Here is a 119226-nt window from a genome sequence, read left to right as displayed (position 1 = left end):
GTAACTGGACTGGTCTACTGTACTGGACTGTAGCCCCTATTGTAACAGGACTGTTCTCCTGTACTGGGACTGTAGCTCCTATTGTAACAGGACTGTTCTCCTGTACTGGGACTGTAGCCCCTATTGTAACAAGACTGTTCTCCTGTACTGGGACTGTAGCCCCTATTGTAACAGGACTGTTTTCCTGTACTGGGACTGTAGCTCCTATTGTAACAGGACTGTTCTCCTGTACTGGGACTGTAGCTCCTATTGTAACAAGACTGTTCTCCTGTACTGGGACTGTAGCTCCTATTGTAACAGGACTGTTCTCCTGTACTGGACTGTAGCCCCTATTGTAACAGGACTGTTCTCCTGTACTGGGACTGTAGCTCCTATTGTAACTGGACTGTTCTCCTGTACTGGGACTGTAGCTCCTATTGTAACAGGACTGTTCTCCTGTACTGGGACTGTAGCCCCTATTGTAACTGGACTGTTCTCCTGTACTGGGACTGTAGCTCCTATTGTAACAGGACTGTTCTCCTGTACTGGACTGTAGCTCCTATTGTAACGGGACTGTTCTCCTTAACTGGGAAAGTAGCTCCTATTGTAACAGGACTGTTCTACTGTACTGGGACTGTAGCTCCTATTGTAACAAGACTGTTCTACTGTACTGGGACTGTAGCTCCTATTGTAACGGGACTGTTCTACTGTACTGGGACTGTAGCTCCTATTGTAACAAGACTGTTCTACTGTACTGGGACTGTAGCCCCTATTGTAACTGGACTGTTCTCCTGTACTGGGACTGTGGTCCCTATTATAACAGGACTGTTCTCCTGTACTGGACTGTAGCTCCTATTGTAACAGGACTGTTCTCCTGTACTGGGACTGTAGCCCCTATTGTAGATGGACTGTTCCAATGTGTTCATATATTGCTTCACTGAAACAGTATCACCAGAAATCTGGGGGCTGTGACTCTGTGCTATTAATACCCCTCCTTCCCTGCCTGCGGCCTCAGAGCAGCTGCTGTGTTTTCACAGTCGCCGCGTGAAGACGTAGTGTTGTAAGTCCTCCTTTCTTCAGTTTTCCAGTCTGGATTATTGGAGTTGTTATGGAGCTGTGGTGCTGAGCCGGTCTACAGCTTGACCCAGCCCAAGACGAGGGAAAACACTCACTCTGCGCTCTCAGGCGCAGTGTGGGCTCGGGTTCGAAAATCAAACATCGTGGAACAGGCAGCAGTTTTCCACCGATCGGATCCCGACAGATAAGGCGGTCTCCTCGTGTTCCAAATCGCTCCCCGCCGCACACCTGTGAGAAAAGTGTCAGTTCCTTTAAGGAGTTTTCCTCTCTGGGCGTTATTCCAGGAGAGCCCTGTGATTTTCGACTGCTTCCCCGAGGGAAGTATCCCTACCCTGGGAATAACAGCCCGGAGATGTGCTGGCGTGTTTGAGTCACGATATGATACTGAGTGATATGTAGCAAGGCTGCAGTGAGGCACAGTGGCCAGGGATGTGAAGCTGTAACCGGAAGGCTGCGGGTTCGAATCCTTGTGTTTGTGCTGTGCTCTTTGCCCCCGTGACTCCCCCAGGAAAAAACCAAGTGAAGATGTCCAGCAGTGCAGCTCTCGCTGTGCCTGTGTCCTACAGGTCTCTCTCTGTCCTCCAGGGGGCGCTGCTCGGGGAGATGTCTGGCAGACTGAAGTGGCGGTCTGCTGCCAACAGACCCGAGGAGTCGGGCCGCAGCACCAACGAGCGCATCCTGGTGGAGTGCCACGGCCTCTACACCCACCCGAACACCGGTACCACCCAGCCGCCTGTCAAATGCTACCGGATCTCATTCTCTGTCTCCCTAGTAGTTCTGTCTGTGATGGGCTCTCTGTCCGCTGAGTCCTCTGACGTACCGCTGTCTGTGTGCAATGAGATCTGATCTCAGTGTGCTGAGTCACTGCACTACCACTGTGCACGATTACCTCTGATCTCAGTGTGCTGAGTCACTGAACTACCACTGTGCACGATTACCTCTGATCTCTGTGTGTTGAGTCACTGAAGTATCACTGTCTTTGTGCGATTATCTCTGATCTCTGTGTGCTGAGTCACTGAAGTATCACTGTCTTTGTGCGATTATCTCTGATCTCAGTGTGCTGAGTCACTGAACTACCACTGTGCACGATTACCTCTGATCTCTGTGTACTGAGTCACTGAACTACCACTGTGCACGATTACCTCTTATCTCTGTGTGCTGAGTCACTGAAGTATCACTGTTTTTGTGCATTTATCTGTGATCTCTATGTGCTGAGTCACTGAAGTACCTCTGTGTGCAATGAGGTCTGATCTCTGTGTGCTGAGTCGCGCATGGGGTTCTCCAAAAAACTCCCCTCTGACTTCTCTCTCTGTCTGCAGGGCTGCTGCAGCTGGCTGGGACTCTAGGTATCCCCCTCCTGGCCCCCAGGAAAAAGATCACAGTGATGGTGATGGGGAACCACTCAGCTGGCAAGAGCTCCTTCATCAACTGGTGAGAGAGAACCAGTCATTTCATTATTTCATTTGCTTTGGCAACACTGATTGTACCCATCGGTCATGCTTATAAAGCACCTTGAATTGAATTGAATTGAGAACAATATCAGCTCCCCATACAGACCTGACTGCCAATATTGGATATACTCTCGCTCTCAGTGCAGTGCTAATGTAGTGTAGTGTCCAGTCAGTGTGTCTGTACTGTATTAACCCCTCTCTCTCAGTGCAGTGTTAATGTACTGGAGTGTCCAGTCAGTGTGTCTGTACTGTATTAACCCCTCTCTCTCAGTGCAGTGTTAATGTACTGGAGTGTCCAGTCAGTGTGTCTGTACTGTATTAACCCCTCTCTCTCAGTGCAGTGTTAATGTACTGGAGTGTCCAGTCAGTGTGTCTGTACTGTATTAACCCCTCTCTCTCAGTGCAGTGTTAATGTACTGGAGTGTCCAGTCAGTGTGTCTGTACTGTATTAACCCCTCTCTCTCAGTGCAGTGTTAATGTACTGGAGTGTCCAGTCAGTGTGTCTGTACTGTATTAACCCCTCTCTCTCAGTGCAGTGTTAATGTACTGGAGTGTCCAGTCAGTGTGTCTGTACTGTATTAACCCCTCTCTCTCAGTGCAGTGTTAATGTACTGGAGTGTCCAGTCAGTGTGTCTGTACTGTATTAACCCCTCTCTCTCTCTCAGTGCAGTGTTAATGTACTGGAGTGTCCAGTCAGTGTCTGTACTGTATTAACCCCTCTCTCTCAGTGCAGTGTTAGTGTACATTCGTATCATTGTATATTGTCATGTACAATTGCTGTTAATGTTATCATATTATCATAAATGTACAATGTTAATGTACAGTATGTAAGTGGTTACATTTATTAATATTAAACATGTTAATGTTAATACTTTCCTATATACATATTTCTACATTACATACAGTAGACACATATGGACACTTGTATATTCTCCATGTACTGTGCATGTGTGTCTCATGTCTCTTGGGGAACATGTTAGAGGTTTTGTATGTGTGTTTCTCAGGTATACTGGAGAACACATCCAGAAGACTGGAGTTGCCATAGAGACTCAAGGCTTCACCTTCATCACCAGTGGGAGACGCAGAGACACTCTGACTGTGAGTGTGAGGGGACAGGCAGGGCTCCACAGGACAAGCACAGCACACTGAAACAGAAGCTCTTCCAGCAGCCAGTCAGAACAGGGCTCGTACCTGGGGACGAGAGATTTGCTCGTGTAGTGCCCATGCTTAAGAAGTGTGAGAAAACCGACCCAAGTAATTATGGACCAAGAAGTCTGTCTTGTAGGACGTGTGATGTTATGGAAACAATATCATCACCTGTTTGGGAATAATATCCTGGGAAACAATCAGTATAGATTTAGAAATCTAGGCTAGTCTGACCCAATTGATAGAATTTTTTGAACAAGCACCAATAGTAATGGACACACATAAGGCATAAGAAATGGTTATATTTCATGTTTAGAAAGGCTGTTCATAAAGTTCCTCATACATGAGTAATTCTCAGATTGTAGGCGATCAGGAGAATGCTAGTGTTTGGATTGAGAATTAGTTATTAAACAGAAATCAGTAGGTACAGATAAGGGGTGAATATTCAAAGTTAGGTGATGTTATTATTGGAGTCCAACATGGACCTGTACTAGGAGCACTGCTCTTCTTAATTACAGTATAATAATGATGGAATTAGTGGAGTCTATCACGGGTCTCTACTAGGACCTAATTATTTCAATGGCCTAGATTGTAACATACATGTAATTAATTAGTCAAGTTTGCAGACGAAACCAAATCAGGAACATTTGCAAACACTGTAGCAGCAACACTCGAATTTAAAAAAGATTTAGATAAAATTCAAGACTGGACCAAATCCAGCTGATGATTACTGTTCACAAGTACATGATTTAACATACAGAAAGCAAAAATATAGTGTTCTACCTGATGCCAGTATTCCGGGTGATGTCTGAGTGCTGGCAGAGTGCTGCAGATGATGTCAGTATTCCAGGTGATGTCAGAGTTCTGTAGATGATGTCTGTATTCCTGGTGATGTCAGAGTGTTGTATATGATGTCAGTATTCCGGGTGCTGTCAGGGTTTTCTGATGATGTCAATATTCTGGGTGATGTCAGAGTGCTGTAGATGATGTCAATATTCTGGGTGACATCAGAGAGCTGTAGTTGATTTCATTATTCAGGGTGATCTCAGGCTGCTTTATATAATGTCATTATTATTCCTAATATTGGTGTGATGAAAGCTGTTTTTCTTCAGGGAAATGCCACACTGCATCTCTACCCCCACTTCCAGAAGCTGCAAGAAATAACAGGTCAGTCAGTCTCTACATCTCCAGCTCTGTGTGTGTCCTGTCCTCTCTCCCTCCCTCTGTGTGTCTCACAGGTCAGTCAGTGTCTTCACCTCCAGCTCTGTGTGTGTCCTGTCCTCTCTCCCTCCCTCTGTGTGTCTCACAGGTCAGTCAGTGTCTTCATCTCCAGCTCTGTGTGTGTCCTGTCCTCTCTCCCTCCCTCTGTGTGTCTCACAGGTCAGTCAGTGTCTTCACCTCCAGCTCTGTGTGTGTCCTGTCCTCTCTCCCTCCCTCTGTGTGTCTCACAGGTCAGTCAATGTCTTCCTCTCCAGCTCTGTGTGTGTCCTGTCCTCTCTCCCTCCCTCTGTGTGTCTCACAGGTCAGTCAGTGTCTCCATCTCCAGCTCTGTGTGTGTCCTGTCCTCTCTCCCTCCCTCTGTGTGTCTCACAGGTCAGTCAGTGTCTTCACCTCCAGCTCTGTGTGTGTCCTGTCCTCTCTCCCTCCCTCTGTGTGTCTCACAGGTCAGTCAGTGTCTCCATCTCCAGCTCTGTGTGTGTCCTGTCCTCTCTCCCTCCCTCTGTGTGTCTCACAGGTCAGTCAGTGTCTTCACCTCCAGCTCTGTGTGTGTCCTGTCCTCTCTCCCTCCCTCTGTGTGTCTCACAGGTCAGTCAGTGTCTTCACCTCCAGCTCTGTGTGTGTCCTGTCCTCTCTCCCTCCCTCTGTGTGTCTCACAGGTCAGTCAGTGTCTTCATCTCCAGCTCTGTGTGTGTCCTGTCCTCTCTCCCTCCCTCTGTGTGTCTCACAGGTCAGTCAGTGTCTTCCTCTCCAGCTCTGTGTGTGTCCTGTCCTCTCTCCCTCCCTCTGTGTGTCTCACAGGTCAGTCAGTGTCTTCACCTCCAGCTCTGTGTGTGCCCTGTCCTCTCTCCCTCCCTCTCTGTCTCACGTCCCCTGCAGGGAGAGATCTACTGATCCCAGTGTCCAGCTGATGGTACTGTTGCCGTGGAGGCAGCAGCCGGGTTTGTCTGACATGGGGGATTTAAGAAGAGCAATGTGCCCCAGCCTGGGGCAGTACCCTTGGCCTCAGGCTTCAGAGACAGAATTTCTGCCCCAAGGTTAGAAAGGTGTTTCCATTGAAAATTGAAGATAAAGGGGTTTCGCTTCATGAACAGATTTCATCACTTAATTGGCTGAGGGATACTCCTCTCTGTTGGAACGTGCCCTTGTCTGTGGAAACCTACCCCATCTCTGTAGATGCCCTATTTCCATTGGAGCCCCCCTCTCTATGTGTCAGACCAATTTCTGTGGGAGTGAAATTGATCAGTGAGCTCTGAGAGACAGACAGGGGGGCGCTGTTCCCTCCCCGCTAGTGAAACTGATCTGCGACAGACAGGAGGCGCTGTTCATCCCTGTTTCTTGGGCTGAGCAAAGGGACTGTCTCTCTCTCCCAGGAGTGTCGGACTATCTGTCCACAGAGGTGAGCACCTCCCGAGAGCGCAGGTTCAGTCTGGTCACCTTCATTGACACCCCAGGTCTGGTGGACGGAGATATGAAGTACGAGTTTGATGTGGACAAAGCGCTCATCTGGCTGGGTACGTGTCACACTGCACACTGGCAGAGATAGCTACACACTGCTCGCAGGCCAGAGACAAACACACACTGCACACAGACACTGCAATAGTGTGCTGTGTACTGTAGCACTGTGCTGTACTGTAATAACATTGTACTGTATTGAACTGTAAAAACACTGCAATGTATTGTATTGTACTGGACTGTCATAACTGCACTGTACTGTACAAATACTGCAATGTGCTGTAGTGTACTAGAATAACTGCAATGTACTGTAGTGTAATAACACCGCGATGCGTTGTACGGGTTTGTAATAACACTGCACTATGCTTTTTCTGAACTGTAATAACACTGCATGTGCTGTACTGGACTGGACTGTAATAACTGCACTGTACTGTACAAATAGTGCCATGAGCTGTAGTGTACAGGAATAACTGTACTGTGTTGAACTTTAATAACACTACACTTTGCTGTAGTGTACTAGAATAACTGCAGTGTGCTGGACTGTAATAACACTGCAATGTACTGTAATATCACTGCAACAGGGTATAGTGTAATAGAATAAATGCACTATGCTGGACTGTAAAAATACTGCTCTAATATTCTCTACTGTACTAGAATAAGAGCTCTGTCCTATACTCTAATAACACTGTAATGTGCTGCACTGTACTCACACAGCAATGTCCTGTACTGTGATTACACTGCATTGTGTTGTATTGATTTGTAATAACACTGCACTTTGCTGTAGTGTACTAGATTAAATGCACTATGTTGTACTGTAATCACACAGCAATGTAATGTACTGTGATTACGCTGCAATGTGCTGTACTGTACTAGAATAACTGTACTGTGCTGTAGTGTAATCACTGTTATACTGTTATAACACTGCGCTGTGTTGTACTGATTTGTAATAACAACGCAATGTGCTGTAGTGTACTAGAATAAATGCACTGTGTTGGACTGTAATATCACTGCAACGTACTATAATATCACAATGATATTACATATGGATTGTGATATTACAATGTACTCTAATATAACCACAACATGCTATAGTGTACTAGAATAAATGCACTGTGCTGGACTGTAACAATACTGCAATGTGCTCTACTGTACTAGAATAACTGCTCTGTGATGCGCTGTAATCACACTGTAATGTACTTTACTGTACTGCTGTAAGGCACAACCTCCTTCTAATAGTGTAGAAAGTCCTGAATGCCTACTCTTTCAGTGCCTTTACTGCCGGGGCAAATTTGCCCTGTCTCAGTTCACCCTAAGTGAAGAATTCTGTCCTTTTGTTCCAATTGTTCACTGCGCACTTGTTCTCCGAGTACATTGACTTAATTATGTCATAGACTTTAGCTCCTACACACTTTGAAAAGTTTGAAAAGTAAAGCATTCCTTTGTGCAAAATTGAATTATAAAGCAGGCATATATATACATACCATATATCTCAGCATGTCATTGTTGACTGTCTTGGCCACAGGCCCTTCATGGTCTGAAGGCCTGGAGTTTGTCTAGTAGGTCGTGCTCTGTGATCGGGATGTCTAAGAGGTTTTAGCTGTCTTTTATAGTTAATTCAAATATTATCTGTTTTTTGGTGAGTCTGTACTGTATTAACCCCTCTCTCTCAGTGCAGTGTTAATGTACTGGAGTGTCCAGTCAGTGTGTCTGTACTGTATTAACCCCTCTCTCTCAGTGCAGTGTTAATGTACTGGAGTGTCCAGTCAGTGTGTCTGTACTGTATTAACCCCTCTCTCTCAGTGCAGTGTTAATGTCCTGGAGTGTCCAGTCAGTGTGTCTGGACTGTATTAACCCCTCTCTCTCAGTGCAGTGTTCATGTACTGGAGTGTCCAGTCAGTGTGTCTGTACTGTATTAACCCCTCTCTCTCAGTGCAGTGTTAATGTACTGGAGTGTCCAGTCAGTGTGTCTGTACTGTATTAACCCCTCTCTCTCAGTGCAGTGTTAATGTACTGGAGTGTCCAGTCAGTGTGTCTGGACTGTATTAACCCCTCTCTCTCAGTGCAGTATTAATGTCCTGTAGTGTCCAGTCAGTGTGTCTGTACTGTATTAGCCCCTCTCTCTCAGTGCAGTGTTAATGTACTGGAGTGTCCAGTCAGTGTGTCTGTACTGTATTAGCCCCTCTCTCTCAGTGCAGTGTTAATGTACTGGAGTGTCCAGTCAGTGTGTCTGTACTGTCTTAAGCCCTCACGCCCACAGTCCAATGGGAACATATGCTGGGGTCCAGTCTTTGTGTCTGTATTGACTCCTTGCAGGTGAACGTGTGGACCTGGTTCTGGTGTTCTTTGACCCACTGGGCCAGGCGCTGTGTGGCCGGACTCTGAACATTGTGGAGCGACTGAGTGATAAAGCAGGCGAACGAGTGCACTTCTACCTCAGCAAGGCTGACCAGGCGGGCAGTGAGAGTGACCGCCAGGTACGGACTCAGGCATTAAATTGCACACACCTGAGCCGACTACACACAGGTCAGCCGCGTATTCACTTGCACACAAGTTACGTATTTCACACAGGTGAGCTAGCTACATACAGCTCATGAAATTACACACAGTGAGCTGAAAACACACATGACATGAAATTATACAAAGGTGGGCTCATTACACACAATTGAGCTGGGTCACCTAATTACACACAGGCCAGTGACTACACACACTTCATGAAATTGTAAACAGCTGAGTAAGCAGAGATGAGCTGATTGCACACAGGCTGATAACACACAGGTCATGCAATGCACAGAGGTGAGCTATTAGCACACTCATCATGAAATTGCACATATCTGACGACAGAAAGGTCATGAAATCACACAGGTCATGAAATTGCAAAGGTGATGTATGTGCACACAGGACAGCTGATTGGACACAGGTGATGTAATTGCACACAGATGAGCTGTTTGCTCTCAGGAGAACTAATTGTCTTTTCAGGGCATTTACGTGTCTCGGAGAAATATGTATTGTTTGGCTCTGGTTATATTCTTGAGTATTTTTTTATATTTTCTAGAATATTTTACAACCCATCTCTGCCTTTCTATCCAGTGTGATAGATCTGCCCGATTCGCCCGGTCAGGTTTCGGACAGCCGGACTGCTAACCCATGGAGTGTGCTTGTGCTCCCAGCAGCTCCCCTGCTGTCCCCCTCCCTCCCCCTGACCTCCTCTCTCCCCGTCTCAGAGGGTGCTGATGCAGATCGTCCAGGAGCTGTGTAAGAGACCGGCGCTGAACAAGTGTGGGTTCAACATGCCCACAATCTACATCCCCCAGGAGGACAGGGTGAGACAGAGGAGATTCACACCACACCTGTGCTGTGACCTGTGCAAAGAGCCTGGCAGCTTCTTCGTGCTTGTTCAATAGTCACGCTCCCGGCAGCTGGAGAGTAAGGTTGTCAAGTGCTCCTGAGTCCACTGAGCTGTTCTGTCCTGGCCAGGCGAGTGGCTCTGGAGTTGCCTTGCTCATCCTAGGCTTTGGTTTGCCCAGTTCCCTCCAATCCCCAGTGTCCTGCTGAGACTTGGACACTTAGCCCGAGTAGCTGTTGCAGTGAGCACAGGCTCTGTGAACCTTGCTCTCCCACGCCTTCAGTGCCATGTGTGTGATATCAGACGGTCTTATTTGTCTTTGCAGCAGCGTGCAGCACAGTCCTGTCTCTGACCGACGGCTGAGCGTTTGCGATAAGTAAACTCTTAAAGTTAACATCCTCATCAGATCCCAGCTAACTCGGCCCTGCAGCACACAGTAAGCGCGCCTGAGTCTCTCACACAAGAGAGGATTGGGCTCAGGTGGAACTCGTTTCATCCTGGCTATATTTTGGTGCGGAACATGCCTGGATGCTCAGGAAGTCGGCAAGAAGACATCCATCCACCCAGGGCAGGGTGACTGAATCACGCTCCCGTACAAGCGAGGAGGATCAGACTCTCAGGCCTGCTCTCCGTCAGACTTCGAGTGACCTCCGTGTGTCTGCTGTGTCCTCGGTTTCCCTCTGTTTGCTCTGCGGGGGTGGAAATGAATTTGTCCAATTGTACCCCCTCTCAGGTGTGTCGCTGTGTGAATCAGATCGAGGAGGTGTGCGTGACGATAGAGAAGACAATAGAGCAGACCGTGCAGCACACCCTAGACCAGCTGGAGAGAGACTGTCTCACCCTGCGACAGGCCACAGACACTGTCTTACAGAGGGACAGGTTAGTGACGGCTCTGTCTGTCTGGAGAGAGACTGTCTCACCCTGCGACAGGCCACAGACACTGTCTTACAGAGAGACAGGTTAGTGACGGCTCTGTCTGTCTGGAGAGAGACTGTCTCACCCTGCGACAGGCCACAGACACTGTCTTACAGAGAGACAGGTTAGTGACGGCTCTGTCTGTCTGGAGAGAGACTGTCTCACCCTGCGACAGGCCACAGACACTGTCTTACAGAGAGACAGGTTAGTGACGGCTCTGTCTGTCTGGAGAGAGACTGTCTCACCCTGCGACAGGCCACAGACACTGTCTTACAGAGAGACAGGTTAGTGACAGCTCTGTCTATCTGGAGAGAGACTGTCTCACCCTGCGACAGGCCACAGATACCGTCTTACAGAGGGACAGGTTAGTGACGGCTCTGTCTGTCTGGAGAGAGACTGTCTCACCCTGCGACAGGCCACAGATACCGTCTTACAGAGGGACAGGTTAGTGACGGCTCTGTCTGTCTGGAGAGAGACTGTCTCACCTGCGACAGGCCACAGACACTGTCTTACAGAGGGACAGGTTAGTGACGGCTCTGTCTGTCTGGAGAGAGACTGTCTCGCCCTGCGACAGGCCACAGACACTGTCTTACAGAGGGACAGGTTCGTGACAGCTCTGTCTGTCTGGAGAGAGACTGTCTCGCCCTGCGACAGGCCACAGACACTGTCTTACAGAGGGACAGGTTAGTGACGGCTCTGTCTGTCTGGAGAGAGACTGTCTCACCCTGCGACAGGCCACAGACACTGTCTTACAGAGGGACAGGTTAGTGACGGCTCTGTCTGTCTGGAGAGAGACTGTCTCACCCTGCGACAGGCCACAGACACTGTCTTACAGAGGGACAGGTTAGTGACGGCTCTGTCTGTCTGGAGAGAGACTGTCTCACCCTGTAGACAGGCCACAGACACTGTCTTACAGAGGGACAGGTTAGTGACGGCTCTGTCTGTCTGGAGAGAGACTGTCTCACCCTGTAGACAGGCCACAGACACTGTCTTACAGAGGGACAGGTTAGTGACGGCTCTGTCTGTCTGGAGAGAGACTGTCTCACCCTGTAGACAGGCCACAGACACTGTCTTACAGAGGGACAGGTTAGTGACGGCTCTGTCTGTCTGGAGAGAGACTGTCTCACCCTGCGACAGGCCACAGACACTGTCTTACAGAGGGACAGGTTAGTGATGGCTCTGTCTGTCTGGAGAGAGACTGTCTCACCCTGCGACAGGCCACAGACACTGTCTTACAGAGGGACAGGTTAGTGACGGCTCTGTCTGTCTGGAGAGAGACTGTCTCACCCTGTAGACAGGCCACAGACACTGTCTTACAGAGGGACAGGTTAGTGACGGCTCTGTCTGTCTGGAGAGAGACTGTCTCGCCCTGCGACAGGCCACAGACACTGTCTTACAGAGGGACAGGTTAGTGACGGCTCTGTCTGTCTGGAGAGAGACTGTCTCACTCTGCGACAGGCCACAGACACTGTCTTACAGAGGGACAGGTTAGTGACGGCTCTGTCTGTCTGGAGAGAGACTGTCTCACCCTGCGACAGGCCACAGACACTGTCTTACAGAGAGACAGGTTAGTGACAGCTCTGTCTGTCTGGAGAGAGACTGTCTCGCCCTGCGACAGGCCACAGACACTGTCTTACAGAGGGACAGGTTAGTGACGGCTCTGTCTGTCTGGAGAGAGACTGTCTCACCCTGCGACAGGCCACAGACACTGTCTTACAGAGAGACAGGTTAGTGACGGCTCTGTCTGTCTGGAGAGAGACTGTCTCACCCTGCGACAGGCCACAGACACTGTCTTACAGAGAGACAGGTTAGTGACGGCTCTGTCTGTCTGGAGAGAGACTGTCTCACCCTGCGACAGGCCACAGACACTGTCTTATAGAGAGGCAGGTTAGTGACGGCTCTGTCTGTCTGGAGAGAGACTGTCTCACCCTGCGACAGGCCACAGACACTGTCTTACAGAGAGACAGGTTAGTGACGGCTCTGTCTGTCTGGAGAGAGACTGTCTCGCCCTGCCACAGGCCACAGACACTGTCTTACAGAGAGACAGGTTAGTGACGGCTCTGTCTGTCTGGAGAGAGACTGTCTCACCCTGCGACAGGCCACAGACACTGTCTTACAGAGAGACAGGTTAGTGACGGCTCTGTCTGTCTGGAGAGAGACTGTCTCACCCTGCGACAGGCCACAGACACTGTCTTACAGAGAGACAGGTTAGTGACGGCTTTGTCTGTCTGGAGAGAGACTGTCTCACCCTGCGACAGGCCACAGACACTGTCTTACAGAGGGACAGGTTAGTGACGGCTCTGTCTGTCTGGAGAGAGACTGTCTCACCCTGCGACAGGTCACTTTTGAATTAATTGCGAATTGATTTGTCATTAGTGATTTCTCACTGCCCTATACAGTATAGCTTCCTCTTCAGCACTATCTGCACTGCTGTGCCATTAGAGGAGGATCGGGGTTAACAGACAGGTGAGTGAAGCTGCTTCCCTGCTTCTCTTGTCCTAGGTGTGACAGAGCGGCAGACATCTTGGCTTGGTGGTTCAGTCAGAGGAATAACACCACTGAAGACACGAGAGGTTTTTAATCTCATGTCTTAATCTCTGCCTCAGCCAACAGGTGTCGCTCAACAGGAAGATCCAACTCTGGCACTTCCTGTTCGGTTGCCTTGGTTACCTCCTGCCCATTTGCCTCCTCTCCAGCTTTGTGATTGGCTGTTTCCCCATCAACAGCTTGATTGACATTGCTGGAGTAGAAGTGGCCCACGCCCTGCACATGTATAATGTAAGAACAGTCATTCTCTTCTCTCTTGCTCTCCTGTTTCTCACTGGCTGGCTGTCTCTCTGTGGCCCTGGCTGTCCCGCAGCGTCTCTCTGTGGCCCTGGCTGTACCTCAGTGTCTCAGTGTGGCCCTGGCTGTCCTGCAGTGTCTCAGTGTGGCCCTGGCTGTACCTCAGTGTCTCTCTGTGGCCCTGGCTGTCCCACAGTGTCTCTCTGTGGCCCTGGCTGTCCCGCAGTGTCTCAGTGTGGCCCTGGCTGTCCCGCAGTGTCTCTCTGTGGCCCTAGCTGTACCTCAGTGTCTCTCTGTGGCCCTGGCTGTCCCGCAGTGTCTCAGTGTGGCCCTGGCTAAACCCCAGTGTCTCAGTGTGGCCCTGGCTGTCCCGCAGTGTCTCAGTGTGGCCCTGGCTGTACCTCAGTGTCTCTCTGCGGCCCTGGCTGTCCCACAGTGTCTCAGTGTGGCCCTGGCTGTACCTCAGTGTCTCTCTGTGGCCCTGGCTGTACCTCAGTGTCTCTCTGCGGCCCTGGCTGTCCCACAGTGTCTCAGTGTGGCCCTGGCTGTACCTCAGTGTCTCAGTGTGGCCCTGGCTGTCCCGCAGTGTCTCTCTGTGGCCCTGGCTGTACCCCAGTGTCTCTCTGTGGCCCTGGCTGTCCTGCAGTGTCTCTCTGTGGCCCTGGCTGTACCTCAGTGTCTCAGTGTGGCCCTGGCTGTCCTGCAGTGTCTCTCTGTGGCCCTGGCTGTACCGTAGTGTCTCTCTGTGGCCCTAGCTGTACCGCAGTGTCTCTCTGTGGCCTTGGCTGTACCTCAGTGTCTCTCTGTGGCCCTGGCTGTCCTGCAGTGTCTCAGTGTGGCCCTGGCTGTACCTCAGTGTCTCTCTGTGGCCCTGGCTGTACCGTAGTGTCTCAGTGTGGCCCTGGCTGTCCCGCAGTGTCTCAGTGTGGCCCTGGCTGTACCATAGTGTCTCTCTGTGGCCCTAGCTGTACCGCAGTGTCTCTCTGTGGCCCTGGCTGTACCCCAGTGTCTCTCTGTGGCCCTGGCTGTCCTGCAGTGTCTCTCTGTGGCCCTGGCTGTACCTCAGTGTCTCTCTGTGGCCCTGGCTGTCCCGCAGTGTCTCAGTGTGGCCCTGGATGTACCTCAGTGTCTCTCTGTGGCCCTGGCTGTCCTGCAGTGTCTCAGTGTGGCCCTGGCTGTCCCGCAGTGTCTCAGTGTGGCCCTGGCTGTACCTCAGTGTCTCAGTGTGGCCCTGGCTGTCCTGCAGTGTCTCAGTGTGGCCCTTGCTGTCCTGCAGTGTCTCAGTGTGGCCCTGGCTGTACCTCAGTGTCTCTCTGTGGCCCTGGCTGTCCTGCAGTGTCTCAGTGTGGCCCTGGCTGTCCCGCAGTGTCTCAGTGTGGCCCTGGCTGTACCTCAGTGTCTCTCTGTGGCCCTGGCTGTACCTCAGTGTCTCAGTGTGGCCCTGGCTGTACCTCAGTGTCTCTCTGTGGCCCTGGCTGTCCCGCAGTGTCTCAGTGTGGCCCTGGCTGTACCTCAGTGTCTCAGTGTGGCCCTGGCTGTACCTCAGTGTCTCTCTGTGGCCCTGGCTGTACCTCAGTGTCTCAGTGTGGCCCTGGCTGTACCTCAGTGTCTCTCTGTGGCCCTGGCTGTCCCGCAGTGTCTCAGTGTGGCCCTTGCTGTCCTGCAGTGTCTCAGTGTGGCCCTGGCTGTACCGCAGTGTCTCAGTGTGGCCCTGGCTGTCCTGCAGTGTCTCAGTGTGGCCCTGGCTGTACCTCAGTGTCTCTCTGTGGCCCTGGCTGTACCCCAGTGTCTCAGTGTGGCCCTGGCTGTACCGCGGTGTCTCTCTGTGGCCCTGGCTGTACCCCAGTGTCTCTCTGTGGCCCTGGCTGTCCTGCAGTGTCTCAGTGTGGCCCTGGCTGTACCCCAGTGTCTCAGTGTGGCCCTGGCTGTACCGCGGTGTCTCTCTGTGGCCCTGGCTGTACCTCAGTGTCTCTCTGTGGCCCTGGCTGTCCCGCAGTGTCAGTGTCAGCGATAAAATAGGACTTAGTCTGGTAATATTTCTGAGGTAAAAGAAAGATGTTCTGACAATATGTTGCACATGTGGGTCAAATATCACCCCCAGGTGTTTTAATTTAGACTGAAGTTCAAGTAGAGTGTTCTGCGTGTGTTCTGCGTCTGTGGGGTCTATATCTGTGTGTGTTAATCTGCGCGTGTCTCTGCGTATGTGCCTCCTGTATGTGTCTTGTGTGGTCCTGTGTGTGTGCTACAGGTTGTCGTCTCCTCCCTGTGGGTCTGGCTGTGTGGAGACTCTCCTCTCTGGGGACTGATCCTGCTCTGCTCTTCCTGTCTCCTCTCTGTGCTCCTGTCCCGCTTCTATGCTGGGTGAGTACTCTCTGGTCACTGCTACGTTAATGACCCCTAATGAACCCAATGTCCAGTCCTTCTCTCTCCCTCTCTCTAATGACAGTCTTTGCTCCTGGTTTCTCTCCCAGCTCCAAGCCCACGCTGCCCCGCAGCCAGAGACGCAGGCTTGTGGACATGAAGAGACACATGGAGGAAGTGGTCATACCGAGGAAGGTACGGTCATCTCTCCACAGTCGAGTCCCTGTCCCGAGTCTCGTTCAGACCTCCAGTCCACTCGCCGCAGTCCAGTCCCTGTCCCGAGTCTCGTTCAGACCCCCAGTCCACTCGCCGCAGTCCAGTCCCTGTCCCGAGTCTCGTTCAGACCCCCAGTCCACTCGCCGCAGTCCAGTCCCTGTCCCAAGTCTCGTTCAGACCCCCGGTCCACTCGCCGCAGTCCAGTCCCTGTCCCGAGTCTCGTTCAGACCCCCGGTCCACTCGCCGCAGTCCAGTCACCGCAGTCCAGTCCCTGTCCCGAGTCTCGTTCGGACCCCCAGTCCACTCGCCGCAGTCCAGTCCCTGTCCCGAGTCTCGTTCGGACCCCCAGTACACTCGCCTCAGTCCAGTCCCTGTCCCAAGTCTCGTTCGGACCCCCAGTCCACTCGCCGCAGTCCAGTCCCTGTCCCGAGTCTCGTTCAGACCTGCAGCCCTTCTCCACGGTCCTGGGCTTCAGTGGGAGCTGCAGTCCAGTCTGCGTGTTCCGAACCTCATTTGGATCTGTGGGTCCCGAGCCTCATTCGGACCTGCAGTCTGGTCCGCTCGGTCCCGGCTGTCTTGCGTCTGTGTGTCCCTCAGTGGGAGGAAGAGAGCAGGGCTCTGTGTGTGGAGCTGTGTCCTCAGAGGGCAGAGGACGAAGTGGAATCATGGTATTCATAGTTCTCGATCGATCACTCCTGCAGGCTGGACAGACTCTCTGCTGTCAGACTGCATCTTTCCACTCCTTTCTCCAAATCAACACCCCTCCCATCTCTCTGAACAAGCCTCCTCTTGCATAGAGCTAACTACTGCCAGCATGTTTCAGTTCAATTCAATTCAAGGTGCTTTATTAGCATGACCGATGGGTACAATCAGTGTTGCCAAAGCAAATAAAAAGAAATTAACAGGAAACAAAACAAAAAATAAAATCAAATCTACAGACATATTACAGACATTTAAAACAAAGACATATCATAAAATGTTTACATATATTGTAGACAGATGGAGCATTATTGGGAGACAGACTCACTGTTACTGGGCTTCCAGTTCAACTGAGTTCCCTCCTCCCTCTCCCAGCAGGATTGGGACCTGTTGTGATTCTGGGAGGTGTGGGAACTCTGGGATTAGATTTCTGAATTTAGGGAAGAATGTTGCTCTAATCACAGAGTATCTGTCACAGTGCAGTAGGAAGTGCACCTCTGTCTCTGTTTCTCCCCGCTGGCAGTGGGAGCACAGCCTGTCCTCTCTGGACAGCTGGGTCTGCCTGTGTCCAGTTTCTATGGCCAGGCTGTGGCCACTGAGCCTGTCCTCTCTGGGCAGCCAGGTGTGTCTGTGTCCAGCCTGTGGTCACTGACCCTGTCCTCTCTGGACAGCCAGGTCTGTCTGTGTCCAGGCTGTGGCCACTGAGCCTGTCCTCTCTGGACACCCAGGTCTGTCTGTGTCATTGAGCCTGTCCTCTCTGGACAGCCAGGTCTGCCTGTGTCCAGTTTCTATGGCCAGGCTGTGTCACTGAGCCTGTCCTCTCTGGACAGCCAGGTCTGTCTGAGTCAGTTTCTATGGCCAGGCTGTGTCACTGAGCCTGTACTTCCTCAGGGTCTGTTTCTTTTCCCTCTTTCTTATCTTGGTCAAATATTGGGCTAGTGTGTATTGTCTGTTTAGGGTTCTGTAGCATTCCAGTTTATGTTGTGTTTGTGTGTGTGTGTCCCAGTGTGTGAGATATTGCTGTTTGATCTGTGCTGTGAGGTGGTTCAGTCTGAGTTGTGGTGCTCTAGCAGTGCTGTCCTGAGGCTGGCTGGTGTCGGTGTGGCTTGTGTCAGTGAGCCTCAGGACCAGCTGGCTCAGGGGGCTCTGTTTTGGGCTCAGCTCTTGGCTCAGCAGGGCTTTGTGGTGGTAGGAATTTTGGTCGCTGTTTTTTAGGTGTAGCCAATACTTTATTATTCTTTTCTGTATGTTTATCAATAGTGGGTACTGGCCTAATTCCCTAATCAACCCGTTGTTAGGTGTTTTTCTCTGCACATGGAGGATGTTTCTACAGATCTCCATGTGCAGAGTTTCTGTGGGGTGTTTGTCCCATTGAGTGTACTCCTTGTCTGTGAGGGGACCCCACACTTCACTGCCGTATAGGGCAATGGGTTGGATTACACTTTCAAATATTTGGAGCCAGATTCTTGTTGGTGGGTTGATGTTGAAGAGCCTCCTTCTTATTGCGTAGAAAGCCCTGAGTGCCTTCTCCCTCAGTGCCTTCACTGCCAGGTCAAAACTCCCGGAAGAGCTGATAATGAGACCGAGATATGTGTAGCTGGATGTGTGCTCCAATGTGTTGTTGTTGAGTGTGAATTTGTACCTGTTTCCCTGAGGTCTGGCTTTCTTCTGGAAAACCATGACTCTGGTCTTGTCCAGATTGACTGTCAGTTCCCAGGTCTGACAGTATTGCTCCAGCAGTGCCAGGTTCTGCTGCAGCCCCTGTTCTGTGGGCGACAGCTGGACCAGGTCATCTGCGTAGAGCAGGAACTTGATTTCTGTGTTGTGTAGTGTGAGACCAGGAGCTGCAGACTGTTCCAACATTCCTGCTGATTCGTTGATATAGATATCGAACAGTGTTGGGTTCAGGCTGCAGCCCTGTCTCACGCCACGGCCTTGGGTGAAGAATTTGGTCCTTCTGTTTCCAATTTTCACTGCACCTTTGCTCTCTGAATACATTGATTTAATTAAGTCATACACTTTGCCCCCTGTGCCACTTTGGAGTAGTTTATAATACAATCTTTCATGCCAAATCGAGACAAATACTTTTTTTAAATTGACAAAGCAGGCAAAACGTTAACCTTTGTGTTGTTGGTGGACGTGTTTTTGTCTGTCAGTGTGTGTAGGATGTAAATGTGATCAGATGTGCAGTGACCTGGTAGGAAGCCAATCTGACTGTTGCTCAGGACATTGTGTTCAGTAAGGAAGGCCAGTATTCGTGTATTCAGGATACTGCAGAATACCTTCCCCAGATTACCGTTCACACAGATGCCCCGGTAATTGTTGGAATCGAGTCTGTCTCCACTCTTGTAGATGAGCCACAGGCTTTGCGTGGTCTGAGGGCCTGGAGTTTGTCCAGTAGCTCCTGCTCAGTGATCGAGGAGCCTAAGGGGTTTTGGTTGTCTTTGATAGCCAATTCCAAAATTGTGCCTTTTCATAAATGTTTCTCTGTCCACCTGCAGGGGGAGCTGTACGAGCTCTACCTGAGACAGTGCGTCTCGGACTATGACCTGCAGTGACCGAGGCAGGACTGCCGCTGGGTACAGCGAGGAGGCTCTGTCCTTCTCGTGTGTGTGAAGACACGGAGTGTCCAGCTGTACTGCTGTTATTCCAGGGTTTTTACAGCTTTAAATAAAATTCAGGAGCTTGGAACCTTGCCCCTCTGAGTTTGAATCCTCTGTCCTCACCATCAGGGGACACTGGTCACTCCTCAACATGGACAAGAACAGTGAGGATCTGAGGACAGTGGTCAACATGGACGGTAACACTGAGGGTCTGGGGACAGTGGTCACTCTTCAACATGGACAGGAACACTGAGGGTCTGGGGACAGTGGTCACTCTTCAACATGGACAGGAACACTGAGGGTCTGGGGACAGTGGTCACTCTTCAACATGGACAGGAACACTGAGGGTCGGAGGACAGTGGTCACTCTTCAACATGGACAGGAACACTGAGGGTCAGGAGACAGTGGTCACTCTTCAACATGGACAGGAACACTGAGGGTCTGGGGACAGTGGTCACTCTTCAACATGGACAGGAACACTGAGGGTCGGAGGACAGTGGTCACTCTTCAACATGGACAGGAACACTGAGGGTCGGAGGACAGTGGTCACTCTTCAACATGGACAGGAACACTGAGGGTCAGGAGACAGTGGTCACTCTTCAACATGGACAGGAACACTGAGGGTCAGGGAAGTCTTCACACAGAGACAGCAGGGTCAGTGACTCAAAGACTAATAATTAATGACCACAAGTAACAACTCTGTGAAACCAGATTTATTATTATCAATACCACAAAAATAAATACTTTACTATCAAACATTAGTTTTTAAAAATACTACAAATATTGTTTTTTTCAAAAACTAAGTATTTAAGTGTTCTTTTTCAGTGTATATTTTCAGCATTCTAATTTCACTCACCCGACACTCACTCCAACCTGAAACTCTCACTCTGCACTGACATACACTCACTGTGCCCCGACACATCTTCCATTCATGTTCATGTTCATGTTTCAGCATCTTGACTCACATAACTCTGCCTCTCCCCCGACACCCTCTCTCTCTCCCTCTCCCCCGACACCCTCTCTCTCTCCCTCTCCCCCGACACCCTCTCCTCTCTCCCTCTCCCCCGATGCTCTACTGATCCGCCAGGACAGCTGTTCTCCTGTGAATCAGCATGCTGATTGATTAGTGATAACTGCAGCTTCGTCATCATCAACAGGACCTCAGGACAGAGAGTCCCTGTGGAATTTACAGATGATGTCCTCAGGTGTCCCACCCCTCTCCCTAATTCTCCCCTCACAGGTGACCCTCCTCTCTACCCCATACAGGAATCCCCCTTCTCTCCTTATTTCCTCCTACAGGTGTCCCACCCCTCTCCCTATTTCCCACCACACAGGCGTCCCACCCCCCAGTCCGTGACTCTAGATCCTACGGTGCCTCAGCCTCCTCGCCAGCGCTCTCCTGCCTCCCGGGGCTCCAGAGCCCTCAGCATTCCCGCCGGTCCCAGCGCCCCCGCTCCTTAGCTCCTGGTGGGCCCTCAGCACCCAGGCGGACAGCTCACGCAGGACACAGTAACCCCGCACTTTCCGGGAAAAGCTGGAGGAGGACGAGGCAGAGGGGGAGGAGGGGGGCGCGTCTTTGTCTCCGGTGGTCACCCCGCCAGTCTCCAGCAGGAGAAGCCCCAGCCCGTCAGACAGGTCCCCCAGGCGGGAGAGAAGGGCTTCCAGTTTGGAGTGGAACGGGCCGTCCGTGGGGCTGAACTCCTCCTGCTGCTCCAGGACCACGGCCCCCAGCAGGACGTGCAGCGAGCGCAGCGCCACGGACACCAGCTTCAGGCGCTCTGAGACAGGGCCGTCCTGACCGAGGGAGGAGGAAGGGGGGACACCATCAACCCTGTCTGCAGGAAGGTCATCACCCAGATCCATCTTCTGTTTCTGGAAGAGAGAAAGGGGTAAATACAGTACAGACACACTGACTGGACACTCCAGTACATTAACACTGCACTGAGAGAGAGGGGTTAATACAGTACAGACACACTGACTGGACACTCCAGTGCATTAACACTGCACTGAGAGAGAGGGGTTAATACAGTACAGACACACTGACTGGACACTACAGGACATTAACACTGCACTGAGAGAGAGGGGTTAATACAGTACAGACACACTGACTGGACACTCCAGTACATTAACACTGCACTGAGAGAGAGAGAGGGGTTAATACAGTACAGACACACTGACTGGACACTCCAGTACATTAACACTGCACTGAGAGAGAGGGGTTAATACAGTACAGACACACTGACTGGACACTCCTGTACATTAACACTGCACTGAGAGAGAGGGGTTAATACAGTACAGACACACTGACTGGACACTACAATACATTAACACTGCACTGAGAGAGAGGGGTTAATACAGTCCAGACACACTGACTGGACACTCCAGTACATTAACACTGCACTGAGAGAGAGGGGTTAATACAGTACAGACACACTGACTGGACACTACAGGACATTAACACTGCACAGAGACAGAGGGGTTAATACAGTCCAGACACAGATGCCAGGCCTGAGGAACTGGATTTTTTCAGTTCAAACATGAAAACCAACAGCAGGAGATTTTAGTTAAACTTGCTCACACTGTGAGGAGAGCTTGTTCCCAAAGTCCCCAATTCCCCAGCTAGTGTGACAGGGCTGTGAATAATTGATCAGAGAACCCAGTGCGATCACAGCTCCTAATTCAATTAACAATCAAGGCTGTGAGCCAGGGAACATGATATTCCAACAGTGTGCACCTGGGACTGTGACAATACAGGAAATTCATCTATTTACATTTACACTATTATACTGTCCTGTATTACAGTGTAATCTGTAGTGGACAGCTGTAGGCTATAGTGTTCTGTATTACAGTGTAATCTGTAGTGGACAGCTGTAGGCTATAGTGTCCTGTATTACAGTGTAATCTGTAGTGGACGGCTGTAGGCTATACTGTCTTGTATTACAGTGTAATCTATAGTGGACAGCTGTAGGCTATACTGTCCTGTATTACAGCGTAATCTGTAGTGGACGGCTGTAGGCTATACTGTCTTGTATTACAGTGTAATCTATAGTGGACAGTTGTAGGCTATACTGTCCTGTATTACAGTGTAGTCTGCAATGGACAGCTGTAGGCTATACTGTCCTGTATTACAGTAATTTGTAGTGGACGGCTGTAGGCTATACTGTCCTGTATTACAGTGTAATCTGTAGTGGACGGCTGTAGGCTATACTGTCCTGTATTACAGCGTAATCTGTAGTGGACGGCTGTAGGCTATACTGTCCTGTATTACAGCGTAATCTGTAGTGGACGGCTGTAGGCTATACTGTCCTGTATTACAGTGTAGTCTGCAATGGACAGCTGTAGGCTATACTGTCCTGTATTACAGTGTAATCTGTAGTGGACAGCTGTAGGCTATACTGTCCTGTATTACAGCGTAATCTGTAGTGGACGGCTGTAGGCTATACTGTCCTGTATTACACTGTAATCTGTAGTGGATGGCTGTAGGCTATACTGTCCTGTATTACAGTGTAATCTGTAGTGGACGGCTGTAGGCTATACTGTCCTGTATTACAGCGTAATCTGTACTGGACGGCTGTAGGCTATACTGTCCTGTATTACAGTGTAATCTGTAGTGGACGGCTGTAGGCTATACTGTCCTGTATTACAGCGTAATCTGTAGTGGATGGCTGTAGGCTATACTGTCCTGTATTACAGCTTAATCTGTAGTGGACGGCTGTAGGCTATACTGTCCTGTATTACAGTGTAGTCTGCAATGGACAGCTGTAGGCTATACTGTCCTGTATTACAGTGTAATCTGTAGTGGACGGCTGTAGGCTATACTGTCCTGTATTACAGCGTAATCTGTAGTGGACGGCTGTAGGCTATACTGTCCTGTATTACAGCGTAATCTGTAGTGGACGGCTGTAGACTATACTGTCCTGTATTACACTGTAATCTGTAGTGGACGGCTGTAGGCTATACTGTCCTGTATTACAGTGTAGTCTGTAGTGGACGGCTGTAGGCTATACTGTCCTGTATTACAGTGTAGTCTGTAGTGGACGGCTGTAGGCTATGCTGCCTCAGCTGGGACACCAGCAGCATGGGCACGTGTGCTTGAGGCACGATTCCATCAAGCTTTCCAGGCAGCAGCCACGTTTTCGAGAGAAAGCACACCGCCAGCGAAAGCTCTTTTATGACCGCCGCACGAGGCAGGGGCCTCGCCAACCGGGAGGCCTAGTCCCACCCACAGGCCACAGTTCCCGTCAACTTTGAGGTCCGCGAGTGTGGAAACACCGAGGCTACGCCGAAACCCCTGCACTACAGCCGCGTGGAGCCTCACATCGCAGGCCCCTCTCCAGTCCGCCGCAGCCCAGCCGCCAGAATGGCAAAAACCTCCACCCGCCGCGTTGTCAGGGTAACCTTCCAGATCCCGTGGGGCAAACACCCCCGCCTGCTGAAGGCTCCCCCTCACCCTCAGCAGGCGCCCAGGTGCCACACCCAGCAACTTCAGGCCCCGCAGGGGCTGTTCCAGTGGTCCCAGCACCCCACACACCGGGCATCAGATAACTCCTGACCGATCTCAGGGTTGGGACAGCCTCTGGAGGTTCTCTGACTATCACCCGGACTGATGCCTTTTTTCCTTTTGTTGTGCATTGCGCTTATTGTGTGTGGTGTCCTTAATGGGAATCTTTTCCCACCCCCTTGTTCTCTGGTTACAACAACCAAAAAAAAGTTCTGATGTTCTGTTCCTCCTTATTCTAGGCCCACCTTTTCTGTTCAATTTGTTGTTCCTCTGCAGTGTTCCGTTGTACTTAGAAATGAGGACACTTCGTTCGGGGTGAGGGAATGGTGTAAGACACAATTCAGTAAATGTTAAAGAGTTCTGAGTTTGAAAAATAATTCAAAAGTTTCAGATGTGAGAGGGTGAAAGGTCGTCGTGACGACACAGGAACTAGAAGAGAGAGTTCGGCGGGCTGCTGAGAGAAGAGGCGTTGGAGCGAGCCGAGGAGTTAAGGTAATCGATTTGTGTGTAGCTGGTATGGTGCCGTGTATGACAAAGCCGGCAACATACAGTAACTCCTTTCCGAGGGAAAAGAGTCTTCTCCCTCCGTCTTTTATTCTTCTCCATTATAACGGCACCGGATCGTGAGGAGGAGCCGGCGGGGGGCAGTTGTTGCGCTACCGAAACGGTCCGGTGAGTGGCTATAACGCACCTGCCTACCCGAAAGAAAAACTACGCCCCCAAGGCTATACAGTATGTAGAACTAGAAAGTTCGCCGCTTACAGTACTGTATTACAGTGTAGTCTGTAATGGACAGCTGTAGGCTATACTGTCCTGTATTGCAGTGTAATCTGTAGTGGACAGTTGTAGGCTATACTGTCCTGTATTACAGTGTAATCTGTAGTGTAATCTGTACAGTGTAAACTGTACTGTATACTGTACTGGACAGAGGTATACAATACCCTGACACTCTTTTTATTGATCTAGTTGGCTGAATCGTTTGCATAAAGTCTCTGTAAATGTTCCTATAACTTCTAGGAACACGTTTTTGTAGGCTACAGGCAAGTTTTGGCCCCGGGCTGCAAATGGGGATCTCTGGGTACAGCCGCGCCGAACCGGGATCTGAACCCCGAGCCCAGCGGTCCGCCCCCGAGCCCGAACCGCGCCCGGCACTGCACTCCGGCGGGGTAAGACTCACGTATTCCTCCGTGATGTCCGTGGCCTCTCGGTACACCAGCCGGGCCAACGCGGCTGCCTTGGCGGTGCGGTCGTGGTCTCGCTGCCTCGTCCGCCTCCCGCCGGGTCCCGAAACTCCGGCCATCGGGCTCGGGGAGAGCGAGGGACAACCGAGCAGGAACGTTCAGGAGACTGGTACCGACCCACTGGAGCCTGGGGGCGGGGGAGGGTCCTGCCTAGTCCAGCAGCCGTCTGCGCTGAAGCACTCCCGAAGAGACGCGGAGTAATGACCGAACACTCCTCTCTGAGCTCTCCTGCTCCCGGTTGCAAGCACGCTCTCTCCCTCACCTCTCCCCTCCCACCGAGCCCGGAGGAGCAGCCGGAAAACCAGGCCCGGCGCTTCCTACGGGATAAGACCGGGATCGGGAAGGGTACATGGAGGGAGGGGGAGCGAGCGACAGGGAAATGAATGGAGAGAGCAAGGGCTTGTCTGAACACGTTCAGCAGCAGCAATACTAATACTACTACCGCCACTACTACTACTACTACTACTACTAATAATAATAATAACTTTAATGTCACATCAACTCCGTTTTCACAACTGAAACAGCAAGTCTACTGTCAACAGCCTTTATGATCATTGGAACTAACTGAACACAATAGGACTATACCATACTGCTGGACTACACCGACAGACTGAAGGAACTGATTCTCTTTAGTCTGAAGGGAGTGTCCCACACTGACAGACTAAAGGAACTGAGTCTCTTTAGTCAGAAGGGAGTGTCCCACACTGACAGACTGAAGAAACTGAGTCTCTTTAGTCTGAGGGCAGTGTCCCACACTGACAGACTAAAGGAACTGAGTCTCTTTAGTCTGAAAGGAGTGTCCCACACTGACAGGCTGAAGAAAGTGAGTCTCTTTAGTGTGAAGGGAGTGTCCCACACTGACAGGCTAAAGGAACTGAGTCTCTTTAGTCTGACGGCAGTGTCCCACACTGACAGGCTGAAGGAACGGAGGTCTTGAACAGGGGAGACTATGAGGGGACCTCTTTTGACGAATCCCAGTCCTTATTGAGAGGAGCAGCAGCCCCTCCCCCTGCAGGCAGACCTCCAGCGTTCCAGAATGTTGCTGCATTGTGTGCAGACAATGGGGCTGTGTGTCTACCCGCGGCATGCGGCCGAGTTCTGGAATGCCTGCCGCGGTCAGCGGGTCCTGGGGGCGGGACTGCAGTGCAATATGCTGACTGTGGGAAACAGGAAAGCACAAAGGTAACAGCAGGACAATCGTCGATGCTCCTGCACAGCTCCAGAACAGACCACTGCACTGCTAAAATCACTGGTCAAGCTACACTGTCAGAAAGTGGTCACACTGTGGAGGAGTTTTCACAGAACACTGCTCTCACTGTATTCAACACAGGTCACAGTGGGGCTGGGTGTCTTCTGAGCAAAGCAGTTTAATCAGTTGAAAGAAAGGAAGAATTGTAATGTCTGTCCACACCCCTATCCACTTCCCCATGAGAACACCCAATTTCTAGGGAATTCCCAGGAATTTCCGGTGTGTGTGTCTGTGAGGTCGTGACTGCGGACTCTGTGAAGTTTCGGTGATATTCTAACCCTTGTGAGTCAGCACAGGGGAAGGGATGGCCATGTTGAGCAAGAGTCCAGCTGACTCCCCAGATATACTATAAACACACCCTGTGTATTTCCTCTCCGCTGGTCAAGATATACTCCCTCCTGTGAGCTCCTTCCGGTTTCAACCCCCATCTCCTGACCAGAGCTCATCTCCATGACTACGGTCTCTACCGACCTCCTGACCAGAGTTCATCGCCATGACTACTGTCTCCACCCACCTCCTGACCAGGGTTCATCACCATGGCTACTGTCTCCATCCACCTCCTGACCAGAGTTCATCGCCATGACTACTGTCTCCACCCACCTCCTGACCAGGGTTCATCACCATGGCTACTGTCTCCATCCACCTCCTGACCAGAGTTCATCGCCATGACTACTGTCTCCACCCACCTCCTGACCAGGGTTCATCACCATGGCTACTGTCTCCATCCACCTCCTGACCAGAGTTCATCACCATGGCTACTGTCTCCACCCACCTCCTGACAAGGGCTCATCTCCATGGTTGCTGTCTCTGCCAACCTCTTGACCTGGCTCATCATCATGGTCACTGACTCCTCTGACCTGACTGGGGCTCATCAGAGCAGTAGAGTGGTAGAGTAGAGGTGTTTATTGCCATATGTACATAGGAATTCTTATTCACGCTGATCTCTCAAGACATGCACAGTACAGCAGACGACACAGTACGACAGTCTGCGTATTTTGTCCAGACTGACAGCAGGAAGCCTTGATTTTGACTCGGGCAGTATGGGTCTCATGGTGTAAGCTAGCAGAACCACGCAGCGTGGTGCCAGTGCGAGAGCTCAGGACTGCTAGCGACAGCGAGCCTGAGAGGAGGTGTGCGGCGGCTCTGTGCGTTTACAGCGAATAGCGAGCTCAAGCAGGCCACGCCAGGGCCTGGGAAGATTTGGAAGAGCTGTGTGAGGCAGGCTGGGCTGGCAGTGCTTTCTCCTGAGCAGCCAGCAGAGTCACTCTCAAGCAGAGTCTCTGACACTCAGTTCAATCCGAATGTCCATGGGCGAACACAACAACACGACACGACACGAACAACGGTCCCCAGCAGAGTCCAACACAACAGTAGAGCACAGTCAACACCAAAGAGTCCAACACAGCAATACAACACAAGCAACTAACAACCAGCAGCAGCAGAGTTGAGGACGACAAAGCTTCAGGAGATTATGAGATTGCAGAGTGGATGAAAGATGTCCTGAGTCTGATATTGTTACTCCTGGGGAGGAGTGTGAATTCACAGTGAAAGGGGTGAGACACACACCCCATAGTGCTCTCACCCTTCTATACTACCCTCTGTTTCCAGATCTGGTTCACCGCAGTGAATCTCCTGCTTACGCCCACTGTTCTCACCCCTCTTCCAGAGCAGCCATCTCTTTAAGGCTTGAACAGAGGAGACCACAAAGGAACCCGATACAAGTATTCAAAATACTCAAAAGAGGATTTCTTCAGAATGAGGAGTGAAACGCACACCAGAGAACACGGGTGGAAACTACAGGGAAGACCATTTAAAACTGAGAACAGGAGGTGTGTGTGGTGTCTTGATGCAGAAACATAGATAGAGACAATCAACCATCCCCATACCCTCCACACAAAGAACATGCACAGGCCCACAGGTACTGTTATACTGTACACACTGCACGAGTATCCCTGTGCTCTGGTTGAGCAGCGGACAGCCCTGGGGGAAGAAGCTGTTCAGGCATTTTTTTTTGTTCTGAGTGACTGGTAGCGTCTCCATGGGGCAGCATTTAGAACCTCAACCAGGGTGTCCTGCATGAGGAAGGTCATCGACAATCATTTCTGCTCTCTTCTTCAGTCTTCCTACAGGTCATCAATAGAGGGCAAAAGGTAGCTCGCGACGCTCTCTGCACAAGGGACAATGTGCTGCACTTTGCCTCTGGAAGAGACCTGCTCGTTCCCCAAGCTCTTAATAATATCACAGCGAATGAGAATGGGCTGGGAAACGTGGAGATCCGTCAGTTAACGCAGGATATGCAAACTCTAGTGTGCTTTCTTTGTGATGCTGATAGTATTTGCACCCCTTTGAGGGTGTTGGAGACTAGAATGGTGAAAGATGGCACCATTCCTGTGACTAACTTGTCTGTTTCTAGGGGGGATGGGTGTTGGAGGGGTTTTCCAAAAGTCGACGGCCATTTCCACTGTTTTGAGACGGTTGTATTTGAAGAAAATAAACTTCTTGTTTTGAGACTGCTGTATTCTAAGAAAATAAACTTCTTGTTTTGAGACTGTTGTATTTGAAGAAAATAATCTGTACACAATGTGTACAGTTCTTACAATGAGTACAACTCTAACGTGAAACCTCTGTCGAGGTTTTTTTAAAAGGGTGACTGTCCGTTTTCAATCAGTTCACTTGGCAAGGGGCTGTTGGGGCCCAGATCTGCCCCATGAGAGGCCCCTCCAAGCTGCGTTCTGCCCCTGAGGTTGGGAGACCCTGTCCTCCGGCTGCCTGGGCCCTCTGCTCTGTGTGGCGCTGGGCGAGAGTGTTCCTGGCGCTCCCCCAGCAGCCTCAGCGGGCGGCGCCGGCCCCTGCAGCAGGCACTGACGGGAGGCGTGCGCTGTTGTCCTTTCTGCCCCACACCGCCCTGGCGAAACACGCGTCCCAGGGGGGCAGTGCGGGGTTCCCGGTGGGCGAGGGCCCGTGGAAGACCTCTCTGGTGCACGGCCATCCAGGCGAGGGCCTTTGGCTGCCCCGCTGTCCTGAGACGGTTGAGCTGAAGATCGCTCTTGACACACCCTGCAGCCAGACGATCGTCCTCCCTCCTGCACCTGCCCTCGCCTCCAGTGCTGCTCGGACCCAGTGGGGTGCTGCCTCTCCGCAGACTTGAGCAGTGTGGCAGAGGGGGCGCAGTGCTGGGAGTACAGGAATGGGGAGAGAGCACAGCCTCGAGGTGCACCTGCGCTCACAGATGCGCCGTCTGACCAACAGGAGCCCTTCTGTCTGCGGGAGGCTGATGATCTCTGGGCAGGCGAGACTGTTTACTGTGGAGGAGGTCTGGGAGGACGGTGTCGAATGCAGAGCTAAAATCTCTTGGGTTCCCGGAGATTCCCGATGTTGCAGGATATAGTGGGGGTAAATATTAACAGCATCACCCACTGCCCTCTTGGCTCTGTATGCAAATCGTAAGGTGTGAATCTGTTGTAGTTTTGATGTATCAGAGGTTTAAAGGTTAAAGGTTTATGGCAGAAGTTAGAGCAGCTGGTCTGTAGTCATTAAAACAGGTGATTTTATCTTTCCTGGTGACAGGGATGATAAAAGAGGATTTGAAGCCGGCAGGGACCCTCACGGGCCCAAGGACTGGTTGACTACGTCTGTGAACACTGGGGAGAGCTGAGCAGCACAGTGGCTGGAGAAACTAGAGCAGCCGGCCTGGCCTTTTGGTTTGGGAAGAGCTTAAGGACTTCTTGTTTAAAGGGGAACTGCAAGGCTATTTTTGTATTTTCGGGGTTAGAAAGGATTAGCACTGATGAGTGCATTTCACACCGCAATGATAGTGAAAGTACACTGTAACGTGCAAAACCTCCAATTTACATCACAGAACAGAGGAAGTTTCCAGGTACGCACAGCAACAAGCTCTGCAATTCACAATGAGGCAACAAAACGTCCGGTAAAGTGAAGGAGCCCTGTGATGCTGTAAACAAGCAGGCTTGTGAATAAAGCGCTTTAAATTCAGTAGAAATATTGTTTTCGGTTTCAACACGGTTTTTACCGACAAATACTACTTGTTTACTCTGCAGGCAGATCGCGTTGGAACATGTCTGCAGTGAAATGTCTGCTGCACAACCTGTACTGGCTGTAATTCGCTTGTACATCACATTACACTAGTCATTGCAGTGACTAGTGAGCAGGAAGGGCTGCTTCACAGCGCTTTTCACCTGAACTTTCAACCACATGGCGACCATACAGTACTTTCACAGTAGGTCACGTTTTTGTGCTTAATTCAGAATGTGTCAAATTTTGCGATCCCATGAATGAATTTTGTTACCAAGATTTAATAACCAGTCTGAGAAATTGGGACTGCAGTTCCCCTTTTTGGGGGTACGTGGGGATGAACTGAATCATGGCTTGATCGGAGTCACCCGGTGGCATCGGGAAATTTGTGCGGTAGGCCTTCTTCATCGTGCTGAAGCAGGGATCCAGGATTTTTTCCTTCTCTAGTTAACAAACTGTTTGCATTAAGAAGATCGCAACTCGGGTGAGCATGATCGAAGTCCCCTGTCATGATGATAGGAGAGACGTTTGCTCTCTAGTTCTCTAATTTGATCCTTCACCAGTTGTGCTGAGTGCGGGTTAGCTTGAGGGCGGATATACACCCCAGCAAGAATAATGGCTGCAAACCCTCTGGGTGAAGGAAAGGGTTTTCAGTTTACACACAATAATTTCTAGGTAGGAGGGCAGTATTTGGAAAGGAGAGTGACGTCGTTGCACCCTGTCTTGTTTACATAAGCACAGTCTCCTCCACCTTCAGCTTTGTTGCTAAGGTGTGCATCGTGATCTGCCCTAGACGGCTGATGACCCAGTAGCTCCACTGATGAGTCAGGAGTAGAATAATTGGAGATTGTTTGAAGAAGCGGTTGTAGTTCGTCTATTTTGTTGCTGAGTGACCACACGCTGGAGAGAAACAGACCAGACAGCAAAGCCACATCTTCTAAACTGCACCAGAGCCCCTGAGTGTCTTCCCCATCTCCTCCAGCACACAGAGCCTGTCTGTGAGTCAGCGTCCTGTCCATCAGTCTGGGAGGTCAGGGAGCTGTCCTCGGATCTCCGCTGGTAGACATCCAGGTTCACAGCAGCGCCGAGGTCAAGGAGTTTATCCACACACTCATACACTCTCACACAGTCACAGAGATACACAGTCACACCCACTCACACAGTTACACACACTCACACAGTTACACAATCTCATACACTCTCACACAGTCACAGAGATACACAGTCACACCCACTCACACAGTTACACACACACATTCTCACACTAACACACAGTCACTCACACACACACTTTCACACAGTTACACACACATTCTCACACTAACACAGTCACTCACACTCAAACACTCTCACACTAACACACAGTCACATACACGCTCACACAATTACACACACAGTCACAGATATACACAGTCAAACACACACAGTTACACACACGCTCACATGCTTTTTCACACACTTTCACAACACTGACACACACATGCACTCACACACACTCTCACACAGATACACAGTCACACTTACACACACACACAGTAACATGCACTCACACGGATACACATTCACAGTCACAGACACTGTCACACTCTCACATGCACTCACACACACACGCACTCTCACACAGCCTGAGGAGAGACCTGGGGATTCGTCTGTTCTGCCCCTGAAGTCTCCTCGCCTGCTCTCTCTTCTTCCCTCACTTTCCTTCCCTGTTTTTCTTCTGCTCTCACTTTTCTCTCTCAGCTGTCTCATCTGGCACAGACTCTCTGTGGAGCTTCAATGCATCTTTACGCAAAGGGTGGTGGGAGAGTGGAGCAGGCAGTCCAACCATGTTGTTGAAGCCCAAACCGTGGACTCAAACAAGAAACAGTTGGATGAGATCCAAAGGGTGGTGGGAGAGTGGGACAAGCTGCCTAGCCATGTTGTTTCCTGTGGACTCATACAATAAAACAGCTGGATGAGATCCTGGATCAATGAACTAGTAACTGCAAAAAAGGCAGTGTAGGCCAAGCAGCCTCCTCTGGCCTGTGTCCTGTCTTGTGACAGAAGTGAGGGAGTGAGGGATAGGAGGAAGAGGTAGGAGTGTACTGCAGAGCATACATGCGTGTCGGTGTCTGCGTCCCTGTGTACGTGTATCATCGCAGACCCTTGTTTCAGAGTGTCAGCATCGGAAGTTTGGAGATACAGAGTGTGAGAAACCGCCAGCGCTGACTGCTGTAATAAATAACAAGCCCTCTCCTTTCTGTTCCTCTTTCTGAGCTGAGAATGGGGCACGATTCTACACCGTGACCAGTCAATTGGTGGTGTGCGTCAGCGAGAGAGATAGACACTCCTCTGCTCGCCCGCAGTCGACACACAGCACACATGGCGCTAGGCTGGACAGGAATTGTGTTCGTGGCCATGTGCCTCCTGTGGCACCTGTGTTCAGGTAAGGAAATGGCACTGGCGGTTCAGAGACACTGGGGCTCTGACGCCCCTCTTGCTGGGAGAGAGGGAGGGGGGCGCAGTCCCTGAACCCAGAGCACAGGCTTCAGAGAGCAGCACTCAGGGGGGAAGGATTCCTGCGCAGCAGCCTCACCTGAGTCGAGCCCCTGCCAGGGTCTGATCGCGGTGAGTCTACCAGGCAGAGCTTTATCTCTTGTACAGAACTGTCTGAGACAAACAGGCAATGTGTGTGTGAGTGAATATGTGTGTCTGTGTGTGTGCGTTTGGCTGTGTGTGTCTGTGCATGGATGTGCACGTGTGTGTGTGCGTGTATGTCTGTGTGTGTGCGAGTTTGTGAGTTTGACAGTGTATACACGTGCGTGTGTATGTGAGTGTGTACATGAGTGCAAGTCTGAGTTTGAGAGTGTGTGCGTGTGTGAGTGTGTGTGCGGTCCTGACAGTGTGCAGAGCTGCAGTGTTCTGAATTGAGATGTGTGTGCGTTTAGGAGCGAGCTTTACCCCGTCCTGGCTTGGCGCAGTTCATGTCCGTCCGCAGGGATGGGGGCAGTCTGTGCTCTTTCAGGGCGCTGGCCTGTTTCAGGGTCCCTAGCCCGGCCCCCTCAGCCGAGCCGTTAACACAAAAGCAGAACCTGAGGTGGAGTGGAGGCGAGGAGAAATTCGGTTGACTAATCTCTGCCTTGCGACATGAGCTGAGGTAGCAGCGGTTCCCCCCGTGCATCGGGACAGCTCTGAAATCACGCAAGAGCCGGAGCTGTCTTATAGGACACTCCAGGTGGGACCCTGACACCCCGAATCCTGCTCTGAGCCCACAGAGAGGAAGGCGCTCCTTTCCTCACGTGATCAGAGAGCTCAGATGTGGCTGTGTTCTCGGGGTGAGTCTACACACCGGGGGGTCCCCAGTGTCTTTTGCTGAAGACGTTCGATGTCTCTGCACAGGAGAGGCGGATTAGGCTGGAGGGCAGGTGCTCAGCTCAGGTGGCCTCTGTTCTCCAGCACTCTCTTTTCTTCATGTGCTACACGGGCCCAGGGGGCCATAGAGGGGACTATTCAAAACTGGAGTTCCAATCTATGAGGTTGCACCCCTAAACCTACTGTCATAGGGGTCAGGATTAATGGGCTGATTTGGACTGAACTACTGTTTCCCGAAAACAGAAAACTGAACTAAAAACCACACACAAGCTCTTTTGAGAGCATACTTCTATTTAAGAGTGTGTCTCTTGACAGAACAGAAGTTTACAGGTTCAGGATATTACATGCTGTTGGCTCTGTTTTGATTAATTGATCATGAGTGACAGTGACTCACTTGAATCACTCTTGCATTTCTCTTACACCTTTGAGAATTTGCCGCAGTGATTAATGGTTTCCTTTGGTGCTACTTTGGTAGAATATTAAAGCAGACTTGCAGATCTTACAGATTACGTGTGAAATTCTGTAGTATGAAATTCTGTAGTATATTGACGTACCAACCCGTTAGGAACACTTAATGATTATAAAAGTGTTTCAGTGCTGTAGGATAAAGCTTTTGCAGGGTAACTAACTAGCACAAAGAATGAACTGTCATGTTTGTAAATGTCAGTCCATCTGCTACAAAAGAGATTGTGTTTCAGTGCTGGTTTGAGTTTGTGAAATAAGTGATCAGATTTGGTGCTGCTCGGTAAAGAAAGATGTGCAGATGTTAACGTTAATCCCTGGAACCCACACGCAGTGCTGCTTGTGCAGTGAGATGTTAAAGTAAATGAGAGGGGTTTTCCTGCACTGTGATCAAAACAGCGTGACAACTCACAGCTGTGCACAGCACAACACTTCCCCTGCTGGAAAAGACAGGTCACTAACAGAACAGTCCCGTTACAATAGGAGCTACAGTCCCAGTACAGTAGAACAGTCCAGTTACAATAGGGGCTACAGTCCCAGTACAGGAGAACAGTCCAGTTACAATAGGAGCTACAGTCCCAGTACAGTAGAACAATTCTGTTACAATAGGAGCTACAGTCCCAGTACAGGAGAACAGTCCTGTTACAATAGGAGCTACAGTCCAGTACAGGAGAACAGTCCTGTTACAATAGGAGCTACAGTCCCAGTACAGTAGAACAATTCTGTTACAATAGGAGCTACAGTCCCAGTACAGGAGAACAGTCCTTTTACAATAGGAGCTACAGTCCAGTACAGGAGAACAGTCCTGTTACAATAGGAGCTACAGTCCCAGTACAGTAGAACAGTCCAGTTACAACAGGGGCTACAGTCCCAGTACAGTAGAACAGTCCAGTTACAACAGGGGCTACAGTCCCAGTACAGAACCACAGGGGTCACTTTCAATATAGATTCTGATAAAGTTCACAAAAACTTATTAAACTTACAGCTTCTTCTACGATAGGGAAGTGGCAAACAGTCACAGCAGCAGGGGAACTGCTAAGAGAGTTCAGACACTTGGAGCGTGGTGTTTAACACGGGTCAGTGCAAGCTGAACCTCTCCACGTGTTAAGAGAGGAATTTATTTGCCATATGTACATGAACATTGGAATTTCTTATTCACCGTTTTACTGGTATGTGCACAGTACAATAGATAACACCACACCATGTGCACAGTACATTACAAAACAGTCAATCATAATAGTTACAGCCAACCATCATGCACAACATAGCACACCAGCAGTCAATGGAATAATAAATGATATTGTGACAAATGTGAGGTTATGAAAATGGTTAAAATCAGGAATAGACTGAGCGGTTAAGTCAATAAGTGAAATAATTCATCATAACCCCCAACTTGTAAGTAATTTCTAGAAATATACCCGAGCGGTTGGTATAATTGTTCTCTGGCACGGCTTTGTTGAATGGAGTAACAATCCAGTCCCACTTGGTTAACATACATTTATTACAATGACAAAACACAAACTACACTACACACAGCACACAAGTTACTCTGTGTACAGTATTTACAAACAAGGCCTAACATTCTAGTCACCCCGAGACCCCCAGACTGCTACTAAGCACTAAACCCTTAATATGCCTACAGAGGCCACCCAAGAGATGAGCTGCTTTCTACTAAATAAGAATCAGCCTACACTTAAATCTCTCTCTCTCTGCACCCTGGATGCCACAGAATGAATGGGAGCCTATATCCCTATCCATAAAATGCACCCTAATCAGGAAAGACGTTTCTCACTGAGTTACCAGGAAGCCCAAGCTCCCTGAAAACACAGAATAGCGCTCTCTCTACAAGGCTCGAATACTTGGCTCCAGTCAGGTTCTGTTTGGATGATCATGAAGTAGGGGCTCTCGCCAACTCCTCTGGGCTCCTCTCTCTTCTCCTTCTTCTTCTCCTGTCTTCCTCCCCTCCTCTCAGGCTCTTAATGTGATCTTACATTGTCGGTTTCTGCCCTGCTCCTTTGCCATCATTAACCCAGAACGTGCCTAGGTATGCTAAGATAACTTGTTCAGTTGTTTCTGCTCAAGGGACCCCCCAGACCTCAGCAAACATCCTCTCTCCTTCCACGTTTGAAGTGTTTACTCTTCCCAGTGTCACAGACTTTATCTGAAATCTAAGAGACACTTCTAAGTCACCTAAAGCTGTAACAATATTATACCACATACAACAGAATAATAACACCATGTATCTAGTGCAGAGGCACATTGAGGTCTGAGGCATTGCACAGTTAGCTGTTAATGTGCGCTGCTGTAGGGTAGAAGCTGAGTCTAGGGGTCTGTGCTTCAGTGATGCGGTACCGCTTGCCAGAGTGCAGGGGGGAGGGGAGAACAGTTTGTGTCCGGAATGGCTGGGATCCTGGATGATGGATCGGGCTTCATTGCGACAGCGGATAGTGTGGATCTCACCGACTGATGGTGAGTCGCTTCCTGTAATCATCTGTACCACTGCCACAGCCCCTCATAGAGAGTCTTTACCTTGTTTGGTACTATTTCTGTACCACACAGTGAAGACACTCTCTCTATGGTGCCGTGGTAGAGGGTCCTGAGGAACTGCGTTTCTTTAGGCACCTCAGAAAGTGGAGACACTGCCGTGCTTTTTCAGACCGGCTGAGTGTCTTGAGCTCAGGCCAAGCAGGTGGAGATCTGCAGGGTGAGGAACCTGAAGCCGCTGACAGTTTCCACTGCTGTGCCCTGCTGCGGGCGTGACTCCCTCTGGGGCTCCTGAAGTCCACAATGTGCTCTCTTGTCTTGTGGACATTCAGGGCCAGGTTGCTGTCAAGACATCATCTTGTCAGATGCTCCACCTCACTCCTGTATGTAGACGCATCACTGATGCTGATCAGCCCAATGACTGCGGTTGCTGCTGTATGATTGTACAGTCATAGGTGAACCAGGACTGAGACAGCTGTCTTGGCCAGCTCCAGTTTTTAGGAGATCGAGGAGGTAGAGGACATATTGTTGCCAATTTTTACCACCTGAGGTCAGGAAATCCAGTATCCAGTTAAAGATGGAGTTGCATAAATCTAACTTCCTGCGTTTTGTGGCTTTATGTCATGGTAGGAGTTTTGGTCACTGATTTTTAAGTGTAGCCAATACTTTATTTCTCTCTACTGTCTTTGTGTTAGTAATGGGTCTTGGTAAGTAACAGTCTTTCTGTTGTTTGTATTTTGGTACAGGTTTTCAAAGTATGTTTGCCAGATTGTTCCATTTTGGATGGCCAGTTCTTCTGGTTTTGATTTAATGTTTTCCACTTCTCCCAGAAGCAGATCTGATTTAGTGACTCCTCAATTTCTGCGAGTTGTTTATGTTTGTGTTTCTTTTCTTTTTCAGTGTGTGTTTGTAATGTTTTACCGTTTTGCGGTAGCTGAGGTGCAGGTCTGTTTTTGTTTTGAATGTTTTCGTAGTGCTTTTCTGATGTTTTTGCACTCTGTATCAAATCACTTTTCTTTTGCATCTGTTTTCTGGTAGTTTTTGATTTTGTTGTTTTTAGCTTAGATTTTGATGCTAGTTTGTGGAATAGGTGATTTAGTTTTTGTGTGGCCAAGTTTATGTCTAATTTGTTGGTTTGATACGGAGTGTTTAGGAATGTGTCCAACAGTGTCTGAATTTCTTCATTGCCCAGTGCAGTTTGGTATCTGTCTAGGCTGTCTGTGTCCCATCTGTACGCCTGGTTGAGGTCGTACAGCAGGCTGGGCTGTGTCAGTGTGTCTCTGCGCTGGTGTGCTCTCTTCATGTAGAGTGTGATCTGGCTGTGGTTGGAGAGAGGGGTTTGTGGTCTGACAGTGAAGGCACTGATACAGGAGGGGTCCAGGTCAGTGATGGCGTAGACCACCACACTGCTGCCCAGAGCCGAGCTGTAGGTGAACCTGATTAGAGAGTCCCCTCTGGTCCTGCCGTTGATGATGTAGAGGCCCAGCCCTTGACAGAGCTGGAGCAGCTCATGCCCGGTGCTGTTGACCGTGGTGTCATGGCTGCACCTGTGTGAGGTGACCGGTGTGTAGTGCAGAGGGGATTGTCCGAATACGTGAATGTTTCCCAGTGTGCTGGTGAAGTCTTTACTTTTTCTCTACAGATGATTTTTCCTTTGATTTTAAGCCAAACTCGTGACTCTTCTCTCTTTACTAATTGTATGGAGTGACTGAGCTCCGCTCTGTACCACACAATGATCCCCCCAGAGTCTCTGCCCCGGGTGATTTGGGTTTTTTTGACAGAGGGCACCATGATCTCCTTGTAGCCAAGTCTCCCCGACACCATGTCTCCTGTAGGATCATGTCTGTCTCCTTTACACTTTGATGAACTCAGGATCAGTGCTGATGAGCCCAGACCCTGAATGTTCCACATGCTGTTTGATAGTGATCTCACTGTGTGCATTTGAATTTTCCTTGCAGTTGTTATTGTTCTCTGGAGCTGTACCACATTCGTGTCGTACATATACATCATCAACAAAAACAGAGTATTGTGCTGGATGTGTGTCTGTCGCTGTGGGAGATGGTGGTTCAGCTCATAAGCCGGGTGCAGATGAGGTTCAGGAGGTGCTGGATTTCTCCCAGTTCCAAACCTCTCGGATCCACTGGGGTCCGTTTGGGGTGCAGGGGGGTGCAGTGGGTGTGGTGTTTGCTATGGTGGGGGTACTGGGTAAGAGGGAGTTGGCGGTGGGGGTTGTAGGGGTGTCAGGTTGTGTGGAGGTGGGTGTGTCTTTGTGGGTTGGGGGTGGGTGTTGTGTGTTGTGTGTGTCATGGGCCTCAGGGCTGTTCTGTTGCAGTGGGGGCTGCAGTGGGAAGCAGTGAGTTTCCTCGGCTGGTCTTTGAGGGTCTTGCTTGTCCTCTTTGCGAGCTGCAGCTCCTCTCTCAGCTCCGCTACGTCCGACTGCAGCTTTCTGTTGTCCTGCAGCAGCTCTTCAATCTGTTCCCTGAGCTGTTGATTGGAGGTTTTGCATTCATTCCTGTATTTGCATGGAGATCTGTAGAAACATCCTCCGTGTGCAGAGAAAAACACCTAACAACGGGTGCAGGGCCGAATTAGGCCAGTACCCACTATTGATGAACATACAGAAAAGAATCTTAAAGTGTTGGCTACACCTAAAAAACAGCGACCAAAATTCCTACCACCACAAAGCCCTGCTGAGCCAAGAGCTGAGCCCAAAACAGAGCCCCCTGAGCCAGCTGGTCCTGAGGCTCACCGACCTGAGCCACACCGACACTAACCAGCCTCAGGACAGCACTGCTAGAGCACCACAACTCAGACTCAACCACATCACAGCACAGATCAAACAGCAATATCTCACACACTGGGACACACACAAACACAACATTAACTGGAATGCTACAGAACCCTAAACAGACAATACACACTAGCTGAATATTTGACCAAGATAAGAAAGAGGGAAAAGAAACAGACCCTGAGGAAGTACAGGCTCAGTGACACAGCCTGGCCATAGAAACTGGACACAGGCAGACCCGGCTGTCCAGAGAGGACAGGCTCAGTGACACAGCCTGGCCATAGAAACTGGACACAGACAGACCTGGCTGTCCAGAGAGGACAGGCTCAGTGACCACAGCCTGGACACAGAAACTAGACTCAGACAGACCTGGCTGTCCAGAGAGGACAGGCTCAGTGACACAGCCTGGCCATAGAAACTGGACACAGACAGACCTGGCTGTCCAGAGAGGACAGGCTGTGCTCCCACTGCCAGCGGGGAGAAATAGAGACAGAGGTGCACTTCCTACTGCACTGAAACAGATACTCTGGGATTAGACAAACATTCTTCACCAAATTTACAAATGTAATCCCAGCACTTCCACACCTGTCAGAATCACAACAGGTCCCAATCCTGCTGGGAGAGGGAGGAGGGAACTCATCTGAACTAGCAGCCCAGTATGTGATCTCCTGTCACAGCCTGAGGACCAGTGAGTCTGTCTCCCTATAATGCTCCATCTGTCTACAGTATATGTACATATTTTATGATATATCTTTGTTGTAAATGTCTGTAATAATAATAATAATAATAATAATAATAATAATAATAATAATAATAATAATAATAATAATAATAATTGCTTACACATAACTCTCCTGTTATGCCCCCAAGCTCTGGAACTCTCTCCCAAGGATATCAGAGAGTCACCTTCTCTAAACGCCTTCAAATCCAGACTCAAAACCCTCTTCTTCAGAAAAGCCTTTACTGAACTGGTTCAACTCTTCACCCCTCTGCTTTTCACCCTGCACCCTGCACCCTGTCTCTCTCTGTGTCTCTGTAGGGGTCAGTCCAGAGGTCACAGTGTCTCAGTCTCTCTCTATGTCTCTGTAGGGGTCAGTCCAGAGGTCACAGTGTCTCAGTCTCTCTCTCTTTGTCTCTGTAGGGGTCAGTCCAGAGGTCACAGTGTCTCAGTCTCTCTCTTTGTCTCTGTAGGGGTCAGTCCAGAGGTCACAATGTCTCAGTGTCTCTGTAGGGGTCAATCCAGAGGTCACAGTGTCTCAGTCTCTCTGTGTCTCTGTAGGGGTCAGTCCAGAGGTCACAGTCTCTCAGTCTCTCTCTGTGTCTCTGTAGGGGTCAGTCCAGAGGTCACAGTGTCTCAGTGTCTCTCTGTGTCTCTGTAGGGGTCAGTCCAGAGGTCACAGTGTCTCAGTCTCTCTCTGTGTCTCTGTAGGGCTCAGTCCAGAGGTCACAGTGTCTCAGCCCCAGTCCTCGGTCACTGCGGACCCAGGAGACAGTGTCACTCTGAACTGTACTCTGTCCCGTTTGGCACTGGGACCCTTGAAGTGGTCCAGAGGAACAGGGCCTCAGAAACAACAACTTGACATCAAACCTGCTGAGACTCCCGGTCATATATCCTGGGCAATATCAAATCACCAAACAGACAAGACCATCGTGATCTCAGAGCTGTCAGTCGGAGACTCTGGGGTCTATTACTGTGAGTGGTACAGATCCAGTCAGGATCAACCCAGCGCGTCTGGATCAGGAATCACACTGACCGTCAGAGGTGAGTGGAGACAGTCAGGACAGAGTGTGTGTGAGTGAGTGTGATGTTCAGAGTCACAGACACACACGCCCCAGTCCCTCTGTGTGTGTGTAGTGTTCAGAGTCACAGACACACACGCCCCAGTCCTTGTGTGTGTGTAGTGTTCAGAGTCACAGACACACACGACCCAGTCCCTCTGTGTGTGTGAATTGTTCAGAGTCACAGACACACACACCCCAGTCCTTGTGTGTGTGTAGTGTTCAGTCACAGACACACACGCCCCAGTCCCTCTGTGTGTGTGAATTGTTCAGAGTCACAGACACACACACCCCAGTCCTTGTGTGTGTGTAGTGTTCAGTCACAGACACACACGCCCCAGTCCTTGTGTGTGTGTAGTGTTCAGTCACAGACACACACGCCCCAGTCCCTCTGTGTGTGTGAATTGTTCAGAGTCACAGACACACACACCCCAGTCCTTGTGTGTGTGTAGTGTTCAGTCACAGACACACACGCCCCCAGTCCTTGTGTGTGTGTAGTGTTCAGTCACAGACACACACGCCCCAGTCCCTCTGTGTGTGTGAATTGTTCAGAGTCACAGACACACACGCCCCAGTCCTTGTGTGTGTGTAGTGTTCAGTCACAGACACACACGCCCCAGTCCCTCTGTGTGTGTGAATTGTTCAGAGTCTCAGACACACACACCCCAGTCTCTGTGTGTGTAGTGTTCAGTCACAGACACACACGCCCCAGTCCCTCTGTGTGTGTGTAGTGTTCAGAGTCACAGACACACACGCCCCAGTGTGTGTGTAGTGTTCAGAGAGGCACCAGTCCCTGTGTCCTAACACATGCTGCTGTCCCACGTCACCCTGGGAGAACTGCAGGACTAGCACGAGAAACAAGGAATTGGGTAGAATGAATGCTTTTACACTGCTTAATCCCACTAACAGGATTCAATCCTGGGAGTGTGTGCTCTTCTGCATGGGGGCTGGGTGTCATTCTGCCCAAAGTCTATGTGCTAAAGTGAGCTCTTAATATTGTTACTGACTTATGTACGGTACACTGATACAGCCCAGTCAGTGTGGTTTATTTACAGAGACTCAGCCCAGACCTTAATGTTCATGTATATTCATGTCTATTGAGAAATTGTACAGGTACTGGTGGTTGAAGCCTAGAGACGCAGTATTTTCTCCATTCCTCACAGGAAAGCCCATCATCACTCCCCCAGCTGGGAGAGCCAGCCCAGGAGAGAGGGTGACCCTGTCCTGTGAGTCCGAGGGGGCTGGAGACACTCCTCTGAGCTGGGACAGAGACGGACAGACACAGACTGGAGTCCAGGAGAGACATCTGACCGACAGGAGCAGGAGCTCTCTGACCCTGACTGCTGCCCCCAGCTTCGTCACCTCCACAGTGCGCTGTCTGATCCCACCAGCCACAGGCAAAGACACACCAGTGTCCACTGCACTCCAGCTCCGAGACTTCATCACAGGTCAGTATACAGACCACTGTCCACTGTCCACAACCTCACAACCTCAGAGATATCATCACAGGTCTGTATACAGACCACTGTCCGCTGTCCACAACCTCACAACCTCAGAGATATCATCACAGGTCAGTATACAGACCACTGTCCGCTGTCCACAACCTCAGACATCATCACTCATCAGTATACAGACCACTGTCCACTGCCCACTGTCCATAACCTCACAACCTCAGACATCATCACAGTCAGTATACAGACCACTGTCCACTGTCCACAACCTCACAACCTCAGAGATATCATCACAGGTCTGTATACAGACCACTGTCCGCTGTCCACAACCTCAGACATCATCACAGGTCAGTATACAGACCACTGTCCGCTGTCCACAACCTCACAACCTCAGAGATATCATCACAGGTCTGTATACAGACCACTGTCCACTGTCCACAACCTCACACATCATCACTCGTCAGTATACAGACCACTGTCCACTGTCCACAACCTCACACATCATCATTCCTCAGTATACAGACCACTGTCCACTGTCCACAACCTTACACATCATCACAGTCAGTATACAGACCACTGTCCACTGTCCACTGTCCACAACCTAAGACATCATTACAGGTCAGTATACAGACCACTGTCCACTGTCCACACCCTCAGACATCATCACAGTCAGTATACAGACCACTGTCCACAACTTCAGACATCATCACTGGTCAGTATACAGACCACTGTCCACTGTCCACAACCTCACACATCATCACTGGTCAGTATACAGACCACTGTCCACTGTCCACAACCTCACACATCATCACTCGTCAGTATACAGACCACTGTCCATTGTCCACAACCTCACGACATCAGACATCATCACAGGCCAGTATACAGACCACTGTCCACTGTCCACAACCTCACAACCTCAGACATCATCACAGGTCAGTATACAGATCACTGTCCACAATCTGAGACATCACCACAGGTCAGTATACAGAACTGTACATTACCAGTATTATCCTACAGAACAATACTGTACAGAAGGCACCGGTCTCTGTTCTAGAGTACAGTGAAGCTCGAACAGTATGAAATGTTCAGTAATGACAGTACAGACAGCCCCTCTCCTGCTGTTGGAAACTCAGCTCAACTTCAGCTCACAGTGCAGTATCCAGGACTCACTGTAGACAGAGCCTCACTCTCTTATTATTCAACTCTGACAGCGGCTCTGCAGCCTCTCCCTCAGTGTTTAGCTCTGACAGCGGCTCTGAAGACTCTCCCTCAGTGTTCAGGTCTCACATCTGCTCTGTTGCCTCTCAGTCAGTGCTCAGGTCTTACATCTGCTGTGCTGCCTCTCCCTCAGTGTTCAGCTCTCACAGCAGCTCTATTGCCTCTCCCTCAGTGCTCAGGCCTCACAGCAGCTCTCCTGCCTCTAGCCTCAGTGTTCAGGTCTCACAGCAGCTCTGCTGCCTCACCCTCAGTGTTCAGGTCTCACAGCTGCTCTCCTGCCTCTCCCTCAGTGTTCAGGTCTCACAGCAGCTCTGCGTCCTCTCCCTCAGTAATTAGCTCTCGCAAGGTCTCTTCTGTCTCTCCCTCAATGTTCAGCTCTGACAGCTGCCCTGCTGTCTCTCCCTCTGTGTTCAAGTCTAACAAAAGGCTTGTCTGTCTCTTCCCTGTCTTCCCAGTTCCACCTGCAGTGAAGGTCACTGGGCAGACCCAGCTGGTCCAGGGTCAGTCTGCCAACCTCACCTGCCAGCTCTCCGGCTTCTACCCTGTCAACTGGACCCTGCAGTGGCTCCTCAATGACAAGACTCTGGACACCCAGGCTGGCACACAGATCTCCAGGACTGAACCCCAGCCCAGTGAGGAGGGCACCTTCACACAGTCCAGCCTGGTCCAGCTCACAGGCAGCCTGGAGCTCAGGGCAGCAGCGCTGGTCTGCCAGGCGGAGTTCGTAGGCAATCACACTGAGAGAGACTCCATCACACTGAGGGTCAGAGGTCAGTGTGTTACTGTGTGTGTCTGTACTGACCCTGAGAGACACTGTCACACTGAGGGTCAGAGGTCAGTGTGTTACTGTGTGTGTCTGTACTGACCCTGAGAGACACTGTCACACTGAGGGTCAGAGGTCAGTGTGTTACTGTGTGTCTGTACTGACCCTGAGAGACACTGTCACACTGAGGGTCAGAGGTCAGTGTGTTACTGTGTGTGTCTGTACTGACCCTCAGAGACACTGTCCCACTGAGGGTCAGAGGTCAGTTTGTTACTGTGTGTCTGTACTGACCCTGAGAGACATTGTCACACTGAGGGTCAGAGGTCAGTGTGTTACTGTGTATCTGTACTGACCCTGAGAGAGATGGTGTCACAGTGAGGGTCAAAGGTGAGAGGTCACAGGACAGAAATGTTCATTTATCTCTGTCTCCACCAGGGTCTCCTCACATTACAGCCCCAGAGAGGAGGGTGAAGTCAGGAGATAACCTGACTCTGAGCTGTGGGTCTGTGGGCGACACTGACACCCCCCTGTCCTGGAGGGTAGGAATGAAGATCATGTCTGGGGAACAGAGCCGCCTTCCCTCTTCATCTTTCCAGGGAAGCTCAAGCAGTCTGACACTGAGGGCTGACAAGAGCTTCATCAGGGAAACTGTGTTCTGTGAAATTCCTGAGACTGACTTGTCTGCATCCCTGAGACTGGAGTCTGTTTTCACAGGTACTACAGCACTGTACTGACTGTCTGAGACTGGAGTCTGTTCTCACTACAGCACTGTACTGTCTGTCTGAGACTGGAGTCTGTTCTCACTACATCACTGTACTGTCTGTCTGAGACTGGAGTCTGTTCTCACTACAGCACTGTACTGTCTGTCTGGGACTGGAGTCTGTTCTCACTACAGCACTGTACTGTCTGACTGGAGTCTGTTCTCACTACAACACTGTACTGTCTGACTGGAGTCTGTTCTCACTACAGCACTGTACTGTCTGTCTGAGACTGGAGTCTGTTCTCACTACAGCACTGTACTGTCTGTCTGAGACTGGAGTCTGTTCTCACTACAGCACTGTACTGTCTGACTGGAGTCTGTTCTCACTACAGCACTGTACTGTCTGTCTGAGACTGGAGTCTGTTCTCACTACAGCACTGTACTGTCTGTCTGAGACTGGAGTCTGTTCTCTCTACAGCACTGTACTGTCTGTCTGAGACTGGAGTCTGTTCTCACTACAGCACTGTACTGTCTGTCTGAGACTGGAGTCTGTTCTCACTACAGCACTGTACTGTCTGACTGGAGTCTGTTCTCACTACAGCACTGTACTGTCTGTCTGAGACTGGAGTCTGTTCTCACTACAGCACTGTACTGTCTGTCTGAGACTGGAGTCTATTCTCACTACAGCACTGTACTGTCTGTCTGAGACTGGAGTCTGTTCTCACTACAGCACTGTACTGTCTGACTGGAGTCTGTTCTCACTACAGCACTGTACTGTCTGACTGGAGTCTGTTCTCACTACAGCACTGTACTGTCTGTCTGAGAGTGGAGTCTGTTCTCACTACAGCACTGTACTGTCTGTCTGAGAGTGGAGTCTGTTCTCACTACAGCACTGTACTGTCTGTCTGAGACTGGAGTCTGTTCTCACTACAGCACTGTACTGTCTGTCTGAGACTGGAGTCTGTTCTCACTACAGCACTGTACTGTCTGTCTGAGACTGGAGTCTGTTCTCACTACAGCACTGTACTGTCTGTCTGAGACTGGAGTCTGTTCTCACTACAGCACTGTACGGTCTGTCTGAGACTGGAGTCTGTTCTCACTACAGCACTGTACTGTCTGTCTGAGACTGGAGTCTGTTCTCACTACAGCACTGTACTGTCTGTCTGAGACTGGAGTCTGTTCTCTCTACAGCACTGTACTGTCTGTCTGAGACTGGAGTCTGTTCTCACTACAGCACTGTACTGTCTGTCTGAGACTGGAGTCTGTTCTCACTACAGCACTGTACTGTCTGTCTGAGACTGGAGTCTGTTCTCACTACAGCACTATACTGTCTGTCTGAGACTGGAGTCTGTTCTCTCTACAGCACTGTACTGTCTGTCTGAGACTGGAGTCTGTTCTCACTACAGCACTGTACTGTCTGTCTGAGACTGGAGTCTGTTCTCACTACAGCACTGTACTGTCTGCCTGAGACTGGAGTCTGTTCTCACTACAACACTGTACTGTCTGACTGGAGTCTGTTCTCACTACAGCACTGTACTGTCTGTCTGAGACTGGAGTCTGTTCTCACTACAGCACTATACTGTCTGTCTGAGACTGGAGTCTGTTCTCACTACAGCACTGTACTGTCTGTCTGAGACTGGAGTCTGTTCTCACTACAGCACTGTACTGTCTGACTGGAGTCTGTTCTCACTACAGCACTGTACTGTCTGACTGGAGTCTGTTCTCACTACAGCACTGTACTGTCTGTCTGAGACTGGAATCTGTTCTCACTACAGCACTGTACTGTCTGTCTGACACTGGAGTCTGTTCTCACTACAGCACTGTACTGTCTGTCTGAGACTGGAGTCTGTTCTCACTACAGCACTGTACTGTCTGCCTGAGACTGGAGTCTGTTCTCACTACAACACTGTACTGTCTGACTGGAGTCTGTTCTCACTACAGCACTGTACTGTCTGTCTGAGACTGGAGTCTGTTCTCACTACAGCACTGTACTGTCTGTCTGAGACTGGAGTCTGTTCTCACTACAGCACTGTACTATCTGTCTGAGACTGGAGTCTGTTCTCACTACAGCACTGTACTGTCTGACTGGAGTCTGTTCTCACTACAGCACTGTACTGTCTGACTGGAGTCTGTTCTCACTACAGCTCTGTACTGTCTGTCTGAGACTGGAGTCTGTTCTCACTACAGCACTGTACTGTCTGTCTGAAACTGGAGTCTGTTCTCACTACAGCACTGTACTGTCTGTCTGAGACTGGAGTCTGTTCTCACTACAGCACTGTACTGTCTGTCTGAGACTGGAGTCTGTTCTCACTACAGCACTGTACTGTCTGTCTGAGACTGGAGTCTGTTCTCACTACAGCACTGTACGGTCTGTCTGAGACTGGAGTCTGTTCTCACTACAACACTACTGTCTGTCTGAGACTGGAGTCTGTTCTCACTACAGCACTGTACTGTCTGTCTGAGACTGGAGTCTGTTCTCACAGGTACTACAGCACTGTACTGTCTGTCTGAGCCTGGAGTCTGTTCTCACTACAGCACTGTACTGTCTGTCTGAGACTGGAGTCTGTTCTCACTACAGCACTGTACTGTCTGTCTGAGACTGGAGTCTGTTCTCACTACAGCACTGTACTGTCTGTCTGAGACTGGAGTCTGTTCTCACTACAGCACTGTACTGTCTGCCTGAGACTGGAGTCTGTTCTCACTACAACACTGTACTGTCTGACTGGAGTCTGTTCTCACTACAGCACTGTACTGTCTGTCTGAGACTGGAGTCTGTTCTCACTACAGCACTATACTGTCTGTCTGAGACTGGAGTCTGTTCTCACTACAGCACTGTACTGTCTGTCTGAGACTGGAGTCTGTTCTCACTACAGCACTGTACTGTCTGACTGGAGTCTGTTCTCACTACAGCACTGTACTGTCTGACTGGAGTCTGTTCTCACTACAGCACTGTACTGTCTGTCTGAGACTGGAATCTGTTCTCACTACAGCACTGTACTGTCTGTCTGACACTGGAGTCTGTTCTCACTACAGCACTGTACTGTCTGTCTGAGACTGGAGTCTGTTCTCACTACAGCACTGTACTGTCTGTCTGAGACTGGAGTCTGTTCTCACTACAGCACTGTACTGTCTGCCTGAGACTGGAGTCTGTTCTCACTACAACACTGTACTGTCTGACTGGAGTCTGTTCTCACTACAGCACTGTACTGTCTGTCTGAGACTGGAGTCTGTTCTCACTACAGCACTGTACTGTCTGTCTGAGACTGGAGTCTGTTCTCACTACAGCACTGTACTGTCTGTCTGAGACTGGAGTCTGTTCTCACTACAGCACTGTACTGTCTGACTGGAGTCTGTTCTCACTACAGCACTGTACTGTCTGTCTGAGACTGGAGTCTGTTCTCACTACAGCACTGTACTGTCTGTCTGAGACTGGAGTCTGTTCTCACTACAGCACTGTACTGTCTGTCTGAGACTGGAGTCTGTTCTCACTACAGCACTGTACGGTCTGTCTGAGACTGGAGTCTGTTCTCACTACAACACTACTGTCTGTCTGAGACTGGAGTCTGTTCTCACTACAGCACTGTACTGTCTGTCTGAGACTGGAGTCTGTTCTCACAGGTACTACAGCACTGTACTGTCTGTCTGAGCCTGGAGTCTGTTCTCACTACAGCACTGTACTGTCTGTCTGAGACTGGAGTCTGTTCTCACTACAGCACTGTACTGTCTGTCTGAGACTGGAGTCTGTTCTCACTACAGCACTGTACTGTCTGTCTGAGACTGGAGTCTGTTCTCACTACAGCACTGGACTGTCTGTCTGAGACTGGAGTCTGTACTCAATACAGCACTGTACTGTCTGTCTGAGACTGGAGTCTGTTCTCACAGGTACTACAGCACTGTACTGTCTGTCTGAGACTGGAGTCTGTTCTCACTACAGCACTGTACTGTCTGTCTGAGACTGGAGTCTGTTCTCACTACAGCACTGTACTGTCTGTCTGAGACTGGAGTCTGTTCTCACTACAGCACTGTACTGTCTGTCTGAGACTGGAGTCTGTTCTCACTACAGCACTGTACGGTCTGTCTGAGACTGGAGTCTGTTCTCACTACAACACTACTGTCTGTCTGAGACTGGAGTCTGTTCTCACTACAGCACTGTACTGTCTGTCTGAGACTGGAGTCTGTTCTCACAGGTACTACAGCACTGTACTGTCTGTCTGAGACGAGTCTGTTCTCACTACAGCACTGTACTGTCTGTCTGAGACTGGAGTCTGTTCTCACTACAGCACTGTACTGTCTGTCTGAGACTGGAGTCTGTTCTCACTGCAGCACTGGACTGTCTGTCTGAGACTGGAGTCTGTTCTCACTACAGCACTGTACTGTCTGTCTGAGACTGGAGTCTGTTCTCACAGGTACTACAGCACTGTACTGTCTGTCTGAGACTGGAGTCTGTTCTCACTACAGCACTGTACTGTCTGTCTGAGACTGGAGTCTGTTCTCACTACAGCACTGTACTGTCTGTCTGAGACTGGAGTCTGTTCTCACTACATCACTGTACTGTCTGTCTGAGACTGTTGTCTGTTCTCACTACAGCACTGTACTGTCTGTCTGAGACTGGAGTCTGTTCTCACAGGTACTACAGCACTGTACTGTCTGTCTGAGACTGGAGTCTGTTCTCACTACAGCACTGTACTGTCTGACTGGAGTCTGTTCTCACTACAGCACTGTACTGTCTGTCTGAGACTGGAATCTGTTCTCACTACAGCACTGTACTGTCTGTCTGACACTGGAGTCTGTTCTCACTACAGCACTGTACTGTCTGTCTGAGACTGGAGTCTGTTCTCACTACAGCACTGTACTGTCTGTCTGAGACTGGAGTCTGTTCTCACTACAGCACTGTACTGTCTGACTGCAGTCTGTTCTCACTACAGCACTGTACTGTCTGTCTGAGACTGGAGTCTGTTCTCACTACAGCACTGTACTGTCTGTCTGAGACTGGAGTCTGTTCTCTCTACAGCACTGTACTGTCTGTCTGAGACTGGAGTCTGTTCTCACTACAGCACTGTACTGTGTGTCTGAGACTGGAGTCTGTTCTCACTACAGCACTGTACTCTCTGTCTGAGACTGGAGTCTGTTCTCTCTACAGCACTGTACTGTCTGTCTGAGACTGGAGTCTGTTCTCACTACAGCACTGTACTGTCTGTCTGAGACTGGAGTCTGTTCTCACTACAGCACTGTACTGTCTGTCTGAGACTGGAGTCTGTTCTCACTACAGCACTGTACTGTCTGTCTGAGACTGGAGTCTGTTCTCACTACAGCACTGTACTGTCTGTCTGAGACTGGAGTCTGTTCTCACTACAGCACTGTACTGTCTGACTGAAGTCTGTTCTCACTACAACACTGTACTGTCTGACTGGAGTCTGTTCTCACTACAGCACTGTACTGTCTGTCTGAGACTGGAGTCTGTTCTCACTACAGCACTGTACTGTCTGTCTGAGACTGGAGTCTGTTCTCACTACAGCACTGTCTGTCTGAGACTGGAGTCTGTTCTCACAGGTACTACAGCACTGTACTGTCTGACTGGAGTCTGTTCTCACTACAGCACTGTACTGTCTGTCTGAGACTGGAGTCTGTTCTCACTACAGCACTGTACTGTCTGTCTGAGACTGGAGTCTGTTCTCACTACAGCACTGTACTGTCTGTCTGACACTGGAGTCTGTTCTCACTACAGCACTGTACTGTCTGTCTGAGACTGGAGTCTGTTCTCTCTACAGCACTGTACTGTCTGTCTGAGACTGGAGTCTGTTCTCACTACAGCACTGTACTGTCTGTCTGAGACTGGAGTCTGTTCTCACTACAGCACTGTACTGTCTGTCTGAGACTGGAGTCTGTTCTCACTACAGCACTGTACTGTCTGCCTGAGACTGGAGTCTGTTCTCACTACAACACTGTACTGTCTGACTGGAGTCTGTTCTCACTACAGCACTGTATTGTCTGTCTGAGACTGGAGTCTGTTCTCACTACAGCACTATACTGTCTGTCTGAGACTGGAGTCTGTTCTCACTACAGCACTGTACTGTCTGTCTGAGACTGGAGTCTGTTCTCACTACAGCACTGTACTGTCTGACTGGAGTCTGTTCTCACTACAGCACTGTACTGTCTGACTGGAGTCTGTTCTCACTACAGCACTGTACTGTCTGTCTGAGACTGGAATCTGTTCTCACTACAGCACTGTACTGTCTGTCTGACACTGGAGTCTGTTCTCACTACAGCACTGTACTGTCTGTCTGAGACTGGAGTCTGTTCTCACTACAGCACTGTACTGTCTGTCTGAGACTGGAGTCTGTTCTCACTACAGCACTGTACTGTCTGCCTGAGACTGGAGTCTGTTCTCACTACAACACTGTACTGTCTGACTGGAGTCTGTTCTCACTACAGCTCTGTACTGTCTGTCTGAGACTGGAGTCTGTTCTCACTACAGCACTGTACTGTCTGTCTGAGACTGGAGTCTGTTCTCACTACAGCACTGTACTGTCTGTCTGAGACTGGAGTCTGTTCTCACTACAGCACTGTACTGTCTGTCTGAGACTGGAGTCTGTTCTCACTACAGCACTGTACTGTCTGTCTGAGACTGGAGTCTGTTCTCACTACAGCACTGTACTGTCTGACTGAAGTCTGTTCTCACTACAACACTGTACTGTCTGACTGGAGTCTGTTCTCACTACAGCACTGTACTGTCTGTCTGAGACTGGAGTCTGTTCTCACTACAGCACTGTACTGTCTGTCTGAGACTGGAGTCTGTTCTCACTACAGCACTGTCTGTCTGAGACTGGAGTCTGTTCTCACAGGTACTACAGCACTGTACTGTCTGACTGGAGTCTGTTCTCACTACAGCACTGTACTGTCTGTCTGAGACTGGAGTCTGTTCTCACTACAGCACTGTACTGTCTGTCTGAGACTGGAGTCTGTTCTCACTACAGCACTGTACTGTCTGTCTGACACTGGAGTCTGTTCTCACTACAGCACTGTACTGTCTGTCTGAGACTGGAGTCTGTTCTCTCTACAGCACTGTACTGTCTGTCTGAGACTGGAGTCTGTTCTCACTACAGCACTGTACTGTCTGTCTGAGACTGGAGTCTGTTCTCACTACAGCACTGTACTGTCTGTCTGAGACTGGAGTCTGTTCTCACTACAGCACTGTACTGTCTGCCTGAGACTGGAGTCTGTTCTCACTACAACACTGTACTGTCTGACTGGAGTCTGTTCTCACTACAGCACTGTATTGTCTGTCTGAGACTGGAGTCTGTTCTCACTACAGCACTATACTGTCTGTCTGAGACTGGAGTCTGTTCTCACTACAGCACTGTACTGTCTGTCTGAGACTGGAGTCTGTTCTCACTACAGCACTGTACTGTCTGACTGGAGTCTGTTCTCACTACAGCACTGTACTGTCTGACTGGAGTCTGTTCTCACTACAGCACTGTACTGTCTGTCTGAGACTGGAATCTGTTCTCACTACAGCACTGTACTGTCTGTCTGACACTGGAGTCTGTTCTCACTACAGCACTGTACTGTCTGTCTGAGACTGGAGTCTGTTCTCACTACAGCACTGTACTGTCTGTCTGAGACTGGAGTCTGTTCTCACTACAGCACTGTACTGTCTGCCTGAGACTGGAGTCTGTTCTCACTACAACACTGTACTGTCTGACTGGAGTCTGTTCTCACTACAGCTCTGTACTGTCTGTCTGAGACTGGAGTCTGTTCTCACTACAGCACTGTACTGTCTGTCTGAGACTGGAGTCTGTTCTCACTACAGCACTGTACTGTCTGTCTGAGACTGGAGTCTGTTCTCACTACAGCACTGTACTGTCTGTCTGAGACTGGAGTCTGTTCTCACTACAGCACTGTACTGTCTGTCTGAGACTGGAGTCTGTTCTCACTACAGCACTGTACGGTCTGTCTGAGACTGGAGTCTGTTCTCACTACAACACTACTGTCTGTCTGAGACTGGAGTCTGTTCTCACTACAGCACTGTACTGTCTGTCTGAGACTGGAGTCTGTTCTCACAGGTACTACAGCACTGTACTGTCTGTCTGAGCCTGGAGTCTGTTCTCACTACAGCACTGTACTGTCTGTCTGAGACTGGAGTCTGTTCTCACTACAGCACTGTACTGTCTGTCTGAGACTGGAGTCTGTTCTCACTACAGCACTGTACTGTCTGTCTGAGACTGGAGTCTGTTCTCACTACAGCACTGTACTGTCTGCCTGAGACTGGAGTCTGTTCTCACTACAACACTGTACTGTCTGACTGGAGTCTGTTCTCACTACAGCACTGTACTGTCTGTCTGAGACTGGAGTCTGTTCTCACTACAGCACTATACTGTCTGTCTGAGACTGGAGTCTGTTCTCACTACAGCACTGTACTGTCTGTCTGAGACTGGAGTCTGTTCTCACTACAGCACTGTACTGTCTGACTGGAGTCTGTTCTCACTACAGCACTGTACTGTCTGACTGGAGTCTGTTCTCACTACAGCACTGTACTGTCGGTCTGAGACTGGAATCTGTTCTCACTACAGCACTGTACTGTCTGTCTGACACTGGAGTCTGTTCTCACTACAGCACTGTACTGTCTGTCTGAGACTGGAGTCTGTTCTCACTACAGCACTGTACTGTCTGTCTGAGACTGGAGTCTGTTCTCACTACATCACTGTACTGTCTGTCTGAGACTGTTGTCTGTTCTCACTACAGCACTGTACTGTCTGTCTGAGACTGGAGTCTGTTCTCACAGGTACTACAGCACTGTACTGTCTGTCTGAGACTGGAGTCTGTTCTCACTACAGCACTGTACTGTCTGACTGGAGTCTGTTCTCACTACAGCACTGTACTGTCTGTCTGAGACTGGAATCTGTTCTCACTACAGCACTGTACTGTCTGTCTGACACTGGAGTCTGTTCTCACTACAGCACTGTACTCTCTGTCTGAGACTAGAGTCTGTTCTCACTACATCACTGTACTGTCTGTCTGAGACTGTTGTCTGTTCTCACTACAGCACTGTACTGTCTGTCTGAGACTGGAGTCTGTTCTCACAGGTACTACAGCACTGTACTGTCTGTCTGAGACTGGAGTCTGTTCTCACTTCAGCACTGTACTGTCTGACTGGAGTCTGTTCTCACTACAGCACTGTACTGTCTGTCTGAGACTGGAATCTGTTCTCACTACAGCACTGTACTGTCTGTCTGAGACTGGAGTCTGTTCTCACTGCAGCACTGGACTGTCTGTCTGAGACTGGAGTCTGTTCTCACTACAGCACTGTACTGTCTGTCTGAGACTGGAGTCTGTTCTCACAGGTACTACAGCACTGTACTGTCTGTCTGAGACTGGAGTCTGTTCTCACTACAGCACTGTACTGTCTGTCTGAGACTGGAGTCTGTTCTCACTACAGCACTGTACTGTCTGTCTGAGACTGGAGTCTGTTCTCACTACATCACTGTACTGTCTGTCTGAGACTGTTGTCTGTTCTCACTACAGCACTGTACTGTCTGTCTGAGACTGGAGTCTGTTCTCACAGGTACTACAGCACTGTACTGTCTGTCTGAGACTGGAGTCTGTTCTCACTACAGCACTGTACTGTCTGACTGGAGTCTGTTCTCACTACAGCACTGTACTGTCTGTCTGAGACTGGAATCTGTTCTCACTACAGCACTGTACTGTCTGTCTGACACTGGAGTCTGTTCTCACTACAGCACTGTACTGTCTGTCTGAGACTGGAGTCTGTTCTCACTACATCACTGTACTGTCTGTCTGAGACTGTTGTCTGTTCTCACTACAGCACTGTACTGTCTGTCTGAGACTGGAGTCTGTTCTCACAGGTACTACAGCACTGTACTGTCTGTCTGAGACTGGAGTCTGTTCTCACTACAGCACTGTACTGTCTGACTGGAGTCTGTTCTCACTACAGCACTGTACTGTCTGTCTGAGACTGGAATCTGTTCTCACTACAGCACTGTACTGTCTGTCTGACACTGGAGTCTGTTCTCACTACAGCACTGTACTGTCTGTCTGAGACTGGAGTCTGTTCTCACTGCAGCACTGTACTGTCTGTCTGAGACTGGAGTCTGTTCTCACTACAGCACTGTACTGTCTGACTGGAGTCTGTTCTCACTACAGCACTGTACTGTCTGTCTGAGACTGGAGTCTGTTCTCACTACAGCACTGTACTGTCTGTCTGAGACTGGAGTCTGTTCTCTCTACAGCACTGTACTGTCTGTCTGAGACTGGAGTCTGTTCTCACTACAGCACTGTACTGTGTGTCTGAGACTGGAGTCTGTTCTCACTACAGCACTGTACTCTCTGTCTGAGACTGGAGTCTGTTCTCTCTACAGCACTGTACTGTCTGTCTGAGACTGGAGTCTGTTCTCACTACAGCACTGTACTGTCTGCCTGAGACTGGAGTCTGTTCTCACTATAGCACTGTACTGTCTGACTGGAGTCTGTTCTCACTACAGCACTGTACTGTCTGTCTGAGACTGGAGTCTGTTCTCACTACAGCACTGTACTGTCTGTCTGAGACTGGAGTCTGTTCTCACTACAGCACTGTACTGTCTGTCTGAGACTGGAGTCTGTTCTCACTACAGCACTGTACTGTCTGACTGGAGTCTGTTCTCACTACAACACTGTACTGTCTGACTGGAGTCTGTTCTCACTACAGCACTGTACTGTCTGTCTGAGACTGGAGCCTGTTCTCACTACAGCACTGTACTGTCTGTCTGAGACTGGAGTCTGTTCTCACTACAGCACTGTACTGTCTGTCTGAGACTGGAGTCTGTTCTCACTACAGCACTGTCTGTCTGAGACTGGAGTCTGTTCTCACAGGTACTACAGCACTGTTCTGTCTGACTGGAGTCTGTTCTCACTACAGCACTGTACTGTCTGTCTGAGACTGGAGTCTGTTCTCACTACAGCACTGTACTGTCTGTCTGAGACTGGAGTCTGTTCTCACTACAGCACTGTACTGTCTGTCTGAGACTGGAGTCTGTTCTCACTACAGCACTGTACTGTCTGTCTGAGACTGGAGTCTGTTCTCTCTACAGCACTGTACTGTCTGTCTGAGACTGGAGTCTGTTCTCACTACAGCAATGTACTGTCTGTCTGAGACTGGAGTCTGTTCTCACTACAGCACTGTACTGTCTGTCTGAGACTGGAGTCTGTTCTCACTACAGCACTGTACTGTCTGTCTGAGACTGGAGTCTGTTCTCACTACAGCACTGTACTGTCTGCCTGAGACTGGAGTCTGTTCTCACTACAACACTGTACTGTCTGACTGGAGTCTGTTCTCACTACAGCACTGTACTGTCTGTCTGAGACTGGAGTCTGTTCTCACTACAGCACTGTACTGTCTGTCTGAGACTGGAGTCTGTTCTCACTACAGCACTGTACTGTCTGACTGGAGTCTGTTCTCACTACAGCACTGTACTGTCTGACTGGAGTCTGTTCTCACTACAGCACTGTACTGTCTGTCTGAGACTGGAATCTGTTCTCACTACAGCACTGTACTGTCTGTCTGACACTGGAGTCTGTTCTCACTACAGCACTGTACTGTCTGTCTGAGACTGGAGTCTGTTCTCACTACAGCACTGTACTGTCTGTCTGAGACTGGAGTCTGTTCTCACTACAGCACTGTACTGTCTGCCTGAGACTGGAGTCTGTTCTCACTACAACACTGTACTGTCTGACTGGAGTCTGTTCTCACTACAGCTCTGTACTGTCTGTCTGAGACTGGAGTCTGTTCTCACTACAGCACTGTACTGTCTGTCTGAGACTGGAGTCTGTTCTCACTACAGCACTGTACTGTCTGTCTGAGACTGGAGTCTGTTCTCACTACAGCACTGTACTGTCTGTCTGAGACTGGAGTCTGTTCTCACTACAGCACTGTACTGTCTGTCTGAGACTGGAGTCTGTTCTCACTACAGCACTGTACGGTCTGTCTGAGACTGGAGTCTGTTCTCACTACAACACTACTGTCTGTCTGAGACTGGAGTCTGTTCTCACTACAGCACTGTACTGTCTGTCTGAGACTGGAGTCTGTTCTCACAGGTACTACAGCACTGTACTGTCTGTCTGAGCCTGGAGTCTGTTCTCACTACAGCACTGTACTGTCTGCCTGAGACTGGAGTCTGTTCTCACTACAGCACTGTACTGTCTGTCTGAGACTGGAGTCTGTTCTCACTACAGCACTGTACTGTCTGTCTGAGACTGGAGTCTGTTCTCACTACAGCACTGTACTGTCTGCCTGAGACTGGAGTCTGTTCTCACTACAACACTGTACTGTCTGACTGGAGTCTGTTCTCACTACAGCACTGTACTGTCTGTCTGAGACTGGAGTCTGTTCTCACTACAGCACTATACTGTCTGTCTGAGACTGGAGTCTGTTCTCACTACAGCACTGTACTGTCTGTCTGAGACTGGAGTCTGTTCTCACTACAGCACTGTACTGTCTGACTGGAGTCTGTTCTCACTACAGCACTGTACTGTCTGACTGGAGTCTGTTCTCACTACAGCACTGTACTGTCGGTCTGAGACTGGAATCTGTTCTCACTACAGCACTGTACTGTCTGTCTGACACTGGAGTCTGTTCTCACTACAGCACTGTACTGTCTGTCTGAGACTGGAGTCTGTTCTCACTACAGCACTGTACTGTCTGTCTGAGACTGGAGTCTGTTCTCACTACAGCACTGTACTGTCTGCCTGAGACTGGAGTCTGTTCTCACTACAACACTGTACTGTCTGACTGGAGTCTGTTCTCACTACAGCACTGTACTGTCTGTCTGAGACTGGAGTCTGTTCTCACTACAGCACTGTACTGTCTGTCTGAGACTGGAGTCTGTTCTCACTACAGCACTGTACTGTCTGTCTGAGACTGGAGTCTGTTCTCACTACAGCACTGTACTGTCTGACTGGAGTCTGTTCTCACTACAGCACTGTACTGTCTGACTGGAGTCTGTTCTCACTACAGCTCTGTACTGTCTGTCTGAGACTGGAGTCTGTTCTCACTACAGCACTGTACTGTCTGTCTGAGACTGGAGTCTGTTCTCACTACAGCACTGTACTGTCTGTCTGAGACTGGAGTCTGTTCTCACTACAGCACTGTACTGTCTGTCTGAGACTGGAGTCTGTTCTCACTACAGCACTGTACTGTCTGTCTGAGACTGGAGTCTGTTCTCACTACAGCACTGTACGGTCTGTCTGAGACTGGAGTCTGTTCTCACTACAACACTACTGTCTGTCTGAGACTGGAGTCTGTTCTCACTACAGCACTGTACTGTCTGTCTGAGACTGGAGTCTGTTCTCACAGGTACTACAGCACTGTACTGTCTGTCTGAGCCTGGAGTCTGTTCTCACTACAGCACTGTACTGTCTGTCTGAGACTGGAGTCTGTTCTCACTACAGCACTGTACTGTCTGTCTGAGACTGGAGTCTGTTCTCACTACAGCACTGTACTGTCTGTCTGAGACTGGAGTCTGTTCTCACTACAGCACTGGACTGTCTGTCTGAGACTGGAGTCTGTACTCAATACAGCACTGTACTGTCTGTCTGAGACTGGAGTCTGTTCTCACAGGTACTACAGCACTGTACTGTCTGTCTGAGACTGGAGTCTGTTCTCACTACAGCACTGTACTGTCTGTCTGAGACTGGAGTCTGTTCTCACTACAGCACTGTACTGTCTGTCTGAGACTGGAGTCTGTTCTCACTACATCACTGTACTGTCTGTCTGAGACTGGAGTCTGTTCTCACTACAGCACTGTACTGTCTGTCTGAGACTGGAGTCTGTTCTCACTACAGCACTGTACGGTCTGTCTGAGACTGGAGTCTGTTCTCACTACAACACTACTGTCTGTCTGAGACTGGAGTCTGTTCTCACTACAGCACTGTACTGTCTGAGACTGGAGTCTGTTCTCACAGGTACTACAGCACTGTACTGTCTGTCTGAGACTGGAGTCTGTTCTCACTTCAGCACTGTACTGTCTGTCTGAGACTGGAGTCTGTTCTCACTACAGCACTATACTGTCTGTCTGAGACTGGAGTCTGTTCTCACTACAGCACTGTACTGTCTGTCTGAGACTGGAGTCTGTTCTCACTACAGCACTGTACTGTCTGACTGGAGTCTGTTCTCACTACAGCACTGTACTGTCGGTCTGAGACTGGAATCTGTTCTCACTACAGCACTGTACTGTCTGTCTGACACTGGAGTCTGTTCTCACTACAGCACTGTACTGTCTGTCTGAGACTGGAGTCTGTTCTCACTACAGCACTGTACTGTCTGTCTGAGACTGGAGTCTGTTCTCACTACAGCACTGTACTGTCTGCCTGAGACTGGAGTCTGTTCTCACTACAACACTGTACTGTCTGACTGGAGTCTGTTCTCACTACAGCACTGTACTGTCTGTCTGAGACTGGAGTCTGTTCTCACTACAGCACTGTACTGTCTGTCTGAGACTGGAGTCTGTTCTCACTACAGCACTGTACTGTCTGACTGGAGTCTGTTCTCACTACAGCACTGTACTGTCTGACTGGAGTCTGTTCTCACTACAGCTCTGTACTGTCTGTCTGAGACTGGAGTCTGTTCTCACTACAGCACTGTACTGTCTGTCTGAGACTGGAGTCTGTTCTCACTACAGCACTGTACTGTCTGTCTGAGACTGGAGTCTGTTCTCACTACAGCACTGTACTGTCTGTCTGAGACTGGAGTCTGTTCTCACTACAGCACTGTACTGTCTGTCTGAGACTGGAGTCTGTTCTCACTACAGCACTGTACGGTCTGTCTGAGACTGGAGTCTGTTCTCACTACAACACTACTGTCTGTCTGAGACTGGAGTCTGTTCTCACTACAGCACTGTACTGTCTGTCTGAGACTGGAGTCTGTTCTCACAGGTACTACAGCACTGTACTGTCTGTCTGAGCCTGGAGTCTGTTCTCACTACAGCACTGTACTGTCTGTCTGAGACTGGAGTCTGTTCTCACTTCAGCACTGTACTGTCTGTCTGAGACTGGAGTCTGTTCTCACTACAGCACTGTACTGTCTGTCTGAGACTGGAGTCTGTTCTCACTACAGCACTGGACTGTCTGTCTGAGACTGGAGTCTGTACTCAATACAGCACTGTACTGTCTGTCTGAGACTGGAGTCTGTTCTCACAGGTACTACAGCACTGTACTGTCTGTCTGAGACTGGAGTCTGTTCTCACTACAGCACTGTACTGTCTGTCTGAGACTGGAGTCTGTTCTCACTACAGCACTGTACTGTCTGTCTGAGACTGGAGTCTGTTCTCACTACATCACTGTACTGTCTGTCTGAGACTGGAGTCTGTTCTCACTACAGCACTGTACTGTCTGTCTGAGACTGGAGTCTGTTCTCACTACAGCACTGTACTGTCTGTCTGAGACTGGAGTCTGTTCTCACTACAACACTACTGTCTGTCTGAGACTGGAGTCTGTTCTCACTACAGCACTGTACTGTCTGAGACTGGAGTCTGTTCTCACAGGTACTACAGCACTGTACTGTCTGTCTGAGACTGGAGTCTGTTCTCACTACAGCACTGTACTGTCTGTCTGAGACTGGAGTCTGTTCTCACTACAGCACTGTACTGTCTGACTGGAGTCTGTTCTCACTACAGCACTGTACTGTCTGACTGGAGTCTGTTCTCACTACAGCTCTGTACTGTCTGTCTGAGACTGGAGTCTGTTCTCACTACAGCACTGTACTGTCTGTCTGAGACTGGAGTCTGTTCTCACTACAGCACTGTACTGTCTGTCTGAGACTGGAGTCTGTTCTCACTACAGCACTGTACTGTCTGTCTGAGACTGGAGTCTGTTCTCACTACAGCACTGTACTGTCTGTCTGAGACTTGAGTCTGTTCTCACTACAGCACTGTACTGTCTGTCTGAGACTGGAGTCTGTTCTCACTACAGCACTGGACTGTCTGTCTGAGACTGGAGTCTGTTCTCACAGGTACTACAGCACTGTACTGTCTGTCTGAGACTGGAGTCTGTTCTCACTACAGCACTGTACTGTCTGTCTGAGACTGGAGTCTGTTCTCACTACAGCACTGTACTGTCTGTCTGAGACTGGAGTCTGTTCTCACTACATCACTGTACTGTCTGTCTGAGACTGGAGTCTGTTCTCACTACAGCTCTGTACTGTCTGTCTGAGACTGGAGTCTGTTCTCACTACAGCACTGTACGGTCTGTCTGAGACTGGAGTCTGTTCTCACTACAACACTACTGTCTGTCTGAGACTGGAGTCTGTTCTCACTACAGCACTGTACTGTCTGTCTGAGACTGGAGTCTGTTCTCACAGGTACTACAGCACTGTACTGTCTGTCTGAGACTGGAGTCTGTTCTCACTACAGCACTGTACTGTCTGTCTGAGACTGGAGTCTGTTCTCACTACAGCACTGTACTGTCTGTCTGAGACTGGAGTCTGTTCTCACAGGTACTACAGCACTGTACTGTCTGTCTGAGACTGGAGTCTGTTCTCACTACAGCACTGTACTGTCTGTCTGAGACTGGAGTCTGTTCTCACTACAGCACTGTACTGTCTGTCTGAGACTGGAGTCTGTTCTCACAGGTACTACAGCACTGTACTGTCTGTCTGAGACTGGAGTCTGTTCTCACTACAGCACTGTACTGTTTGTCTGAGACTGGAGTCTGTTCTCACAGGTACTACAGCACTGTACTGTCTGTCTGAGACTGGAGTCTGTTCTCACTACAGCACTGTACTGTCTGTCTGAGACTGGAGTCTGTTCTCACTACAGCACTGTACTGTCTGTCTGAGACTGGAGTCTGTTCTCACTACAACACTGTACTGTCTGTCTGAGACTGGAGTCTGTTCTCACTACAACACTGTACTGTCTGTCTGAGACTGGAGTCTGTTCTCACTACAACACTGTACTCAATTCAATTCAATTCAAGGTGCTTTATTAGCATGACCGATGGGTACAATCAGTGTTGCCAAAGCAAATGAAAGTAATGATATTTACATTAAACAAAACAAAAAATAGAAGTAAAATAAAATCTACAGACATTACAGACATTTACAAGTTCCCTCCTCCCTCTCCCAGTAGGATTGGGACCCATTGTGATTCTGGGAGGTGTGGGAACTCTGGGATTAGATTTCTGAATTTAAGGAAGAATGTTTCTCTAATCCCAGAGTATCTGTCTCAGTGCAGTAGGAAGTGCACCTCTGTCTCTATTTCTCTCCACTGGCAGTGGGAGCACAGCCTGTCCTCTCTGGGCAGCCAGGTCTGTCTGTGTCCAGTTTCTATGGCCAGGCTGTGGTCACTGAGCCTGTCCTCTCTGGGCAGCCAGGTCTGCCTGTGTCCAGTGTCTGTGTCCAGGCTGTGGTCACTGAGCCTGTCCTCTCTGGGCAGCCAGGTCTGTCTGTGTCCAGTTTCTATGGCCAGGCTGTGGTCACTGAGCCTGTCCTCTCTGGGCAGCCAGGTCTGCCTGTGTCGCCCAGTTTCTATGGCCAGGCTGTGGTCACTGAGCCTGTACTTCGTCAGGGTCTGTTTCTGTTTGTTGTTTCTTATTTTGGTCAAATATTCAGCTAGTGTGTATTGTCTGTTTAGGGTTCTGTAGCATTCCAGTTAATGTTGTGTTTGTGTGTGTCCCAGTGTGTGAGATATTGCTGTTTGATCTGTGCTGTGAGGTGGTTCAGTCTGAGTTGTGGTGCTCTAGCAGTGCTGTCCTGAGGCTGGCTGTAGTCTGTGTGGCTCGGGCCAGTGAGCCTCAGGACCAGCTGGGGGCTCTGTTTTGGGCTCAGCTCTTGGCTCAGCAGGGCTTTGTGGTGGTAGGAATTTTGGTCGCTGTTTTTTAGGTGTAGCCAATACTTTAATACTCTCTTCTGTATGTTCATCAATAGTGGGTACTGGTCTAATTCGGCCCTGCACCCGTTGTTAGGTGTTTTTCTCTGCACACGGAGGATGTTTCTACAGATCTCCATGTGCAGAGTTTCTGTGGGGTGTTTGTCCCATTGAGTGTACTCCTTGTCTGTGAGGGGACCCCACACTTCACTGCCGTATAGGGCAGTGGGTTGGATTACACTTTCAAATATTTGGAGCCAGATTCTTGTTGGTGGGTTGATGTTGAAGAGCCTCCTTCTTATTGCGTAGAAAGCCCTGAGTGCCTTCTCCCTCAGTGCCTTCACTGCCAGGTCAAAACTCCCAGAAGAGCTGGTGGTGAGACCGAGATATGTGTAGCTGGATGTGTTGTTGTTGAGTGTGAATTTGTACCTGTTTCCCTGAGGTCTGGCTTTCTTCTGGAAAACCATGACTCTGGTCTTGTCCAGATTGACTGTCAGTTCCCAGGTCTGACAGTATTGCTCCAGCAGTGCCAGGTTCTGCTGCAGCCCCTGTTCTGTGGGCGACAGCTGGACCAGGTCATCTGCGTAGAGCAGGAACTTGATTTCTGTGTCGTGTAGTGTGAGACCAGGAGCTGCAGACTGCTCCAACATTCCTGCTGATTCGTTGATATAGATATTGAACATGTTGGGCTCAGGCTGCAGCCCTGTCTCACCCCACGGCCTTGGGTGAAGAATTTGGTCCTTTTGTTTCCAATTTTCACTGCACATTTGCTCTCTGAATACATTGATTTAATTATGTCGTACACTTTGCCCCCTATGCCACTTTGGAGTAGTTTGTAAAACAATCTTTCATGCCAAATTGAGTCAAATGCTTTTTTGAAATCGACAAAGCAGGCAAAAATTTTTCCTTTGTGTTTTTGGTGGACGTGTTTGTCTATCAGTGTGTGTAGGGTGTAAATGTGATCAGATGTGCGGTGATCTGGCAAGAAGCCAATCTGACTCTTGCTCAGGACATTGTGTTCGGTAAGGAAGGCCAGTATTCGTGTATTTAGGATACTGCAGAATACCTTCCCCAGGTTACTGTTCACACAGATGCCCCGGTAGTTGTTGGGATCGAGTCTATCTCCACTCTTATAGATGGGCGTCTGAGACTGGAGTCTGTTCTCACTACAGCACTGTACTGTCTGTCTGAGACTGGAGTCTGTTCTCACTACAGCACTGTACTGTCTGTCTGAGACTGGAGTCTGTTCTCACTACAGCACTGTACTGTCTGTCTGAGACTGGAGTCTGTTCTCACTACAGCACTGTACTGTCTGTCTGAGACTGGAGTCTGTTCTCACTACAGCACTATACTGTCTGTCTGAGACTGGAGTCTGTTCTCACTACAGCACTGTACTGTCTGACTGTCTGAGACTGGAGTCTGTTCTCACTACAGCACTGTCTGTCTGAGACTGGAGTCTGTTCTCACAGGTACTACAGCACTGTACTGTCTGACTGGAGTCTGTTCTCACTACAGCACTGTACTGTCTGTCTGAGACTGGAGTCTGTTCTCACTACAGCACTGTACTGTCTGTCTGAGACTGGAATCTTCTCACTACAGCACTGTACTGTCTGTCTGAGACTGGAGTCTGTTCTCACTACAGCACTGTACTGTCTGTCTGAGACTGGAGTCTGTTCTCACTACAGCACTGTACTGTCTGTCTGAGACTGGAGTCTGTTCTCACTACAGCACTGTACTGTCTGTCTGAGACTGGAGTCTGTTCTCACTACAGCACTGTACTGTCTGTCTGAGACTGGAGTCTGTTCTCACTACAGCACTGTCTGTCTGAGACTGGAGTCTGTTCTCACAGGTACTACAGCACTGTACTGTCTGACTGGAGTCTGTTCTCACTACAGCACTGTACTGTCTGTCTGAGACTGGAGTCTGTTCTCACTACAGCACTGTACTGTCTGTCTGAGCCTGGAGTCTGTTCTCACTACAGCACTGTACTGTCTGTCTGAGACTGGAGTCTGTTCTCACTACAGCACTGTACTGTCTGTCTGAGACTGGAGTCTGTTCTCTCTACAGCACTGTACTGTCTGTCTGAGACTGGAGTCTGTTCTCACTACAGCACTGTACTGTCTGTCTGAGACTGGAGTCTGTTCTCACTACAGCACTGTACTGTCTGTCTGAGACTGGAGTCTGTTCTCTCTACAGCACTGTACTGTCTGTCTGAGACTGGAGTCTGTTCTCACTACAGCACTGTACTGTCTGTCTGAGACTGGAGTCTGTTCTCACTACAGCACTGTACTGTCTGTCTGAGACTAGAGTCTGTTCTCACTACAGCACTGTACTGTCTGCCTGAGACTGGAGTCTGTTCTCACTACAACACTGTACTGTCTGACTGGAGTCTGTTCTCACTACAGCACTGTACTGTCTGTCTGAGACTGGAGTCTGTTCTCACTACAGCACTATACTGTCTGTCTGAGACTGGAGTCTGTTCTCACTACAGCACTGTACTGTCTGTCTGAGACTGGAGTCTGTTCTCACTACAGCACTGTACTGTCTGACTGGAGTCTGTTCTCACTACAGCACTGTACTGTCTGACTGGAGTCTGTTCTCACTACAGCACTGTACTGTCTGTCTGAGACTGGAATCTGTTCTCACTACAGCACTGTACTGTCTGTCTGAGACTGGAGTCTGTTCTCACTACAGCACTGTACTGTCTGTCTGAGACTGGAGTCTGTTCTCACTACAGCACTGTACTGTCTGCCTGAGACTGGAGTCTGTTCTCACTACAACACTGTACTGTCTGACTGGAGTCTGTTCTCACTACAGCACTGTACTGTCTGTCTGAGACTGGAGTCTGTTCTCACTACAGCACTGTACTGTCTGTCTGAGACTGGAGTCTGTTCTCACTACAGCACTGTACTGTCTGTCTGAGACTGGAGTCTGTTCTCACTACAGCACTGTACTGTCTGTCTGAGACTGGAGTCTGTTCTCACTACAGCACTGTACTGTCTGACTGGAGTCTGTTCTCACTACAGCACTGTACTGTCTGACTGGAGTCTGTTCTCACTACAGCTCTGTACTGTCTGTCTGAGACTGGAGTCTGTTCTCACTACAGCACTGTCTGTCTGAGACTGGAGTCTGTTCTCACTACAGCACTGTACTGTCTGTCTGAGACTGGAGTCTGTTCTCACTACATCACTGTACTGTCTGTCTGAGACTGGAGTCTGTTCTCACTACAGCACTGTACTGTCTGTCTGAGACTGGAGTCTGTTCTCACTACAGCACTGTACTGTCTGTCTGAGACTGGAGTCTGTTCTCACTACAGCACTGTACTGTCTGTCTGATACTGGAGTCTGTTCTCACTACAGCACTGTACTGTCTGTCTGTCTGATACTGGAGTCTGTTCTCACTACAGCACTGTACTGTCTGTCTGAGACTGGAGTCTGTTCTCACTACAGCACTGTACTGTCTGTCTGAGACTGGAGTCTGTTCTCACTACAACACTGTACTGTCTAGTGTCTGACAGCTGCTCTGCTGTCTCTCCCTCAGTGTTCAAGTCTAACAAAAGGTTTGTCTGTCTCTTCCCTGTCTTCCCAGTTCCTCCTGCAGTGAAGGTCACTGGGCAGACCCAGCTGGTCCAGGGTCAGTCTGCCAACCTCACCTGCCAGCTCTCCGGCTTCTACCCTGTCAACTGGACCCTGCAGTGGCTCCTCAATAACAAGACTCTGGACACCCAGGCTGGCACACAGATCTCCAGGACTGAACCCCAGCCCAGTGAGGAGGGCACCTTCACACAGTCCAGCCTGGTCCAGCTCACAGGCAGCCTGGAGCTCAGGGCAGCAGCGCTGGTCTGCCAGGCGGAGTTCGTAGGCAATCACACTGAGAGAGACTCCATCACACTGAGGGTCAGAGGTCAGTGTGTTACTGTGTGTCTGTACTGACCCTGAGAGACACTGTCACACTGAGGGTCATAGGTCAGTGTGTTACTGTGTGTCTGTACTGACCCTGAGAGACACTGTCACACTGAGGGTCAGAGGTCAGTGTGTTACTGTGTGTCTGTACTGACCCTGAGAGACACTGTCACACTGAGGGTCAGAGGTCAGTGTGTTTGTACTGACCCTGAGAGACACTGTCACACTGAGGGTCAGAGGTCAGTGTGTTACTGTGCGTCTTTACTGACCCTGAGAGAGATGGTGTCACACTGAGGGTCAAAGGTGAAAGTTCACAGGACAGTGATGTTCACTTATCTCTGTGTCCACCAGGGTCTCCTCACATTACAGTCCCAGAGAGGAGGGTGAAGGCAGGAGATGACCTGACTCTGAGCTGTGAGTCTGTGGGCGACACTGACACCCCCCTGTCCTGGAGGGTAGGAATGAAGAACATGTCTGGGGAACAGAGCCACCTTCCCTCTTCATCTTTCCAGGGAAGCTCAAGCAGTCTGACACTGAGGGCTGACAAGAGCTTCATCAGGGAAACTGTGTTCTGTGAAATTCCTGAGACTGACTTGTCTGCATCCCTGAGACTGGAGTCTGTTTTCACAGGTACTACAGCACTGTACTGTCTGACTGGAGTCTGTTCTCACTAGAGCACTGTACTGTCTGACTGAGACTGGAGTCTGTTCTCACAGGTACTACAGCACTGTACTGTCTGTCTGAGACTGGAGTCTGTTCTCACTACAGCACTGTACTGTCTGTCTGAGACTGGAGTCTGTTCTCTCTACAGCACTGTACTGTCTGTCTGAGACTGGAGTCCGTTCTCACTACAGCACTGTACTGTCTATCTGAGACTGGAGTCTGTTCTCACTACAGCACTGTACTGTCTAGTCTGAGACTGGAGTCTGTTCTCACTACAGCACTGTACTGTCTGTCTGAGACTGGAGCCTGTTCTCACTACAGCACTGTACTGTCTGTCTGAGACTGGAGCCTGTTCTCACTACAGCACTGTACTGTCTGTCTGAGACTGGAGTCTGTTCTCACTACAGCACTGTACTGTCTGTCTGAGACTGGAGTCTGTTCTCACAGGTACTACAGCACTGTACTGTCTGTCTGAGACTGGAGTCTGTTCTCACTACAACACTGTACTGTCTGTCTGAGACTGGAGTCTGTTCTCACTACAGCACTGTACTGTCTGTCTGAGACTGGAGTCTGTTCTCACTACAGCACTGTACTGTCTGTCTGAGACTGGAGTCTGTTCTCCAGGACTATAGCTCACATTGGCCTTCTGACCTTCCTAATTTCTCTCTCTCTCTGTGTTGCAGTTGTCCCCACAGTGAAGATCAAGTCTCCAGATGAGATGTTTCTTAACCAGACTGTCAACATCTCTTGTCTTGTTTCTGGCTTCTTTCCTCATAATGTCTCTGTGTCTTGGGAGCCCGTGACACTCTCCAGAACTCCAGTGCAGGACCAGAACTGCACAAAGATCCAGAACCAGGATGGGACCTACAGCGCCGAGCTCTGGACCTGGTTCCTTTTCACTGAAGAGCTCAATGGCTCGGCAGTGTCCTGTGTGTCCGTTTATGAGCAATTGTGGAGACAGAGTGACAACATCACACTGAGAGAGAGAAAGAAGCCGGAGAATAATCCAGACACTAGACAGCAAGATGAGAGTAAGGGAAGCACAGGGGAGTGGAGTGATGGCTGTAGTTGAGAAATGTCCAGGTTGTACCGAGTGTGAACTAAAGATGACCTGAGTGTGGGGCGTCCAGGACTGTGCCTGCAGTAAAGTGTCTCTGTCCTGCAGGGTCCTGTTCCTGTGAGCTATAAAGATGACCTGAGTGCGGGGTATCCAGGGCTGTGCCTGCAGTAAAGTGTCTCTGTCCTGCAGGGTCCTATTCCTGTGAGCTGTAAAGATGACCTGAGTATGGGGCTTTCAGGGCTGTGCTTGCACTAAACTTTCTTTGTCCTGGAGGGTCCTATTCCTCTGAGCTGTAAAGATTACCTGAGTGTTGGGCACCCAGGGCTGTGCCTGCAGTAAAGTGTCTCTGTCCTGCAGGGTCCTATTCCTGTGACCTGTAAAGATGAACTGAGTATGGGGTATCCAGGGCTGTGCCTGCAGTAAAGTGTCTCTGTCTTTCAGGGCCCTCTACTGTCCTTCTGTACGCTGGTGTGGCCTGCGGTATAATTCTGTTCCTAGTGACTGTGGCACTTCTGATGTACTGCAAACGCAGAGGTAATAGTTACTAACATTAGATTTTTGCAAAAGCAAGACAGTGCAACACTCTCACCAAAAATATCAATTGAAAGTGTCACAGGAATTTCCTCCCTTGTCTAAGTTACTGGGCTGCAGAAAAGGACAGATTTAATTGAAACAATCGATGTCAGTAAACACAGTATAATTATTAACACTGAGGAAGATGGTGAATGTTCAAGGCTGACAGCTGTGTCTTCTCTTTCCAGGGGAGCAGCACAAGCCTGAGGACAGGTACGGTACGAGACAGAGACAACAGGTCTCATTGTGGCATGCTGGGACTCTGCACCAATATCATTATTTCCACAGAAGAATTTTGATTTCCCAGCATGCCCAGTACTTGACAGTGAGGAAAACAGCTTCTCTCTGAGCTCAGAGAGGGCAGGCACCTTCAACATGCGAGTTAGCAGAACACATGAACACCCACTCCCACAGGCTCCCGACTGCCAACCTCCACTCTTGCTTTCTCCTCTGACCTCCGACCTCCGACCCCCATTCTCTCTCTCTCCCGACCCCCGACCCCATCTCTGTCCTCTGAACCCCGACCCCCCTGTCTCTCTCCTCTGACCCCCAACCCCCTCCCTGTCTCTCTCCCCTGACCCCCAACCCCCACTCTCTCCCAACTCCCATTCTCTCTCTGCTCTGATCCCTGATCTCCACTCGCACGCTCTCCTCTGACCCCCGACCCCCTCCCTGTCTCTCTCCCCTGACCCCCAACCCCCACTCTCTCCCCTGACATCTGACCCCCACTCACTTGCCAAGAAAGGGAACAAGATTCTCAAATGAACGAAGAATTGAAAAAGCAACAGAGAAGTGTAGGAATGGGAATGTGTATTTTATTAAGACACTCTGTATTTAGACAGCGTGGGGATGACACGCACTGACCTGTCGTCTGCCTGTCTCTGTCCTCACAGGTCACCAGCTGACCGTGGAGCAGTGCTGCACGTAAGTCCCCCCGTCACACAGTCACACACTGTCACACACAAGTGCTCCTGTCCCTCGTCAGGACACAGGTCAGTTCGTCTCCACCTGTAGGCAGGACGCACCTGATCTGAATACTCCTCTCAGTCCTGGGGTGACGGTGCTGTGACACCTGTCAGACACTCAGGTGAGAGCCTGAGACAGCATGGCAGACATGACATGACGAGGACAGTGTTCGGCTCTCCTTGTCAATCCCAGAGTCCCGTCCCCTCTTCAGTGGGTGACCCTCTCCTCTTCCACTGAGCTGCTCCAGGATCTCCTGCTGTTTGCTTCTTCCCCTGCAGGAGCCCGAGATCACCTACGCAGCTCTGGACATGAAGAAACTGAAGCCCAAAGCAGCGCCCCCTGCAGGACAGGACAGAACAGGACAAGGAGAGGTGAGTAATCACTGTTGAGATGCTCTCCATGATTGTGACACTTTTTATATCACTGTGTGCATTTTAAACTACAATGAAAGTAAAATATACACAGCAACTTTTAAAACCTCCAATTTGTTCTGCGATTCAGAATCAGGCAACAAAGCTCCCAGCGACGTGTTGTGGCTCTATGACATTGTAAACAAGCGGGCTTGTAAATACACTTCTTTTAATCCAACAGAAATATTGCTCTGAGCTCAAGTCGAGTCGATTTTGCCAACAAATACTACTTACATGTTAACTCTGCATGCAGAAAAAGTTGGAACATTTCTGGAGAGAAATGTCTGCTGCACAACCTGTATTTATTCACTCCATCACATTACATTAGTCATTACAGTGACTAGTGAGCAGGAAGGGCTGCTTCACATTGCAATTTGTGGGAACTCGAGTGCGAGTTTGCGACAACATGTTGACTTACAGTAGTTTTGCAAAGTTCACGATTTCGTGCATAATTCGAAATTGTCAAATGTCAAATAATTTATTTAGTTTAAATAAGCAGTCTGAGAAACTGGGACTGCAGTTGCCTCTTTAATTTCTTGCCCTGCAGAACCCTGAGGAGGTCACCTACGCCGCTCTGGACTTGAAGAGGCCGCAGAAGCCCAGAGCAGCGCCCCCTGCTGGTGAGGAGAGCACCGTGTATGCAGAGGTGAAGGGGGCACGAGGGAGGAAAGCTATCTCCGAGCCCAACACCACTCCTGCGTCTCTGGCCAGCGAGAGCACCGAGTATGCTAGCATCAACTTCAGGAGGAAGACCCGGAGAGAACAGGACTCAGTCCTGTACTACTGACACACACTGTCCACCTGCCCTCCTGTGAATGGCTGTAAATGACTGTGCTGTACTAGTAAATTTCCAGGTGTTTTGTTTATTCAGCTGCTTGTCAGTATATTTTTTATACCCTTTAGGTTTACATGACTATGTGTAAATATGTGAAGAAATCAGTCTGTCCGGAGAGTCGCGAGTGCAGAGGGAGATTGTGTTAGCAGACTGTTGCAAGAGTGGTCCAGCAGGGCGGCGCCGTGCCTGTCTGTGTGTCTGCAGACAGGAAGTGACATCACTGGGGTGTGTTAGCCACTCTCTCCCAGCGACCTGCCCCACCAGCAGAGGGACAGCTGTGGACTGACCCCTGGCTTCCTGGGCCTGACCCCCTTTCATTACGGCGCGGCCTGAAGATCTGAAAGAGCTGGTCAAACCAGTGTCCCGAGAGTGACAGGGAGGGCTCATGGATAAGCTCTGCAGACACGAGGCCAAGAATGTCTCCCCCTAGTGGCAGGGTCCTGCCTGAGGATCCCCGAGGGCCGGAAAGGGCTTCATACAATCGAGCAGAACCAGCAGGGTCCAGGAGGCCCGGTCGCCAACGGTCCGTCTGTGTGTGCGTGAGGTGAAAAGGACAGGCGCCCCTCCCCCACGACCTCCGGGTCAGAGGTTGGTGCCGAGTATCGCCCTGAAAGGAAATGCTTGTTTTAAATGAATGTGAGTGATAGTTTTATGCAAAGTGGCTTCCAGGTCCAGGCTAGAGAGGTGAAGCGATCGCCAGGCCTCTGTTTCAGGCTAGTTAAGGTACAGTGGCACAAAAACAAGAAAGAGTTTTTCTCTCCTCTTTCTTTCTCTGTCCGTTTCCCCTGGCTAAGCTCTCTTTATAGCCACATAACAGAAGATATGATTCTCTCAGCTCCCCCCTCACCCAGCAACAGGATGCCATTCCGTTCCTGCCTTTCTAAAAATGTCTTGTTTTCTTTAATCATTCGTAATTATTCGCAGTCTGCGTGTTAAGTGAGAATTACAAGTACATACTGTTAACAAAGGTAGCATTTTAAACACAAAGAACTTTTTACAGACAGGTCATCAGTGCTTTGAGTTGCTACTAGGTTACACAGAAAGTGCAGGTAAAAGATTCCAAGTGTTACAGTTACAATGCTTTTGAGATCATCAAAGTGTTGTATAAATAATTGATAAAAACAATCATAGGTACAACAATCAATGTGAAGAGGCACAGCCTCCATTCTGCACCCATGTTTTGGACCTGCAACCTCTCAGTTCTGAATCCAGAGCCCTGACCACCACTCCATACTGTTCCACAATGGCCTACTGAGAGAGCTACAACAGCTGTGTCCCCTGTCCCAAGATCTGAACCTGCAACCTCAGTTTTGAGTCCATCTGCCTCTTTTTGTAAAGTCTGATAATTATAAGTTCTTGTTATTTTAAAATTTGATTAATCTACAAATCAATAAAATGATCAGCAATTCCTCAGGGCAGTAAGATGCTGATCGATAAGAGGCGTTTACTCTGCACAGTCATTAAGCACCCTTCTTCCTCTGAGCCAAATTGTGCTGTCTCTCTCCCTGGCTCAAAGCTTCTTGATGCATTTTTACGATATTGAAAAAGAAAGGTCTACAAAACGACTATGAATGCTTTTATTATAAAGCACTTTAAATGCTCTTTGCTTTGTAAAATTTACATAATTTATTGTTTAAATTGAATTAATTTTGTACATTACTGTACTGGGACTGTAGCTCCTATTGCAAACAGGACTGTTCTATAACTGGTTATGAATTGTCTCCTGCCATTTTTAACATTTCTGATACTTTCATAATCTTGTGAAATAAAACCAGATGTTAATTGAGTGGTCGTGAACTCATTTCAAGTGAAGAAAAGCAGCACACACACTTGCAGGTAGAGAGCAGACTCTTCCAAATGATTATTCCTGTTTCTAGTGCCCTAAACTCTTATGCCTCTTCTGTGCTAATTCTATTTCATACATGCAATGTGTAAGATCCTAGGCCCAGGGGATTGAGTCTAGTGTCTGAACCCCTCCTGCCTCTCCTCTGCAAACACCTTCTGCCAACAGGACAGGGTGAGCTGGTTTGCTTTAAAATAAAGTCAAGTCTAGGACATACCTGTTGCAAGACACCTGAGCTGTTGATCAATGCAGCAGGAAAACGAAACCAATTTGTACATAGACACGATTGTGTGGTTTTTGATTTATGGCAGTTGCAATTGGCTTAAACCCACCCACGCTAGAGCCCAGAACCACACTCAAGACAGGCACTGGTCTTTTCCTACAGCTCCCTCTTGTGGAACCAAGGGGAACTGATGGCCTTATCTAACCACCCATGAATCACGATGCATAAATGGATCACTTTAGTAAAATATAAAACCCCATAATAACATTGCGGGAGCTGGTCATTTGGACCAGATCACAGGGAAACACCCACACTGGAGCATACAACCAGCTACACATACCTCAGTCAGACAAGCAGCTTGTCATGGAGATATGACGAGCTCCTTCAAAGCCAGTGAAGGAGCTCTTTCAACATCAACCCTCGCAAGACTCTAGATTCAAACATTTCTATGACCAAACTGATTTTATTTAGCACCTTTAGAAGTTGCTTCTCAAAGTGCTTTACTGTAAGAAAAAAAGCACACAATGAGAGAAGACAGCAGAATGACTTAATTACAATAAGGGTTTGGAATAGAATAGGAAAGCAAAAGGGCAGACCGAGAACTAATTAAATAAAAGCCCTTCTCTAAAGAAGACTCCGAGTCTTGATCTGAAAGTGCTCAGGTATGGAGACTCTCTGATATCCCTGGGGATAGAATTCCAGAGCTTTGGGGCATAACAGGAGAAGGCTCCATCATCCAAAGTATGTAATCAAATCAAAATCAAATCAAAGTTTATTTATCAAATGCACAACAATACAGCGTGCAGCAGTAGTTGCTGGCAATGAAATGTCTGTAGACAGGCTCGTGGGGACAGAGAGGAGACCAGAATCACACAAGCGAAGGCTGCAAGGTGGGGAGCAGGACCACAGTAAGTCAAACAGGTACTGAGGCGCCGAGGCTCAGGTTCGAGTCCAGGTTCGCTTGCTGCAGCTGGACAACAACTGTCACTTGGTCGCAGCTGCAGGCAGGGTATTGCTGTGTTCCTGAGAGCAGCACGCGGGTCAGTATCAGCACGCCAGCTTGGTCAACACAACGACTGAGTCAGGTCAGCACGCGGGTCGGTATCTGGGTCGGGCCAGCACACCAGCTTGGTCAACACAACGACTGAGTCAGGTCAGCACGCGGGTCAGTATCTGGGTCGGGCCAGCACACCAGCTTGGTCAACACAACGACTGAGTCAGGTCAGCACGCGGGTCAGTATCAGCACACCAGCTTGGTCAACACAACGACTGAGTCAGGTCAGCACGCGGGTCAGTATCTGGGTCGGGCCAGCACGCCAGCTTGGTCAACACAACGACTGAGTCAGGTCGGCACGCGGGTCAGTATCTGGGTCGGGCCAGCACGCCAGCTTGGTCAACACAACGACTGAGTCAGGTCGGCACGCGGGTCAGTATCTGGGTCGGGCCAGCACACCAGCTTGGTCAACACAACGACTGAGTCAGGTCGGCACGCGGGTCAGTATCTGGGTCGGGCCAGCACGCCAGCTTGGTCAACACAACGACTGAGTCAGGTCAGCACACAGGTTGGGTCAATACGTGCGCAGGGCCCACATGTGAGTCAGGTCAGCACACGGGTCGGGTCAGTACGTGCGCAGGGCCCACATGTGAGTCAGGTCAGCACACGGGTCGGGTCAGTACGTGCGCAGGGCCCACATGTGAGTCAGGTCAGCAGCACAAGGGTCCCGTACACAGGAGCAGCACTGCTGTCCCAAATCGGGAGGCGGCTCACTCCCAGCTCCCCGCTAACTCGCCGCTCACTCGCGGTTCTGTCCCTGCTCACTCCCCGCTCACTCGCGGTTCAGTCCCTGCTCACTCCCCACTCACTCGCGGTTCAGTCCCTGCTCACTCGCGGTTCTGTTCCTGCTCAATCCCGGCTCACTCCCGGCTCACGGGGCAGATGCTCAGAGGGTTCTTGTCACCGGTGCCCGGGTTGAACAGGGGGTAGAGCTTCTCCTGCTGCTCCAGGTGGAACGTGAAGATCCGGCTTCTGCTCTCAGCGTTGAAGAAGCTCAGCTGGCCGCCCTCGCGGTCCAGAAACACCCCCAGCTTCGCGGGCCTCAGCTCGGCAGGTAACGGGACCGGGGGGTCGGTGCTGGCCCGGAAACCGCCCTGCACGTCCGACACCAGGAGCCAGAAGCCAGTGCGAGGAGAACAGGTAGACTCCTGCTTCTCCCAGGCCGACTCCGCCATCACGCCCACCCACCAGGACTGCTTCTGCTCCAGGCACACCTCCCAGTACTGCCGGCCCGAGGAGAAGCCCTCGCAGCCCAGGACACAGGTGTGGTGGCGGAACCGCCTAGGACTGTCAGGCCGGGCCGGGTCAGGATCCAGCGCGTCCCGGACTTTCTTCCCATCGGGGGTCAGCTTCAGGAGGGGGTGTGCCGTCTTCACATCCAGCGTCACGTCCACTGGGGGGGAGCAGAACAAACACTGGTCTCCATCATCGCAGCAGATCGGACACCACAGACCACGAGACACAAGACGGGTCACAGACAGGAGGAGGCTGCTCGGCTCGTCTGGCCCGTCTGATAGTTAGTAGCTCATTGGTCCCGGGATCTCAGCCGGCTGCTTCTTGAAAGGAGCCAGGATATTGGCTTTAACAGAATGGCTGGAGCGGTGTGTTCCACACTCCCACCACCCTTTGCGTCAAGAAGTGCCTCCTGCTCAGTTTGAAAACACACTCTGATAGAGAAAAGGACCAGACGTTTTCTGGAGACAGGATTCAGCAGCAGTCCACACAGATGAGTCCAAGCATAGGTTGAGGGCAGGTATCTGAGGTCCAATAAAGATGTCCTAACAGATTTGTGGGGGTCTGAAACAGGAGGCATGTCTTTACACAGAGAGTTGTAGGGGTCTGGAACAAGCTGCCCAGCCATGTTGGGACTCTTGGAACAACTAGCTATTTAATCACAAACAGGCAAGACGGGTCGAAGAGCCTCCTCTCAGTGGGAATTGGGCTTATAGGTGTGAAGAAAAGAAAGAAGGAAATTACCTGCAGCGTCGATCATTCTGCCCCATTCTGCAGGAGAGAGAAGAGAAGGACATTATTCTGGCGGACATGACAAGACTCATCAACCTGCCTGTATGAGGGCACTGGCCAATCTGAGAATCAATATCAATCAGATCTGCTTCACATATAGCGCCCTGCAAGGCTTCACCCCTGCCCTGCTAGTGTTATCTTACTGGGGTGGATACCTGAAGTCTCCACATTTTTAATCAAAGCTTGAGTGCTTACAATGATCACTTCTATGCCTTAAGCATAGAAACAAAACTAAAAAAAAAACACTTTTGACTGCACGAATATTCGCTGTCTTTGCATGGCAAACCTGGCGGTGGTCAGGGGTACACAGTAACCTTGACCAGCCACAGCACACTCACTGGAATCCCGAGGCGCCCCCTTGTGACGGGGAGACCCGAGGAGCCCTGAGCCCGCTGCACTCTGTACTGACTCTCGTCTGCAGGTTCATACTCACCACCGAGAAGCTGCTCTTTCTCAGTCTCTGAAAGAAAGCAGAGCACCAATATAACTACAAGATTGACAATTTCTTACCATGATACCCTTGTTTATTCAAAACCAATCTTTTCTTAAATAACCAAAGGGGATTATATATAAGAGTACACAGTGTACTCGGTACTCAGTGAGACAGCAGCACACCGTACAGCCCGTCGGGGAGACAGCAGCGCACCGTACAGCCCGTCGGGGAGACAGCAGCCCACCGTACAGCCCGTCGGGGAGACAGCAGCGCACCGTACAGCCCGTCGGGGAGACAGCAGCCCACCGTACAGCCCGTCGGTGCGACAGCAGCGCACCGTACAGCCCGTCGGTGCGACAGCAGCAGCGCACCGTACAGCCCGTCGGGGAGACAGCAGCCCACCGTACAGCCCGTCGGGGAGACAGCAGCGCACCGTACAGCCCGTCGGTGCGACAGCAGCAGCGCACCGTACAGCCCGTCGGTGCGACAGCAGCCCGCCGTACAGCCCGTCGGTGCGACAGCAGCAGCGCACCGTACAGCCCGTCGGTGCGACAGCAGCGCGCCGTACAGCCCGTCGGGGAGACAGCAGCGCACCGTACAGCCCGTCGGCGCGACAGCAGCAGCGCACCGTACAGCCCGTCGGTGCGACAGCAGCGCACCGTACAGCCCGTCGGTGCGACAGCAGCAGCGCACCGTACAGCCCGTCGGTGCGACAGCAGCAGCGCACCGTACAGCCCGTCGGGGAGACAGCAGCCCACCGTACAGCCCGTCGGGGAGACAGCAGCGCACCGTACAGCCCGTCGGTGCGACAGCAGCAGCGCACCGTACAGCCCGTCGGTGCGACAGCAGCCCGCCGTACAGCCCGTCGGTGCGACAGCAGCAGCGCACCGTACAGCCCGTCGGTGCGACAGCAGCAGCGCACCGTACAGCCCGTCGGTGCGACAGCAGCGCGCCGTACAGCCCGTCGGGGAGACAGCAGCGCACCGTACAGCCCGTCGGCGCGACAGCAGCAGCGCACCGTACAGCCCGTCGGTGCGACAGCAGCACGCCGTACAGCCCGTCGGGGAGACAGCAGCCCACCGTACAGCCCGTCGGGGAGACAGCAGCCCACCGTACAGCCCGTCGGGGAGACAGCAGCGCACCGTACAGCCCGTCGGGGAGACAGCAGTATTCTGACCAGACTAGAAGACAATAAAGAACACAGTCTTCAACTCAGAGTATTGTTTACTCACCTTTTCCTGCAGTTTTATCAGTCGGGGAGTGATGTTTTTGATCTGAAAACAGAGAAACGCTATCAGTCTGAGTGATCACTGCCCACTCACAGGCAGACTGTGACGCAGGATGAGAGGGTGTGTGGATTCTGGGACAGAATGTGGAAGGACTGGGGAAGATTGGGTAAAACCGGGAATTGCTTTACCAGACATGCTCCTCCTGGTAAAGTCTGCTGATTTTGTTTTGTCACGTTGGCACATCATGATCATCAGGGGGCATGAAGATTAGATCTTGGGTCCACATGGGATTTCTGCTGGGACACCAGTGGCCTCCCCCCTTGAAAGACATGCTGGCTGGAGGGTGTGGCCGGATCCCCTTTCCTGGTCGCATGGTGTTGGAGTAACAACACGATCCAGCCCCTGAGTCAGCCTCTTCTCTCACTCTGATCACCCCTTCTGGAGTGACTTGTACCATGATCCACACACCCAGAGTCTCACTCTGATCACCCCATCTGGAGTGACTTGTAACCTGATCCACTGAAGTACTGTAGATTGTACAAAGTGTCTTACAGAAAGTAATCCCGACAGAGCCTGGAGAATTGAAACACAAAGATATTCACCTTTCCAGTGTTTCCAGATGAACAGGGCAGCAGAAATCACAAGGAGCAGCATCAGGACCAAGAGAGTGATGAAGGCTGTTCTCCAGTCAGCTGAACGACTATCCTCTGTGGAGATAGAAAGGTTAACACAGACACACTGACTGGACACTCCAGTACATTAACACTGCACTGAGAGAAAGGGGTTAATACAGTACAGACACACTGACTGGACACTCCAGTACATTAACACTGCACTGAGAGAAAGGGGTTAATACAGTACAGACACACTGACTGGACACTCCAGTACATTAACACTGCACTGAGAGAGAGGGGTTAATACAGTACAGACACACTGACTGGACACTCCAGTACATTAACACTGCACTGAGAGAGAGGGGTTAATACAGTACAGACACACTGACTGGACACTCCAGTACATTAACACTGCACTGAGAGAGAGGGGTTAATACAGTACAGACACACTGACTGGACACTCCAGTACATTAACACTGCACTGAGAGAGAGGGGTTAATACAGCACAGACACACTGACTGGACACTACAGGACATTAACACTGCACTGAGAGAGAGGGGTTAATACAGCACAGACACACTGACTGGACACTACAGGACATTAACACTGCACTGAGAGAGAAGGGTTAATACAAACTATTCTCCCTGTCCTGCTTTACAAGGTTTATATACCAGTTTTTACAGTTAACAGCCCAGTAGCAGGTAGCAGTGACTCCTCTGGACCTGCATTAGAGGTAAAACGGTCTGAAGCAGGGGTGCGCTTCCACAAAGAGACATCTCTAGGCGAGTCTCGCACTCCCTCCCACACAGGTGGACCAAACTGTACCACAGTGAACTGGCCAGCAGGGCGGCGACAGTGGCGTACCTGTGGTTTGGTGCGGCAGACCCACCCTGCTCTCCCTCCCGTCCTGCCCCGCGGCGTGACTGACGATACAGGCCAGCCAGGCGTGGCTGCCAGGGGCCAGCGGGAGCCAGCTGCTGGCGGTGACCAGTCCGCGGGGGTCAGTGCTGTAGTGGGGGGCCGGGGCGCTCACATTCGCCCCAGTGTCGTCCGTCCAGCGGAGCCGCGGCTGGGGCGACCAGCCCTCCGACACACAGCTCACGTTCAGCCGCCCCCTGTCCTCCGTCGGCACCACCCTCAGCACTGGGGGCATCCCTACGGCTGGGAGAGAGGGGGGACACGCCGCACACCGTTCAGACAGGACACAGTAAAAACCAAGTGCAGTACCTGAACAGGCTTGTCTGACCAGATCAGCTCTGTCTGAGGCTCATCGTGGGAATCCCTCACCCGGGAGACACTTGGATTTTACACGTCTCGCAGAGGAAAGCTACAGTCAAGGGGCCAAGGTAGGAAACAGCAAAGTACAGGATCAGTGACCACAGGCTGGACACAGACACACCTGGCAGTCCAGAGAGGACAGGCTCAGTGACACAGCCTGGCCATAGAAACTGGACACAGGCAGACCTGGCTGTCCAGAGAGGAAAGGCTCAGTGACACAGCCTGGACACAGAAACTGGACACAGACAGACCTGGCTGTCCAGAGAGGACAGGCTCAATGACACAGACAGACCTGGGTGTCCAGAGAGGACAGGCTCAGTGGCCACAGCCTGGACACAGACAGACCTGGCTGTCCAGAGAGGACAGGGTCAGTGACCACAGGCTGGACACAGACACACCTGGCTGCCCAGAGAGGACAGGCTCAGTGGCCACAGCCTGGCCATAGAAACTGGACACAGGCAGACCTGACTGTCCAGAGAGGACAGGCTGTGCTCCCACTGCCAATGGGGGAAATAGAGGCAGAGATGCACCTCCTGCACTGTAACAAATATTCTGGGATTAGACAAACATTCTTCACCCAGATTTACTGATGTAATCCCAGCACTTCCACACCTGCCAAAATCAGAACAGCTCCCAATCCTGCTGGGAGAGGGAGGAGGGAACTCAGTTGAACTGGCAGCCCAATATGTGATCTCCTTTTTTTAAGTGAGCCTAGCTTAATATTTTATGTGTTGTATGTTGTATGTAAATGTCCTATGATGTATTTGTACTGCAATGTCTGTAGATGTTGTACAGATTGCACAGGCTTTAGCAACACTGCACTTCATTAGTCATGCCAATAAAGCTTCTTGAATTGAAACTGAAAATTGACAGAAGGAGCAGAGACACACAGAGACACAGACTCTGTACCAGAAAGAGGAGAGAGAAGGAGCAGAGACACAGACTCTGTGCCAAAGAGAGGAGAGAGAAGGAGCAGAGACACACAGAGAGACAGACTCTGTGCCAGAGAGAGGAGAGAGAAGGAGCAGAGACACACAGAGACACAGACTCTGTGCCAGAGAGAGGAGAGAGAAGGAGCAGAGACACACAGAGACACAGACTCTGTGCCAGAGAGAGGAGAGAGAAGGAGCAGAGATACACAGAGACACAGACTCTGTGCCAGAGAGAGGAGAGAGAAGGAGCAGAGACACAGAGACAGGGACTCTGTGCCAGAGAGAGGAGAGAGAAGGGACAGAGACACACAGAGATAGGGACTCTGTGCCAGAGAGAGGACAGTGAAACAGACTCTGGTTCACTCACCGGTCACTCTGAGCAGGACGCTCTTGTCCTCGTACCATTGATCGCTGGACACGTAGCAGGAGAACTGCCCCGCGTCCTGCAGGCTCACCCGCTCAATCCGCAGGGAGACATTGCCCTTCTGGAGCTCCTCCACAGCGACCAGAGACGCTCGGCCCTGGAAGTCCGAGTCCAGCTTCAGGACCAGGTCCTTCCCAGGCTGAAACGCCACCGGCGTTTCGAATCTCCCAGCCCGGTACCAGCGCAGCTCCAGCCCCTCAGCACTCTGGTTAGGAGAGAGCCAGCAGGGCAGCAGGACAGAACCTCCCCACCGGGCCTCAATGGGACTGGACACCAACACCGAGAAGACACCTGAGGACAGCAGGACATACACACTGAGCACTGCTGGACAGGACACTGAGAGACAGCAGGACAGACACACTGAGCACTGCTGGACAGGACACTGAGAGACAGCAGGACAGACACACTGAGCACTGCTGGACAGGACACTGAGAGACAGCAGGACAGACACACTGAGCACTGCTGGACAGGACACTGAGAGACAGCAGGAGAGACACACTGAGCACTGCTGGACAGAACACTGAGAGACAGCAGGACAGACACACTGAGGACTGCTGGACAGGACAGGACACTGTGAGACAGCAGGACAGACACACTGAGCACTGCTGGACAGGACACTGAGAGACAGCAGGACAGACACACTGAGCACTGCTGGACAGGACACTGAGAGACAGCAAGAGAGACACACTGAGCACTGCTGGACAGGACAGGACAGGACACTGGGAGACAGCAGTACAGACATACTGAGCACTCTGGACAGGACAGGACAGGAGACTGAGAGACAGCAGGACCGACACACTGAGCACAGCTGGACCAGGACAGGACACTGAGAGACAGCAGGACAGACAAACTGAGCACCGCTGGACAGCACAGGACACTGAGAGACAGCAGGACAGACAAACTGAGCACTGCTGGACAGGACAGAGACACTGAGCAGTGCAGTTACAGTACTAGCAGTAGTAACATCAGTACTCACCAGCTCCAGAGACACAGGGTGAAGCCCACATCCACAGGCTCAGTGTCAGGATCCACAGCCACAGGCCTGCTGACGAAAAACAAGACACGAGCGACTCCCTAAACTGCGCTAGATTTTCGCCTCCAGTCGGACTGGCCCCTCGCTCCCATCTGTCTGCAGCGGCGGCGGTGGCTGTGGACAGGGGGCGCTGTGGGGTCAGAAAACTATCACACAGCAGTGTGACTGGCCAGCCCGTCTTCTGGCGGCTCAGGAGGCCTGAGTGCACAGACGGATCATGAGGTGTATTTCAGTTACACACACAAGCACTCTACTCTCGTACCCCAGCTCCAGCCATCAGGGCAGAACACCTTCTATTCCACAGCGGGGCTCGTGGACACCTGTGTGAGAACGTGACTCTCGCCCGCCACCAATTACCTGATAAAATAACACTCACCCCACCTGAATCAATCCTACTCCGTTGGGCCCCTGAGCAAGGCCCTTAACCCCAACTGCTCCAGGGGGTTCTGTACAATAGCTGACCCTGCACTCTGACCCCAAGCTTCTCTCTCCCTGCCTGTGTGTCTCATGGAGAGCAAGCTGGGGTATGTGAAAAGACTTATTCCTAATGCAAGAAATTGTATAGGGCTAATAAAGCAACATTATCATAATCATTACAGGTGACTGAGAACTCTCTGCCCTCTGGTGGCAGACGAGCTGGAGCTCATACAGGTGTGTCAGTGCTGCAGAGCAGCCTGACTGCGGCACCAGGAGGGCTGTGAGACTGTAGGCAGTAGCAGGGCCTGCAGTACCGCAGCTGGAATAACCCCCCCCGAGCTGAACTCACCTTCACGTTACTGCAGCTCAGGTGTGAAAGAAGTGAAAATAAAACACACTGTCAGTCTCTCTGTCACACCACTCCCTCTCACACACAAGGCATAACTGATTCAGGTCTGTCTGTGTCCAGTTTCTATGGCCAGGCTTTGGACACTGAGCCTGTCCTCTCTGCACAGCCAGGTCTGTCTGTGTCCAGGCTGTTATCACTGAACCTGTCCTCACTGAGCAGCCAGGTCTGTCTGTGTCCAGTTTCTGTATCCAGGCTGCGTTACTGAGCCTGTCCTCTCTGGACAGCCAGGTCTGTCTGTGTCCAGTTTCTATGGCCAGGCTGTGGTCACTGAGCCTGTCCTCTCCGGACAGCCATGTCTTTACTGTAAATGTCCAGTTTTTTTGTTTCTGTTTTTGCAACACTCCTGTGAATCTGTGTGAACTGCTCTGTGTTCAAGCCTTGGTCTCAGTGTGAGAGTGCGCTGTGCTGTCTGGACGGGCCAGGATGTTCATCACTACCTGACATAGAATTCACGCCATCATTGTTTACAAGTGTTCGTTTCTTTTATGCCAAATTACCGTCGCGCCAGCAAAGCTTTTTAGTATCGTTTTGGCCGAAGAAGCGGATACACAGAGACCCCGAGAGAGACAGAGCTCCGCTTATCTCATCTGCGCAGTTCTTAAGCGCACGGCGGCTCCGAGATGCTCTTGTGCCGAAAACAAAACGGCCTCCTTCGTTGCCACGTTACTACGCTTACTCCCACCTCACGACAACAGTCTTATTTTCATAAACAGTACCGCACCTGTCCTTCTCGGTATCCTTCGCTCGACTGCGCAGAGATTTCTCCTCAGTCCGGGGGACAGAGCGGTGGGGAACATTTTTCCCGGGACGATAACGTTAGCACCTTCCGCCATAACGAAGACCGCGGAGAAGCGAGATGCGCCCCAGCTGCGCACAGAGGCTGACAGCCTCAGCCTGCCAATCCCGTTACTGGACATTCACTGCCTGCGAATGGAAACAAGACACTGGTTTTAAGACTGCAGTTCAAAGGGCCTTATTTGAAGGACTTGATCAATCGCGGTGTACTGTAGCTGAAGCAGTAAGATTGATCAAACATTTACAAAAACACTGCTGACGCAGCCATCTACTCGAGCATTTACAAATAACAACTTACTACGAGGCTGGGCAAAAAGACCGCGTAAATAAGTAGTAAGAAAATTTAATCATTCTAGCATAAACAATCTGACACATGAATTCATAAACAAAACGCTAATACATGGAGAATTATATGAGAGTTCAAGTAGGCATAACTAGACAAAAAAAATCCTTTGCAACTGAGGTTTCTCATCGTTAAAACGTCTCTTCTCCCTCGGATCTCAGATTCCGGGTAATTCCAGTTGAAGGAGGAGAAAATCCAATTCAAGTACAGTAGAGATCATTATAAACGACCAAGAAACTCCAGGCAGGTGACGGTTAATGTAGTATAGATAAGGGCAGGGTTTTACAACCAGGTATTAAAAACAAAAACATCTATCCCGAGACTTACGAACTTCATGCCTTCCGGAAAAAGCCTCGTATAAAGAAAACTCATAATTAATTAAATTACCATAAATTTATATGGGGGAAAATTATAATGCACGCCTGAGCCCAAGCATTCAACCTATTCTCACCCGTAAATGCTCAAAATACAGCCCAAAACATTTACACAACAAGCACAAATTCAGTTCATTACTTAATGCTGTTCAACAAGAATATAATAACCGTTCACTGTTTTTTGACATTGTTTAATTTAGCCATTAAAACTTGAAGGAAAAAGTATTCAAACATGTAAAAATTAGTGAACGAACGTAGCTTAGCCTAAATGTTTGCTATTGAAAGCTACAGCGATAAATGGTAGGCGCATTAATTATAATAACACTGAAGTAAATACGGACAAACGGCTAATTATCATAAATAACTGTTATTGCAAACAACAGCACAAATCAATGTTAAACCGTAACATACTATGTAGTGTATTGTTTAATCATTTATAAATAAACAACATACAAGTCTGAATAACGTTTCTAAACTGTAGAGTAATAAATGAGAAAATGCTCGTTCAGATTCTCACCTGACAAGCTGACAATCGAGTGAGGAAGAGCAGAGGGGGTGACTGAGACAGGCAGTCGTTGTCGTTTTGGACGCTATGATGGTGATGACTGACACAGGGTACCAGGGGGTGGTGGCGTACATCTCGATACGCGATGTTGAAGCCTAGGTATCCGTAGGAGTAGGAGTGGGGGGGAAGTAATGCAGCACCTCTCGTCTTTTTATCACAAAGGTCTCGGTAACATTGAATAGCATCGCCCATGTGAGCTCTCCACCGACGAACTCTTTCGAGGTTACCCTCGTTTTCGTCCGCTTAAGAATCTGCCGCATCAGTAAAGGCAAAATACTGACGAAGTGTTGCGGTATCCATCTCTTTCGGTAGCTCGCCACTGGCTTCATCGTCCTCCTCCAGTCCTCAGGCATCAAGCTGCAGGATCTCTTCCTTCGTCAGCTCGTCTGCCTGGGACTGTGGCACCTCTTGGGCATAACATCTTCAGCACTGGTCTCCTTGAATCCAGCTTTGTTAACAAGCTTCACCGTGTCTTTATTGTTTTGTTTTTTTTTTCCGTGGGTACGAAGCCTTCAAAGTCATTCACAAATTCAGGCGCAAGTTTTTTCCCCATGCAGTATTCATTGTCTTTGTACTTTCTCCCATGCAGTTCCTTTATTCTCCACAGCCATTGTTAAATAGTTTCTATTGTTTTTCAATGAATCTATAACTGTGTTTTAATCTTTGCTGTCCAGTCCATCAGTGAGAGATATTTTATCACCAACTGCATCTTACATGCCTTAAAGCTTGATATAATACCTTGGTCCATTGGTTGGCTTAAAGATGTTGTGACATATTGGAACAGACAACCAGCTACACATACCTGGGTCTAACAAGTTCACCTGGGAGTTCTAGCATTGAAGGCACTGAAGATGAAGGTGCACTGGGCTTTCTACACCACGTTAAGGAGGTTTTACAACATCACACCTCCCCCATAAAAATCTGGTTGTGAATTGTAGAAAGTGTAATCCAACCCATTGCCCTATATGGCAGTGAAGTGTGGGGTCCAATCACAGGCCAGGCTTACACTAAATTCTGTAGCACACAGAATTCTGTAAAAACATTGATTATGCAGAGAAGAAACACCTAGTATGTATGCAGGGCTTAATTAGGCCAATAGCCATTGCTACAGAAGAAAGCAATAAAATATTAACTACGCCTGAAAAATAGTGACCAGAATTCCTACCACCACAAGACCCTGCAGAGCCAAGAGCTGAGCCTGGAGAAGAGCCCTCTGAGCCAGCTGGTCCTGAGGCTCACAGCCACCAACCAAACTCAGCAAGGCACAGCTAAAACTACACAAGTCCAATTCAACCAAGAAAGTACATTAATACAATCAATATTATAAATCATATACAATAGAAAGCATGTGATGTAAGAGAAATATTTGGAGTGAAATTACAAAGATGTCTTTAGTGTATCTTCCTTTAAGATTAATAATTCTTCTTCAAATTCTAAAGAAAGAACAGACACCCAAATGTTAAAGCTTCTGTTTATTATGACAGATGATATGAAAATGAATACTACATAGCAAATGTGAAAATAATATTTAGCATCGGGTGGCCCACAGGAGGGGATGTAAGCTTTCTCCCAGCAGAGCAGAAGAGGGGTCTCCCCAAGTCCGCAGTGGGGGTCTCTGGCTGTAGTCTTGTCTCCTGTTGTTTCCCTTCTCTGCTCTCTCCTGCACGAAGCTCAGGGGGGTATCTGGACCCCAAAGGATGCGAATCAAGTCCAGTAATCAGAGCCATACTGGGTCTGTGTGCTTCATCCCAGCCAGTGACACGTACATGAGGCACAAAGCACACCCCACAACCTGCTGTCCTCCCCCATGAGCACAGCTCCAGGCACAAACACAATCAGTGGCTTCATGAGGCAACCTGATCCACAGGGAATTATGAGAAAACCATAAGAATAACAACTGAATGGAGTAGGAATACATTTACAGTATATGATAGGTAAGAAAAAAATAAATGGAAAGTTATTATAAAAGTAAGAAAAAAAATAGTCTTAGTATCATACATATCAACAAGTTAAAAATTAATCTTAAGCAAAATGTCTTAAAATGAATATAATCAAGATTGTAAATCATTATTCAAATCATTCATCATTATTCAATCATTAATCAAATAAATTATATTATAATCAATATTATATGAAATAAAGCATGTTATATTATACATTATGATATAATATAGTTTTTTTAATAAACTCTCCCACTGCTATAGCCATCAGTCCACCCAATACATTGATTATCTATCATGTTTTCTTTGGGCTTCAAGGCACCTTACAAAAACACTTGAAGGGGAACTGCAATGCTGTTTTCATATTTTAAGGTTAGAAAGAATCAGCTTTGAATAGTGTATTTCAAATCGCAATAAAAGTAAAATGTACACAGTAACTTGTAAAATCTCCGATTTACATCACAAAACAGACAACCTTCCTAAGTATGCACCGCACCAAGTTCTGCGATTCAGAATGAGGCAACAAAACATCCAGTGACGTTAAGCAGCCTTATTACATTGTAAACAAGCAGGCTTGTGAATACATCTCTTTCAATCAAACAGAACTATTGCTCTCAACTTCGAGATGGTTTTGCCGACAAATACCAATTACTTGTTAAGTCTGCATGCAGATCACATTGAAACATTTCTGCAGTGAAATGTCTGCTGCACAACCCATATTCATTCACTAGTACATCACATTACATTAATCATTACAGTGACTAGTGAGCAGGAAGAGCCGCATCACGTCACAATTCTCGCTAGCTCTCGACAACATGGCCACTATACGGTACTTTCACAAAATTCACCACTTTGTGCTAAATTCAAAATTTGTCATTTCTCCTAATCAACGAATTTATTTTGTTACTGAGATTTAATAACCAGTCTGCGAAATATGGACTGCAGTCCCCCTTTCACATTAAGAACAGAACTATGAAATTCATTTCTGCTATAACGCGATCGTTGGCTCTCAAAGAATGTGGCATATTTCATAATTATAGCATAACAGTATGACTGCATGATACAGTACAATGTTTGTGAGTTTTGTAACGTGCTAGGCTCATTTTTTATAATGTGCTCTTTGATAACGATTTTGCCCTACACCGACAGTAAGTCCTGATACGCCTTGACAAGGCACGACAACGCCCTTAGTTGCTACCCACAAGCTGTCTAAAAACAAAAAAGAAAAGCGGACTAGATATGTGTAATACTTTGATCGAAAAAACGTCCCCTCTCATCCATGAGCTTTCGCCATTATCCCTCGCTGTCAAATAGCGCCGCTTAGACTTCCCTTTCATCTTCTGTCCTTAAATCCTTTAAACTGTATATTGAATCGGTACTATCTGTTGTAATAAACGCTGATACAGTATGTGAACTTGATATATAATTTTTCACTATTATTAATATATATTATCCTATGTCACATATCTAAACACCCTGAGCTGGGGTTGGGGTATGCGAAAAGACTAATTCCTAATGCAAGAAATTGTATAGGGCTAATAGAGTCATCTTATCTTATCTTAATTGTTGCCTTTAATCATTTTAACTGAACTAATTTTCAGACGATTGTAAAACGAGGAATCTGTGTAGGTCCCCAATCTGTAGATCTCCTTCTATCAAATGCAGAAAAGACTATAGGTAACAGCTTGTGCAAGAAAGAAAGGTGTCAATATTTACAGACTTAATGATTTTTGTGGATAATGACAGGAAAACTGGGCTGGCACAAGCTGGACGGACCCCAGCAGCTGAACACCATAAGGCACAAACAGGGAGTGCAAGTTTGGTGAATGTCCCTCAAACACAGAATGGAGGCATTATTTCAAGTGACGTTGACATTCAGATCCTGGACTCCACTGTGTAATTCATACAGTAGGTAATCAATGCAGAGTAACATGAGAACCTGGGACAGTTTGAGGACACATTATCCAGGTTTCTCACTAGAGCTCATAAGCTTGTTTTCCTCCAGTCAAGCTGTTTGAAGATAAACTGTGCAAAAGTCATTTGGTATCATAATCACAGCATTTGATCTTTCCTTGAAATGTGGATGATTTCCTATTGATGATTTCAGTGAAATTACTTTCTGTTTTGGCTGGTTCAGCTACAGATGAGTGTTGTTTCTCATCTGTTTTTCCATTATTTAATTCTTCAAGGGTAGCACCATCACCAAAGCACTATTTACAATGTTGAGGGATTTAACTGCATTATATTTAACAAGGCCGCAGTTCTGAAGTAAGGCCAGCAGGAGGAAATCTTGAATGTCAAAGATCAATGACTATGAAAATCATTAAATGAACAAGTAAAGGTTAATTCCACACTGAAAAGAAGAAAGAAGAAACACAAAGTTTTGGCTCTTACATCATCTTCAAGTCTCAGGGAGAGAGAGTAAGGTGGCAGGAATATAAAACACAGGAGAGCAAAGGACAAAGCAGACAAGGATGAACATTCAAAATCTGTGTTTAGAAGCAATGGCTCTGTCTTTGTCAGAACATGTCTGTCTCTCTGGATCTCTTCATATGTCTGGATGTCCTCCTCCTATTGGATCTCTTCATCTGGCTGGATTGCCACCTCCACCTGGATCCCTTCGTCTGACTGGTCCTCCTCCTCCATCTGGACCTCTTCATCTGTCTGGATCACCTCCTCCATCTGGATCTCCTCCTCCAGCTGGATCTCTTTGTCTGTCTGGAGACTCTTCTCCACCTGGTTCTCTTCTTCCTCCATCTGCATCTCTTCCTCTTGCAGTATCTCTCCCTCAGTTGGACAAGAGTTACTGGACAAATTATCACAGCCCTCAAGAAGCCTCCTGAAAGCATCGACAATGAATGAAGCATCAACATCTTCTTGCGAGAACTCGGCTTCAAACGTGCTGAAGAACGACTCTCCCAGCTGCCCATGTTGGTGACATAGGCCCTTCAGGGCTTCCAGAATCTCATCTGGAGCTGCTGCTTCTTTCAGCAGTACTGACAGCTCTGGGTTGTGACCCGCTGCCTCCATGAACCGTTTCAGAACACCGATGGGCCTTCTATTGTCTTGCACCTGGTGAATCATCTGTTTTATAATGCTGCTGATGATGGCCCAGAGGGACACTGCATACTCGATAATGCTCTGCTGTTTCCCAGAAGGGGTTCTGTAAGAGTAACCCCCTGTGTGCATGGCAACTAACCGGCCATATCCGTCAAAAACTGGGGAGCCAGAGGAGCCATCAAAAAAGCAGGTGTTGTAAGTCAGCTTCTCCTGATCATTCTCTAGGGCTGTGAAATTAATTTCCTCTAAGTAAGATTTGTTAAAGATTTGAAGATAGCGAGAGTTTCTCACGATGTGGTCTGAGGATGCAGCCTTCCGTTCGTTGAGCTCAATAACTGAACATATATCCTTCTTTTTGATCCCGCCGTCAGGATGGCCAATGATGCAAATACCCCCTCTCTTTGGAAGGGAGCCAAATTTCTCAAGGAGCTGGGATGGGAGACCTTTGTCAGACTGGAGCTCCAGTAAAGCATAATCAAGATCCCTGTCATAGGCCAGCAGCTCTGATTTTGTACCCAAAATCTCTCCAGGGCAGCCAGCTTCGAGGTGTTGGAAGGTGACGGTTACCTTCTTGAGCAGCTTCATGCTATGAGGATATAAGATGTTTTCAACCACATGAGCATTTGTAAGGATAAAGCAGTCAAAGAGACAGAAGCCTGTGCCTGTGGGAGACTTCTCAATGAAGATCTGACAGACAGAACAACTGAGCTTATCCAGCATCATTGACTTCCACACCTCCGAAAAAATCTCTGTATTTTTCCCATATTCCTCTCTGAATATTCGCGCGACCTGGGAAAAGTTCCTTATCCCCTCTCTCTCTTTCAATTGCCGAATGAGGTCTTCAAACTGGGATCGAAGAGCGTGGAGCAACCCCTCGGACTGTGGAATGGCTTGGTATCGCCTCTTCTTTAAGCTTTGAGGAGCAGGAGGGGCAGTAGGATTGGACTGGTCTTTGCATGTGCTGCTAGAAGAAGGAGTGGCTGTAGGACAAGCTGCCGGGTCCGTGGAGTCACCCCAGTCCCTTGTGGGGCTCCCAGGCCGCAACCTTGCCTTTGATTCAGTGGGTGTCTCCTGGCAACACTGTGTGGACCGGTGCTGCGACTCTCCATTCGTCACGATTAGCAGCAGGGTGAATACTCTGCCATTCAGGTTGTCCACTCGAGAGGACAGCTCCACAGTTTTTGCCGTGAGTAGCTCCGAAAGTTTACAGCGATTCTCAAACACGCAAGGAAGGAAGCGGCCGTCTCTTTCTAAAGCCTCCTTGACCGTCTCACCTTCAAACGCGTAGACACAAATTTTGCAGTCTTTTTTATGAAGGTGGTTGTTTTGCAACACCTTCCTGACTTTTGACTTCTGTTGGCCTTTAGGTTTTATGTAGAAAACAACTCCTTGGCCTCTTCCATTTTTCAGGGGTTTGGCAGAGTGGGAAATGATGTGAGATTTACTTTTTACAGCGGGAATGTGCTCTAGTTGGAAGCTTTCTCCCCCTTGGATAAAGGAACAAGGCATATGAGCTGCCACCACGCCCGTCAGATGTTTCTGTCCCACAAGGACCAGATCTTTCTCCTGATTGATCTCCAGGTCCCGAGGCAGAAGCTCTGCCACTGTTGTGGCTCGGTCACAAGTAACCTCCCTGGGGTCCCCAAGGGCATATTCACCATAGAAGATGACAGAATGGGGCTTGTGTTGCTCTTCTTCCATCTTCCTCATCTTCTGTCTTGGGGGCTGGGCAGCAGACAGAAATGGACACACAAAACAAGGAAAGAAATGTTAGGGGAGGCACACAAGTGTGATTATCTATGCAGCAGTGCAGAGGCATAGTCACAGGTCACAGGATTGCTAACTGGGGTGCTGTGAGTTCAAGTGGGGCTTAGCTGTTGTACCCTAGACCAGGCTTCCCCACTTGGACAGCTCCAGTAACATGGCCAGCTGTGTCATGAGTAGGTAAAGGGGGCAGACAGATTAATAACAATGTCCAAAAGACTCTCTGAATCAGTGGTTTTCAACCGGTGTTGGCAGTTATTAAAACTCACTATTCAATCTGACCAAAATTACAAGTCAGAAAACTTGTGACAATTAACCATCAAATACCTTAAAAGCGAGGTATACGTCGTTTTGATTATAAACCATGAATGTTCTAAGTGCAGAACACTACCAAGTACCAGGACTTAATAGCAAAAAGGAGGCCCAAACCTGGCATGTTTTGAAGCACACATTAAAATCCACAAAGAAACGGTTATTTGACCACAAAATCAACATTCTGCAATGCCCATTTCAGTCTCAGGGCTTGAACCCCACTGAAAACCTTTGGTTTAAATTGAAGAGGACAGTCCATAAGTGCAGACCGGAAGATATATAGGATGGACAAAATTCTGTATGGAGGAATGGTATATGATCCCTCCCAATGTACCACAGATGAGCAGGAGTGATGAATGACACTGACCGCGTTCTCCTTCCCATGTGCCGGCTGCTGTGGAGTGCTGCTGGGCTGTAGAGGACACAAACACAAAAGTAAGCAAGGAGTGTGGCACACACCAACACACTGCAAGACGCACTCACTGACAGTCCCTGCAGCGCAGTCAGTGGATCAGCAACAGGAGTGAGAGCAGCGGCAGGAGGAGTGAGAGCAGCGGCAGGAGGAGTGAGAGCAGCGGCAGCAGGAGTGAGAGCAGCGGCAGCAGGAGTGAGAGCAGCGGCAGCAGGAGTGAGAGCAGCGGCAGCAGGAGTGAGAGCAGAGGAGTGAGAGCTGCGGCAGCAGGAGTGAGAGCAGCGGCAGCAGGAGTGAGAGCAGAGGAGTGAGAGCAGCGGCAGCAGGAGTGAGAGCTGGGGCAGCAGGAGAGAGAGCAGCAGGAGTGAGAGCTGCGGCAGCAGGAGTGAGAGCAGCGGCAGCAGGAGTGAGAGCAGCGGCAGCAGGAGTGAGAGCTGCGGCAGCAGGAGTGAGAGCAGCAGGAGTGAGAGCAGCAGGAGTGAGAGCAGCAGGAGTGAGAGCAGCAGGAGTGAGAGCAGCGGCAGCAGGAGTGAGAGCAGCAGGAGTGAGAGCAGCAGGAGTGAGAGCAGCAGGAGTGAGAGCAGCAGCAGGAGGAGTGAGAGCAGCAGCAGGAGGAGTGAGAGCAGCAGCAGGAGGAGTGAGCAGCAGCAGGAGGAGTGAGCAGCAGCAGTGATCTGTACACTGTCTGAAGAGGCGGGTTCCTGCACGTACCGTGAGATACTCATCCAGTCTTTTCTGATTCCCCTGAACGGGTTCCAGGGCGGGTCTCTGTCAGAAAAGCAGGGGGGAGGTGAGAGATCAGGGTCTGTATTCCACCTCCACAGGGAACAGTTACATAATGTTGCACTAACTGCACATGCAGGTGAGACAGAAGACGTACAACAGTTAAGACAGGATAACAATGTTCCCCCACTCTGACAGCCAAGCACTTATGACACACACACTCACCCACACAGCCACACACCTGCAACACAAACACACTCACCCACACAGCCTCACACCTGCAACACACACACACTCACCCACACAGCCTCACACCTGCAACACAAATACTCAGTCCCACACCTGCAACACACACACACTCAGAGAGACAGCCTCACACCTGCGACACACACACACTCAGGGAGACAGCCTCACACCTGCGACACACATACACACGCTTACAAATATCATGCACCTGCACACAGCCACACAAATATGATACATGCAAATAGTCCTGCACATACAATGTGCGCACACACTACAGACAGGTCTGACCTTGATTTTTTTCCCCATCCTGGAACAGCAGCCTGAGTGTCCTGTGCAGTTTTACCTGGCAGAGCAACACGAAAAAACAATGATAAATCTCATCTCTTCTGAACTGGCGCCTCCTAGCTCTAACAACCAGCTTTCCAGGGGAATATTTGGAAACCCTTGAATGCACTCTACCACCTTCGGCAATTTCAAACCCTTGTGTCGGAGATATTTATGCAACAATGTCCTGCTAAGACAGTTTTCACAAAACACCCAACAGTGCAAGCAGACAGCCTGCTTATCACAGCACAACTTGAACTTGGCTTTGACTGGGTCTTCCTTCGCCCCACAGCGCCAATTCCTGGCTCTTGTATAGCGCTGCTGAGCTCTGCCTGAAGCTGTTTCCCTGGCGGGGGGTACGAGAGAGCACAGTGCAGTGTTGACGTTTAATCAGACAGCCCCCTGGAGGGCAGAATAATCTTTGCAGAATCCAGAATCCCTGGCCAGCCTCTTGTGTTCCCATAAGCGCCAAGACAGGGCCAGAATGAGTGTGGTGGAGGAACACGCCCAACACTAACGCAGACTGTCTCTTCTGCTGTCCAGCTGTCCCAGGGGGGGACACAGCTTCTTTCAGTCGGCTGTCATCTACCTGACCTCTGTACCCTCCTGTCCGGAGAGGGCACCCCCTGAACCCAGAGACTGGGGGGGGGGGGGGGGGTTACACAGTTTCACACGACACCGACACACACACACCCGCGGACGAGAATTAGGGCCAGACAAGGCATCGCTGAGGTTTGAGGGCGGTGTGGAAGGGCCTTGCGGGTTTTTTTAAAAACACAAAATAAAGCCAGGCGTGGGGGTAATCCGACACCGTGCTCTGTCTCGCTTCGGGGCGGAAGTTTGATTAAAGTAGCCAGACTGCATCCGTGCCTGTAGCTGTACTGTACCTGTAGTTCTTAATTCCGAGCTGAAAACAAGACAGACTGTATCTGTAATTATTCTACACGCGAGTCCTGCAGCTACAGGGCAATAGCGCACAAATGCAGCAGAGTGCACTGACATCTGAGCAGGTGCTTTTCGTTCATGTGCAGTATGTGAGAAAAGGCATGAGAAAAACGCTTTGTTCAGAGGAACTCTGAATATACCGAGTCCTGAGACGACCATATCTGCCTCATAACCAGCTGCGCAGTCGCCCCGGATTGGCCCGGACAGGCGGGGAAAAAAGAAAGTGAAAGTGTTTTGCTCTGGCGCCTGGACTCTTTAAAGTCTTAAAATTCCGCGCAAGAGAAAAACACTCTTCAGAAATACACACACGTCGGTATCAACGTGAGGGTCGCCAGCGATAATGATAATACAAACAACAATAATAATAATAATGTGCAAAGGAACACGAAATAGGTTTATTCCATGCTGAAAAGAGAAGAGAGAAAACACAACATTTCGGCTGCAAAGCCTTCTTCAGGAGTGAGAAAGACAGGGCAGACAGCAAAGATTAAATAGCACAGAACGACGAAAAAATCTAGAAAAAGATTTAAAGGAAGGCATAGTGGGTCGCAGCAGGAGCAGGCTGAAGTAGTTCGGGTTATTCCATGCTGATAAGAGAAGAGAGAAAACACAACATTTCGGCTGCAAAGCCTTCTTCAGGAGTGAGAAAGACAGGGCAGGCAGCAAAGACAATTTAAAAATAACATACCGCAGACTTCCTGATGGCCCAATACGCTTTAGGAAAATGTAATATGGCTTCTTCTTCGGTCTTTGTCAAGCTTTAATGTTTTTTGGGGGGCGGTTGCGCACGAATATGGTTCGCACTATGATGTAGAGATGTCATATATATTGCACTCTGCGCCGATAGACTAAGACAAGCAGCTCCTGCAGACAACTTCGAAAAGCCCGCCACAGCAGGAAGTACGTCATGCATGACGTCAAGGCATCAGAGTGGGGCGGAGACGCTCCCTGCCTGAAGGCTGGGATCTGTTTGGCTCGTATTGTTTTTTTTTTAAAAACAAAAATATATACAACTCACATTGCTACACTTCAGGAATGAAGAGACGTGTCCTTTCAGGCACAACACATTTAGGTTTCTGTAAATTTACATAGATTACAAACGCCACTGTATTTGACCACAGTGCAACATTTGCCGTTGATTTATAGTTTTTGGACTGAAAAGAAACTTATCATAGTAAATATGTTTTTAGACATCTTAAATGACATTGTGACTGCCAGCATACCTGTATATTTACAAAGTTTGATAATAAGCGTTGCTGTGTTTCACCAGAGTGTGGTATTTGCAGATATACTACGCTTTTAAACTGAGGCCACCTGCTGGCCGTTCCGCTTAACAGCAGACGATTCACATAAAAATAATATAAAATTTGAACACATCAATTAAAAACATGGATTTCAGCATGATGCATTACACACACGAGACTACATATAACATCATTAGGGGCACACAACAAAGTTGCATTTTACAAAAAAAAGATTACATGAGGTGAAGATAAGGTACACATAGCTTTCATGTTCATACATTTTAAAATTGTCTGGAACTATGCCCTTATGCCTATTTTAAACAGTTCTAATGTGGGTCTCCTTCTAGACCTTTACATTTTATATATATATAAAGTAACGAGAAAGATAATGTTTAAGTTAATGACATGATATTTTTGTATTTTTGTAAAGGGATTAAAAGTAACATGATAGGTATTTATATTTATCTGTTTATCTATGCCAACAGCCATATCACCCTGCAACTCACAACTGGTGGCCCACTGCTGCTCAGCAGGAGTGAGCCTGGCCAGTACCTGGATGGAAAACTCCTGGGAAAGCTGAGTTAGAAGAGATGTTAGTACCCAGCAGGGGGTGCTCACCCTGCAGTCTGTGTGGGTCCTAATGCCCCAGTATAGTGGTGGGGACACTTCTGTAAAAAGGCTCTATCCTTTGAATGAGATGTAAAACCAAGGTCTGACTCTCTGTGGTCATTAAAAGATTGCCAGGTGTTTCTTGAAAAGAGTAGGGGTGTGTTATGAATAATTTACCTTTAAAAATATTTTTGATTTACTAAAATATTCATCATTTGTAAATAATGATGAGGGGAGTTTGAATTCACCAGAGAGTAATGGACGGAGTTTGAGCAGAGAGGGATTCAGCCTGTTTTAAAGTCATTTTATACTTACGAACAGGATTTATACAACATATATTTGGAATTTCTGTTTCTCGAGGGATATTGAATGTTGCCTCTTGTGTATGTTTTGGTGGAAAGAATTTGAAAGGGAAATCCTATAACAATCTACAGACCAGTGACGGAAGAGCATTGACAGAAAGGGTCTCTTAGATAAGTGAACTTTTGTGTTTTTTCTTTACTCATAATAAGTGATTGTAATTATAATTATTGTTTTGTTATTGTAAATAAATGTGTAAATATAAGACAAAAAAATCGCTGACTGCTTTTATTTTACTGCCTTGTAACAGGTGTAACCCTGGCACCATGACCAAATTTCCCATTGGCCTGAACTGGCTACATCACTCTGTTCTCCTCCCCACTGAGAGCTGGTGTGTGGTGAGAGTACTGGTGCACTATGGCTGCTGTGACGTCATCCAGGTGGGGCTGCACACTGGTGGTGGTGGAGGGGATCCCCATTACCTGTGAGTGGAGTGTCCAGAAAAGCACTATATAAGTGTAAGCTATTATTATTATTTCCCTTAAAAGAAATGTTAACATTTGAATCTTTCTTTATATACCGTAAATGTGTTCATTTTATCACAGCCGTGAAAATCCAGGCCTCCCTGCTACAGAGATCCTTCCTACCAACTCAGGGGCGTAGCCACGGGTGGGCCTGATTGATCCTAGGCCTACCCAATCAGTCCAAAGTAATTTAAGATTTTTTTCCCCTTGTTTGCGTTACATGATTTGCTTTTTAATGTTACGTGTTTGTTTTTTTCATCTTATGCGATTTTCTATTGGCTCGCAGTATCTTTTGTGACCAATAAGACAATTATGTAAATATAGTGGGGCCGTGCATGCGTGGCCGTAGCCTAATTGGCTATCGTTGTCGTGAATAATATTAATACTGACGGATAGATGCGAGTGTTTACTTTACAGATAACTATTCAGATCGCCTCTAAATGCCCTGCAGTATTTTAAGCGAACGACGTTTACAGAGCTAAAATACATCCAAAGTATGTATTCGACGCTTTTATCTTCAGAACTTAATATTTTAAGACCTTCGCAGTTTTTACTCTCATGGCGCCTCACTCGATATTACCCTCGGGGCGATGCATTTACTCCAGCCTCTGAAAGCCATACGTGCGTGCACGTTCTTCTGGTATGTTATGCTCAAGTCCTCTGAATATTTAAAGGAAAGGTAAAAGCTCCGTGAAGTTGCCCCCCCTACAAACAGCACAAGGAATGAAACCCACCTCATTCGTTAGTGCTACTTTTGTGCCGGTTTGTGGTGTTGAAATAGCGTTCGTGCTGCTTTCGTTCCCGAGATATAGCGCCTCTCTTTTCCGGTGATCACGTGACCGTGCACGGTGACTTTGAGCTCCAGTGACCCCGTCTGCCGAGTTCAAGCGCTCTGTTACAGTTTAGCTCGTACCCTTAACATTTTAAAGACAATCAATATCCATAAACATATGAGCCTCTTTGTGAATAATGCTAAGACATGACGAATGCCAACAAGTCAGCCATCTATGACATAAACCTGTGGTTGTAATGTACGTTAAATCACCGTGATTATAAGATCTATGGTTTTTATTTTCTAAGGCAGGTTCTCATTTCTATCCCTACTGTGACACGCTGTTGCCACGCGTAACAGTGGGATACCTTAACGGCAAGACCTCCGCAGCATGTCATGATAGGGACCCCATGTATATCGCATGTATATCGCGGCAGTGTATATCACGACTGGCGCCTTGCTTCCATGCCACCCTGGCACTGCTGTCACAACAAAGGTCTCATATCAGGACATAATATACCCAGATAGGACGTGTCACAATATATGTACTTTGTGTTGCGACATTGCATCAGCATATCCTGTCAGGGTATATCCTATCGCAACATATGGACTCCATGTCGCGACATGGGGTGGGGCATTTTGTCAGGGTATGTAATATCGCGATATAAGAGCTTCATGTCGCGACATGGGGGTAGGCGTTTTGGCTGGGTATGTTATATCGCGATATAGGACCTTTCATGTCGCGACATGGAGTGGGGCATTTTTGCCGAGGTATGTCATATCGCGATATGCGGGTTTCATATCGCGACATGGGCGCGGGGGCATTTATCATATCGCGATATTTGGACTCCTTGTCGCGACATTGGGGTGGGCGTTTTGTCGGGGGTACGCCATATCGCGACATGGGTATGGAATTAATGTCGCGACAGTGGCGCCATGACAGTGATGCGCCAGTCTCAATGGGTATAGCAATGTGCGCGCACTCCTACCGTGACGTGCTATCGTAGTCGTGAACGCGCTGTGGATGCCATGACATTCTTTGTCTGCTATTCAGTTTTGACCTCAGTGCGACTTCTCTTAGATTGATTAGTAATTGGAAACCAACGGATGTGTTACTGTATATCCAGCGTGCTCATACAGCACACACGGTTAACCGGGGCTACAGTATTTGGACCAAGAAGAACATCCATCACCTGTGTATCTACACGTTCTCGGAACTTCCGCTGTTGCGCTTTACCCAATCAGAGTGTCGATTCTCACTCTTCACCCAATCGCGACCCGAACTGTTCGGGGGTTTAGCCAATCACGGGTCTGAGAGCTGTTCAAGCTAGCAGCGCCAGGTGGATCGGCTTGTTTACTGTCAATGAGAATCTATTTTTAAAATACTTTACTTATTTGCAAAATAACTACATCGGCTTATTTTTTTAACGTCTTTATTGATTCACAATGTCCCGTACTCTTCGAAGTAAATACATTTTTTATTTGCAATATAACTGTCTCTGTTATATTGCAAATATAACAGAGTGATATTTGCTGAGTGACGCGGGAGTCCCGGGTTCGAGCCCCCGACGGTGCGGGGCCGACCTAATGCGGCAAGGGCGCCCGCCTGAGCCCCCGTTGCGTTACAATATTAACTTCAGAGGAACTCGTAAAACTACTGAACAATTTAAAAGCAGGCATACGAAATACTTAGAACTGTTACAAGCACCAAGTGAAAATGAGCTCTTGCAGCTTTTCTTGAACTAAAGACAAAGTTCTCATATGAGAGACCTTTGCAAACTAGCCGTCATTTGAACGGGAATGTGCCGACTCTTAGACAGTGACGAGATTATCGCCATATTCAATTCCAAGTCCCGACGCCTGCGTCTGGTCTAGAAGGTCAAAACCTCACAACAGAGGCAGGCACTGATTGTGTGTGTGTGTGTGTCCGCCGTGGCACAGTAGCGTTCGGCAGCCTCGGTAATTGTTGCTTAACCTGTGTGTGTTTGTGTGTGTGAGAGAGAGAGACAGTACTGTATGTATATATAACGTTCCGCTAATTCTGCTGTTTGATTATACCGCTCGAGGATTGCATTGTAAATTGGAGGGGTGCCCATATGCTGGCAGGACGGTCAGTTAGAGCCCGGGCCACCCACTTTTGCACAGGCCCACCCAAAAATCAATTAATGGCTACACCCCTGTATCCACCGAAGTGTTTCTTAATAAAATATGACATTTGACCCCCCCTCCAACAGACACAGAACATATTGTAGCTACCGCAGCTCTGCTGGCTGAGACTCTGGGGCTACTTCAGTGAACAGGGTGTTCTTTACTATAGCAGAACTCCATACATTGTTAATACCGATCGACACAGCTAAGCGTTGACAAAACTCTGTGCATAGGGCTGATATGGTCTGCTGCCAGCTACATTTTTTGGGGGGAAAAATGCGTTTGTTTCCTAATATTCTCTTTTAAAAGCTAAAATGGCATTTCTTGTGGTTACATTAAGGATATTGGAGACTGATTCAATTATACTATTCACACCAAAAAAATGCAAAACGTCCATCCAAACAGACCTTGAAAGCAAATTGCAGGCATTGTTATCCCCTGTAAGCTATATTAACTAATTAATTTTATTGTGCTGTTTGTAGGGGAGGAACATCATAGAGCTCACCAGATCCCCGAAGAAAGGTGACATCTTTTTTTTGCAGGGGACTGACTGGCCTGCAAGTCAAGCTCATAATTGAATTCAATTCAAGCTGCTTTATTGGCATGACCGATGAGTACAATCAGTGTTGCCAAAGCAAAACAAATGCAATCAACATAAAACAAAAAAAAAAATCGACAGACATTTACAATACAGACACAATCATATGATACAGTATTTACATACAAACATATGGAGCATTATTGGGAGACAGGCTCACTGTTCCTCAGGCTGTGACAGGAGATCACATACTGGGCTGCCAGTTCAAATGAGTTCCCTCCTCCCTCTCCCAGTAGGATTGGGACCCGTTGTGATTCTGGCAGGTGTGAGAATTCTGGGATTAGATTTGTAAATTTGGGGAAGAATCTTTCTCTAATCCCAGAATATCTGACACGGTGCAGTAGGAAGTTCTTACGTAGTGTCCAAAAAAGCACTTTACTGTATAAGTGTAAGGATTATTTTACTATTAGATCAGACATTTCCGAAATTCGTTTAACTGTTGATTAGTACTCACTATTATTTTTACTACTGGTTTGATTTAGTCAGTTTTCTGGGTTTGTTTTCTATTGTGTGGTATGAGTACTATTGCTGACTTGCAAAGTGCTCATAAAAAACATAATTGTTGGTTTATACACATAAGATATTCAGCACTTTAACAGTGTCTATAAGTACTATAATGTGATTGGTGAGGACACAAGACAGGGCACAAACCAGAGGTGGCCTTTCTGCCCAACTGACCCATTTAGTCAATAGTAACTCATTGATCCCAGAATCTCACCCAGCTGTTTCCTGAAAGATGCCAAGGTATCAGCTCCAACAACATGGTCTTTAAGAAATTGTGGGGGTAGAAATTAAAATTGAATCCTTAAGGATACTTTCATCTACTGTATTCATGTTTAAACCATTTTATCCAGTACAGGGACGAGGTGGAGATTAAGTCTATATCAGCAGGCAACAAGGCAGTGCCACCCTGGACAGGATGCCCATCCATCATATGATACAGACAGAGGCTCACCAGGGTCAATTTTCCCAGAAGGCATTTAACCTACCAGTAGATCTTTACACTGTTGGAGGAAACCAGAGCACCCAGAGGAAGCCCACATGAACACCTGGAGATCATACAACCTCTAAACAGGCAGCATGCCAGGAATTGAACCCCGGGCCCCAGAGCTTTGGGGGTAGTAAGGCTAACCACTGCGCCGCCATGCCACACTTTAGGATACTTTATTCAAAAGCAGGACAGAGGATCAAATTTGAATGTGTAATACTTTAATTACAACAGAATATAAAAAATGAATACTACAGGGAAAATCAAATGTTTAGATTTAGCACCTGGTTGCCTTTCCCGCAGTAGAGCAAAGCAATCAATGCACTCTGGCTGTAGTCTTGTCTTTACTCTCTTCCCTGAGAGACAGGTGAGTGTGTAAACCCCAGATCATGTGACCCAACTCCACCAATCATTAACTGACACAGTACCAGGAAGTAGATGTGTTTTTTTAATCCAGGAAGTGACATCATAGGTGTTGTCCCATTCAAACAAAGGATGAAACACAGGAGGGACAAAAGAACCTATGAAACCAGTGGACACAGCTAAATGCCAATAAAACATTCATTAAAGTAATTAAACAAAGCTATAAACTGAATTTAAAGAAAGTATATAAGAGGATTATCAAACATTGTAGAAAAGGCAAATTAAATTTAAAATACATATATGAAGTTTAACATAGACTAATGCCCAAAGTGCAAAGTGTTACAGGTAGCATAAACAAACTATAGATACAAAATGGCAAAAGCTCATTTAGACAATGTTACTTATGGGCATGACTTGGTTGTTGACACATTTATATCTTCTAGGAAATGTGTGGATGCAATTCAAAAGCAAACAAAGTATTATGATTTGTAATGAAAAGGTTCAGTATATGAAATAGTGTGCAGTATTGGTAACTATGTTATAGAAAACAAAAATATATATTGCTGCTCTAGAATTTGCTCAGAGAAGAGGAACAAGAAACATTCTAGGGCTGAAGGAATTGTCCCACACTGACAGGCTGAAGGAACTGAGTCTCTTTAGTCTGAAAGGAGTGTCCCACACTGACAGACTGAAGAAACTGAGTCTCTTTAGTCTGAAGGGAGTGTCCCACACTGACAGGCTGAAGGAACTGAGTCTCTTTACTCTGTCACACTGACAGGCTGAAGGAACTGAGTCTCTTTAGTCTGTCACACTGACAGACTGAAGGAACGGAGTCTCTACACTGACATGTTGAAAAAACTGAATCCCCTTAGTCTCTTTTAGACACTCACCTGGGTGTGTACGTGTTTGCTTAAGACCTGATGCCTGGGTGTGTGAGTGTGTGTTTAACACTTGATGACTGGGTGTGTAAGTGTGTGAGTATGTACTTAAAACTTGATGTCCGGGTTTGCTGTATGAAACTGTCACTTGGGGTGTGGCTCCACCTTAATGTCAAAGGCAAAAGGACCATTTATGGAAAAGCCGATGTAAAAGGAGATACGGGTGCCTTTATCCAGCCCACTTATCCGGCTCATCCTCTCTGGGATCACCTGCAGTTTCACCTTTGGGTTTGGGGTGTCAGCCATGATTTTCCTGTCCTGCACCACCCCAGTGACTCTTTGGAGAAGCTGTTGGACTGTCTCCTGCTTCCATACCTTGTCATTATACCAGAGGGTGCTGTCCTGCTGGTCTGAGTCAAGGCACTTCACAACCTGCCTCCTGCTCACCAGTTTGCCATAGTTTTGCTTCTGGCCCAAGTAGAAATGTATGACCGGCCTTTTAAAGAAGAAGAAGGCCTTCATCTCATTCCAGAATGAGTTCCTCATCTGAGATATGTAGCTCCCCACACTTTCACCTGTACAGGTGCTGTTTTCCTCTGGCCACAGCAGGACAGTAGCAATGAAGTTGAGGGCTAGGCTCTCACTGTCTGCGACTGGATGATCGAGGACCTCTGCCAGGATATTCAGGAGAGAAGAGTACTCCCATAAGTAAGGCAAGTTGGGTGTTATGCACTGGAGCACTACATTGGCGTAGATGAAGTTAATTTTGTCCATCACACTTTTTTGGTCTTCCTTTAGTATTAATTTATATATATTGACTGTTTCCTTCATTTTGTCAGCAGGGATATTTTCAGTAAGGTACGAAAGTAGCCCAAAGTAGGTGTCTGCTTTGATCTGCTGCAAGAACTGTCTCCCCTCATAGATCTGCAAAGAGAGGGTCCTGGTCTCTGGCAGCTCCACAGGGCTGGGTATGCAGAAGACCTCAACATAGAGCTTGAAGCACTCGGAGAGCTCCTTCTGTGTCCTCTTCTCTCGCCTGTCCTTTTCCAGAAATTTGGGCTCCAGGTTGACAAAGAAGCAGTCCAGGAAATCAAACTGCATCTTCATTCTGTATCTGAGGTTGCTCAGGAGATCACTGTAATCCTGAAGCACCTGGAAGTAAGGAGCATGCTCCTGTTTCTGCCTGTCACTCTCAGCAATATCACTGACTAGAATATTTCCTGAGAGGAAATCTGAGAGGCTTGATGTAGAGAATTTTCCAGTGAAAACTGGAATCTTCTTCAGGACCTCCACGATGAGCGCAGCCACCTGGACCTCACCTACGCAGCCCACCGTGTTATAGGGGCTGTTGTTTTGGTGTCTTGTCCTCTGCCTGGCTCGGGACTCAACCTCTCTCTTGGCAATATGCTGTGTTTTCCTGAAAGCCTCTGTGGCATCACAGGCCATCTTAAGGTATTCCTTCAGTTGCTCTGGTGAGAAAGGAACCTCCTTATTCTTCGCTTTAGTTAAATCATACTTCAGTTTGTGCTTGATTATCTGAGCCAATGTGTCAGCAATGTAAGAGTTTTCCTCTGCCAGGTTACTGGCCTTCCTGCCCCACTTCAGGGCCTCTGTGTAGTCTTTGTTTCTGAGATAGTAGTACCTAGCAAGAAGCTGGTAGATGACCGGGTCATTCTTAAAGCGCTTGGCTGCATTGGATAGCACATTCTCCTCCAGCCCTGGTGTCTCCTTCATGATGGTCTGAATCAGAGGAGAGAACTGGCTCTCATTCTTAGAGCTGCCATACTGCCTTTTGACCAGCATTGTGCGAACATCCTCGATTAGTCTGTCTCTCCCATGGATGCTATCATATAGGCTGTCCTCTGTGAGCAGCAGGTTGGTAATCTGGGCCTTGGTCACACTGTATGTCATTGCCAACTCCTGCAGGCAGTGCTTGGCCACAAGGTGGTGGATAGTGCGCACACCCTCGAACGCCCCCCAATCCATGAGGTTGCAGAACTTCCCAAACTCATCCCCGAATTCCTGCAATTTGAAAATGGGCTTGGGCGAGTCCAGGAATGTCTCACAAAGGGAAATTGATAGCCCAGCCCCCTGAACATATGTATGCAGGAGGGCCAACACAGCAAAGAGCTGGGCTTGCTTGTGTTCGAAACTAAAGCCCTTAAGAGTATTACGAGCAACACCCTGGATGTACTCCTCCTTGAAATTTTCCTTCATGATCATGAAACCGTAGAAAGTCTCAGTATTTTTTAATGTCTTCTCTATCTCCTTCAGCTTCTCCTGGAATTGCCCTTGCTCAGCTGGGGAGAGTACATTCCCAAGGAAGACTGTGTCTGACTTCATCTGCTCGGGGGTTTCTGTCCTCATGCAGTTGAGCACAATGACCAGTGTGTTCCTGCAGATCAGTTCCTCCTTCTCAATTTCCTTCTCAATCCGCAGCTGCAAGTTGTGCACGGCATCCATCTCTTCAAACCCGTCTACCATCAACAGCACTGGGACGCAGAAGGACTTCTTCTCAACCATGTAGGTCAGCAGCTGTACCACCTGGCTGGCAACCTCGCCAAAATCCACATGCCTGTCCTTTAGCACGGCACACCGGAACTTGTCTCTCAGGGTCCACAGGATGTGCATTGCTAGGGTTGTGCCACCGCAACCTGGGAGGTGGAAGAGGTTGAAAGACTCACAGGCTTGCTGCGAGGACATGAGCTCAGGTATAATGGTTTCCAAGATGAAATTGTACTTTTCTCTTTTAATGAAGTGCCCAGGACCTGAATCTGAGAAGTAGAAATTCCACCAGGAAACCTTTCCTCCTTTGTAGAAGTGCTCCTCCACCAATGCCCTATCCTCCTGAACTCCCACCTCGCACTGGTTGATGCAGAGGATGCTGAGAGTGTCCATGCTGTCCTCATTCTTCTTTCTCAGGATGACTCTGCCCTTGCCAGCACACGGCAGAAAGCGGTTCAAGCTTCTGTTAGTTGACCACAGGCTCTGGATGGTGCCATTGATCTCAGGAAGGCTAAGTTCATAGATGGTTCTTGGGGAGATATCAACCCTGTAGCGCGCATCAATCAGATCCTTCCAGTTAATGAAGGCGGCATCGTTCTCACAGATGCACAGCAGCTGCTCAATGCCACCCAGCTGTTGCAGGAACATGCTGAAGGTCTCCAACATTGGATCTATTTTGTCATCCACCCTAGATAGCAGGAGGAAAATCACCAGGAACCTCTTCCGTGGCAATACACACTTCTGGCACAAGAATGAGATGACTTCTTGCACAGATGCTCCTTTTTGCACCAGCCAGGTGTCTGGTCCTGAAGGCTTGACATCTCCAATCTCTTTCTTCACACACCCATCGCAGAAGATCCAGCTGGTGTTTCTGGTGAGCCTCAGGCGGCCAGCAACTTCTTTATCAGTCTGTCTGACCTTGTAATCTGTGGGGAAGTGTGGGTTAACCATCCTTTCCTCTTCATAATACTTGTAAAGGCCAGAGTCTGCAGAATCGGGGTCAAAATCGAGCACAGTTATCAGTTTCATCTCCCGGACGAACTCCAGTGACTCTAGTTGTACTGGATGAGATTTATTGGTCACCAGTATATACCAGTCGTACTGGGACCTATCCAATGATCCAGAGCCTCCTGTAATCATCTCGCTCAGTCTGGAACCCTGTGTGCTCTGCTTGATGTGAGCCAATTTCTTTTCCTCTTCCTGTTTCCTCGCCAGTGACAGCTGCTTCACTTCCGCCTTCACAAACCTGTCGTACTCCTTCTTGTCCTTATTTTTGGGTGACTTGCCGAGGAGGTTTTTAATGCTGGCGCCATCGCGCACTAGGCACTGTCTGCCCTCCTCTGAGGCCTTTTTTGTTGGCTTTTTCTTTTCCATGTTGACCACATGGAAGACAATCTCCTTGCACATCATGTAGGCTGGAACAATGTCCACTTCTATCACGTACTTGACTGAAGTCGTTGTGTTGGGGTTGAGCACCTGCACAAAGCGGGGGGGCTTGATGCACCTCTTGGCTGCATTCACATGCTTGTCCTCAAAGTGCTCTTCAATGGCCTGTGAGAGCTTTTTGCCATAGGCCTCCATGTCCTCCACAGTGACGCCCAGAACTTGCCCGTGCTCATATATGGGGCAGTCACCAATTCCAAAGTGGATAGTACCGTTGGTGCGGCTGTTCATGCAGGCTGCTGCGAATCGGATGGTGTCGATCTCGAACTTCAGTAGCTTGTTGTCAGGGCTTGTGTTGGTGAAGGCCTTGAACTCGTGACAGGGCTCGATGAGGTTGAATGCCCCGGTTTCTGGTATGTCCAGCCTCCTGTTTTCAATGTACCTGTGGGAGTCGTGGAATCTGTGAAAGGGGTAGGGCTTGCAGGGCATGTCCGACGGGCCCCTTACACTGATCGGCCCGTCTTTGTTCAAGATGTCCCTCTTCTGCAGGATCAGGTTTGCCAGACCATGGCTGATGCCAAATTGCTCAAGGTCATCCATGTCCATGAGGAGGAAGAAAGCCCCAGTAACATTGTTTCTGTAGAGAACCTCGGCACATGAGTTCTCCAGCTCCGGCTGCAGGAGGACCCACTGCCTCACATCTTCTTTGCTCCAGTGCTTGACGGCAGCAGGGAATTGTGGACGGTTGGCGTGAATCACCAGCTGTCCCTTCTGTGAAAAAAACAGAAGACAGACACAATGGAATTAGGAGAATTAGGAATGGAATTAGGAGATGACAGAAAATTTGCCTTTTTCAGTTTGTGCTCCCCAATTTCTTCATATCTGGGGATCAGTGATCCCCAGTGCCAGGATTGTAGATGTCCGAGCTACAACAGTTACAGGAGCCACCCAAAACCAAGATTCGGAACTTCTGGTCTAGAAAACACTAACTGGAATGGGGGTCCCCAGGACCCCTGTTGTAGAGAACTGACTCAGCTGACCTCGTTCAGACTCCCCAAGGCTGCCTCGGGGTCCTCCATCATCTCGGACAAGAATCTCCTCTGTTGGTTGTGGGTTCAAGACCAGGAAGCCGGAGGACACTCTGAGGAGAAACGAGAGGACAAAGGAAACGTCAATATATAATTGTCACAAAGAGTTGGGGGAATAGAAGGGGGGTAATGGGGCCAGGCGCTCCAGTCCCAGACCCAGATGGTCAGGACGCCGTTGCGAAGCCTGTGACATTGAGCCACTCCTGGACTCGCTGTAGGCGGGCTCCCGGGCGTCCATCTTCCAAAGCTGAGCTTGGAATGGTGGGAGTGTCTGGCTCTTATAGGACGGGGGCAGGAACCTGAGGCAGGTGCAGGGGATCAGGAAAACGAGGAAGGGCTGGAGTGTCCTTAAGAGGAGGGGTTTACGATCGTGACAATAATTTCAAGAATCTTTTACTGTATTGAATACAGTTAGAGAAAAATATTCACAACAATATAGCTGTTACTGTATTGAGTATAGTTACAGGAGTATAGAAACAGCAATATAGCTTTTAGTGTATTACACAAGTAATATATTTACAGGAGTGTGGTTACAACAATATACAGTAGCTGTTACCGTATTGAATATAGTTATTGTAGTACAGTTAGAAGACTATAGCTGTTACTGTATCAAATATAGCTGTAAGAGTGTGGTAACAACAATATAGCTGTTATTATATTAGATATAGTTACTGGGGTGTAGAAACAACAATATAGCTTTACTGTATTACAGAACTCATGTACATGTACTTACAGGAGTGTGGTAACAGCAATATACTGCAGGTGTGACTGTATTGAATATGGTATTGAATTCGCAGCCAGATCTGACTGAGCTGTACCCCATAGTGAGCTCAACACAGGACGACTGCAGCGCTCCATGTTCTCCTGGACGCTTTGAGACCCAGCGGGCTTCAACACCGTGTTTAAACTGAAGGTGTGATGTGTACATTCTGAAAATTGCAACTGAATGTCAGTGCGTGATATTCGCTCATTGCAATGCTCAGGGGGTCAGTAAGCACAGTTTTAAGATCCCACTCCGTCACCCAGGTGAGCCCGGAGTCTTCTGCTCATCCTGTCAACAACCCAGGCGGCGGCATGTACAGGGCTGAAGTCCGGCTCACCGGTCCTTGCAGACTCGTCCTGCCGTGTGTTCTGCGATGGGCACAGGCGCGTCTTCTCGAGCGAGCGCGGTAGCAAATACTGAATAACCCGACGACGCTTCTGGTCGGGCAGGACAGCCAGATGAGTCTTAATGCGCATCTCACAGCTCCGTATGGGAGTCTGTTTCCGCCAGGGAGTTAAAAAAACGCGCTATGGTATCTCGCAATTGCGACTTAGTATCTCAGAATTCCGACTTTATATCTCACAATTGCGACTTTTTATCTCACATTTGCGACTTCGAAATAACCCATATTTCATTGTCTGTCCTTTTGTTATTGTAACGGATTCGGGTTCTAGGACTTTTGCCCCTCGCCGCTCCCACCCTAGTTCGTGCCTCACTGCATGGGCTCGAACCCAGGTCTTGCCAGCTGAGCTAGAGAACACTTTCTTTTGCCCCGGCGGCCAGCATCCCTGTTATGCCCAGGACTATCGACTGGAGGGGGCAGAAGTTGAGAGCAATTAACGTCTATGCTCCGACGGAACCCTCTATCCGGAAGGAAGTGTTTGCTGACCTGGCCAGCTGCTGCACCACCAACAGACAGGTTGTACTCGGCGGGGACCTCAACGTCGACCGGGAGAAGGGGAGCGACACCAGCTCGGCAGAGCTGGAGTAACTACTCAAGCAGTTCTCCCTGGTGGACGGCTTCAGACGGTGCCGCCCAAACGACGCCGGAACGACGTGGAAAAACTCTGCACATGACCTGCTCCCTGGAGTCGGCGAAGGTGTCCCTGGCGTGGTATTCCGACCACGAGCGCTTGACGGTGGTGGCTAACACCAACCTGCCGGCATTCGGTCGTGGGTACTGGAAGCTGAACCGGGAGATACTGGAGGAAGACGACTTCAGGGCACTGGTCCGTAAAGACTACGCGAGCTGGGTCAATTTGAAAGACGGCTACAGCTCCGTGGTGGAATGGTGGGAGTCAGTGAAGGACAGGACCCGAACCCTGGCGCAGACGTACTGCAGACGGAAGACGGCCAGGGAGAGGAAGGAAGCTGCGTGACTCCAGAAACAATTAGAGGAGGAGTACAGCTCGGCTAACGGGGGAGGAGCCTTCAATTCAGCCCGAGCATGGGACCTGAAGGAGAGGCTCCGCAACCTGCACACCGAGAAAACCAAGGCTTTCCTGGTCAAGGCACAAAGGGAGCATTATGAAAATAATGAAACCTGTTCCTCCTATTTCTTCAACCAGGTCCGAGGAGCCCAGAAAAAGAGGGTGATCCACAGCCTGAGACGGGGAGATGGAGAGGAAGTGCTGGACGAGAGCGACAAGGTAGAAGCGGCCACCGCTTTCTACACGGAGCTCTTTTCAGAAAAGCAGACGGAGGTGGAGGCAGGCGATGCTTTTCTGGAGGTGCTGAAGGAACGAGTACCGGAGGAGGTGAGGGAGGACTTGGAGGGTCCGATCACGGCCGAGGAGCTGAAGGCGGCGCTCTTGTCCATGGAGATTGGCAAGGTGCCGGGGCCGGACGGACTCCCCAAGGAATTCTACACCTGCTTCTGGGGCACCCTGGCGGCAGATCTGGTGGAAGTGACGCAGGAGATCTTCCGCCGGGGGAAACTCGGAGACACCATGAGGGAGTGCGTCATCTCCCTGCTCTTCAAGGGAGGAGACGCCGCCGACCTCAAAAACTGGAGGCCGATCACGATGCACTGCGTGGACGTAAAGATCCTGTCCAAGCTTCTGACCGGCAGACAGAGAACCGCCCTCCCCCACATCATCCACAGCGACCAGACGTGTGGGGTGGAAGGGCGATCCGTCAGCTGGAACCTCCAGCTGACCAGAGATGCCATCACCTGAGCCGAGGACCGGAACATGCCCATGATGGTGGTCAGCCTGGACCAGGAGAAAGCCTTCGACAGAGTGAACCACAGCTATCTGTTCAGGGTGCTGGAACGCTTCGGTTTCGGAGAGAGTTTCAGCTGCTGGATTAAGATACTGTACTCTGACGTAGGCAGCAGAGTCAACGTGAACAGAAACCTGGGGGATTTCATTCCCCAGGAATCCGGAGTACGACAGGGCTGCCCCCTTTCACCCCTTCTCTATCTTCTCTTCACAGAGCCCTTAGCAGAGGCGGTGAGACGGGACCCTGTCATCGACGGCCTGGAGATACCAGGAGGCGCGGGGGAAACCCTGAAGATCTCCCAGTACGCAGACGACACGACGCTGTTTCTGAGGTCGGACAGGGGGTTGAGAAGGGCCCTGCAGGTCATGGAGCAATACTCCAGAGCCTCGGGGTCGAAGCTCAACCGCCGAAAGAGCAAACTGAAGTTCTTCGGGCCCTGGAAGCACAGGACAATGGCGCCGGAGGGTCTCGAGCTCTGCACGGAGCCCCTCAAAATACTGGGGGTTTCCTTCCAGAGCCAGGACAACGAGACCATCAACTGGACAGAGAGGATCGCCAAGGTGAACGCGAAGCTGGGTCTGTGGAAAACGCGGTCGCTGTCCTACACAGGGAAAGTGATGGTGTTGAAAGCAGACATCCTGCCGGCTTTGGTCTACCTGGCGGTGGTGTACCCGCTGCCGGCCAGACTTAGACGAGCGCTGCAAGGGATGATCTTCAGCTTTGTCTGGGGCGGCAGGTACGAGTACATCACAAGGAACCGGATGTGTCAGCCGGTCGAGGAAGGGGGTCGAGATGTCCCACATTTCCCCCTGAAACTCGACTGCATCTTCTACTGCAACCTCTGTTGGGCGCTGGGGGAGCACATCGGCCACACTTTGGCCAGTACTTTGTCAGGCTGTGGCTCTCCGTCCCGATGAGGCACTTGGTCCAGTGGTCAAACACTGGGCCCAAGGCAGAGAGGCGACCGAAGTTCTACACCCACTCTGTCAAGTGGAGCAGGTGGTATGAGGCCACGAGACAGCCAGAGCTCTGCACCAACCACAGAGCCCTGTACAAGGAGGTGAGGGGGCATCTGGTCGCCAACGAAAGGCTGTATGTTCCCAGACAAGTCTGGGAAAGGACGCAGCCTAAAGAACTTGACAACGAACTGAAGGACCTCAACTGGATGGCCGTACACAAGAGACTGGGTACCAGAGAGGTCCTCTACAGACACTCTCCAGGAATCCGATTTCCCCCGGGACACGTGTTTCGTCGAGGAGACTAAGGAGCACGTGTTCTGGAGCTGCCCCTTCGCCAAGGCGGTGTGGGGCAGAATGGACAACATTATGCAACTCCTGGGAACAGGTGCGGTGCTCAGTTACCAGTACATTCTGCTGGGGCTGGCACCTACCGGATTGGACAAGGGGATGGAGTTCCTGATGTGGCTGCTGCTGTCCCTCACAAAAAAAGGTCTTTGGGACGCGAGGAACAATCTCATCTGGCACAACATAGAGTGGGGAGCGAGGGAGCTGGAGGAGAGGATCCTGGCGGACCTCAGGAGGAGGATGAAGCGTGACGTCGCCAAATGGGGTTTCCCACGGCGAGGGAGCGCTGGAAAGGACTTTGGGCCCTGTACAGGGATTAAGGGACAATAGCAAGTGGTAGGGTTTGGAGGGACTCTCTTAATTGCGCAAATCCGCCCCCACTTGCAATGATTGATAACGGACAAACACCGCAGTTCCGCCGTTGTTTTTATTACGTGGAGTGTTAATATGTGTGAGATGTTTCTTTTTGAGATGTTTGTTTTTCGCGGAATATAGTATATTTTGTAGAAAAAAAAATGCGCAGGGGAGGGCATGTCAGTCAAAAAAAAAATGCGCAGGGGAGGGCGGTGCCGTCACCACACTGCAACCAGATCGTACAACCTGTATGTCGTCCGGTCCGTTACACTATATTCATACAGTACATCGTACAGGATCATAGGATCTATAGGCCTGAAGACTTGTCTTGTACAATGCCCTGATAAAAATCAAATTAATTGCACTAATTTTTATGGAATCCCATTTCCGCCAGTGAATCTTCAATAGTACCCGGATGGAATAGTGGACGGTGGGCTTTTAAAAAAAGTTTTTATTTAAACACCAGAAATAGAAAAACGGAGACAATATGAAAAAACGATACAGAAATAGACACTTCACATCCAGAGGAATTCACAGTTATAAAAGAGGAAACTTATACTTTTTACATATTTCCATTGTAAGTCCTTTTTTACTTAAAAGGTCTTCTTTCGCTCAGCTGGCAAGACCCGGGTTCGAGCCAATGCAGTGAGCGGCGAGGGCACAAGCCCTAGAACCCGAATCCGTTACAATAACAAAAGGACAGACAATGAAATGTGGGCTATTTTGAAGTCGCAATTGCGAGATATAAAGTCACAATTCTGAGATATGAAGCCGAAATTCTGAGTTTTCAAGTCGTAATTCTGAGATACTAAATCGGAATTGCGTTTTTTTTTACTCCCTGGCGGAAACGGGCTTCCATAGCTCCGCCTTCAGACTGTGACGCTTGGAGGCAGCGGGGCTGGTCCGTCAGGGGAGAGAGACGAGAAACGAAACCGAGAGACTCGGCTCCGCGGGAAAGCTTGTCGACAAACTCGCTACAGAGCCGCTCCCGGCTGCGAGACGGGTTGACGGTCACACACAGAGCAAACCCGTCCATTTCTTTACATGCCGAAAAACGATCCAAGTCAATATTTAACTCCATATACAACAAACTCCCCCACTCAAACCGTGACCACCACAGTTCCAAAACCATCCTCTCCTCCCTGGTCTCTCCATGCTTCTCTAAGGGCAAACCTTCAGTGAAAGCTTCACTCCTCTGTTCCCTTCTCTGCCCCAGATCCAACCACACTTTCTGCTTGACAAGACCAGGAACATAGGGACTGTTCCACACTGACAGGCTGAAGGAACTGAATTCTCTTTAGTTTTTGAAAAGAGAGGCTACAAGCAGACTTGATTCAGGTATTCAGAATCCTCAGAGCAAACAGTGAAACACAAACCAGGTGGCAGTAGTGGAAACTACAGAGATTGTATTTAAAACTGACAAAAGGAGGCACATCTCTACATAAAGGGTGGTGGGAGTGTGGAACAAGCTGCCTAGCCATGTTGTTGAAGCCGAAACCCTGGATTATCTCAAGGAAAAGGTGGATGAGATCCTGGATAAATAAGCTACACTGTAGATGGGCCAAGTAGTCTCCTCTTGTCATTAAACACCGGTTTGCAGCTGAATTCACAAGATTGAGCGCCTTTCAATCGAAGCACAGTTTTAAGATCCCACCCCGTCACCCAGGTGAGCCCGGAGTCTTCTGCTCATCCTGTCAACAACCGAGGCGGCGGCATGTACAGGGCTGAAGTCCGGCTCACCGGTCCTTGCAGACTCGTCCTGTCGTGTGTTCTGCGATGGGCACAGGCGCGTCTTCTCGAGCGAGCGCGGTAGCAAATACTGAATAACCCGACGACGCTTCTGGTCGGCCAGGACAGCCAGATGAGTCTTAATGCGCATCTCACGGCTCCGCCTTCAGACTGTGACGCTTGGAGGCAGCGGGGCTGGTCCGTCCGGGGGGAGAGAAGAGAAAGGAAACCGAGAGACTCGGCTCCTCGGGAAAGTGTGTCGACAAACTCGCTTCAGAGCCGCTTCCGGCTTCGAGACGGGTTGAGGTACACGCACAGAGCAAACCCGAACATTTAAAGAAACCAGGATATTGGCTTCAAGATCAAGGCTGGGTTGTTTGTTCCACACCCCTACCACCGTTTGCGTAAAGAAGTGTCTGTTCCATTTTTAAACGCACTTCATGTACTTTCCACGTACTCAGTTCCTCCAGTCTGTCAGTGTAGGAAACTTCCTTCAGACTAAAGAGACTCAGTTTCTTCAGTGTTTCCCAGCTTTCCCAGGAATACCCACTGAAGCCCAGCAGGTGTGAGCCTGGTCAGTACCTGGATGAGAGACCTCCTGGGAAAAACTAAGGTTGCTGCTGGAAGAGGTGTTAGTGGGGCCAGCAGGGGGCGCTCACCCTGCGGCCCATGTGGGTCCTAATGCCCCAGTATAGTGACGGGGACACTATACTGTAAACAGGCGCCGTCCTTTGGATGAGACGTAAAACTGAGGTCCTGACTCTCTGTGGTCATTAAAAATCCCAGGGCGTTTCTTGAAAAGAGTAGGGGTGTAACCCCGGTGTCCTGGCCAAATTTCCCATTGATCTTTACCACTCATGGCCTCCTAATAATACCCATCTCTGAACTGGGTTCATCACTCCGCTCTCCTCCCCACTGAGAGCTGGTGTGTGGTGAGAGTACTGGTGCACTATGGCTGCCGTCGCATCATCCAGGTGGGGCTGCACACTGGTGGTGGTGGAGGAGAGTCCCCATTACCTGTAAAGAGCTTTGACTGGAGTGTCCAGAAAAGCGTTATATAAGTGTGAGGAATTAGTAATTATTATTATTGCAAACTTTCCTGTGTTCTTTTCAATGTGAGCAGCAAACGGCATCGTTTTTATCGTGTCAGCCTGTATTGCTTTGAGTTCGTGGGCGACGCACGGTTGATGATGCCGCACAACGCCTAATGGACGATTATCATTTCTGAAGAACATTTTTAAAGTTAGATTTATTTCTTTCCGTAATATATTCATTGCATTTTAATACATTACTTCTGAGATGCACGCTTTACTTCGGTACTCGCTACTGTAACACCTATTCTTAGAAAAGGTCAAAAAGTGATCAATGGTAAATAAATCCAAAGTTAGCAGGATAGAGTTGGAACTTCGTTTATAATTATTACGTAACCTCACAGCATAGGTTTAAGCTATCAGGGCTAACTGTTCTGTACGCTTTAAAACGTATCTCGTTTTTATTGAAACACCTATCGATCCTCTTCCGCCAGCCAATGCCTGTCGGGAAATGTAGTCTCACTGCCCAGCCACCAGGAAGACCACACGGACCACATCATTTACAGAAGCCGGAGGGGGTATTTTATTTTATATCCTCGTGGAAACGGAGTGGTTTTATCCAAGCAGGCCGACGGAGAGAGTAAACACTGTGCTTACGTACTGAGTACCTTTTACAACAGGGGCGTATTCCCGGCAGAGAGCAGCGTGGATTGAAATATCTGCGCACCCCGATCTCCCTTCCCCCCGCCTGGCTGCAGTGGACTCTCCGGCCGTCATGGCGCTGGTAGGCTATGGCGTGTCGTCCGACTCCGAGTCCGGGTCAGAAAGCGACGACAAGGAGGGCTGCGGAGCGGCTGAAAGGTGAGCGGGGCAGGGGGCCGGAGGCAGGTGCGAGGGTTCAGGCAGGAGGGCCTGTCAGTCCTCAGCGCGCATCCTGCCGAGCACTGCCAGTAGGTCTCTGAATTTGGGTCTGATGTCGGTGGCTCTTCCTGGGCTCTGGTCTGGATGTGTGCAGCTGTAAGAAACAGGGTGAGAACAGGCGGTATCCCCGCCTCTGGTAACGGTGAGAAAGTCGCGAGTCGGCGCAGGTTTGCAGCGCTATTAGCGTCACTTAGACCCGTCGCACGTGACGTGTGCCCGTGGCGTGTTTCCGTTTTTGTTCTGGGACCCTTCTGTGCAGAGTCTGCACGTTCTCCACATTGTTTTTCCCCTCTGGCTTCAGTTCTGGACTGGGGTCGATCAGCGCAGTCTGTTCCTCAGCTGCGGGTTCATCAGCAGGGCGTCATGAATACGGGCCAGCGGGCAGGGGAGCGCTGGGAGAGAAGCAGCCCTCTGGAGTGTGACCACCAGAGCAGCTGGTGCACACCCGGACTTCTCCGCGTGGGGGGCTTCCCTGCGCCCCGCGTGACGTGGGAAGTGGGGTTCAGCCAGGGCCTGCGGGTCTCTGCCTCTCACTGGCTGTCTTGTGTTCCAGAGAAACCAGAGCCCCCAGCGCAGGAGGAGGAGGAGGAGGAGAGGGGAGGGAGACAGGCCGGAATCTCCTGCTGGACTCGGGAGACGAGGACGAGAGCGAGTCGGACCCGGAGCCGGAGCCGGGACCCGGGCCGGACCCGAGTGAGGCAGCAGAGGGCCGGACCGCCACCCCGCGCAGGCTGCCGGCCCCCAGCCTGGGCCCGGGCGAGCTGGGCGGCGCCAGCAGCGTGTTCGCCAACCCGTTCCGGGCCCGCGCGGAGCAGAGCCTGAGCGTTCTGCAGCGCCACGTGCCCCTCACGCTGCAGCCGCGCCCCGCCTGCATCGGGGGGCGCCCCGTCTGCCTGGCCTACCGCAAGGACGGGCGCTGTCGCTTCGGGGGGCGCTGCAGGTTCGCCCACGACAGCGACCTGCAGGTCCCGCCCCCCGCGGCCCCCCAGCACCCCCCGCCGCCCCAGGCCTCCGGGCTCGAACCCGGGCCGGATCCCCCTGCGGAGTCGCCCGGCCGGACTGGCAGACGGAAGCCCGGGGTCGGCGACACCCTGATCCCCCCTAAACGGGCGCTGAGGGACTACGAGGCCGGCATGGCCAAGGACAGGCCCTGGCTGCTGTAGCCGAGGTCCAGCGCAGCCCGGTTCTGCTCGGGGGAGAGCTGCAGGAGCACAGCCGGGCCGCATTACAGGAGGGGCTCTGACAGCCTCGGGCCCCGAGGACAGTGTGCGTCTCCGCGGGTGGACGCCTGGCTGGTGGCTCCTGTCCGTCCCGTCCGCCAGGGCTTGTGCACGCAGGATGGACAGCAGGATGGACTCGTACACTGGATGTGCAGCAGTGTTTTTTTGAAGCCTTTGTGAGGATTTCCCTGAACTTACAACTGCAGAGCTTTTGCAAACAAGAGGAGGCCGTCGAGCCCCTGGTCGTTGGTAACAGATTGATGCAAGGACCTCCCCCCTTTTGCATCGTGAAAGAGGCCGGGGTATTGGACTCCTTCGTGTCCCGTCTCGTGTTCCCCCGTTCTTGTCCAGCCCTCGCGCGCACGCTCCGGTTTCCAGCCGCCATTCCTGTGACCCAGCTTGCGGACATGTTTTTACTCCTTGCCCCTTGATCCCGGTGAACCTGTCCGTACTGTAGGGACAGCCGTGTTTTTCGGGGGGCTTCGGTGAGAAAGGGGACTTCCTGTCTGTGGCTTCTGGGAAGCACTCACTGGTTTCAAGCAACTCTAACAATGTTAACATTAAAAGTCATGATTTGCCTTCTACTGCATTTGTTTTTATTTTTGTGCTTGCACAGGCCAATTCAGATTTTTGTGTTGCTAGCAGTGTGGCCTGTCTGAACTACAGTACGTCACACATTTAAGGCACAGGACCCCTTTCTGACCTGCGGTCCAACCCCATGTAAGCTGCTTTTGGAAAACGGATCGTGTAGCAGTTGGATGTCCAGAACTGTCGAGGTGAACAGGCCTCTTGTACTCTGAAACTGCACAGACACCCCTGCTGCTCCTGTGGCTCTCTCCAGCAGTTTAAACCCGCCCACCAGGTCAGAGAATCGGGAAGTACAGACCTGAGGCTATCCTGGACCAGGGTTGTCCATCTCTTCTTAACGTAGTGGGTCCTGGTCTTGAACCCTGGCGAGTCATACCCTGGGCCCCCTGCGCCTGTGAGGCTAATAAATCTGGTTCTACAAAAATCCTGGCTTTTAAAATGGCCACATCCCTT

At 49.5% G+C, this 119226-nt stretch overlaps 7 protein-coding genes across 12 annotated transcripts; 3 read left to right on the top strand and 4 right to left on the bottom strand.

Moving 5' to 3' along the window:
* The first annotated feature begins 947 nt into the window (after positions 1-947).
* On the top strand, positions 948-19330 carry LOC148832316 (uncharacterized). 3 transcript variants are annotated; one of them, XM_088918928.1, is made up of 13 exons: positions 948-1039; positions 1642-1774; positions 2376-2487; positions 3512-3605; positions 4766-4820; positions 6245-6385; positions 8640-8800; positions 9548-9646; positions 10403-10548; positions 13191-13362; positions 15617-15729; positions 15840-15924; positions 19146-19330. In XM_088918928.1, the coding sequence occupies exons 2-13, from the start codon at positions 1660-1662 to the stop codon at positions 19200-19202; spliced, it is 1350 nt and encodes a 449-aa protein (XP_088775054.1). In that variant the 5' UTR covers positions 948-1039; positions 1642-1659; the 3' UTR covers positions 19203-19330. The 3 variants fall into 3 exon arrangements, with proteins under 3 accessions (XP_088775054.1, XP_088775056.1, XP_088775055.1); XM_088918929.1 differs by lacking the exon at positions 948-1039 and adding an exon at positions 1053-1286; XM_088918930.1 differs by lacking the exon at positions 15617-15729.
* Positions 19331-19945: 615 nt separating this feature from the next.
* Positions 19946-25247, bottom strand: cntf (ciliary neurotrophic factor). 2 transcript variants are annotated; one of them, XM_088918870.1, is made up of 2 exons: positions 24926-25247; positions 19946-21119 (listed from the first exon to the last, which is right to left on the bottom strand). In XM_088918870.1, the coding sequence occupies exons 1-2, from the start codon at positions 25046-25048 to the stop codon at positions 20607-20609; spliced, it is 636 nt and encodes a 211-aa protein (XP_088774996.1). In that variant the 5' UTR covers positions 25049-25247; the 3' UTR covers positions 19946-20606. The 2 variants fall into 2 exon arrangements, with proteins under 2 accessions (XP_088774996.1, XP_088774997.1); XM_088918871.1 differs by having other exon boundaries at positions 19946-21113; positions 24926-25218.
* A 7317-nt stretch (positions 25248-32564) lies between these two features.
* LOC148832314 (vascular cell adhesion protein 1-like) lies at positions 32565-71559 on the top strand. Of its 2 annotated transcripts, XM_088919050.1 has the most exons (13): positions 32565-32695; positions 40785-41117; positions 42298-42582; positions 44259-44573; positions 45002-45280; positions 66704-67018; positions 67369-67647; positions 68364-68711; positions 69182-69274; positions 69502-69526; positions 70207-70237; positions 70558-70650; positions 71237-71559. In XM_088919050.1, exons 1-13 carry the CDS (start codon positions 32632-32634, stop codon positions 71474-71476), a joined length of 2700 nt encoding a protein of 899 aa, XP_088775176.1. In that variant the 5' UTR covers positions 32565-32631; the 3' UTR covers positions 71477-71559. The 2 variants fall into 2 exon arrangements, with proteins under 2 accessions (XP_088775176.1, XP_088775177.1); XM_088919051.1 differs by lacking the exon at positions 69182-69274.
* Positions 71560-74344: 2785 nt separating this feature from the next.
* On the bottom strand, positions 74345-84352 carry LOC148832313 (butyrophilin subfamily 1 member A1-like). Its single transcript, XM_088919052.1, has 9 exons — positions 84160-84352; positions 82556-82621; positions 81523-81870; positions 79810-80106; positions 78934-79038; positions 78335-78376; positions 77103-77129; positions 76622-76648; positions 74345-76037 (listed from the first exon to the last, which is right to left on the bottom strand). The coding sequence occupies exons 1-9, from the start codon at positions 84269-84271 to the stop codon at positions 75505-75507; spliced, it is 1557 nt and encodes a 518-aa protein (XP_088775178.1). The 5' UTR covers positions 84272-84352; the 3' UTR covers positions 74345-75504.
* Positions 84353-90015: 5663 nt separating this feature from the next.
* LOC148832312 (serine protease FAM111A-like) lies at positions 90016-95994 on the bottom strand. The gene is made up of 5 exons (XM_088919435.1): positions 95930-95994; positions 94261-94315; positions 93715-93771; positions 92926-93003; positions 90016-92240 (listed from the first exon to the last, which is right to left on the bottom strand). Exons 2-5 carry the CDS (start codon positions 94276-94278, stop codon positions 90027-90029), a joined length of 2367 nt encoding a protein of 788 aa, XP_088775561.1. The 5' UTR covers positions 94279-94315; positions 95930-95994; the 3' UTR covers positions 90016-90026.
* Positions 95995-102863: 6869 nt separating this feature from the next.
* On the bottom strand, positions 102864-115069 carry LOC148832311 (sterile alpha motif domain-containing protein 9-like). 2 transcript variants are annotated; one of them, XM_088919710.1, is made up of 3 exons: positions 115026-115069; positions 108594-108694; positions 102864-108324 (listed from the first exon to the last, which is right to left on the bottom strand). In XM_088919710.1, the coding sequence occupies exons 2-3, from the start codon at positions 108633-108635 to the stop codon at positions 103810-103812; spliced, it is 4557 nt and encodes a 1518-aa protein (XP_088775836.1). In that variant the 5' UTR covers positions 108636-108694; positions 115026-115069; the 3' UTR covers positions 102864-103809. The 2 variants fall into 2 exon arrangements, with proteins under 2 accessions (XP_088775836.1, XP_088775835.1); XM_088919709.1 differs by lacking the exon at positions 115026-115069 and adding an exon at positions 109742-109990.
* A 1468-nt stretch (positions 115070-116537) lies between these two features.
* On the top strand, positions 116538-118768 carry LOC148832310 (uncharacterized). Its single transcript, XM_088919513.1, has 2 exons — positions 116538-116905; positions 117519-118768. The coding sequence occupies exons 1-2, from the start codon at positions 116820-116822 to the stop codon at positions 118126-118128; spliced, it is 696 nt and encodes a 231-aa protein (XP_088775639.1). The 5' UTR covers positions 116538-116819; the 3' UTR covers positions 118129-118768.
* Positions 118769-119226: the final 458 nt, after the last annotated feature.

This window comes from Atractosteus spatula, chromosome 6 (genome assembly GCF_055471065.1).
Source record: "Atractosteus spatula isolate fAtrSpa1 chromosome 6, fAtrSpa1.hap1, whole genome shotgun sequence".
NCBI classification, from domain to species: domain Eukaryota; kingdom Metazoa; phylum Chordata; class Actinopteri; order Semionotiformes; family Lepisosteidae; genus Atractosteus; species Atractosteus spatula.
Note: the sequence above shows the minus strand (reverse complement) of the source record. Positions and strands in the feature narration are given on the sequence as shown.

What these genes read in the sequence shown, in the direction of transcription:
- LOC148832316 (XM_088918928.1), top strand. Translation starts at nt 1,660, where the DNA reads ATGTCTGGCAGACTGAAGTGGCGGTCTGCTGCCAACAGACCCGAGGAG. An exon ending in CAAAGCGCTCATCTGGCTGG is followed by an intron (nt 6,386 to 8,639) that starts GTACGTGTCACA and finishes GACTCCTTGCAG; the next exon opens with GTGAACGTGTGGACCTGGTT. An exon ending in ACATCCCCCAGGAGGACAGG is followed by an intron (nt 9,647 to 10,402) that starts GTGAGACAGAGG and finishes ACCCCCTCTCAG; the next exon opens with GTGTGTCGCTGTGTGAATCA.
- cntf (XM_088918870.1), bottom strand. Translation starts at nt 25,048, where the DNA reads ATGGCCGGAGTTTCGGGACCCGGCGGGAGGCGGACGAGGCAGCGAGAC. An exon ending in CGGACATCACGGAGGAATAC is followed by an intron (nt 21,120 to 24,925) that starts GTGAGTCTTACC and finishes TCTCTCTTCCAG; the next exon opens with AAACAGAAGATGGATCTGGG.
- LOC148832314 (XM_088919050.1), top strand. Translation starts at nt 32,632, where the DNA reads ATGGCGCTAGGCTGGACAGGAATTGTGTTCGTGGCCATGTGCCTCCTG. An exon ending in CATCACACTGAGGGTCAGAG is followed by an intron (nt 67,019 to 67,368) that starts GTCAGTGTGTTA and finishes TGTGTCCACCAG; the next exon opens with GGTCTCCTCACATTACAGTC. An exon ending in ACCGTGGAGCAGTGCTGCAC is followed by an intron (nt 70,238 to 70,557) that starts GTAAGTCCCCCC and finishes CTTCCCCTGCAG; the next exon opens with GAGCCCGAGATCACCTACGC.
- LOC148832313 (XM_088919052.1), bottom strand. Translation starts at nt 84,271, where the DNA reads ATGGCGGAAGGTGCTAACGTTATCGTCCCGGGAAAAATGTTCCCCACC. An exon ending in AAGGATACCGAGAAGGACAG is followed by an intron (nt 82,622 to 84,159) that starts GTGCGGTACTGT and finishes TTTCGTCAGCAG; the next exon opens with GCCTGTGGCTGTGGATCCTG. An exon ending in CAGAATGATCGACGCTGCAG is followed by an intron (nt 76,038 to 76,621) that starts GTAATTTCCTTC and finishes GCTCCCCCCCAG; the next exon opens with TGGACGTGACGCTGGATGTG.
- LOC148832312 (XM_088919435.1), bottom strand. An exon ending in GACTGGATGAGTATCTCACG is followed by an intron (nt 93,004 to 93,714) that starts GTACGTGCAGGA and finishes TGTCCTCTACAG; the next exon opens with CCCAGCAGCACTCCACAGCA. An exon ending in ATCACTCCTGCTCATCTGTG is followed by an intron (nt 92,241 to 92,925) that starts GTACATTGGGAG and finishes TCTGCTGCCCAG; the next exon opens with CCCCCAAGACAGAAGATGAG.
- LOC148832311 (XM_088919710.1), bottom strand. Translation starts at nt 108,635, where the DNA reads ATGATGGAGGACCCCGAGGCAGCCTTGGGGAGTCTGAACGAG. An exon ending in CCTTGGGGAGTCTGAACGAG is followed by an intron (nt 108,325 to 108,593) that starts GTCAGCTGAGTC and finishes TTTTTTTCACAG; the next exon opens with AAGGGACAGCTGGTGATTCA.
- LOC148832310 (XM_088919513.1), top strand. Translation starts at nt 116,820, where the DNA reads ATGGCGCTGGTAGGCTATGGCGTGTCGTCCGACTCCGAGTCCGGGTCA. An exon ending in GGCTGCGGAGCGGCTGAAAG is followed by an intron (nt 116,906 to 117,518) that starts GTGAGCGGGGCA and finishes CTTGTGTTCCAG; the next exon opens with AGAAACCAGAGCCCCCAGCG.